Genomic DNA, 141,916 nt, shown 5'->3' with positions numbered 1-141,916 from the left:
TGCCTGCCTGCTCCAAGTTGCCCAGGCAACACCCATCTCATATCACCCACACAGAGGGGGATCTAACGCTGTTGGAGTTGTGTTGAGGGATCGAACTCAAGTGGACTGCTTGCCTAGCAGGTGCAAGGCCCTGGGTTCCATCCCTAGGACAGGAAAAAAAAAATATGGGGGAAAAGTTGCATAGGATTTTAGTGAGACTAATGAGCTCTTACTAGCCCAGCCCAAAGTTCATTTTAGTTCCCAGCGAAATTAGATAGGTAGGTAGATAGGTGGTGGGGTCTACAAGGCTTAAGTATATATTCTCTCTGAAATCAGAAAGTGGAGTCATGAGATGGAAATGCTTGCCACCAAACCTGATGACCTGAGTTTGATACCAGAACCCACGTAGTAGAAGGAGAGAATTGACTCCCAAAAGTTGTTCTTTGACCTCTACAGGAATACCTTGGGAGAGTACACCACACACACACACACACACACACACACACACACACACAGAGAGAGAGAGAGAGAGAGAGAGAGAGAGAGAGAGAGAGAGAATATGAATGAATAAATAAATCAACAAAAATATTTGAAACTAGAAAGGGAAACCCCAAGAATTAACCCATGAATGTAAAAGCAAGAGTCAGACATAGTGGCACACACCTTTAATCCCAGCACTGGGGAGGAAGACGCAAGCAAACCTCTGTGAGTTTGAGGCTAGGTTGACCTACATAGTGAGTTCCAGACCAGTCAGGGATATATAGTAAAGCCCTGTGTCAAAAAAATAAAAACAGGGGGCTGGAGAAATAGCTCAGATGTTAAGAGATTGGCTGCTCTTCCAGAGGTCCTGAGTTCAATTCCCAGCAACCACATGGTGGCTTGCAACCATCTGTAATGAGATCTGATGCCCTCTTCTGGTCTGTATGTAATAATAATAAATAAATAAATCTTTAAAAAATAAAAACAAGCCTTGCGGTGGTGGCGCATGCCTTTAATCCCAGCACTCGGGAGGCAGAGGCAGGCAGATCTCTGTGAGTTCGAGGCCAGCCTGGTCTACAAGAGCTAGTTCCAGGACAGGAACTAAAAAGCTACGGAGAAACCCTGTCTCAAAAATCAAAAATAAATAAATAAAATTAAAAAAAACAAGACAAATATACTCACACACCCCTAATAATTCATTTCTAGGGCCAAAAAGAGGGAGCTGAGCAGTCCTTTCCTGCAGGCAATGATTTCAGGGGTTTCTGGGAGAGATGATGCTAAGAGGGTTGTTGAAGGTGTTTGCCGCTGCCTTAAGAAAGGGCTCTCTCTCTACTATATCAGAGCAGCCGTATTAATCCACTCACACGAATGTTTTCCCATCCTTGGGGAGAGAACTTGACGTGGTCTGAGACTTTCTGTGACGTGTGGCGGTGGGAAGTCCAGGTGGCACACGTGTGGTTTAAGGTCAAGGTGACTGATCTCACTGGGATGCATTGTGGCCCTGGAGCTCCCAGCACCTGCAGTGCACATCACTGTGTTGAGACACTGCTGGGCGTTAGTCAGTCCTTGCAACATGTCCCGAGGGAGGACACCTGAAACCGAGGGATGAGGAAACGCTGTGTGCTCATGGAGGCTGAGGGCTTAGACTAGGAAAGGAGCAGCCTGCTCGAACACTGGTGGTCTCAGTCTTGGACTTTGAATCGTTCCATTTAGTTTCCCAGAGAAACCAATATGATAGACCCAGGGCCAGATCACACTGAAAGTCAAGGGAAGGGAGACAGTCAAAGGAGTTCGATGAATGGCTCCATTAAAGGGAGAGCTGCAAATGGAACTCCGGCTGCAGATGTGGAGTGTAGCCTCACTTGCCTGCCAGCACACAGGACTGTGGCATCACTTGAACCCATGCCGTCCCTTCCAGTGTTGGCTTTCCCAAGACTATGTTTAGAAGTGTCTTTGACTTTGCTTATGACATCATTCTTCCTATAAATCTCATTTCTTCAAGTTTGTGTTGTTATTTAAGAGTCAAGACATGACTAGGATGTTACCGAGTGGCAGAACATTTTCTTGGTATGTCTGAGGCCCTGGTTTTAATTCCCAGCACTTCAAAATAAATGAATCAGTAAGTCATTCAAACTGGCAGTGGTAGTACATGCCTGTGACCCCAGTGCTCAGGAAGCTGAGACAGGGGTGCTTTGAGATCTAGGTCATCCTGGACTTCACAGTGAGGCCCTACCTTAGATACACATCTATGCATACATGTATAAATACGATTTAAAGTCAAATAACTCTGGGAACACTGATGGAGAAAACAGTGAAGAACTGTTGAGTTCTGTGTTTCTTCAACACATTTCTACTCAAAATCTGAACTCCCAGCCTTTTACTCTCTCTCTCCCTCTTTTCCTTCCTTCCTTCCTTCCTTTCTTTCTTTCTTTCTTTCCTCCCTCCTCTCTTTTTCTCTTTTTGCTTTTTGTTTTTTGAGACAGGGTTTCCTCTGTGTAACAGTCCTGGCTGTCCTGGAACTTGCTTTGTAGACCAGGCTGGTCTCTAATTCACTGGGATCCATCTGCCTCAACCTCCCAAATGCTGTGATTAAAGGTGTGCACCACCACCACCCAATTTCTTTCTAAGATGTATTTGCTTTTATTTTATATTTATGGAAGTTTACTCGCAGACGTGTCTGCACCACTCACCTGCAGCGTCCTTGGGCTTAGGGGACTACAGACGGTAGTTAACCACCATGAGGTGCTGGGAATTGAACCTGGGTCTCCTGGAAGAGTAACCAGTGCTCTACATCACAGATGCTCCACACCAAGGGCCCATCTCTCCAGCCCTATTGTCAATTTCTTGTTCAACATCTACATTTACGATGGAGATACCTGCTGCTTTCAAAGGCAACTTGACTTTTTCTATGTAACCTTTCTTCTGCTTACCAAGAAACTTCAGGGCTTATTATAAAGAATTTGGAAGTTGGATAAGGTAGTACCTGTCTATAATAGCATTAATAGCAAGGTTTACGCAACAGGGTAGCAAATTCCAGGTCCACCTGGGCCATGTAACCTGACCCTGTCTCCAAAAATGTTTAAAAAAATAAAGAAGTTAAAAATACTCTATAGTCCTGTGTCTAAAAATCATCACTGCTGACATGTAGATTGTTAGTTTTAATACATATTCATATATGCAAATGTAGACTTTGTATGATTAAGTTTATATGTCGTGCATAAAGTCTAGCATCTTGCTATTGATTGTTCTCTCTGTGTTTGTGTGTGTGTGTGTGTGTGTGTGTGTAGAACAGGTGTTCTCATGTATATGCAGGTATTCACAGAGGCCAGAGATCAACCTTTGATGTCATCTTCGGGTGCCATCCGTCCGGTTTCTGTGCAGACTCATCCCTGATTCAGCTAGACTGCCAGGTCAGGGAGCCCTCAGGATCCTTCCATTCCAACTGCCCAGTGCTGAGGTGACAAAAGTGTGATACTGCAATAGACTCTTCTTTTTAAAATGTATGTTCCGGGAATTAAGCTCAGGTCCTCAGGCTTGCAAGACCGGCAGTTCACAGGCTGAGCTATTGCATGAGCCTTGTTGATAGATTTTTTTTAAAAAGACTTAAAAAAATTACCATATGTATCTTCTCATGAAGGACAATCAGTGTCAACAGCACTTATCATCAAAACTTGAGTCAGATTTCAAAGCAAATAAGGAAGACTTGTCAGAGAACTTTATATATATATATATATATATATATATATATATATATATATATGGGTGTGTTTGTTTCAGGGGGTGAGTCTTGAGGCTTTGAGTTGTCAGAGAACTTATATATATATGGGTGTGTTTGTTTCAGGGGGTGAGTCTTGAGGCTTTGAGTTGTCAGAAAACTTATATATCTATCGGTGTGTGGTGGGGAGGGTGTGAGTCCCAAGAGGCTCGACTTGGGACTTTCAAGGGCAAGCACATCTGTATCCATTAGTTTCCCTATCACTTTAGCAGAGAAATAAGAAGCCAGCTAAGAGCCCTGGGTCTTGCTTCCTTGTTACACAAAGAGGTTGAAAACATAGGCTTCCCGCTTTACAAGCAAAGTGCTTCTCTTCTGTGCCTGCCATGGCCCCTTTCCTCTCCCCTTCCCCATACATCCCCAGAGTGTCTGATCTCTACTGCCAAAGCACTGAGAGTTCATGGCCGCTGCTTTAACAACTTGCCCAGGATGCACGGGGATTCATGGACACGGTGGCTTCCTACCTATTCCCAAGTCATTTCAATGTGTTGACAGAGTCGCCCACCTTGATCATCTCCAGTCTGCTATGAACTTGGATTTGGTGAGCTATTCCTGAAATGTTGGCAAGGATCATGCATTGAGCCAGCTAAAGTCCGTGCAAGATCAAACAGTCCCTTCAGGTTTGGGAACCAGAAGGACAAGGCTGGCCTATTTAGTCTGTTGTTCTCTGGCCACTCCCAGATGGCAGGCCTGGGGACTTCTTTATTTCCTCGTACAGACATGCATCTGAGATCAGAGGATGTACTTTACAAACACACAGAGACGGAACTGCGTCTCGGTGGGCTTGTGGGCTTTTCTGGGTTTTACTGAGAACCTTAGAGAGATTTTCCTTGTCCACTCTTTGGTGGGAGAAATGGGAGTGGGACTGGCCCACAAGAATGGATCTGGTTAAAAACAAAAACAAAAACAAAAAAAAACTTAGGCTTTGGAGCCAGACAATCGGATAAACTGCTTACCCACACCGCGGTTCAGATTTCCCACTTGAAAAAGGAGTTTGGCGACGCCCACATTTTCTGCCTCTCATGGGAACTGTAAGAGAGATGCACGTTTCTGACAAGAACACCTGAGTCACAGTCCCCTCACTGCCCACTCTTCTTATAAACCCAGCAGGGCCTTACATGCTTTGTGTAACACACTGGTTATGCCTGAAAAAGCACAAGGACTCGACTTCGGTCTAGAGCTTCTCTTTCAGCCGAAACCTCTTTATGTTTTAGGAGAGGCATCATATATCGGGGCCATTGTTGTTATTTCATTTGTTGCTCCAGTTGGCTTTGAACTCACTATATTCACCAGGCTGTCTCCTGCCTCTGCCTCTCAGGTGCTACAAATTAAAAGTGTGGGCCACCATGCCTGGTGTCACTTCATCTTTTCCTCCAGGACTGGGGACTGAACTTGGGGACTCATTTTTCTTGGGCATAGCTCTACCACTGAGCCATATCCCCAGGTTCAACATCACCTTTTGTTGGAGAGTCTTGTGACTTCTTTTCCCAATTGTCAATGGGCTCCTTCCCTCAGATCCCCATCTAACACGTTTCCCTCCCTCATGTTTGAGACATGCAAAAATAATCCAGCGTTTATAACTACAACAGAGCAGCACAGGCATGGTGACAGAATCGTGAGCAGCCCCAGCTCTCTAAGGTATGAATGCTGAATACTAGGTAGGAAGTGCTACCTGCATAAAAATGAAGTATAAATAATCAAGAAATGCCGTGATCCTCATTTCACAGATGAGGAAGCAGGCTCAAGGAGATTAAGGGCTCTCTCTGACCTGAGCACAGACGGCGGTTCACCTGGGACATGACATTCATCTTTCAACCTCCAAGTTCCTGTTGTTCTACAAAAGCTAAAATATTCAGGGCGGTGGTGGCATACACCTTTAATCCCAGCACTTGGAAGACAGAGGCGGGTAGATCTCTGTGAGTTCAAGGCCAGCCTGGTCTACAAACTGAGTTCCAGGACAGCCAGGACTAAACGGAGAAACCGTCTTGAAAAACCACCTCTCTCTCTCTCTCTCTCTCTCTCTCTCTCTCTCTCTCTCTCTCTCTCTCTCTCACACACACACACACACACACACACACACACACAGAACTAAAATACTAAAATGCCCCTCTGAGGCCCTGTCCGAAGAACTACTTACTTGTTCCATCTGCAGTTATGTGCAGTTTTTACACACACTCGCTAATTCTCTTGACTTTATCAGACTTTGTTTGTTTGTTGGTTTGTTTTTTTTTGAGACAGTTTTCTCTATGTAACAGTCCTAGCTGGCCTGAAACTCACTTTTGTATACTAGGCTGGCCTTGAACTCACTGAGATCCACCTGCCTCTGCCTCCCAAGTACTGAATTAAAGGCATGTGCCACCAGCACCCGGGGACTTTAGTGGACTTTTGAAGTGGGCTCTCAAATGTGGAAGATAATAAGCACCTATTATCAGTACTTTTGGTTTTGTTTTTCAAGATAGGGTTTCTCTGTGCAACAGTCCTGACTGTCTTGGAACTCACAGAGACCCGCCTGCTTCTGCCTCACGAGGGCTGGGATTAAAGGCGTGTGCCACCATTGTCTGGCTAGTACTTGTATTTTTAAATTATTATTTTATGTTAATTGGTGTTTTGGCTGCATGTATGTCTGTGTAAGGGTGTCGTATCCCCTGGAACTGGAGTTACAGACAGGTTGAGCCACCATGTAGGTGCTGGGAATTGAACCTGGGTCCTATGAGAGAGCAGCCAGTGCTCTCAACTGCTGAGCCCCTCTCTCCAGCGCCTAGTACTTCTTTTTAAAAAGACTTTACTTATGTATATATGTACATGTCTGGGTATGGGTATATATACATGAATGGAGATACCTGTGGAGGCCAAAAGAGGGCATCAGATGCCCCTGAAGCTGCAATATCACGTGGTTGCAAGCAAACCAACATGGGTGCTGGAAACTGAACTCAGGGCATCTGCAAGAGCAGGGCATGCTTAGTTTGTTTGCTTTGAGACAGGGTCTCTCCATAGAGCCCCAGCTGTACTGGAAGTCAATATGTAGACCAAGCCAACCTCGAACTCAGAGATCTGCCTGCTTCTTGTTTCCCAAGCGCTGGGATCAAAGACGTGTGTGCTACCACACCCCCACCTTTCCACCTTGGATCAGTATGCGATCTTTTTTTTTTTAAAGCTTTTTTTATATTTATTTATTTTTATGTATACAACATTCTGTCTGTGTGTATGCCTGCAGGCCAGAAGCGGGCACCACATGGTTGTGAGCCACCATGTGGTTGCTGGGAATTGAACTCAGGACCTTTGGAAAAACTGTCAATGCTCTTAACCTCTGAGCCATCTCTCCAGCTCCACTATGTGATCTTAAGCATTGTGCCATCTCTCCAGACCCTGATCTTTATTCTAACTATCAGCTTGATTGGATTTGGACGCCTAGGACACTAGTAAAGCACACTACTAGGTGTTAAATATTCTTCCTGGCCAACAAATCCCTCCGCCAATGCAAATAATACCAATCAGACCAAATTAGAAAATGCCCAGGTTTAATGGCAACATTCCTGAGTGCCCCCCACTGTCCAGCCCCCCGGGAAAACACACAAAGGGGAACAGAAAACGAAAAGATCACGGAAAACTAAGAGACCACATGTTCATTCTCTGGGATAGGGAGGCGGTTTAAATAGCCTGTGGGAGTGGTCTTGACTTTCCCTGGGGAGGGGGTCACCATTTGGTGGGCTTTCTTGGAGGTGGAGTTTGGACTGAGGTAACTCCCAGGGGAGGGAGCTTAGAATGGAGTTTTCCACCCAACATTTCAAAAATGAATGCCAGGAGGCTGGGGTGAAGCCCCCAACTAAACATTCCAGACTCTTTGTATAAAGGGGTGTTAGGGAGCTGAGGTGAAGCCCCCAAGTAAACATTCCAGACTCTTTGTATAAAGGGGTGTTAGGGAGCTGAGGTGATGCTTTTAACTGAACACTAGGTATCTATGGTGAAATGTCTAAAGACAAGTAGACCTAATGAATGGATTAATTTTGCATGGATTCACAATTCAATGGCACTGTTGGGATAAAAGTAGGAAGTGGGGCCTAGTTAGAGGATGTAGGTCCCTGCTTGGTGCTCCCTTGGGGGATATAATCCTGCTCAGGCCCCTTCCTGTCTCTCCCCTTTCTCTTAGCTGGCTGCCATGGTGTGAGCAGTTCTGTTGCTAAGCCTTCCCCATCATGATGAACTGAAGCGTCTGAAACTGTTGACCAAAGGAAAAAACAAAAACACAGAAACAGACCCCTCCTCCCTCCACATTGTTCCCAGTACTCCAGTGGCAGCCATGCAAACATAAGAAAATCAGTAGCCAGAGTCAGACGGTCGCTGTGACTAAACCTACCCATGTGGAACCGTTTGAAGTGGGGACTTGGAAATGGAGAAGTCCTGAAATACTGTAAGCATCTACATGGCTGGTATCTCAGAAGACGGACACACAGACATAAAGGGAGCTCATGAAGGTCCATATGGAAACGGTTGCTGCATTAGGAGCAGCCCAGAGCCCACTCCTGTTACATTCTAACAAAGATTTTAGCATCTGTGTCTGCAGGCTTTGTGGGGCTGAACTTTAAAGTACAGCTGCTGGGGATGTATCTCAGCCCAGCACACTGGAAACTTGGGGTTCAGTGTCTAGCGCTGTATAAAACAAGGGTGTGGTGTGGTGCATGGCTATAACCTCAGCACTCAGAAGGTGGAAAACAGGGCGGTCATTAGTTGAAGGTCATCTTTGCCTATAGAGTGAGTTTGAGACTTCCGGAAGCCAGAAGAGGGAGGCGAATCACCTAGAGCTGGAATTACAGGCAGCTGTGAGCTACTGGACATGGGTGGGTGCTTACTAAAATCTCTCTCCAGTCCAAGAATAGAAAGGTCTTTAAAACTGCAGTATGAAGCTGGCAGGATGGCTCACTGGGTGAAGGCGCTGGCTGCCAAGCCTAAAAACCTGAGCAATTCTCAGGACCCACATGATGGAAGGAGAGAACTTATTGTCACATGATGTCCTCTGAGCTCCACACATGCACAGTGAGACATTCTCACCCATACACACACACGCACATACACGCACACACACATACACACACACACACATACACACACACACACACACATACACACACATGCGCGCACACACACATACATACACACACATACAGACACACACTCAAACTAAATAAATATTTTTAAAAACTAGCAGTTTGACTAAAAAAAGGATGAAGTTATAGACAAGGAGGCATGGTTGTGAAAGAAACTAGGGCCTTTAAAAAAGAAATCAGTGAATTTGCATTGAGACAAAAGGAAAAACACTTTGAGGGTACCTTAAGAATTGCCACTTTAGACCCCACCTACTGCAGGTTCATGGGTATGAAACAGAAGATTCTGAGCTGGGAGATTTGGGGGTGCTGCTCACACTGAGCTGCCTTTGGGAGCTTTTCCAAGGGTTAGCCACTCAGGGCTCAGAGGAAACTCTAGTGAGGTCCACTGGAATTCTGGCAGACAATTCTATCGTCCATATAATGCTTGTTTTGCGAACATGCAAATTCATGAGTTATGAGGTCACGGAGACTTCTACCTCTATTTCAAAGGAAGGCCTGAAGGCCAGGAAGCCTGTGACATTCAGGATCCTAAGAGCAGTTCCCAAGAGGACATGTGGATGTGAAGCCTAAGCTGAAATGGAGACTTGGAAATGCTGGGAATGCCAGGGACACAGGACAACTGGCCAATAAAACCACAGGAAATGAGTTGATCCTGCTCGAAGGGAAGGGCAAGACCACACGGCTGGAATCAGAAGTCACATCACGACAGCATGTGGCCTACTAGGGCGAGACATGGAGCTATAGGAGTTAGCATTTGTTTTTCAAGTTTTGATCTTTTTAATCAAAGCATTTCTTCCTTTGTCCCTATTCTTCTTGTTTGGGATGGGAACATTTACATTGCCCTATTGTATGTTGGGAGATTGTAAATTTTGGGTTTTGTTTTTTGTTTTTTTGTACAGGAGTTTATAGTCAATGTTGCCTTGAGTCTCAGAAGAGACATTGGACTTCATTTAGTTGGTTTTGTTGCTGCTTGTTTTTCTATTTTATTTATAAGTTTGTAGGAATGTGGGCATTAGTGTACCATGTACGTGGAGGTGAGAGGACATCAAACTCTGGTTGTCAGGCTGGGTGGTGAGTGTATCATGTGTATGGAGGTCAGAGGCTCTCCTCTCTACCACGTGGGTTCTGGGGAACCAAACTCTGGTTGCCAGGCTGTGTGGCAAGTGCCTTTCTTGGCTGAGGCAGCCCCAGACTTAAGCTTTTGAGTAATGTCAGACCTGTAAAGATTATGGGAATTCTTGGAGATGAACTGAAAATAGAGTTTGCCTTATGAGGCAGATATACAGCCTTGAGAGTGATCACAGTGGAATGCTATAAAAAGTCATGTTTGGATGGCAGGCTGACCAAAGGACGGTGATGGTTGATCTTATTGCCAACCTGAGAACCTTGAAGGGCACCCAGGAAATCAGTGAAACTGCCATGCTGTAGGTTTCTCTGCTCCATCTCTGAAACCATGAATCCAAACAAGTCCTCCCTGATTAAGTTGTCTCTGTTCGGTACTTCAGTCACAGAATGCAGAGGTAACCAGTATGCTGTACCCCGACATTTGCCCAGGGACTAAAGAAAATGAAGTGAGCAGTTCACACTCAGCGATGAATGAAGGTGAGCAATTCACACTCAGAGATGAATGAAGGTGAGCAGTTCACACTCAGCGATGAATGAAAATGAGCAGTTCACACTCAGCGATGAATGAAGGTGAGCTCTTAGCACACGCTACCTTGAGGAGCTTCATCCCTCCCAGCTCCTTTGCCTTCTCTTTTTTCTCATTTGCGTCTTCCTTTCTTTCCTCTCTTCTTTTGGGGATCCTGAGTCGGCCCTGGTGTACACATAATGCATGCCTGTCATTCACCAATCAGGCCATTCACTCAGAAGGTTAACTAGACCCTGGAGGACCATAGTGAAGACAAGAGGTCCCTGGCTTCAAGGTCTGAGTTCTGAGGTAGAGGAAGCCATACTCTGTCTCAAAGGCATCAATCAACAAAAAAAAAAAAAATTTATAAAGAAAGAAAACCAAAGTGAGTGAAGTTAAGGACCATTTTTGTGGGCAATGGTAAGCCAGGTTGGAGCTGCTGGAGCATTCCTGTTACAGCTAAATATCACCTCTCTATATTCTCAGCAAGTAGAGCTAAGAAATTACCTATTTTCTTACCAAGGTTTATGCTAGGGTTAAGTCCACTAAACCTCTCAGGGTTCAGAAGGATCGCTATAGTAGGCGAAACTGACTAAGGATATCTCACATAAGTTCACATTAGCTCACATAAGTCTTTTTATTACGTCTCATTTATTCTTCCTGTACTCTCTCCAGTGCTTTCTTGACGTTTCCCCTTCGCTGTTGCTCGCTGTGCATGCTATGCTCCCCATCCCACACGGTTCCAGTTTATATACCCACACACAGGTAACAAGCATGCATTTCACAGAATCACAGAAACCGGGTGGACCTGGCAAGGACGCACACTGCCTCTCAGAGGGGGTGTGGCTGTGAAGCTCCCCAATAGATATCAGGAGGATTAGTTAAGAAGCAATACAAAATTCTAAGAAGTTTTCTTGCACTGATGACATTTTTTAAGTGTTACTAGTTAAGCTATAAGTTTGTGATTAATAATTGTAAGAAAAAAAAGCAGGAGTGCTGTTGCACTTTCTGCACACTTCCGATCCCTTTCCCGTAGCTGGGAACACAGCCTTGGTAACCATAATAACTCAGTTGGGAAAGAAGGAAAGAAAGAAGGTGCTTGATTTGCATTAGCGTCTAGCTGGCTGACTTAAAAGGAATCTCTTTGGAGACTTTGCTTCCAGCTCTAGCAGGGTGTCTGCCAGCACCCAGTTGAGAAGGAATTTCTTTTTCTGGGGCTGGTTTAGTGACTCAAGCCTTTGTCCTGTATCTCTAGGGGTAAAGGCATAAACAGTTAATTTCCTGGACTATGCTCTATGTTAAGTGAAACCAAGGTTAAAGGTAAATTCAGAATATTTAATAGCTTGTTAGGTTAGAGCAAAAGGCCAGTAGCTTACACCTTCCTGAGTCTGCTGCTAGAGAATTCAGGGCCAGCCAGACATACTGTCTCTCTGCTCAGTGCTTCCTGCTTAGGGCTCCTTTCTTGTCAATGAGTCCTGTCAATAAAGATAATTGCAGAAGACTGGCTTTATGTAGATTTGACTATGAGAACAAAGGTTTGGGTAAGTGAATGCTTTCATACCAGGGCTCCACGGTGTGCGAAAAGGTATGCAGTTGACTTACAGGAAACGTCAAGTTTACAGAATGATTTATACACTGCTAGGGTATTCGGGAATGAATCCCACTACGGAAGGGAGAAATGCCATGATTTCACAAGATTTCTACAGAACTGACAGTGTTCCCGAAGCTCTGCAAGTCGGGTTCTCCACAGGGAGTACACATTCCCGTGGGTTTGTCTCCTAGATCGTCAGCTGTACACTTACTGTACAGTACTTGTGGGCTCGCAAGATTTCTATCCTGTTCCCCACTCTCCAACCCACAGCTTTGTCTTTCTTTTCTCTTCTCTGGGTGCTGTGCGTGCATGATGCATGTATGTAGTACCTGTGAGTGTTACATATTCATGCAGAAAGCGGAACAGGACATTGGCCGTCTTTCTCTGCCATTCTCCAGATTGTGGCCTTGATATGGTCTCTTACTGAACCAAAAGGTCACTGTGTCGGTGAGACTGGCTGGCCAGGGAGTTCTTGAGATCTGCCTATTTCCATTCCCCCAGGGTTACCAGCCTTGCTTGGTTTCCCACATGGGTGCTGGGGATTCAAGTTCAAGTCCTCATGTGTGCAGAGTTAAGCACCCTTACCCACTGTTGGCCTCCCTCTTCACCTTGAGGCCACCACAGGATCACTAACCATCCCAGACCAAGTAGGACCCAAGTTCACCCTTCCTTGTAGGGCTTCTCAAGCATGTTACCCTAATTTGCTTTGTTTCATGGCTTGGCAAATAGGCGGTCTTGGGAAAATACGCCCATCTGCTTGTCTTACACTGCTATCAGGACAGCTGCCTGTGGCTTGGGGACCATAACTCTGTATTCACTCATCTCCTTTAAGGTTTGATTTGGAATTATGTCCAGTCTTTGATATAGCTCATAAATAAGTTACACAGAATTTCTCCTTACTTATTCTCACCCTCCCATACTCACCTCCACTCTTCATGTAAACTATGCCTCTTCTCTATCTCCACCTGTTTGGTTGGAAGCGTCACCTAGGCCCTGACATTCATTTTGGAATGTTTGAGTGGAAAGTTCCATTTCAAGCCCCCTCCCCTGGGAGCTGCTTTAGTCTAAACTCCACCTCAGAGAAAGCCCACCAAATGGTGACCCCTCCCCAGAGAGGGTCAAGACCACTCCCACAGGCTATTTAAATTGCCCCCCCCCCCCCGAAAACAAATACGTGGTCTCTGGTTCTCCTTCCCCTCTGTGTTTTCCCAGAGGTTTTCCCGGGAGTGCTGGCATCCCTTAAACCTGGGCTTTTTCTAATTCGGTTTGATTTGGTCTGATGGATTACTGCATCAGTGGAGAGACTTATATCTGGAGGTTGCACCAAGATGGTCTGTTTTTCCCACTGGCCCAGGGCTACATGTTGGAAAAACGCTCTTCTGGCCCATGCTCTCCACCAGGCTAAGATTTGGCTTTGTCTGGGTGAGTTCTCCTTTTTCAAGTACATGCCCCTAGGCCCCTGGGCCCATTCATTTGTCAGGCAGTCTGTTGAAGCCCTGTCCGTGCCAGATTCCCAACCTGCTGGCAGTCCTCTCCACCGTCATGGGGTTCAGGTGGACAGAGATGTCCTTCCACAAAATTCTCACACCCCTCTACACACTGTGGTAGGCTTTGAGACCTGAGACTTGGCATAGACTTGTAAAAATGGGCACTTGCAATCAAGGCCTGATCTCCAAATGCCTTTGGGTTGCCTTTTATAAAAATCCTTTTAAATTGGGACTATCTAATACCTTAACATAAAACAAACAAGGCCCCATATGCCCATGGTTTCTGGATGCTGTGCTCCCACTCCCACTCCCCTTCCATGCTCCCCCTCCTCACTCTAGCTGTTTATTGTTTGTCTCCATTTCTGGCATTAATCTGGTCATACTGGGACGCTCTACAATAAATCCATTTTGGACCTACCAAGGAGACATTCCACCTCCAAAATTCTTTAACTTACTAAAATATTCCTTTTAATCTTCTTACATTTATTAGCATTGGTAAACTATAACTAAATGGGTAAAATACATGTCTAAATTTAACATATATGTCAACTTTATTTTTTTTTGTTTGTTTGGTTTTTTTTTTTTTTTTTTTTTTTGGTTTTTCAAGACAGGGTTTCTCTGTGGTTTTGGAGCCTGTCCTGGAACTAGCTCTTGTAGACCAGGCTGGTCTTGAACTCACAGAGATCCGCCTGCCTCTGCCTCCCGAGTGCTGGGATTAAAGGCGTGCGCCACCACCGCCCGGCATATGTCAACTTTAAATATAACTAACAGGTAATGGTACCCAATTCTCAAGTGCCTCTACAGATCTGAGAGTATAGCATTTAACCAAAGAGCTTCTAACACAGAGGCATGCCAGCTCCTGCAGCATCCTATAGCTCCTCCAAGAAGATACATGGCTATAAAAGACCTTCCACTTGGAGGCTTGTCTTTGGGTATAGTAAAGTCATTCACATAGCAAAAAGTGGCCTTCCACCTCATCAGCTTCCTGGACACTACACTGGGGGATCAATCGTCTCATCCTACCAAGACAGGTAGACTAAATGCTTCCCCCCAAAGGAAAATCTTTGGGTTTCTTGGACTCAGCTGCTAATGGCAAGCACTGCTTGTAAGGCTGGTGTTCTCCAAAGACTATAGAGAGACTTGGGATGGCCTGTATAGCTAAAAATGCTGTCTCATTTCTGCTCATTTATCCCTCTTAGATCGAATGGCATTTGATGACTTAAGGTATTGGTAAATCATTACTTCATTTGTTAACTTTCCTGCTAAAAATACAGCCAGGTGTTCCTCTTTCACAGGCTTCAAAGTCCAGAATTAACAGGTTTCAAATGTATTTTAAAAGATCCAGAGTTCCCAATTACCTTTAACTATCTTCTAAAATATTCCTGCTACAGTTGTTTTACAGATAGATACCTGCAGGTTCCTGAAAAGTTCTATTGCTTTATCAAGAAATCTGGTCTGGGCGGGGCGATGGTGGCGCACGCCTTTAACCCCAGCACTCGGGAGGCAGAGGCAGGCAGATCTCTGTGAGTTTGAGACCAGCCTGGTCTACAGAGCGAGTTCCGGGACAGGCTCTAAAGCTACAGAGAAACCCTGTCTCGAAAAACCAAAAAAAAAAAAAAAAAAAAAAAAAAAAAAAAAAAAAAAGAAATCTGGTCTGGTAAAAACTAAGACTCCAGAGTCTATTTTAACCTCACCCATTTTCAAGCACATTTTACTGGTCACTCCTGCTGTCTGGGCCAAGACCAACTTATAAAGGGCCCTTCAGACAATGCCAACACCGGCACTAGCTCCTGGAACTTCATCGTTGGTACCAACTCTCCTGGCTCAAAAGGATACTAACCAAATAAAATCTGGTTTTAAAGGGCATATCTGCTCTCATGTTTCACTTATTCACCCGTGCCTCACCTGTAGAACCAGGGCATTTTTCTGTCCCATTCTTTCTGACAATTAATGATCTTTTCCATGGCTAGCCCCATTCATAGGACCAATAATAACAATATTTTTTTTCTCCTACCAACCTTCTTTCTCATCTTCCTCAAGGAACAGATGCCTGAGGTCTCCAGGATGACAGTAAACCAGATGTCTCTCCAGACACACCTCTCGCTGAGTGTGAGCCCACCAACTCCCAACTCTCCTCTCCCATGTCACCCCATGCCTGCAGGAAGTAGCCAGACTTGAGCCTGCACCCCCTTTATCCAAGGAGTCTGGAATGTTTGGTTGGAAGCATTACCTCAGTCCCTAACATCCTTTTCCAAAAAAGTCTGGAATGTTTGGTTGGAAGTGTCATCCCAGCCCCTGACATTCATTTTGGAATGTTTGAGTGAAAAGTTCCATTTTAAGCCCCCTCTCCCTGGGAGTTGCTTCAGTCCAAACTCCACCTCAGAGAAAGCCCACCAAATGGTGACCCCTCCCCAGAGAGGGTCAAGACCACTCCCACAGGCTGCCCCCAGAGAATGAACACGTGATCTCTCTGGTTCTCCTTCCCCCTCTCAGAGGTCCTCCTGGGAATGCTGGCATCCATTAAACCTGGACTTCTAAATCGATTTGATTTGGTCTGATTTGAATTATTGTGTTGGCGGAAAGGCTTATCAGGCTGAGAAAACTTTACACCGGCTGATGAGAAGCCAAGGATAATGGCACTGGGTTTTGATCCTACTGCATGTACTGGCTTTGTGGGAGCCTAGCCTGTTTGGATGCTCACCTTCCTAGACCTGGACGGAGTGGGGAGGATCTTGGACTTCCCACAGGGCAGGGAACCCTGACTGCTCTTCGGACTGAAGAGGGAGGAGGAAAGGAGTGGGGGGAGGGGGAGGGAAATTGGAGGCGGGGAGGAGGCAGAAAGAAAAACTTTACACCACCCTCATTAGAGAACTTTGTTGATTAAATCTTTGAGAAAAACTAAGTCACAGTAGACCTTCCCCAGCCTATTTCACTGTGATCACAAACTGAATTGTTAGAGTATAATAATAAAACTCTTACAATAGGTATATAAATACAAATAAATATCTATGACTCTGAATTAAGACATGGTTTCAATATAACCACAAAATTCACAAAAGGAAAGAAAAAGAACTTCATTCAGAAATTTTTGTTGGGGACTGAAGACAAGGCTTAGTGACTGTATAAACATGAGAACTTGAGCTCCAATCTCCAGTACCCATTAGAAAACCAGGTGTGGCTGCACATCTGTAACCCCAGTGCTGGGGTGTTCAGGGCTTGCTAATAGCTCCAGCTTCAGTGAGAGACCCCACCTTAAGTAAACAAGGTAGTCAGGGAGTGCAGTGGGAACTATGGGGCCACTGATCTCTGTCTTACCTAGTTAGGTCACTACCATCCATGACACAAACCTGGTAAGTGGTATGTGCTTGCTTAATGGATAAATTCTTGTCCCTATTTTGCTGAACTTTGTAATATTTAATAATTTAATAAATATATAATGAATCACTTAACAAATAAGTATTACTCATTGCCCTAATGATATATCCTTGATTTACTAATGGCTGATTGTGCTGGCTGGTTTTATGTCAACTTGACACAAGATAGAATTATTTGAAAGGAGGGAACCTCAATTGAGAAAATGCCTTTGTAAGATCTGCCCTTTGTAAGGGCATTTTTCTCAATTAGTGACCAATGGGAAAGGACCCAGCCCATTGTGGGTGATGCCATCCCTGGGCTGGTGGTCCTGGATTCTATAAGAAAGCAGGCTGAGCAAGACATGGGGAGCAAGTCAGTAAGCAGCACCCTCCATGGCCTCTGCATCAGCTCCTGCCTCCAGGTTCCTGTCCTGCTTGAGTTCTTGTCCTTACTTCCTTCAAGGAGTGGAAGTTAAGCCAAATAAACCCTTTCCTCCCCAACTTGCTTTTGGTCATGGCGTTTCATCACAGCAACAGAAACCCTGAGACATTGACAAACATTGCTGAAAGAAAGATTCTGGAAACACACTTCAATTAATAACCACAGAGGTCAAGAATGTCAGATTCTCCAAATACTTAACCCTGTGGGTCACAACACTGTGTGGCTATCATTTCTAGAGAGCAGCTGGACATCATGAAGGTGGCTGAAATAGAGTGAAACCCAGGCAGTTTCCAGTTCCCTCCCTGCAGTCAGCTCTGATGGCCACAGCTCCTCCTAGTCCTGTTTCTGAATTGTACCTGTGCCCTGGTGTGTTGGCACAGTATCCCACATAGGGCAGGCTCTCCAGAAAGTCACAAAACTGTGGGTTGCTCCACCTGGCCTGATAGGAGACATCCACTTGGCCAAGGTCCAATGGGAGGGAATCTATGGACAGAGGCCAAGAACCATGGGTGGGGAGGAAGTGGCAGGTCCTGTCATCCTTGTCCTTCTATTCCACTGATGGGGAGGCCACACCTCCTTACCCCAGCACCTTGGGAGAACAATTTAGGCAGCTCCTTAAGGTGCTGAATATGGCACTTCTTGCAAATGTCTGTGTTCCTATGTGGCATCTGTGTGTGGACCCATTTGTGTGGAGAGCAGAGGTCAATGTCAGGTGCCCTCCTTGATTACCCTTGAGGTAGTCTCTTGAAATCTGGAGCTGGCCAAGGCAGCTAGACTGACTGACTGGCTCTGAGGCCCCAGAACCCTGTCTCTGCCTTCCCAGTGCTGGGATTGCAGCCATGGGCTGCAGAGCAAGCACTTTCTGGGCAGAGCCGTCTCCCCAGCTCTCTCAGTATTTCCTTAGACCCTTTCAGAATGGCTGGAATCAGCCGCAATCATCTTCTCTCTGTTCATTCATTTAGCAGAGTGGCCATGGATGGGTGCAGTGCCATGGACCACAACATCTCTGCCTTTAGCACACCATCATTCTTCAAGAGGAGCCTGCTGCAAGAAGGGAACTGTGATAATAGGGAATTTTGGATGGAGATGTTAGAAACAAACCCACATAGGAGGCTGAGGTAGGAGAATTGTGTAGAGTTCAAGACCAGCCAGAGGTACAAAGGAAAATCTTGTTTCAAAAACAAACAAAAATCCCACAAAACAAAGAAAACAAATACCTTGAGGTTTTTTTTTTTTTGTGAGATATAGAGAGCTAGAGATATAGCTCGGAGGCAGAATGCTCTTACCTAGCACGCGTGAAGTTCTAGGTTTGATTACAAGTTCAAGGGGATGGATGGATGGAGGGAGGGAGGGCCACAGAACAGCAACAACTGTCTTCTTCTCTGCTGGGTGTGGGTAGGTGGCTGTCGGGAGTACACCAACAGACAAAACAGACTTCTGTGACCTCAATGAGACAGAGCAAGTTCTCCTGAGGAGTAAAAGGTGTTTGCGATCAGGCTGGGCCTGACCTGTGTCTTTATCTGCAAAGGTATGGAGGGCGTTTGGGGATGTTTTGTTCACTAGGCCTGTCTGGTTGCCTGTTTTCCAGTTATCCCTGTCTTTCCCCCACTCTGCTTCCTCACCCTCCTTCTTCCTAGGGTGCAGTACCAAGACCAGGGCTCCATGGACCAACCTCCAAAGTAGGCCAACTCCACTCTGTCTTTCACCTGCCTCTGCTTCCTGGTGAGGCCCTTGCCTGAGGCCCAGTAGGGAACTGTAGAGACAGCACATTCTGGCCCCTTCTCACCTCTTAACCAGACTACCAATGATTTCATCCATGCCTGAACAGAAGCCCCTACTCCCCCCCCCCCCGCCCCCCGTTCCCGCTAGGAAGGGATGAGAGAAAGCCACAACGTGTGTCTAAGAAGACAGGTGTTCAGGGAACTTACACAGAATAGTCACACGGCTGCCTGGTTCACTGGGGGCTGAAGTTAATAAACAATACATGTTTTCTGAATGAAAGATTGGTTAATGAATGAAAGGTTTTCATCCAGTCACTCGCCCTCACCCTGCTCAGTATAGACTCAACTATCTGACACTGACCTAAGAAGAGGAGGCGGAGTGCTCCCACGGACAACACCTGGCCCCCTGCATCTAAGCTGCCTTCTCCAAGGACCTTTTCCTCCTGTCCTTTCAGCTGCCCACTCCTGTGGTCACACCCTGTGCCTCGTCATCAGCTGAAACTGCTCCACCTCTGAAATCTTGAATTCCAGTATCCCACTCTCTCGTCACAACCTGCTGCTCCTCCCCCCACCTCTGGCTTGCCTGCCTCTGCGCCTCCCCTTACTCTGCACACACACCTCTGCATTCTGTCACCTCCTGCTTGTCCCTTACAGCCAGGCCTGGGCCCTAGCTCACTCGACCACCCTGAGTACATGGATTCCAGGCACCCTTCAGCCACTGTCTCTTCAGCACAGATCCCATGCATCCACTCTTCTGCCAGTAACCCCACCTTGGTCCAGCAAGGGCCTCTTATTTAGTGCTCTCCTCCTGCATCACAGCCAAGCCAGAAAAAGCCACACTGCTGGGCCAACTGGCTCCACTCTTGGCACAGGACCTTTCCCTAGCTGTCCCTTTCCTTCGGCTACTTGGCTATTCATGCATTCAGCAAATACACAGTGCACACTTGCTTTGGGTCAGCACTGAGACTGTGGGAACAGTTATTGGCAACACAGGCCCTGGTCTTGGGACTGACTTCTTGAAGGGAGAGTCGGTGAACAGATGCATGATCAGCATCAAAGAGCAAAATTAAGGGATGCAGTTCATTGGTTATCAGACACATAAGAAAAATTTAAAAGGAAAGAAGAAGGTTCACAATTTTAGAGAGGTTTAGTTTATTTAGTGCAGAAGGCAGGGTGGCATGCCTGGGTGGTAGTGGTAGTCTGGGGTGAGGAGGTCTTAATTTTTTTTTTTACAATTATTTTTATTTATTCTTTCATGAGTCTGGGATTTTGCCTGCATTGATGTCTGTGAAGCACGTGCATGCGCAGTGCCTGAGAAGACCAGAAGAGGGTGAAGGGTCCCCTGGAACTGGAGTCACAGATGGTTGTGGGCCATCATGTGGATGCTGGAAACCAAAAGTTGGGTCCTTTGCAAGATCAACAAGTGCTCTTAATCACGGAGCCATCTCTCCAGCCTCCAAGGTTTCTTGAGTTGTTGAGGACCAGGAACTTCAAAGAGCTGATGAGAACCAGGAGAAGGTCCCACTCAGAGGCAAGTGCAACTCTTGAACCCCAGGCTGTAGAGGCCTACACCCGCCAGTCAGTCCATACCCATTAAAGGCTTCAACCAATGTCACAAACCATGAGCCTGTCAGGGGAGAACATTTCTGATTTGAACATAACTATTTCTGGAACTGCTGATTTTCTAGCCTCTCATCTGCTAAGTACTGGGATTAAAGGCATGAATCATCATGCCAGGCTGAGACCCTGGGTTTGATCTTATTATGGCAACAGCAGACCTCCTGCCATTGTGTGTTGTTTCGTTAATTGGCTTGTTTTTTTTTTTATGTGTATGAGTGCTCTGCCTACATGCATACATGCAAACTGCATGCCTGGTGCCCAAGGAGGCCAAAAGAAGATTCTGGAAACCCTGGAACTGGATTTAAGAACAATTGGAAGCCTCTGTGTGGGTGCTGGGAACCTAATCTGGGTCCTCTGCAAGAGCAGCAAGTGCTCTTAACCACTAAAGCCTTCTCTCTGGCCCTGTTTTGTTTGAGAGAGGGTCTCAGGTAAGCTGGGCTGGCCTTTAAAATGTTTTATGACAGATGATTTTGAATTCTTAATCTTCTTGACAGTTTCCTAAATGCTGATAATACAGACATGAATTATTATGTCAGGCCAAAGCCCTGAACTTGAACCCTAGCAATGCAATAAGCAAACAACAGAACAGTGACTTCCTGTATTCAAAAATATTTAATGTAATGATTACTGAGTGTAAGTATATGTGATGTGTGCATGTACTGTGTGCATGTAAGGTAGGGCATGCATGCCACTGTATGTGTATGTATGTGCATGTACTGTGTGCATGTAAGGTGGGGCATGCATGCCACTGTATGTGTATGTATGTGCATGTACTGTGTGCATGTAAGGTGGGGCATGCATGCCACTGTATGTGTATGTATGTGCATGTACTGTGTGCATGTAAGGTGGGGCATGCATGCCACTGTATGTGTATGTATGTGCATGTACTGTGTGCATGTAAGGTGGGGCATGCATGCCACTGTATGTGTATGTATGTGCATGTACTGTGTGCATGTAAGGTGGGGCATGCATGCCACTGTATGTGTATGTTAGAGACACATTTTGGACTCAGTTCTCTTTCTGCTTTTATGTCAGTTCTAGGGATTGAACTCAGGTTGTCAGTCTTGACAGCAAGTACCTTTACTCACTGAGCCCTCTCACTGACCCATTTTTTTTTATTTTAGCCAATCAGATATTTACGTACAAGTTATTGTGGATTTACTTCTTACTTTTCCAATGATTACTCATGTAGAAGACATTTGCCTGTTTTTATTGGCCATAAATATATTGATGTTACTTTATTAGGTTATTTTATATTTATTGAGTACCAAAAGTTCTGTTTGTTTTGATTTTATAAGTTCTATTTTTTCTTTACAATCCTGGAGACTGAGCCCAAGATCTTATATACTAGACAAGTATTCTGCCACCAATAACATCTATTTAAATTTTTTTTCAATATTGAGGCAGTATCTCCCAAGGTTACCTAGAATGGCCTTGAACTTGAGATATATATCAGATTGGCCTCAAACTTGCAATTCTCCTGTTCCAGTCTCCTAAGTAGTTAGGGTTACAGGTCTGTGTCATCAAAGCCGGCTTTTCTATTTTTTTCATTTAAATTTTATTTATTTATTTACAGTCCCCAACAGGGTTTCTCTCTGTATACTTGACTATCCTGGAACTCACTTGGTAGACTAGGCTGGCCTTGAACTCAGAGATCTGTCTGCCTCTGCCTCCTAAGTGCTGAGATTAAATCATCACCATGTCCGGTTTAATTTTATTTTTAATTTTTGTACACACGTGTGTCTGTGTGTGGGAAATGTGTGCCTGAGATCAGTTGCCCTTGGAGGCCAGAAGAGGATGTCAGATCCCCTGGAGCTGGGGTTTCAGTTGTGAACTGTCATCTGTAGTTGCTGGGAACAGAAAAACAGCAAGAGCAAGCACTTCTTACCACTGAATCTCTCCAGCCTTCTTCCCTGGTGACCCACGTTAGCCATGGACTCGGTATCTTCCTGCCTTAGCCTTCCCAGGGCTAGGATCACAGGAGTATACTACAATGCCCAGTTAGGGCCTCTTCACAAGGCCTAAATACTAGTCCTTTGTTAGACATGCATTTTGTAAATATTTTCTTCCAGTCATGATACATCTTTTTTTCTCTTTTTATTTGTTATATGTATGGATCTGTGTGAATGTATGTGCATGTGCTTGTACAGGTGGACAGGCCTTTGAGCACACAGTGATCAGAAGACATTGGCGTCCCTGGAGTCAGATCACAGGTGTTTGCCAGATGCCTGGTTTGGTGTGCGGGTACCGGGCTTCATGAGTGTGCCGCCAGTGCTCTTAACTGCAGTGTCGTCTCTCCAGCCCCCAGTCTTGAGACACCTTTATTCATTTTTTTAAACATGCCTTTTAATGATCACTGCTATCATTGCTCTCTACAGCAGCAGTGATGGGAGAAGTGGTAACCCACATGTAGACCCCCGTTACCATCTCTGCCTGACCAGATCATCCAGGAAATGAACTGTGTTCCGTGTCTTTTGTCATGACCTGTTCACTAGGATTAGGCTTAAGTTAAGCATTCACAGCACCATGGTCCATTCACTCAGATCTGACCACCAGCGTTAAATAGTGACAGCGCACCAGGGTTATTCACATTACACTGATAAACTGCCAACCTGTTTACACTTGTTGAATGTTGATTCTGGGAGCAACGAGGCCCTTCCTTGTCTCCACCAAAACTCCCTGTTCTGGGTCAGGCTGGTCGCCTGACTCTGTAAGAGGGAAGAAGAGAAAAACATAAACACCTAAGAGAATTAAAAATATTGCATCAGGTTGGAGAGGGCTCGGTGATTAAGGGCAAAAATTGCTCTTGCAGAGGCCCTGGGATTGATTCCTACCACCCATGTCAGGCAGCTTACAACTGCATGTAGCTCCAGTCCTGCAAGACCCAACACCTAGAGCCTTCATGGGCATTCACATGCACATAGCTACACAGTCACAACCACAGCAAAAAAGAAATATTTTTAAAATATTTAAAAATAAAATACTTTTAAAGAATTTGTATGGCTGGGAACAGCTAGAAGGTAAAGTATTTCCAACAGATGTTCCTGCTGTTTATCTCATCTGCAGTGGGAAAAAGGCCCAGAGCACACCCACAGTGAGTTCAGTGGGAAACTCTAGCTGTCTCAGCCTCCCTTGATTTCTGCTGGGTGTTTGCAAGTGCACACGTGGGGACTCCCCTGATAATGTGAGCTTGTTCTCCCAATTGGGCTGCTCCAGTCTTCTCTGGAAGATGAAGATGTTCTCAGCGCCCAAGTTGATGATGTTTTCTTGTTTATCTGCTGCTTCTGTCTGTTACTTGCTATTTGTTCTTTTACTTTTGTTTGCTTTATATGTGATAAACTCATTTATTCAAAGCCAAAGTATGGCTAATTACAGGCCATTTTCTGGACTGTGCAGAACAGTCCTGATCCTCTGTGGTCAGGCTCTGCAAGTTTTGAGAGTATGAACTCAATTCCATCATAAAGATGGGGGTTGGGAAAAGCACCATGTACAGCAATGCAGTAGTCAGACTATAGTCCACAAATGAAACTAATTAGCTTGTACTTGTTTTCAGTGAATATCCAACCACCTTTAGTCAAAGGATTGTTTTCAAAAACATGACAAGTCAGGTGGTGGTGCCGCATGCCTTTAATCCCAGCACTTGAGAGACAGGCAGATCTCTGTGAGCTCAAGGCTAGCCTGGTCCACAGATATAGTTCCAGGACAGGCTCCAAAGCTACAGAGAAACCCTGTCTCAAAAAACCAACCAACCAAAACAAAAAACAAAAAACTTTTCAGAAAAAGGAGCGGAGAGATAGATTCGTGGGGGATCAGAGACCGATTTGCTTGAGTCAGGTTGCTCCTTCCACCTGGGGATCAAACTTTGGTTGTTAAGTTTAGCAGCGAGCACCTTTACCCTCTGAGCTATTTCCCTGGCTCTTAGTCAGAGGATTCTACATTGAAAAGCTCAAGACTGGGTGGTGGCACATGCTTTTAATCCCAGTATTCAGGAGGCAGAAAGTGGTGGACATCTGTAAGTTCAAGGCCAGCCTGGTCTGAAAGACAGACACTCTGGAACCAGTGATTCATCATAGCATACACATTAATTTTCACAACAGGAGCTGCAGCAGACACTGTTACAAGCCTTATTATTTTCAAAGGAGGAACCAAAGGCAGGGGGTTAACTCTCGTTATTCAGCAGCACATGGTAGAGCCAGTGGTAAAGTGCAAGCGTTCTAGCTCAGAAGTCTGTGCTCTTAGCCTCAGAAGGAGACATGTAACACAGCCTCCTGTCTGAGTTCACTGCTACCTGGGGACTGAGCGCCTTGTTAGACAAGATGCCGCAAGCACTGGCACAGTCATGCTCTGAATGCAGCTACTGCCTCAGCAGAAGACCAAGGAGTGAAGTAGAGCAGACTTGGTGAGTGTGCAGAGACTTTGCCCACACTCAAGCAAAGCTGTGTTCTCCTGTGTATAGCTGCTGATTCTCGGATGTGCTGTTCTTGTTGGAGAGACAGTGGATGTGTCTGAAGTAGAAAATCATCTTCATGGAGGTGTGTGGTATTAACAACAAAGGCTTGACGTGTATACAACATTGAAGGACTCTGGGTTAGGATGACTTTTTTCTCTTCCTTTTATGTGCATGTGTCGGGGATCACACCCATAGCTTTGAGCTTGCAGGTAAGCACTCTACCACTGAACTAAATTCCCAGCAAGGAGTGCTATGTCCTGTTTGTCTCTTCCCTCAAGTTCTTGTGCTGAAATTATACCTCTCAAGATGATGGCATTAGGGGTAGGGGTCCTGAAGTGTTTCCAGCAGGCTTTCTGCAGTGCGACAAAACTCCTAGGAAAGCATCTTGAAAAGCGCACAGGTTTACACTGGTTCATCTCTCCAGTGGTGTCAGTCCACAGCTGGCAGCTCCATGGGCTTCAGGACGGTGGTGAGGCTAACCACCATGATACCAGGAATATGTAGAGGGAGGATGTGTGCCTCAAGGTGTCAGGAAGAGACAGAAAAACAGAGAAAAAGAAAGTAGAGAAAGATGAAGAGGCGGAAGCGAGAGCCCCCAAAAGTATGCCCCCAGTGACCAACTTCTCCCAAGCAGGCCCTATCTTAAAATTGAAAAAATAATCTTATAAAAATCTTTGAATTTATTTTGTGTGGGTGAACATCGTGTCTGGAGGCCAGAAAACAACTTGTAGGAATCATCTCTTTCCTTCACCACATGGGTCCTGGGGGTCAATCTTAGGTTCACCTGGCTTGGTGCAAGGGCCCCAACTCTTAAGAGCCTATCCAGCCATCTATTGATCGAGGTGGAACAGTGATGATTCAGTCACCTCTCAATTCGCCATCAGCTGGGAATCAGAGGATTCAAAACATGAACATTTTAGGGAGTGTGATAGTTCATATTCAAACATAGTGGGGGCTGACAGAGTTGAAGGTGTTCTTATAAAGTAGCTTTGGGGAAGCTCCCTGTCCCGTTTACCATGTGCCTTACTCAGGAGGTGAAGGAAGTCAGCTCCCTCCAGAGCCTCGGGGTATCTTGGTCTTGGACTTACTTCCCTTCCAAATCGTGAGAAATTTCTGTTGTTTATAAGCTACCCAGCCTGAGGGGTTTTGTTACAGCAGCCGGAGTGACCAACTGTTTCATTTGGTCACCAAGTATTTACTGAAAGGGTCCTGTAACCAACACTGGCTCAAGCAAGGGCCATTCCCAGGATAAATCAAGATTTTTAGGTTATTTTAAAATGACAGTTTCTGGAGTTGGAGAAATGCTCAGAAGTTAAGAGCATCTACTGCTCTCCCAGAGGACCCAACTTTTGGTTCCCAGCACTCTCACAACCACCTGTAACTTCAGCTCCATGGGACCCAATACCTTTGGGTAGGCACCTGTACTCTTGTGCACACATACATACACACACAATTTAAAATAAATGTGTTTCATTAACTTCAAAGGGACCACCGTCTCACAGAAACTATGGGGTCTGAAGAAAACAGCCAAGTTTAAAAAGGAAACATCGCATTACTTTTGGTCTCAATATTCTCGACCTTGGGGGGGGGTGTTTTAAATAACTGTGTATTTTGCTCGTAAAAATGGGCCGTCAGGGGGGAAAAAAAACCACCCAAAATCTGTTGTTAACAGTATTTATATACAACACAGGAAAGTCCTGCGGCAGATCCGCTTTGCCCAGAAAGAAAAAGCAGACGAGACTGTATAAGCCCTCTCAAAGCCAATGGGCCTAAAGACAAAGATGAAAGCAATCCACCCTTCGCCGATGTGGACCTGAGGGACCTCGGGGAGCAGCAAAGGTTCTCAGGGGGAGCCAGGAGGATTTTGAGTCGTTTCACAGGGCTTTGGAGAAAGCATTACTTAACCTTTCTCTTTCCCAGATTCCACTTTTCATAACGTAAACATTTAGAGGGAAGAGGACACGGAGGAAGCCTGGAGAGGGTTCTCGCCAGCAGTCAGCCTCTTCGGAATTAAAGCCGTTCCAAGTCCTCAGATCTGGACCACAGAGGCAGCCCGTACTGAAGGAGCAACCTACGAACTCTCTATAAACGGTAAGCGCTGTTATTACTGCCACGTATTTGTCTCATACGTTACCAGGTTCAAGCTTACTTCCTCACCTCACGCTTTCTCTTACAATTTCCCTTTTCATTTTACTTTTTTCAGCTCTCAGAGCCACTAAGTTTCTGCAGACCTCTTCCGTTGTGCTTCCGCACCTCAGCCCTCTGCCGGAGTCCGAATGAGCGCGCACTTCCTGCGCCCGGAAGTGCGTCATCACCCCGCGCCAGTTCCCACACGCTGCACCGGTGCGCCTGGGATTCGGATGCTGGAGTACCGAGGGGCCAGTGTTCTGTGACTGCTTGCCGGGTTCCGGGTGCTCCGCGCCGCCATGCAGGTCTCGAGCCTCAACGAGGTGAAGATTTACAGCCTCAGCTGCGGCAAGTCCCTCCCTGAGGTGAGTCTTCATCTCCTCGTCACCGTCGCTGCCCCTCTCATTGCCCTAGTGATATGTCTTTAATTTATCGACGACTGAGTGTGCTGGCTGGTTTTACGTCAGCTTGACACAAGAGTTATCTGAAAGGAGGGAACTTCAGCTGAGAAAATGCCTCCATGAGGTCCAGCTATAGAGTATTTTTTTTTTTAAATTAATGAGTAACGGGAGAGGTCCCAGCTCACTGAATGGTGTCATCCCTGGGCTGGTAGTCCCGGATTCTATAAGGAGGCTGAGCAAGCCATGGGAAGCAAGCCAGTAAGCAGTACCCCTCTATAGCCTCTGCATCAGTTCCTACCTCTAGGTTTCTGCCTGTTTGAGTTTCTGTCCTGACTTCCTTCCGTGATGCACCGTGATGTGAACCGTAGCTGAAGGCCATGGTGTTTTATCATACACAGTGACCATAAGACATCACTTTTGTTCTTCTTGTGTTAGGTTCTTGTGAGAGCATGCTGACTGTTTAGAAACCATTCTCACATCCTTTATTTTTTTTATTTTTTTAAATTTTTTTTGGTTTTATTTTTGAGACAGGGTTTCTCTGTAGCTTTGGAGCCTGTCCTGGAACTAGCTCTTGTAGACCAGGCTGGCCTCGAACTCCCAGAGATCCACCTGCTTCTGCCTCCCAAGTGCTGGGATTAAAGGTGTGCACCACCACTGCCCTGCTCTCACATCCTTTAGTAGAAACATCATTGCCTGAAATACAGTCAGAGCAATATCGTCATAGAGTAGCAACACCCTTACTGTAGAGAGAAGAAAACCTCTGGCCCATCCCCAGACATTTGAAAGTGTTATTCTGGTGTACACAATGTCTCTATTGTATACTTAAGGTCTTGAGAGGGGAGTCTGCATGAGTAGAGAGATTATTCTGCCCTATCTAGTAAGAATAGTACATTGAACTGGGCTGTGGTGGCGCACACCTTTAATCCCAACACTTGGGAGGCAGAGGTAGGTGGATCTCTGTGAGTCTGAGGTCAGCCCGGTCCACAGACTGGTTCCAGGACAGCTAGGGCTGTTGCTCAGAGAAACTCTGTCTTGGAAAACAAAAAGCAAACACAGCAACAACAACAAAAAAGAATAGTACATTGGCTTTGCCCTTTTAGAAATGATGGATATTTTTTTTCTCATTTCTTTGGGGCTTTTAACTTTGAATTTATTGACATTTTAAGCTGGACAATTACTTGTTGCTAGTGTTGTCTTATAGGCTGTTTGCCAGCTTCCCTAGCCCATACCCACTAGATACCAGGATTACACCTACCAGATGTGATGGCAGACTGAATCTTCAAGAATTGCCATAAGCCCTCTGGGGAACAAAATTGCCCCAGTCGAGACCTATCCGCTCAGTGTCACTGTAGTTGACAAGTGTTTCATCATTGCTGTTCATTCAACTGCTGCCTGCAGAGCAGAATCTGTTCAGTGAATGTGGAATGTGTCAGTTAAAAAATATCATTTCTTATCCAGGGTTGGCTATTAGGCCAGTTGTATATCTGTTCTTATTCTTTGTAAGAAATAGATTTTAGTTAGCAAAGAGACACATTTATAATCCTAGCATGTGGGAGGCTGAGACAGGAAGAGTGTGAGTTTGTGGGGTTTAGTCTAGGGTAAAAAGCTACATAGTGTGACTATGTGTCAACACAGAGGAGCATACACACACACACACACACACACACACACACACACGATGGCACTCACTCCTCGTTGAAACTGAAACCCATCATTGAGAGCTTCTGCGTTCTCTTAGCTTAGATGGATTAATTTTATTCTTTTTTTTTGCTTTGTAAAACAGCTATCCAAAATTTTTTGTTTAGAATATGTAAATGTATTTTTAAAAATCCAGAAGATATACTATCATGCAGTTAAGATTATAGAATAGCCCCACTTTCCATTTTATTGTTTCCTGTAAGTTTGCGGTTTTTAAAATGAACTTTTATTTTTTTGCGAGCAGAAGACAATCCCGGTGTGTTTTAAAGCGCAGCATCTGTTCTCTCCTAGTGGCTTTCTGACAGGAAGAAGAGAGCGCTGCAGAAGAAAGATGTGGGTAAGTATCCACGGTGCTCCTGCTGTCAGTGTCCCATGTGACAGTGTCTTCAGCTCTGGCTTTCCAGTGTGGGGTGTAGGAAGTGAGCTTTTGTCCTGCTGATGGTGTGGATCTTGGTTTTACCTCCTTTTCAAGCTAACAAGTTAGCCTCTTCTGGCTTCATGGGTGGCATCAAGGCTCCAGGGTCAGAGACAGACTCACGGCATGGCACAGATGGCATGACCTCTGCATGTTTGTCCCAGCTGCCCTTCGAGTCCCTTGGGAGGGCTTTAGCATGGCTTGGATGAGGTGTGCACACTGGGGGTTTGTGTTTCAGGGAGGAACCCTGAGGTGGGAAGCCCATGGCTTTGCTAGCAGGCAGTAAACAGGCCTGCCCTTCAGTGACCTCGTCTGTCAAAATTCTCAGCTGCCAGGAACCCGGAAACATGGCTCAGGTACAAGTGGCCAGACCCTTGCAGGACTGCCGCACTAAGCAAGATGCATAGGAACACACAAGGCCTAAGGAGGACTGTCTTTCCCGACAGTTCCATAATTGCTTTGTTCCTAGTGGGCCAGAATCCTTTTTTTTTTTAAATTAGTATGCACTGTGTTTTGCCAGTGTATATTCTTTATGATGATGTCAGATTTCCTGGAACTGGAGTTACAGGCGGTTGTGAGCCGCCCTGTATGTGCTGAGAATTGAACCAGGTTCTCTGGAAGAACAGCCAGTGCTCTTGACTACTGAGCCATCTCTCCAGCCCCAGAAACTTTATCTGTTAGTTGAATCTCTCAGTTTTGCAATACAAAGACAGTAAACTTTTTTTTTAATGAACAAAAGAACTTCACATATAAAATGTCTGAATGTAAACAATGAGATTGAATTGTAACTTAACTGACTTTGATAAATTTATTTCCATTGAAGTTTTTCAGTTCAGGTGCTGTAGATGAGAGGAAACTTATCTTCCTTTTAACTGAGTCTTCTAAAAATTGAGCATGAGGAGCTTTCTGGCTGTGAGATTGAGATCTTTTGGCAAGCTTCTTGGGAAAATAGCTTTTATATAAAGTACCAAAGTCAGGTAGAAAATGAGATTTTTAACTCAGAAGAAATGCTGTTTGGAGCTCACAGATTCGGGTTTTATCTGATCCCCTTCCAGTGTGCTCATGTGTAACAAAATGGCTTCAGAGTATTTATGGGAAGAAACTGTTTTTGGGCCTGCTGTCCATTTGCCACTGGTTCCTGGGGCCTGTGGTGAGGCAGCATATTGTGGTGGGAGCTCATGGTGCAAGGGATGGCTCACTAAACAGGAAGCAAGAGGAGATAGAATAAATGGGTGGCCTATAGTCTCACTGGGCTCCATAGCTCATAAGTTTTACCATCTCCCAATTAAGCCATGAACCTAGGAACCAGACCCTGGTACCCTTGGGCCTTTTGGGGGGCAGTTCAGATCCAAACTGTTAAAGAGGAAGGAGCTAAGAAGAAGCTGGGTGAGCTGTGATGGGGTCGTCTCAGGCCTGGGAACCTTCGAGTTGTATACTCTCTTCTCTCCTGATGCCTGTGCTGAACTAGTTTCTTCCTCCTTCTCTCTGTAGATGTTCGTAGGAGAATTGAACTTATTCAGGATTTTGAAATGCCCACTGTGTGTACCACTATCAAGGTGTCAAAAGATGGACAGTACATCTTAGCGACGGGTAAGCATCTTTGTGGTTATGATTTGCATGTGCTCCATAACAGGAAGTGCTCTAGTAGGAAGGGTCACCCTCCATGTTTACCCCAGTGTTTACTTATAATCACTTCAGATGCACAGAAATGCTCAGGAGAGTTAAACGAGCACATATTTACCTGAGAATTAGATTCTTCCATGAACAGTTTGCTGTGTTTCTCTATCAATACATATAGTTTTTTTTTTTTAATGACTTTTCAGAATAGGTCACAAATAGCAGCTTTTAATTTTTAGTTCCTATTTTTTGGTTTTTGGGCTTTCCATGTATCCTAGTCTGGTCTCAGACTCATATCTCCCCTCATTACCTCCACTTTCAGTTGCTGAGAAACAGACATGTGCCTCCAGCCCAGGTTTTGCTCCACTCTACTTGAATGGCTTCATACATACCAAGCCAGTCCCTTTGTGCTGTGTTAATGGCTGTCAGCACCCATGCTGTCCACATCGCTAAGCCTGTTTTTTTTCCATTTATTTTTTTTTATTTTTGGTGTATGAGTGTTTTGCCTGTATGTCTTGAAGTGTATTACACATGCCTTGTGCCCTGAAAGCCAGAAGAGGGCTTTGGAACCCAGGAACTGGAGTTACACACAGTTGTGAGCCATTATGTGGGTGCTGGAAACCAAACCCTGGTTCTTTGGAAGAGTAGCCCGTTTCTTAACTGTGAGCTATCTCTCCAGCCCTTTAGCTTCTGCTTTTATTTCGAGAAACTGGTAAGGAGGGTTAGGAAGATGTGAGCTATTTGGGCACAGGTACTGAGGACTAGAAGGGGCTTAGACCTTGAATTCAGATCCAGAGACACTAAATGGTGGTGTCCAGTGCTCCAGGGTGTAGATTAAGTAAGAGAGAGGTTTTTGTCTTGTTTTCTTTTTTTGACAGGTTCTCACTCTGTAACCCTGGTATCCTAGAACTGGCTGTGTAGACCATGCTGGCCTCAAACTCATGGAGATCCTCTAGTTTGTGCCTCCCAAGTGCTGGGATTAAAGGTGTGCACCACCACACCTGGCAGGGAGGTTTAATGCTAAATTATTATATTTCCTTTTATGAAATCATTCTCTACTCTGACAAGATTAATTCCTTTTTTACTTAGAATCCTTGGGTTTAGCTCGACAGTGGTGGTGCACACCTTTAATCCTAACACTTGGGAGGCAGAGGCAGGCGGATCTCAGTGAGTTCGAGGCCAGCCTGATCTACAAAGTGAGTTCCAGGACAGCTAGGACTGTTACACAGAGAAACCCTGTCTTTTTTTTTTTTTTTTTTTTTAATTATTTATAATGTATACAGTATTCTGCCTGCATGTATACCTGCAGGCCAGAAGAGGGCACCAAATCTCACTGCAGATGGTTGTGAGCCATCATGTGGTTGCTGGGAATTGACCTCAGGACCTCTGGAAGAGCAGACAAAGCTCTTAACCACTGAGCCATCTCTCCAGCCCCAACCCTGTCTTGAAAAACAAACAAAAACAACAACAAAAAGAATCCTTGGATTTTACTTTTTATCTTCAAAAACACCATTTTCATCAAGAATTTGTGAACATTGATAGTGATCTCAGAACCGAAGTTTTGATTTTAATTGCTTTTATTTTAAATAACTATGTACACAGCTAGTGGCTGTCATGGTTGGGTGTCAGCGTGGTTGGGTGCAGAGTCCTTAACACCTCCTTCTTTGGCCCTTTAGACTCAGGGTGCCACTTGCTGTCTGCTTACTTCAGTAGAGCTAGCACTTTCATCTTTGATTCTGCCACTGTCTCCATCTCTGTCACTGTCCTAGAACTTGTGGCTAAAACAAGTTGGATAAAATTTGTCTTTGGAGATGTTTTAGTCTAGTTGGGGAAATCAACTTCCCCAGGAAGCCAGTCCAGGGGACGTGTGAACTGTGGACCTGTCGCAGAGCTAAGCAGCCTCTTGGTTTCTTTTGGAAACATTCAGTTTAGAATCAGGCCAGATTCAAATCTGCTCCTCTCCTTGCCAGTGCTGGGGATCAATCCCAGTGCACTAGCGACTGAGCAACGTCCAGCTGCAGAGCTATCCTTAGTGTCCTCGTGAGACTTTCTTGGGACACAGGGATGAAAATGGACGCAGAAGTGCTGATTTTATACAACTATGTGCTTTTTGCCACATTTTCTTTCTCTTGAGAGTCAAGATGATACAAGTGAACCTTGTAGACAATGCAGAAATATAAAGGAAAAACAAAGCCAAGCACAATAGGAGCAAAGGCCCTGCATATATTAATAGTTTTTCCTAAGGCCCATCACATAAAAGTCATTGTCCAACAGTGGATTCAAAAAAAGTCTGCATGAAATCTCAAGGTCCAAATCAGGAGCAGAAGGAGAGAGAGCACGAGTAAGGAACTCAGGACCGCGAGGGGTGCACCCACACACTGAGACAATGGGGATGTTCTATCGGGAACTCACCAAGGCCAGCTGGCCTGGGTCTGAAAAACCAGCATGGGATAAAACCGAACTCACTGAATATAGCGGACAATGAGGACTACTGAGAACTCAAGAACAATGGCAATGGGTTTTTGATCCTACTGCACGTACTGGCTTTGGGGGGGCCTAGGCAGTTTGGATGCTCACCTTACTAGACCTGGATGGAGGTGGGTGGTCCTTGGACTTCCCACAGGTCAGGGAACCCTGATTGCTCTTCGGGCTGATGAGGGAAGGGGACTTGATCGGGGGAGGGGGAGGGAAATGGGAGGCAGTGGCGGGGAGGAGGCAGAAACCTTTAATAAACAAATAAATAAAGTCTGCATGCTTTTCTGCTCTGGGAGGGCTTATTGTTGCTTTGGGAGGCAGATGTCTTCTCTGGCCTAGAGCTTATGTGCCTTTTGCCTCAGCTTCCTAACTGCTGGGATAATAGGCATGCATCACCATGCTCTGTATATTTCAGTGTTTTCTTTTTTTTAATGAAATCTTAGGTTTTATGCATGCTAGAAAAATGATCCCCTCTCCCCCCGTAATATCATGTTTTGCTTTTAAAAATTGATCCTTGTTTTTCCTTATTGCAAGCATGGGGTATTTGTCTGAAATACAAAGAGTATAGAAGGCTGTGACATAAGATGTGTGCGTCCCCAGATTGTGCTTTAGAGGTAGTTGCTGTGTCTGTGCTTCCTTGTCCTTCCTGTGCTGCAGTCTTTAGCTGTACAGAGTTCGGATCATATGCACTGTGTTGTAGCAGTCACCTCTGGGCCTGAGCGCACTTCTTTCTGTAACACATTTTAGGAGCCGCTTAGGCGGCTCAGCAGGTAAAGGTGCTTGCTGCCGAGTGTGACAAACCTGAGTTTGATCCTGGAACCCATGTGGTAGAAGGAGAGAACCAACTCTCCAGCAGTCTTTGGGAACCTGCTCATCTTTATGTGCTTCCTGTTTTGTGGTGTGGGTTTACCATTGATTATTGATGTATCCACTGATAGATCAATGAGTTCTTTTGCTTTTAGACTCTGGCCATGTGTGACAGAAGTTGGAGTGGACATTTTTCCCATCGCAGGTGTGCTCGTGGCTGGGTTTTTGTAGTTCTCAATTTGTGTAAGCTGACATATAGTTTTAGAGTGGTTCTCCATCACACACACACAGACCTTCCAGGTATTGGAGATTATCAGGGAAGTTGTATCAATTTGTTTATGGCTAATTTTAACTGTTTCACTGATACAAGCATTAAGATATTAAGCATCTTTTTCATCTGTTCTCATGGCAGCTGTTTGATTGTTTCTGTTACTTTTACTTTTGATAGTTTCTGTTACTCTTACTGGATTGTGCGTCTTCTTAGGCATTATACATCATTCTCTGTGACTTGCTTGCTTTCCCTTTGTCATTCACTTTGGGATGCTTGTATGGTGCTGCTGTTAAAGCCCTCCCTTTCTTCGATTTGATGATAACTGTCTTACCTCAGGATAGAAAGGACATGCAGCAGTTTCGTAGGGTGTGACTATGAAGAGTATGTTCTTGGGATTTCTATCAATTTAAATTTTTTTTATAGGAACTTATAAACCTCGGGTTCGGTGTTATGACACCTATCAGTTATCCTTGAAGTTTGAGAGGTGCTTGGATTCAGAAGGTAAGAGGCTAACTTTGAACTCATGGATAGCTTTTTGTATTTGTCAGTCATGCTGCTTTTTAGAATGGGAATGGGTTGTGTAGTGGGTTTTGGTTGCTGTGGATTAAATAGTTAAATATGTTGCTGCACTTACAGGGCCCTTGGCTCTGCATAGGGCTACCCTCAGTAGGTCGGCCAGGTGGGCTGTTGAAGGCTCATCAAGAGTCTGCTTCACCAGGTGGTAGTGGCGCACACCTTTAATCCTAGCACTTGGGAGGCAGAGGCAGGTGGATCTCTGTGAGTTCAAGGCTAGCCTGGTCTACAAGAGCTAGTTCCAGGACAGGCTCCAAAGCTACAGAGAAATCCTGACTCGAAAAACCAAACCAACCAAACAAATAAGTCTACTTCCAGACTCAGTTTATTGTGGCCGTGGGACTGGGTGGTGGGGTCTCCCTTCTCGCTGGATCTCAGCTGGGCTCCATTTCGTTTATAGAGGCTGCCAGCACTCTGCCCCAGCTGAAGACCTCTTTCACATCTTTCTTTTTAGTCTTCATTATTTTATCTCACGTGAATGGGTATTTTACCTGCATACATATCTGTGCACCATGCATGTGCCTGATACCACAGGAAGCCGGAAGAAGGCATCTGATCCTCTTTGACTGGAATTATAGATGGCTGTGAGCTGCATGTGGGTGCTGGGCCTTAGACCTGGCTTCTCTGGGAGAGCAAGTGCTCTTAACCACGAAGCCCTATCCCTGGCCCTGAGAGACCTCTTCTGTTAAGAGATCCATCTGATTAAACAAAACTTTCCATTGTCATACCATATAACATGACCCCTGGGAGCAGTGTCTCAGTAACTGCAAGGCTCCATACCTACTCTCACCAGGGGGACACAGAAAGCACACTAAAATGACACAGTTAACTTATCAGTTAGTCTAATGTTAGGATCAAGGGGAAAGAAGTTAGTGGGATGCAGTGTTGTGTAGAAGTGCCAGCATAGCATTCTAGTCCCCCCTTTGCTTCTGAAGAACGGCAGGAACTCTGTGTGCCATCCATAGCTGTTACTGTTTTCCTCTGGAGGTCAACTTTGTTTAGGCAAAAGCTACTGTTGCCTCTTTTTCCTTCTTTTTATTTTGAAACAGGGTTTCTTCCTGCAGCCATAGCTGGTTGGAAACTCCTTATGTAGACCAAGCTGGCCTCAGACTCGCAAAGATCTTCCCCCTCCCGAGGCACGATCCAGCACTTGACTCCCCAGCCTGGGGCCCTTTGTAAAGCAGTGCTCTAAAGGGCGCTCTTCAGTTTCTGTTTGAAAGTCTTAAAAACCATTTAGGACATCTCAGTAAGGCAGTAGTTAAAATTTTAAGGAGTCATAATTTGTAAATTCTCTTTAATTCTATAAAAAAATCTAGTGGGACTTTTCTTGTTTTATGTAGAAGTAGAAATAATATTTGTGTACAGTTATTCACCAGGCAAAACCAATTAGAATCCTCACAAGAAGCCTGTGCTTTTACTAGGACACTGGTCGATAATTGTGGTTTCTTTTTTCTATTGCTACTTTTCAGTTGTCACCTTTGAGATTTTATCTGATGACTATTCAAAGGTATTTACTTTTTATTTTTATTTATATGTGTATGTGTGTTTGTGTGGATGTCCACCACATGTGTGCAGTTGTGCTTAGATACCAGAAGAGGGCATCAGATCACCAGGTGGTTGTGAGCTGCTGTGTAGGTGCTGGGATCTGAACTCAGGTCCTCTGCAAGAGCAGCAGGTGCTCATCACTGCTGAGCTGTCTCTCCAGCCCTGGAACTCATTTTTCTAATAAATATTTCTTCTATCTTCCCAGTATTAAGTTAAAAATCACTGTGTAGTAATAGATAATTTATTATTCTATTGATTTTTGGCCAGGTGCATGCATGACGTGTACTATCTTTTAAATCAGCATTGGGGGAGAGAACCTTTGCTTGACTAGTATCGTTGGTTCTCAGCATTATAGGACCTCGCCTGTTTTCTAAGGAACTTGTAACAGTTGCCCTTTGCCAGGTGTCTAATGGTCTCTATCTGTGGTTCTGATCATTGATACTGGCCTAGGCTTGTTTGCCAGGTTGCCGTCATCTCTAGTATTGATTAATTTATATTTAAACACCATGCAAACTTTATACACACTTCTGTAGTCTGCTAAATGAAAGTGTGTGCACATAGGTCTGTGTATTTGCATACAGAGAGTAAGGAGGGGGAGAGATGAAAGTTTTTCTTGTTTGGTAGTTTTAGTGATGTTGAAAGTTAAGCAGACTAGACTTTGATTGTTTTCTTTCCAGATCGTCTTCTTGCATAACGACAGATATATCGAGTTTCACTCACAGTCAGGTTTTTATTACAAAACCAGAATTCCCAAGTTCGGCAGAGACTTCTCTTACCACTACCCATCCTGTGACTTGTACTTCGTTGGTGCGAGGTATCGATCAGTGTTTTTTTCCTTTTCACCTCTCACACAGCTAGCTTCACTAGATGATCTGTAGACAAATGTCCTCAATAGAGAAAGTGATGTGTTGTTAGTGTGGAAGGGACTCAATCTTAGAAAAAAGGATTAACAACAAAAATCTAGTAGTTTACCTAGTTGATACATAGTTTTTAGTGGGTGGTATTACTGTAATGTTTTATTTTATTATTTTAATTTATTTACTTATTATGTATTCAGTGTTCTGTCTGCATGTATGCCTGCAGGCCAGAAGAAGGCACCAGATCTCATTACAGATGGTTGTGAGCCTCCATGTAGTTGCTGGGAATTGAACTCAGGACCTCTGGAAAAGAGCAGTCAGTGCTTGTAGCTGTTGAGATCTCTCCAGCCCCATTATAATGTTTTAGCATCTGATATTTGCTCACTAAGATCTTTTTGAAAGACCTGACTTTAAAATATGCATGTGTCGAGTGTTTAAGCTAGAACCCACACAAGTCTCACAGAGTAGCCCTGTTGCTGAGTTTACAAGACGCTGTTGTTTAGTTTTGGTTTTGTTCCTCAAGGTTTTCTTTACCCCCTGAGCTTCTAGTTCCTGCTTTAAGCTTGTTCAGTATTTTGTCATTAATGTCATATATATTTAGGGGGGCTGGGGACATGGCTCAGTGAGTAAAGTTCTTTCTGTGCAAGTGTGGGGACCTGAGTTCAGATCCCCAGTGCTGAGCTATGAGGGAGATCCCCTGGAGTGACAGGTGGTTGTGAACGGTCTGAGGGGGTGCTGGGAACTAAACTCGGGTTCCTGCAAGAGTCTCAGCTCCTCACCTCCAAGACTTAGAATAAGTTTTTTATCAGCTTTTCAGAGTGAAGTGATGGCTTACGGGTGATAGCTTTGCATGTGCTTCTGAAGCTTATGTTTACTCACAGAAATGCTTGTCGCTTACCGGGTCTCTTTGTTACTTGCAGCTCTGAAGTGTATAGATTAAATTTAGAACAAGGGCGTTACCTGAATCCTCTCCAGACAGATGCTGCGTGAGTACCTCAGCCCTACTGCTCTATTTATTTTGCCCAGGAGATGGAGCCAGAGGCTCGTGTTGTCATCAAGTGACCTAGTTGCGGTCCTATTTAGTAGGATATCATTAACTATGCTCTTAATCGGAACTGAAGGTGTTGTTCGGTTTCTTTTTTCCCCTAACACCATCAGTCCATCTTCTGTACTTAGTATACACAAGGCCCTTGGTTCGCCGCTAAGCAGATAAATAAATGAAGGACTCGTTTTTTTTTTTTTTGTTTTTTGTTATTGTGGTTGTTAACAAATAGATTTGCTGAGAATACCAAATGATTCCTTAAAAGTTTAAGTTCTCATACAAAAAGATTTAGAAATTAATCCCAGCACTCAGGAAGCAGAATTGGATGGATCTCTGAGTTCAGGGCCAGCCTGGTCTACATAGCAAGTTTCAGGCCAACCAGAGCTATATAGAGAGACCGTGTCTTAATATAACAACAACAAAGCTTCTGACTGACTTTTAAAAATGCAGGGTATTATTTTTACCTGTAATACTAAGTTTTCTTAAATATAAAAGTTTTTGGTACTTTTCTTTTTTGAAATTAGCTTTCAGTGAATGACATCTGGTTCTGGCAGGGCCAGTTCTATGTTCATGCACTGGGATAGGTGGCCTGCCCAGGGTCTGCAGCTGCCCTGTGATAGGTGGCCTGCCTGGGGTCTGCAGCTGCACTGGGATAGGTGGCCTGCCTGGGGTCTGCAGCTGCACTGGGATAGGTGGCCTGCCCGGGGTCTGCAGCTGCCCTGCGATAGGTGGCCTGCCCAGGGTCCTGCAGCTAGGTAGGCATGGGAGCTGGACTCCTTCCCATCTGTACTTCCAGAACTCGAACTTTGCCTTGTCTCTGTGAGGTATCTGAGAGGAGAACACAGAGTGGTAAAACTTCCAAGCTGGCAAGATGGTTTTGTTCTGCCCGGGCTTAAATTTTTTTTTTATTTTTTTTTGATTTTTCGAGACAGGATTTAAAAAATTTGAACTTCATAATACATTATTGCATAATAAAAAAGTTACCTGCTCTTCAGCTGCTTGCCTTCTTGTTCATAACCTCTGTTATTTATTACGTATCCTTTATACGCTGGGCACTGTTGAACATTTTGTTCTTTAATTTAATCCTCACAATAACCCATTGAGGTAGGTCAAAATTCACTTCAGGGAGTAAGAAAATGAGGCTTTGTTTGTACTCCCAGGTCTGGAGATTGCCATAGTGATGGCCTGTGTTCCTAAGAATGCAGCATTGCCTGGGAGGAAATAGAAGGGCCTTTCTTCTCATGCTGGAATAGTATTTCAGAGGGAGAACTTCCCCTGTCTGGCATCCGGCAGGTAGTGTCACCCTGGGTATCAGGGCCTTAGGTGAGCCAAGCCCTTAACTGACCCATGCCTCTATGCATTTCATGTAGCTGAGAGCCTTGGTCATGTCTGTCTGCAGCATCTGGTGAGCTACAGACCTCTTCCCTAACTAGATGCTCCTAACACTTCTTTCCTATGTTTGCTTTACTGTTTTAGGGAGAACAATGTTTGTGACGTAAATGCAGTGCATGGCTTGTTCGCCACAGGAACAATAGAGGTTAGCACCTGTTGACTTCGTTTTTGTAAATGTGTTTTCACTTGCTTACAGTTCCATTTTTTTTCTTTAAAACGTTTAACATTTATTTGTGTGTGTGTGTGTGTGTGTGTGTGTATTTTGTGTGAACATGTGCACGCTTGCTGTAGTGCTTATGTAGAGATAAGAAGGCAACTTACTGGAGTTGATTTTCTTCTTCCATATGAGTCCTGGGGATTGAACTCGGGTTGTCAGGCTTGTCTGAGCCATTTTGTAAGGCCTACAGTTCTGTTTGTATTCAAAAACCATTTTCTGTGACCTGGAGCAATAGTTCAGTAATTACAAGTGTGTATGACTCTTATAGAGGACCCGAATTTGGTTTCCACTTCCCAGGTAAGTCAATTCACAGCTGCCTGTGACCCAAGCTCTGGGGGAGTCTGACACCATCTTCTGGCCGCTTTTGGCACATGCACCCACAGACTCATGCCTGTACACAGACATACATATACATGCAATTAAAAATAGACACCCGCCTAGCATTGTGAGGCCTAGGTTTGCTCCTTAACAGTGCCTAAATCAGTGAGCCAATCAATTAATCAAGCCTCAGCATTTAATTTCTTTTTTTTTTTAATTTTTTTTTGTTGTTGATATTTATTTATTTATTTATTATGTATACAATATTCTATCTGTGTGTTTGTCTGCAGGCCAGAAGAGGGCACCAGACCTCATTACAGATGGTTGTGAGCCACCATGTGGTTGCTGGGAATTGAACTCAGGACCTTTGGAAGAGCAGGCAATGCTCTTAACCGCTGAGCCATCTCTCCAGCCCCATTTAATTTCTTAAAAAAAAAAATTATACCTTTAGAAATGTTGAAAATAGCCAGGTGGTAGTGGCTTTTGCCTTTGTCACAGCGTTCAGTAGCAGAGGCAAGCGATCTCTCTTGAGTTTGAGGCTGGCCTAGTATACATACTGAGTTCCAGGACAGCCAGGGCTAAAGAAATGTCAAGGGTTAAGAGCACTGATTGTTCTTCCAGAGGACCCGAGTTCAATTCCTACCACCCATATGGCAGCTCATACCTATCTGTGGCTTCAGTTTCAGGGGACCCGACACCCATAGCAAAAAATAAATTAAAAAAAAAAAAAAGGAAAGAAATGTTGAAAACATAGTTCAGGGTTTGCATTCTATATTCCCACTTTCTTATAAAAATGTTATATTTAAAAAATGTTTCCTTAGCCATTTGAAAATAAGTCATGGATATTTTGACATTTTATGCCTAAATATTTAAAGTACAATTTTCTTTTTCTTTCCCCCATGAGATAGGGTTTCTCTGTAGCTTTGGAGCCTGTCCTGGAACTAGCTCTTGTAGACCAGGCTGGCCTCGAACTCACAAAGATCTACCTGGCTCTTCCTCCTGCCTCTTCCTCCTAAGTGCTGGGAATAGAGGCGTGTACCACCACCGCCCAGCTTAAAGTATAATTCTTAGAAATAAGGAGGTTCCAGCACACTCATGTACATATAGGGAAAGCACCAATGCACATGGGGCTGGAGAGATGGCTCAGCAGTTAAGAACATTGCCTGTTCTTTCAAAGGTCCTGAGTTCAATTCCCAGCAACCACATTGTGGCTCACAACCATCTGTAATGAGGTCTGGTGCCCTCTTCTGGTCTGCTGGCATACATGCAGACAGAACATTGTATACATAATAAATAAATAAATATTTTAAAAAAAACCCAATGCACATAAAGTTAAATAAGTTATTAAGTCCTCATCTCAAAATATCAAAAAATAAAATGTATGGAATAATAGAGACTAAAGCAAAGACCTATCCTGAGCCTTAGCTGCTCAGGAGGCTGACACAGGAAGATCACTTGAGCCCAGGAAGTGGAGGCTAACCTGGATAACAGTAAGGTCCTTATTCAAACAGACAAAACCATGAAGACCTTTTTCATAAAACCACAATATCTTTATTATCACTAAGAAGTTTAACATTACTGTGATGATTGATATAAAATACAAATGTCTTTATTGCTCCTTTCCATGGGAACCAATCCAAGGCTCAAGTGTGTAGTTAGGACTTTTCATTGCTCGTTTCCTTAGTAATGAAGCAAATCACCTCGCGGTGAAGTATGACAGTGCCAAGATTATAGACTAAAAGAAGCTTTGATTCTCCGTGAAATTAGTGGTAATAAATCTTTATTTTTGATAAATGTTTGAAATTTTTCTAGTAGCAGCTTTTACTTAAAGTTGGTTTTTCCTTTGTTCAGGGTCGAGTGGAATGCTGGGATCCAAGAGTGAGAAAAAGAGTGGGCGTGTTAGACTGCGCGTTAAGTAGCGTCACGGTGGACTCAGAGTGAGTAGTGGAGAACTGCAGTCTGTCAATGAGACTTCTGCTCTAAGTCAGCCTGGCAGCATGACATTAACTGCCAGAGGATGGAGCTCTTTGGGACTTGCCTCTGTAGTTGGTGTCTGTGAGTGCTGGGGCAAGCCAGGGAGATTGCCTCTTTCCAGCACCGCACAGAGTGGCACATTTAGTTGCTGTGGGATTTGTCAAGTCTGTTGTAGGAACTGACATTTCAGTTCTGCAGGACCGGTGGGTTGGGTGGTACTGTCCCTTCAGTTAGCAGCCTGGAAAGTGTGCTTTGAATGCTCTCTGGTGCAGGGAAGCGAGTGTGATGATGTTTTCTTTGTTCTCTTTGGTCTAATTCCTTTACTTATAACTTTAGAGAGTGGTACATACTTGGAGAGAGAAGCCTGCAGCCTAAGTAGTGGGTTGCATTAAATAGAGGAAGCATCTTTGGGGGTCCCCCACTTACCAGTGTGGCCGATTTCACAGGCGGCACCACTGTCCCTGTGTTTGATGTGGATGTATGGCAGATCACCCTCAGGCAGATCCTTGCCCTGGGCTTATCTGCTGCAATCAGTTCAGAAATGCTTTTCTATGAGCTCATGGTATTCACCATCCTCTGCTTCCCCAGTACATCCTCGTGTACTTCAGAGAGAATTGGCACACCCTCTGCTGATACCCATGTGGGAGGGTGAAGTGTCTGATGGTCACAGTGCGGTGACACTAAGCACCCTTTAAATTACTGCAAAGTTTTCCCACCTTTAGGGAGGGAACTCTTCATTCCTTTGAAAAATTTGTTGATATGGAACATCTTTGGTCTAAAAAAAATTATGAATGATTCAGTTAGTCGATGCAGCTCAGTGGGAGTGTGCAAGGATGTGGAGTGTGTGAGACCGTGAAGTGTGCAGTAAGGCTGCAGGTTCAGTTCTGATTACTGCAGCAACAAACCAGGAAGGGCAGAACTAGAAAGATATGTCTTTCTATAAGTCTACTCTGTGTTAATAAATAGATTTATTTGTGTGCTTGTTTTAAACTATTACATTTAAAGTGACAGTGGAAGCAGTTAAAGTGGTTATCAGCGTCATTAATCATGACGTGGTGTGGGGAATACTGAGCAGTTTTAAGCCAGGAAGTTCACTCCCACATAGCCTAGACTAATGCAAAACTGCATGTTAAGGTTTGTTGTTGTTGAGGCGTGTATGCACTAGTGCAGGTTCCTGAGGAGGCCAGAAGAGGACTCTGCACCCCCTAGAGCTTAAGTTGCAGTCATTGTGAGCTACCCAGTGGGTGCTGGGAACTGAATTCCAGTCCTTAACAGAGCAGTTTGTGCCCCCCCCCATCCAGCTCTTCAGTTCCCATATTATTTTAACCCATCAGCATAAACAAAAGAACTAGAAAAATTAGTATATTAGAAAGTAAAGTCAGTTATGTTAAAGATATTTCCTCATTCTGAAGGAAGTAGAGAGGTTAATTTTCTCTCACCCATAGGCATTCGCTTGTCTTTGAATTACTGTTGAGTTGTGTGCTGTGTTCACCCTGTCGTGAGCATCACGTTCTGGGTTTGTTTTTTCTTCTTTTGTTTATCCATTTGTTTTGTTTTTGTGAGACATAGTCTTACTCTATCCCTGCCTGACCAAGAACCCTGTAGACAGGCTGGTGTCAAATCACAGAGCTCTCCTGCCTCTGCCTGCCAGTGCTGGGATCCCAGGTGTGTGTCTGATGACCTGAGTTCAGTCCTGGGACCCATGTAGGTGGAAGAGAACGCCACAGGGTTGTCCTGGGACCTCCAGCTATACTCCTGTGTGTATTCACACAACTTTTTTTTTTTTTAATGTAAACTGATCTATAGGGATCACTGATAATATATCTTAAAGCTATTTATTTCAAATAGAAGCGCAGTAAGTCTAGGAGATGTGATTCTAGACAGTAAGGAAAATCATTTAACTTTGCTCTTGAGAAATAGGGGAGTATTTGCTTTTTTGGGTTTTTTTGTTGTTGTTGTTTGTTTGTTTTTTGGTTTTTTAAGACAAGTTTTCTCTGTAGTCCAGGCTATCCTGGAATTCACTCTGTAGACTTGGCTGGCCTTGAACTAGGAGATTTGCCTGTCTCTGCCTCCCCAAGTGCTGGAATTAAAGGCATGGGCTACCATATCTGGCTGAAATATGGAAATACCTTTTAAAAATAAAATTGACCCCAGGGTAGTCAGGGCTGTTACACAGAGAAGCCTTTTCTCAGGAAAAAAATAAATAAAATTGGCTCACATTTTGTACTGAATTCTCTTGTCTTTTAAAGTTAAGGCGTTATTCAGCTGTTGTAGTTGAGTATATTTGCTTAAAGCAGTTATTTTGAAAATAAGTATATTTAGCATAGCAAACAAAAGATACTAAGCCATTTCCGAAACTGAAAGAATAGCAGTGGCCCGCCTGCCATGCAGTAGAGTTTAGCCAACCAGCGCCCCCAGGAACATTGAGGATGTTTAGAGTTGGGTGATTATTTCCAGAACATCTAAAACTTGGATTTCTGGGTTAGCACATACATATTCCCAAGGACTTTCTTACAGAAAATCTAGTGTACATGTGAGCATCTACCAGCCTGTGGATGGGATACTGTCTCCCTGGACTCAGTTTATGCTCCGCCCTAGCAGGTGCTCAGTGCTCTTCTTCCTTCCCCATTTTATTGTATTTATTTATTGATCTGCTTTTCATGGGTGGGGTACAGCCATGCTGCTTCATGTATGTGGAGGTCAGAGGACAACTTTCTGAAGTCTTCTCTCTCTCCACCCGTGGGTCCAGTTGCCAGGCTTGGAAGCAAGTATCCATGGTTGACCCCACTGACCCATCCCTCTAGCTCACTTGTCCATAAGGGCTGTCCTCCCGGGTTTAAGGGAGTCTTCTGGCTAGTACACAGTAGACATACAACACCATACCCAGTTTATTTTTAGAAAGAGCTACTTAATTGCTACCTTGTTGCTTAGTAGATAGTGGTTTTATTTGTTTGGTTACTTTATGTTTGCCAGAGACTTTGGTGAGTTGTTTCCATACAGAAAGGGATGTTTTTGTTGAGTACTTTTATCTGATGTGTTTTGTAGAAGGCTCTCCATCCGTGGCATGTGCAGTGTTCAACTTTTGAGCATTGTGTCTCAGAGGCGTGTTCACTTAGGGAAGGGCACATAAAACACCTGCAGATACTCCTTCCTACAGTTGTCAGGGAGGTTTGTTACATCTTTGTGACCTTTTTGTAGAAAGAACAATGATCTCGTGTGTGTACAGTCATGGGAAAACATCCAGATATGGTATACCAAAATGTTAAAAATGGTTTGGTTTTTTTTCTGCTGATTAAGTTTCAAATGATCTTATTGTATTTTATCATTCTTATAAAGATTTATTCTTAATTGTGTGTGTGTGTGTGTGTGTGTGTGTGTGTGTGTACCTGCATATGAAGACCAGAAGAGGGTGTTGGATCCTCTGAAACTGGAGTTATAGAACCTATTGTCTGGGTTCTGGGAAACTGAACCTTGGTCCTCTAGAAGAACAGCCAGTGTTCTTAACCGCTGAGCCATCTCTCTAACCCCTGTGTTTTATTTTTTATGTTTTTTTGGTTTTTCGAGACAGAGTTTCTCTGTACCTTTGGAGCCTGTCCTGGAACTAGCTTGTGTAGACCAGGATGGCCTCGAACTCACAAAGATCCGCCTGCCTCTGCCTCTGCTGGGATTAAAGGCGTGCGCCACCACTGCCCAGCTTATTTTTTATGATTAGCTTTATGTTTATCCTACAAGCCTTATAGCCTGTCTCCTGTTATTTAATAAACTCTAGAAGGTGAAGAAGCTTTAAACACTGGACAGAGGGGTGGCTATCTTTCTTTTCCATGAGTGATTGATATCTCTCTGCCTGAGGAAGACAGACTCACCTGAAAACCAGGAAGAGCTAATATGACAGTTCCATAAGTTGGTTAGGAAGTAAATGTCCATAAGCCATTGATTTTGTTATTTATTAGCAATGCTCCAGTAGGAGGAGGCAGTAGACCAAAGTTCTCATAACATTAACTGTGCAGCTACTCAAGGATTCACTCACTTGAAGAAAGTGATAAAATTGCACTATAAAATGAATCTTGGTGAAATAGGAAAATACTTCCCTATGAAAAATTATTCTAAAGTTCATTTTGAAGATGATGGAATATTTGTGGACCAGAGGCTTCCTTCTTTACTGCTGTTCAGAGCAGCTCCAGGCTGGGGCTTTAGGTGGCAGGAGAGGATTGATGATGCTGTGGGTGTCAGCCTGGGTTGGAATTGTGGCTAGCAACATGTGGCCCATGAGGACTGAAAGCAGAGCTGTTGTGATTTCACTGTGTAGCCCTACATGAGTGCTGGGGTTACAGGCGTGTGTCACCACAGCAAGCTGGTGTCTACGTCTGACCTATTGTCTCTCGTTTTTCCCACCTCGATCTTTTGGTGCTAGTTTTCATTGCTGGTGTGTGAGAATCATGGTCTATAATTGTAGCCATAACCTTTGTTCTAGCTTCAGTACTTTGGAGATCCTAGGATCTTCATTTAGGTATTAACCTTTTATTTTAGATGAATGAAATTGATCTATTTCATGTTTTAAATATTCTTTAATTATGTGTATATGTGTATGTGCCCATGAGTGTAGGTGCCTGAAAAGAGCAAAGGTATCAGATCTGCTGGATCTAAAGTTATATAGGTGGTTGTGACATGGTGCTGGGACTTGTACTTGGGTCCTCTGTAAGAGTAGTACATGTTCTAAACCACTAAGCCATCGCTTGCCTCAGTGAAAGTTGTTTTTACATGAGAAGTAAGCATACCCATGCCCCAAGATAAGTTGTTTCCCTGAGTAAATATGGAATGTTTGGGGGCTGCGGGTTTGGCTCATTCAATGAAGTGCTTGTTTGCTGTACAAGATATGACTTAGTTCAGATCCCAGCATCCTTATAAACCAGTCACAGAAGACTGTAGACTAGGCTGGCCTCGAACTCACAGAGATCCACCTGTCTCTGCTGGAATTAAAGGCATTCCCCCCCCCCCCGCCCCGAAATGCTTGTCATATTTGAAGTGAAGATAAATGATGAGCCTATTATTTAGTAAAAGATTTGGTCACATAGTCACAGAGAACAAATATTTGCCTTTCAGGATAAACAGCTTGCCCACCATCTCTGCTTTGAAGTTTAATGGCGCCTTGACCATGGCAGTTGGAACCTCCACAGGACAGGTAAATATGTTCAAAGTGGAAATTTCACATGTAAGATAGTATTTTGGATATGTATTAGGAGACACATACTTGGGACAAGAAGTGAGGTTGTTCTCTTTGGCCAGAGTGAAGTGTTCCAGAATGCCAGAGCCATCTAGTACCTGGGGATTGGTCTAGGTTCTTTGGAACTGGAGTTGAAGTGGAGTAGTCCTCAGGTGTGTGTGTGTGTGTGTGTGTGTGTGTGTGTGTGTGTGTGTGTGATTTTTCCAAGCTGTTTGTCTGTGTAACAAGCCCTGATTGTCCTGGAACCTGCTTTGTAGACCAGGCTAGCCTTGAACTCACAGATATTCACCTGCCTCTGCCTCCCCCATGCTGATATTAAAGGCATGCAACACCTGCAAACTTAAGGTATCTTTTTCCCACATAGTACTTAAACATCATCCTACAGTGTCCACAGAACTTGCCTTTGTCTTTCCAGTCTGTTTTACGCCTTTCCTTCGTAGTGAACCCTTGTAAGTTGTCTGACCTCAAAGAGATGGAAACTCTAATAGATTTACTGCCTCTCTTCCAGGGTGATGGGAGACCTGTCACCTGAGATTGTGAAACCCAGCTTTCTGGGCTCCCCTGCCTCTAACGATGGAAGTCAGGAGAATCTCCTGTCTTGGACCTGCCAGCCCTTTCTTACTGAGGAGTGCACTGGCTCCATTCTCTGTCACGTCGCTTGTGGCAGCAGCACCTGCTGTGGCGTAGGCCATCATACAGATTTGCTAATTAACAAGTGATACACTTAGTGTAGATCCGTAGTTATTACATCAGTGTGCCTAAAAACTACTGGGATTGAAGTCATAAAAATGTGTTCTACAGGCTGACTTTCCTGTTAGGCTTTGAGTGAATTTGTTTGTTGTGTTCATAGGTTATGAAATACAGGACAGTCATTATTTCAAGTTTTATTTATTTATTTATTTATTTTTGAGACTGTCTTCCACAGCCCAGGTTGGCTTCAAACTCCATGCGAAGACAAGGATGACCTTGAGTGCCTGATTCCTTTCCTCTCCCTGTCCTAGGTGCTGAGGTTGCCGGCACGTGCCACCGTGCCTGGTTTTTGCCGTGCTGGGGAATGAACTGCAGGCTTCGTGCTTGTTAGGCCAGTGCTCTCTTAGCTGAACCACCTCCCCGGCTCCCAGGTGCCTACTTTCAAATGTGTTGTTTTGGACATTGCTCCTTTGACTAAAATAACTGTTTTCTCTTTGAGGTATTGCTGTATGACCTTCGCTCAGACAAGCCATTGCTGGTCAAGGATCACCAGTATGGACTGCCCATTAAGTCAGTCCATTTCCAGGATTCGTTAGATTTGGTCTTGTCTGCGGACTCCAGAATTGTCAAGATGTGGAACAAGAACTCCGTACGTACTTTTTGTTGAAATTGTCCTCTGTTTTCCTTGCCTCTTCCCAGTGCTTCTTTTGTTTCCTTTGTGTTTGGAAGCTTGTGTGAGTCCTTGAGAAAGGGGTGCTGAGTGGTCATCTGGGAACCAACAGGTCCATCACTGTAGGGCAGGGCACACTGTGTTTGAGTATAGCTGGCATGAGCTTGTCCCCAGTTAAGGAACATCCTGATTGGCCAGCCCTGGCTGGTGTGCTTTTCATTTATTTAAGTACATTTGTGCTGCCGTGTGCGTAAGCCAGCCAGAGGACAATTTGAGGGACTGAACTCAGATCATCAGGCTTGGCCGCAAAAGTCTCCAGCCCCTCAGCCATCCTGCTGCCCCCAGCATACATCTTTGAGGGATGTTAGAGGGAGAAAATTCACTGTGAAGGAGACTTCACCCTGAAGATCCCTGTCTTTATTTAACTGTCGCCTGTGAGGGTGTGTGTGTGCTGCAGCGCATGTGGGGATCACAGGACAGCTGGGTGACAGCAAACACGTGATCTGCCGAGCCATCTCGCCAGCTCACTCACCACCCCAGCAGAATCCTCAGGGCCGACATTGCCTTTCCATGCCAGTGTCACTCCATGACCCAGGTTCACTCCACCTCAGACAAGTAGAGTTAGAGATGGAACCTGTACAGTAATTTCATGTCAGTCAGTCTATCTGTCTTTGGTGGTGGTACCGGGACTGAGCCCAGGTTGTGTGTTGCTTGGCAAGCGCAGTACCACTGAGTTACATCCTCAGTGTTCTTTTTACTTTTTATTTCAAGAGAGGGTTTTGGTGAGTGAATAGTGTTTCCTTAATATTTGGATACTGGGCGGTGGTGGTGCCACACCTTTAATTCCAGCATTAGGGACGCAGAGGCAGGTGGATCTCTGAGTTGAGGCCAGCCTGGTCTACAGAGTGAGTTCCAGGGCAGTCAGGGCTACACAGAGAAACTCTGTCTCAAAAAAAAAAAAAAAAAAAAAAAAAAGAAAGGAAAAGAAAGAAAAAAATTGGTGTTTCCCTTCAACTCCAAGTGTTAAAAAGTAACAACAGTTTGCATTGCTGATTTTAATCTACCTTCCTTTTTTTTTAACTATTTAAAAGTTTTTTTGTTGTTTTAAGTCTTATTAGCTCAAGATAGCATCAAATTTGCTGTGGGTGACCTTTAACTATTGATCTGCTGCTGAGCCTTCAGAGTACATGATTGTAGGAGCCTCCCACCATGCCTAGGCTTGTTATTTTGTTTTTTAAAACCTAAGTATTAGCAGAGTGTGATGGCTCATGCCTGTCCTCTCAGTGCTTAGGAGGTAAGGTAGGAAAATCAAAGCCAGTCTGGGCTAGAGTGAGACTGTCTTAAAACCTGAGAGGACTGAAGGTAATTCCATTCCATCAATAAAACAAATCAGATACAGCAATTGTTTCCCTGTTACAGTCTCTCTCTCGTTCTGTTTTTTGAGACAGGGTTTCTCTGTAGCTTTGGAGACTGTCTTAGAACTTGCTCTGTAGACCAGACTGGCCTCAAACTCACAGAAATTCGCCTGTCTCTGCCTCCCAAGTGCTAGGATTAAATGCATGTGGCACCGCCGCCTGGCTCTTTCTAAAAATTAAAACAATATATTAAAGTTTTATACTTGTGTCTGCATGTATATCTGTGTTTCTGTCATGTTCAGATGCCCCTTTGGAGCAAGAATTACAGGTGTTTGTGAGCTGCCTGACCAGGGTTGTGGTCAGAACTCAGGGCTTTGGAAGAGCGGAAAGTACTCAACTGCTGAGCTCTCTCCAGCCCTTGTTTTTTTTTTTTTTTTTTTTTTTTTTTTTTTTTTTTTTTTTTTTTAGTCTATACACTAATTCTATAGGCTTAAAAGTGTTCATTTAAAAACACTCCTGAGATGGCACTGGGCAGGAGGCCCATGCCCTCCGCATTCACTGCTTAGAGCACCTGCTGTGCTTGGGCAGAGGGCTACAGGCAGCTCAGTCACAGGCCCGTCACCTGTCACTCTGGCTTTTGTAGGCATTACTTTACTTTTTTTTGTTTGTTTGTTTGTTTTTTGTTTTTTAAATTTTGCATTTTGTAGCTAGAGAAATGGCTCAGCTGTTAAAAGCACCAGCTGCTCTTCCGGAGGACCCAGGTTCAGTTCCCAGCACCTACAAGTCAGCTCCCAGCTGTTTATGACTCGAGTCCCAGAGGCTCCAGTGGCCTCTTCTGGACTTCCCAGAAGTCCCACATTCAGGCCAACACACATAAAATGAAACTAAGTTCTCAAGATCTTATTTTAAGTTTTGCATTTTTGGCTCCAGAAATGTGGTGACCTTAATTTCTGTATTCTTCTGACTCTGTCTTGGTGTTCACAGCCATTCTTGAGATAATCCATTCCTGTGACTGTAATTTAAGAGAGGAGAACCGGCTTATGGCATTTCTGAATTATTGGAAATATTACCCTGACGCTTTCAGGGGTATTGACTATGTTTTCTGCTTTGTAGACTTTGAGTTTGGAGGGTTCGAGGACTCTTGGGGGACTTGGTATATCTTAGACAAATAATTTTTCTGACAGTCCTAACTAATGAAAAACTTTAACTGGGTGGGGTGTGTTCGCATATAATCTCAATACTTAAGAGGCTGACTGAGTCCAGTTTGAGGCTGAGTTGCAGTATGCAGTGAGACCCTGGACCAAATAATAATAATAATAATAATAATGATAATAATAATAATATTTAAACTCTTGCTGGTTACATTTAATTGCATAAGTGCATATATTTTTATTTAGATATATTCTCACTATGTAGATAAGCTTGCCTGGGACTCACTGGGTAGCTCCTACCTCCACTTTCCGAATGCAGAGATTATAGTTGGGAGCCGCCACGGCTGCCTCTTTTGTCTGAAAACTCCCAAGATACTGTAAAGAAGGCATTCCCTTGACCTGCCTCCCATCCCGCCTAAGCTAGTGACCCATTCAATTTGGATATGTCCTTCCAGACCCCTTACTGCTGCATTCCTGTGCCCCAGGGTCCTGTGACCCATGGATCCCTTTGTCTCTGGTTCTGTGCCCCATGTGTCTGCTGCGCCACACCATCAAGTTCTGTTCTCTTCCTCCTTTCCTTGCCCTCTCCTTCTCGCTTCAGTGCGAGATAGCTGGGCAAGCACTTGGCCACTGTTTTTCATGAACCATGAAATCACCATCCTGCCTGGGCTTCAGCTCCACCTACTTCTGCCCTGGCAGTACCACATCCTGCTGTCGGTCTTCTGGTTATGACTTATGGCTGCAAGAGCTGGCAGAACTTGTCAGCATCCCCACTTGAAGACATCACATTGTAATTATGGCAATCGATTTTTTTTTTTTTTGGCATTTTGTTTCTTAAGACTAAACACTTCCTCTTGACTAACAGATTACCCAGCTCTGCATGACCTGCTTTCCTTGTTTATCCTTCTCGTCTTTCTCCACGCCTACCTCTTTCTGGGCCTTTTTTCTTCTATCAGTTTTTAATAGTATAGCAGACTGCCCCCCACCTTTAAAGTAGGATGTGTCAGCCTTCACAGTGTAGTGACTGATACTTTGTATTCATGGGGCTCCCTGTGGTTTTTCATTGCCTTTTGGGCTTTGGTGATGCTGCTGCACACTTGAGTTTCAACTCTGCCTTCTGCTGTGCACCCGCATCTCCAATACTGGGATTCTTCTGTTCTGTTTGAACAGATCAACTTTCTGCCACAGCTTCATTTCTAAGATGAGAGTATTTGATATGTTGATAAGACAAGTAAGATTAGGGCGGGGGGAGGGGGTTTGAGCACGGTTTCTCTGTGTTATAGCCCAACAGCCCTAGCTGTCCTGGAACTAACTCTTGTAGACCAGGCTGACCTTGAATTCACAGAGATCCGCCTGCCTCTGCCTTCCGAGAGGCGTGTACCACCAGTGCCTGCTGACAAAAACGATTTTAAAGTATAAATTCTTTCAATTAGGTTATTTCCTTTATGTAACACTAGGAGGATTGTGGTCTCCATTTTATTTTCTTTATGTGCCATTGCTAAAAAGCTGTCTTTGATGATCTTAGTAATCCAGATTTGCTTACTGTTTTAGGGAAAAATATTTACTTCACTGGAGCCAGAACATGACCTTAATGACGTTTGCCTCTATCCCAACTCAGGTAGGCGCTCACGTTCCTGTGCTGGAGTTTCAAACTGCATTTACTTCATAAAATAACATTTGGCCTGGTCAGAACAGTGCCTGGATTTTTCAGGCACTTGGAAGAAGGAAGAGCAGGAAGCAGTGTGGGTGACTCAGGAAAGGGCACTCTCATGACTCAGTGCTCAGCCCGCCCAGCTATTAGTAGAAACTAGCAACAGACTGCATGCAGGCGGCAGGTGAAGTGCTATTTTGGTGTATTCTTTATGGGATTAGTAATAGCATGTGGAAATTGAGGTTAGGGATATAGAGGAGGCTGCAGTCACCAGGTAGTACAGATGGTTATAGAGTTTTTGAGATATACTGCATCATGTACTGTTCAGCAAATTATATGATAGGTTTCAAAATTCAGCAACATACTCAGGGCAGATCCTGATGGGGATCTGAGAGAATTAGAACCCTCCCCATCTCAAGCCATGTCCCCTAAGGACAGACACACACAATTCTGCTGACGAGACAGACAACAAAGCCTGAAGTGCCTCATCATGCACATGGAGATGGTCCCGTGCCAGTGTGTTAGAAGGAGTCATGAGCCAGAGCTGCCGAAGGTGGGCAGAGGAGGCTTGCAGGGCATGTGTGGAGGGCAGTCATTGAGTGGGATTAAAGGGGCTCTGTTGTTGAGGTGATTGACTGAGAAGACAACGTCAGAGGAGTAACAGGGAGGGTTGTGGGAAGGCTGAAGTGAACGGACAGTGGGCTGCAGGTGGTGGCAGCACAGGAGTGACCTGAGAACCCGGGCTCCGTCTGTCTCCAGATGGCCCACAGAGATGAAGGTGGGCTAGCTTGGAACTGCAGTACCTAGGAAAGTAGTGTTCTGCGTTGAGGCAGTGAGTATATGTGTGCTTCTGACGTCTAAGTACTAAGCAGTGACATGAGAGGCATAGTGTCTGTTTGTACAGGCCAGCACCCCGAACCTCCTGTGCACCATAGCGTAACTGATGTAGCAGGCCCTGCACTAACCACAAGTCAGCACCCGAGCCTTCTGTGATCACCAGGTAGGCAGGTGTGCTAAGAGAATGTTCATAGGTAAATGTAGGTTGATGATTGAAGAAGTGGAAGTAAAGTTGGCCTCCAGACGTAGTTCTAGGATAGCATGGCTACAGAGAATCCTGTCTTCTGGAAAACCAAAGCAGGTTCTGCGCATCAGCCCTCATTCCAGCAGGTCATCCATACGAGGTGATAGCGTTGGTTCTGTGTGTTCGGGAATCTCCTTTGCCATGTGTGGTTTGGATGAAGAATGGCTTTTTCTGTCAGATGACTTACAAGAGGCAGTTAGGTATACAACAGCCAGGCCAGTAATTGTTTCACAAAACCACGGTACAGTTGTGTGCTGGCCTCTGCCCACTGGCATGGGCTCCTCACTGTGCTCAGAGACTGTTCTGCACTGGCTTTACCATACTTGCTATTCCCTTCCCCTCTGAGCTGTGGTCATCATCACTAGGTACTTACTCTTAGTTTAGACAAGCTAAACCCCTTTTAGTATGTTCACATACTCACTTTTGGAGTGATTAGAGCCTAACCATGACACTGTTTAGTAATGTTTTTCTATTTGCAAGGCAGCTTGGAATATTGAGAAATGACTTCGCCTCCCTGGCTCATTTTCTGGCCCGTATCTGGCTACTCAGGCAGCCCTTTGCACAGCTCCCATGCATTGACCAGCCCTTCTGCACAGGTCAGGGCACTGTCAGACAGCACAACTCTGGGACCCAGTGTGTATAGCTTGCTGACGAAGAAAGCATGTAAAGATGATGCATGTCTGAGACCCACCCCAGCCTGTAAATGCATGATTAGAGGTGCAGAGCCATTGGTAGAAAGAGATAGTGGGCTTTGGACTTGAGAAAGACCTGCCTCAGGCTTTGCTATGCCCATCACGCCCCTCAGCTTTCTTACCTGCCATACAAAGCTGCAGGAAACCTCCTGGACTGTGGAAAATGCCAGGTTGCTCTGCATCTCCCTCAGCATCCTCCAACAGAACATGACATGGCAAACAGCCATGGGGTGTTTGCACATGTAATCTCACAGTGAACTTACTGCTCCCTGTGTCAGTGAGAAGCTGATGGGGCAGATGTGTTCCTGCTGCTCTTCTTCCCAGATTGTCTGCCCTAAACTGTTCAGAGTGGGACTAAAGCTATGTGTTTCAGTGCAGAGCTTTTCAAATGTGGTTGACCAGCTGGCTAGTCAGGCTGCCTGCCTGCCCTTCCTTTTTTCTGTGTTTTTAACCTTCGGACCCCTTGCAGATTGGTACTTTTGTACAGTACAATACAAATAATTACTAGCAAAATGGTCACACACTGGGATAACACTGCCCCGCGATTTTGTTTTGTCCTTTTTCCACACTACCGTTAAGCTGCCTCCAGGCTTTTAGGTTCCTTTTATTTTCTGTACTTTTATCTCCAGCCTGGTAGCAGGTTGCAGATGGCCCAGGGAACTTACCTTGAATAGCACTGCTGTAGAGCTCTGTCTCTAGATTTGTGTCTTGGACCTTGGTGAGCCTTTTCCCTGAACTACAGATGATTTCTGACTTGTGCGTGTGCTCAGGGTGGGGGGTGGGGGTGTGCATACGCACATTGTATCAGATCTCTGAGAGTGTCTTAGACTGCAGATGCTGTTGTCTTTTCTCCCTCTGAACAGTTTCATTTCTTTTGGGAATGATAAACAGCAGCATTTTGAGAAACTAAGTGGAAACATTGTCCCTAATTCCAGTATCCTCAGAACTGTTACTGCTCCTTAGCGAAAGTGGCTGCATTAGTCCAGTGTCCTGTTTGAAGAGGTCCTCCTTCTGCCCTTGGAGTCACTGCTGCCGTCTAGTTTGACATTGTGCTAGAAACAGAAAGTGGGCTGAAGAAGGCGAGTCGGTAGCCACATGTGTATGCCAGGATTTTCATTTTCTTGATGGTATTTAGACTATTTAATGGTTTATTTGATAATGTAAGAAGTCTTTTCATTTTGTCTGTTTTGAGTGGAGTTTTCATGTTCCACTTTACATGGGCTGGTGATGTTTATTTTAAAGAGTACCATGCTCACTGAGATCATATGTGAGCTTATCCAGAAACATACATTATTATCTTGTAGAGGTTTGGGTAGATGCTGTCTGAATTCATGTGTAGACACGAGAGGTGTGGCTGTAGTACATCTTGTCACCTTGGAGGTGCTGCAGAAAACCTGAGGGTACTTGCTGGGAACTGAGACATTTCATATCTGACGTGAAGTAGCCAAATACCTACAAATGTTGGATCTCTGATTTCTTGGGGTTATAGGGAATAACAGGGCTGCCCTCCAGCCTGGTTTTGCTTTCTCACAATGGGGATGCCATGGAGACTAAATTAACTTCTCTAGTGGTTCATTTTTTAAAAAATTCCCTGAGACGATTATAACACTCTGACATATGGGTCTTAAGAAAATATTTTCTGTGTGTTTTGCCTGAATGTATGTATGTATACCACATGTGTGCTTGGTGCCTAGAGTGGTCAGAAGAGGGCATCAGATCCTCTGGAACTGCAGTTACAGATAGAACCATCATGTGGGTGCTGGGAACTGAGCTGGCTCTCTGCAAGAGCAACAAGTGCTTTTAGCCACTGAGGCATCTCTCCCGTCTTGACACGTCTTTTGGGACGTGGGTCTTTTGGGGGTAGTTCTACACAATGCTCCCTTAGTCATTTTGATCTGTAGTTGGCTTTGAAATTTAATGCAGAAATTCTGATGCTGAGGTCTTTTGCTTCCTTGAGTCCTGACTCCAGGAAGGGAGTCTTTTTCTCCATTATTATTCTCTGGGCATCTTATGCATGAAGCTGGAAATGCTCTGGATCTTGTGTAGAGCTGAGTGCCTCTTTGGAGCCTGGTCATGGCCTTTGCTCATGAAATTCACAGACAGGGAGTTCACAAGTAGGAAGTCGGCTGTCCCACCACTGAGGTCCCTTGCCCTGAAAGGCAGCTTGCAAGTACTGGCAATACAAACCTTTCAAAATGTAAAACACGTAGAAAAGGGTACTTCCTGTCATGTGTTTAACTTTCTCATTGTGTTTATTTTTAGGAATGCTTCTTACTGCCAATGAGTCCCCCAAGATGGGCATCTACTACATTCCGGTAAGAGCCAGCAGGAGCAGGCACAGAGTTTGTGTGTGAACTGGTTGTGTTGACAGCCTTTGGGCTCTGTGTGGCTGTGCTGTACTGCGGACTCACTGTAGATGAGTAAATGTCTCAGCATGCTGCAGTGTGGATTGTTTTGTGCTGCCTTAGCGCAGGCTGGAAAAAACTAGTAATCTCAGCTTTGTTGTTTGTTTGGCTGTGAAGTGTTTCATAATCTAGGACATTGATTCATCTGTTGACTAATTGGAGGTCTAAATCAAAACTAAGAGTCTAGTTCTCTTCTTGTTACCTTGCTTTTACAAATAAGTTGCCCGTGAGAGAGGCCATCTTAGATGATCAGGATTATCAGTGATGACATATAAGTTTAAAATCTGTTATTATATTGTCATCCTGAAAGCATTGTTCTTCTGTACCAGGAGTTTCCATATTTTACCTTTTAGTCTATAGAAGGAGAGAGCTGGAATATGTTTTTAGGAAGGCAGTCTTCGTGTAGAGCTGACATTAGCTAGTCTGGGATGTGGGGGAGCAGTGGGCGGGTCTTGCAGATGGGAGGACTTGAGAGCAGTGGGCCGTCAGTCATGGGAAGTCTCCCTTGGAGTAGCTTGGCTGTGTGTGGGTATGTTTTCCCAGTCCGCTTACTGCTGAGCAGCTGTCTTGGGAAACTGATGCCGCAGCAGTCCGTAGTGTTTGTTCTGAGTGATAGTAAAGTGAGGCTGTTCAAGCAGGAAGCTGCTGCTCTTCCTGCCTTGTCATCTGCTCCTCTCCCCCAGCCTCACAGCCTCCCATGTTTCCGTTGTCTAATGGGTAGTCATTGGCTGCATCAGCCGCGTGTCAGGCACCATGCTGGATGCTGGCAGCATCACAGTACACAGTCTATCAGCATGGCTCCATCCTCAGAGTTAAAACAGGAAGAAAGGGGGTTTCAGGTCTGGCCATGAGCTATAGGAGCAAGACTCTGAGAGTGCTCGGGAAGAGAGACCTTTCCCCCAGTGTGGGCTAGGTGCCTGAGGGAAACTCAGAGAACTACCCAGAGTGACTTCAGGGAGCCTGGAGGTTGATTCTGTGGACTGGATGGAGCTAACTGCGTGGGAGTAGCGTTCAGCAGCAGAAGATGCCTGTGGAGAGCTCAGGAGAGAGACTCATGGGGCAGAACAAGCCCCAGACTAGGAAGGGTCTGTAAGTGTGAGCGCGAGAGGCACAGGGAGCCTGGCACACCTGGAGCAGCAAAGTGGCAGAGCCAAGGCTGACCTTTGGAAAGGTTTTGGTTACAACAAAGAGTTTAAGGTGGAAGCAGCTAGAACAGACTGGCAGTCCCCACGAGGGAAGGCAGGGCTGGGCTGTCATTTTCAGCATTGGGACTTCGATGGGTCCTGGGACAATTTGAGAAAGAAGCAACTCTGGCTTGGAATCCATGTCCACCTGTGGAGGTGTGGGTGGACCATAAGAAACTCTGCCCGTTGGTTCTACCTTCCCAGGCCTTTGGGTAACACTGCGTGGTGAGGAGAGTAACTCAGCTTGTTCCCACCTGCATGTTAGGGGCTTGTCTTCCTCCTCTAAGGAGTGCTTCCTGGTGTTGCAGTGAGTGGGACAGGACAAGAGCCTGAGTGCCATGTGGTATAGAGAAGGCAGTTGTGGATTGGAAGACAGACTTGTATAAGTTTAGATGTGGGATGTGAGGGAGAAGAAAGAAATAAGTGTGGCCCAGGCTCTGCCAGGGCCAATGCACAACACTGCCGTCATTACCATCTCGGAAGAGGGGCGGGGCTGTTAAACACGTCCCCTTTGATGCTTATACATTGGGAAGTGGCCTTTTACAGAAATGGCACAAATGTTTTAATTTCACAAATAATGTATCCATCGTCTTTGTTTGTTTGTTTGAGACAAGGTTTCTCTGTGTAGCCCTGACTATCCTGGAACTTGCTTTGTAGACCAGGCTGGCCTCGAACTCAGAGAGATCTGCCTGCCTCTGCGATTAAAGGTGTGCACCACCAGCACCGGCCCTTTATCCATGTTCTTATTCTCAGTGTTGTGCAAAGTATGAGGAAAGAAAAATGTATTCTGCCCCTGTAGAATCATAGTTGCCATTAATATTTGGAAACATTGTCTTTTCTGTTATGTTGACAAATATTTTTTTTTTCCTTTTTAGTTTCGCTTATTTTTCATGACTGGGTCTCATAAAGCCTGGGTTGACCAGGAATCTGCTATGTAGTCAAGGATGACCTAGAGCTCTCCTGATCTTGGTTTTGCTGCCTTTAGGTTATGAGATAACATGTGTGCTCTACCATGAGTGGTGATACGGCATTTTATAGGTAAATTATATCCGATTTTATAGCATTAATCCTATATCATCTAAAGCTAGCTTTCACAGGCAATGGGTTCAATACCTAACACTGGAGAAAAAGAAATCCCCTAAAGCAGACAAGGGACAGTGGGCACACCTGTGACTTTAGAGTTCAGGATCAGAGGCAGGAGGATAGCCTGGGCTACATAGCAGTCATTTCCACTGTATTTCTTCTCTTTTCTTTCTGAGATGGGATTTCACAGTGTTGTGCAGGCTGGCACAGAATTTGAGCTTTGTAGCCTAGGCAGCCTCAAGCTCTTGGTCCTCCTGCCTTCTTTGTATCCAGGATTACAATGTGTGCTGCTTGGTTTGGCCTCTGTGTTGTATTTTGTTGCCTGGTGTGGGGGGCTGTTTTAGAATTGAGGAGCCACCTTCCCTACTCACATGCAGTTCTTTGGTTCTGTTTTGTGGTAGCTTGCTCCCTTCCTGTCCTTTCCTGCACTGGGCATCACACCAGGGCCTTGCACATCATGTTGCCCAAGCACCCCCCCCCCCCAAAGCTTAACCCCAGCTGACAATGGGGATTGCTCTTTTGTTCCAAGTCATGGGGACTTTTGAGTGCAAGAGCAAGAGGGGCTGATGGTAACTGAACAATGAGAAGCTGCTGTCTTGACTCGCAGGCCTGTATCACAAGGCCCCATCTCAGCTTGGTAGCTGAGATTTGACAGGCAGCTGTGAACTGGGTCCAAAGCTCAGGTGCCTGTACATGTGAGACCAGTGTGCACAGAGGTCTTGCTAGGCCGAGCACTGAGCTGCAGCTTGTCCTCCGCTCTCCTTCCTGAACCCCTGTCTGCCCTGCCACTCTTGTACCAAGTCGAATTCCTCAGCACCATTTGTCTTTGCTTGGCACATGCTTTTTTTCCTGCTCCTTCAAAGCAAAGGGTGAGCCCCAGGCCTGAAAGCTTGCCATTTACTGGAAGATTAATATCAAACTTAAGAGCTGCATTTGGCTTGAAGGCTCATTTGAAGCCTATAGAACCAGAGAAGTGTATGTTCAGCCCGCAGCTGGGTGCCAAGTGTAGGAGGTCTGACCTGTGATTTGTAGGAACATCCTATAAATCACTACATCCGTCCCCACATACCTGCAGGCTGCTGCAGAGGAGGAGCCTGGTGTTCTCTCTGCATGTTTGCTTCTGCCCTTCTAGCTGATACCATCTTTCCTGAATTCTTGGACTCTCTGGAGATTAACACAGTTCCTGACTTTAACTCCCCGCACCCTGACCTGTGCTGATCCTTGAAGACCAAATGGGTTTCCCGTCATCTTCTCCCTTTCCCAGTCCTTTCCGTTGTTCTCCCTCAGGAGTTCTGCTGTGCTTGTTTCCTCCTCAGCAGTGCGGCTCAGGTTAGTTTCGCATAGTGAACGCCTTTGGCCAGCTCCTAAGTGTTCTGTGACGCACACCTCAGCTCAGCCCTGAGGTTAGCACTGCAGTGGGATGTTCCTGACTTCCAAGGCTCTGTGTGCAGCAGACTCCAGTAGTTGCTGACTTGGCAGTCTCTGGGCAACCAGAAGTCCCTGGGTCCTGGGTTGCCTGCATGTTCCATTATGGATGTGCATGCATAGCAGAGGAAAATGTATTACTTGTTTTGAAAGCTATTTGATTTAGGAAAAAAAATATAGCCGGGCGGCGGTTGTGCACACATTTAATCCCAGCACTCTGTGAGTGCCAGGCCAGCCTGGTCCACAGAGTGAGTTTGAGGACAGGCTCCAAAGCTACAGAGAAATCCTGTCAACAAAAGAAAAAAAGAAAAAGAAAGAAAGAAAGAACAAAAATAACTCAGTTCAGTAAAATTACATGTTTCTAGTTTTGTTTGAAACATAAATTTAAGCTGCTATAAAGATTATATGAATGCCTAACCTACCTTTCAATCCTGGCAGTTATTTTATTTCAAAAAAATTTATAAGAAAAATCCTGTATTTTTGATTGCTTATCAAATCAGCAAATTATACTGACTAAATATTTTAACATTATTTAATTTAAAAATTGGAAGGTATTTTTTAAAATGCCTAGTCCCTACACATAGGGCAGAGTTAAAGCATGGCAGAAGGGGTAGGTGTACTAGGGAGATGGCTCCATGGGCAAATGCTTGCTGTGCAAGTATGGGGACCAAACTTAGGACCTTTAGCATCCATATAAGTATCAGGTGCAGTGTTGTGCACCTGTAATCTTAGTGTTGAGGTGCGGAGACAGGCGACTTCCAAAGGCTTGCTGGCCAGCCGGTCCAGCCAGAAACCTACACTCCAGATTCAGTGAGAGTCTCTAAAAAAGCAATAGACAAGTGTGAGAGACAAGTGTGTACCTGGCATTGCCCTCTGTCCTTTATATGCCTGTGCACTTACATGCACATACGCACGCACACGTGTGCTTATACATACAATCACTAATAGTAGTATATAACTCATTTAAAAACAAAACTAAACCAGAGACTATTGTCTAACCTGCATTAGTGCTTCTGTTTTAAGGGCTGAGGTTTGATCTTCTCTATGATCACAGCACAAACCTGGGTTGATACTGTAAATGCCATGGCTTTGGTCCACAGTGCCCGTATACAACAGCAGTGGGTGAGGGTGGCCAGCAGACTAGGCTCTGCTCTTCCTGGACAGCCAGGTGTACAGATAGTCAAGTTCCCTTTCTCTCTGACGTGTGTGTGACACGCACATCAGTCTTTCTTCATGGTGACATGTCTCCATGTAGCTTTATATAGTATGTGGAACATGATATTCCCGTGGGGCCACGTCGTTCTTTGTTGATGTATCCCAGTGCCTGGGCCTTGGCTCTCTTCTCTCCCTCTCAAGGCTAGGGACACTTGGCTCAGAGCCTGCCTTTCTGTCTGTATTCGTTCCTGGCAACCCAGCGCCCTGGGTCTTTATGACCAGCCACCAGACTCCTCTCCAGCCTTCTCTATGTCTGACATGTTATCCCGTCTCCTGAGTGCTTCCACCTGGATGTCTCCACTGTGTACCGCTTGTCCATGCAGAGCCTCAGCAGCAGCCCTTCGCCTGTGTTTGGCTCCCACAAACTTTCCTGGAGTATTCATCTTGGCCTCTTAACCCGTGTCCCACGTTCATCCGGTCTCACTGTGTCGTCTAGGCTGGCTGCTAACTTTGAGTTGTCCTTACCTCAGCCTCCAGTATTCTAGGATTACGTGTGTACACTCCCATAGCTGGCTTTGCAAGCTGTTTTCCATGCAACAACTAGATTGACTTTAGCAGTAAAAATACAAGTGAAACAAGTATAAATCAGTCCTGCACTCTGCTTTAAACTGGTCCAGTAGGCGATCCGTTTGCTCAGAATAATGTTCATAATGCCTCACGTAGTTTACAGTGTTCTGTATGACAGACAGAAAAGGCTAGAGACAGATTCTCTGTCTCATCTCCCTGTGCTCAGAGTAGATCTTGGTAAAACCATTTCTACTTACAGGAATCACCAAATGGTCAGACCAGATTGCCAGCCAAGCCAGCCATATATAAACCAAAATCCAAACATGAAGTTGTTAGAGTGGAAATTGTTTTCTGGGCGGGCGGCTTCTGGTGAGCTGGTTAGGTTTTGTGGGCTTGACTTGAGCTGGAGTGACCCAGAAAGAGGGAATCTTGATTGAGGAATTCATTGCCTTTATCAGGTCAGCCCGTAGGCAAGGCTATGGACATTTTCTTAATTAATTACTGGTGTGGGAGAGTCCAACCCACTGTGGGCAGTGTTCTCCTTGGGGAGGTGCTCCTGGGTGGTATAAGAAAGCAGGCATGGAAGCACATACCTTTAATCCTAGCACTTGGGAAGCAGAAGCAGGCAGATGGGTTTCTATGAATTCAAAGCCAATCTTGTTTCCATAGTGAGTTCTAAGCTAGCCAGTGCTGCAGAGTGAGACCCTGTCTCAGAAAGAAAGGAAGAGAGGGAAAGATGGGGGGAGGTAGCTGAGCAAGCCACATTTCTCCATGGTTCCTGCCCCTGCTTCCTGATTTCCCTCAGTGTTGAACTGTGGTTAAGACATGTAAGGCAAATAAACCGTTTTCTCCCTGAGTTGCTTTAAGTCATGGCGTTCATCACAGAAGTACAAGGCAAACTGGGACACCTGCACACAAGGCCTTGTACGTGCTGGGTAAGCATTCTACTGTCACATCCCCAGCAGTCTGAACAGAAAAATGAAATTTGGGACAAGGAACTTAGTACTGCTGCTTCCTTGGAGTCACCTGTGGGAGCCAAGGCGCACGGAACCAGGACTAGCTAGCCTGAGTGAGGTGCATTTTAGGAGACGTTTGCCCACGTCTGTCTGTAGAGTGTCTCCAAGAGACCTTCAGAATTGTTCAGGCATAACTTTTCAAAAGTCTGTGAGGCTGACCCTTGCGCAGACAGAACCAAAAAAGTACCTGGAAATTTTAACAACCCACTAATTAAGCTAAGGAACAGGTATGTTTCACAACCAGATCGTAGGAGAAGTCTGGGAAGGTAGGAGTTCACATGGATCAGGTTACACTGAGTGAAAATGTGCAGGCACGGAAGAAGCACAGTTGTGGAGGGCTGACTGGCCACCAGACAGGCTGCCTGTGTCCTAACACACCAGAATCAAGTCTTCTTGATTGCTGTACTCTAGACCAGGGATCTAGTGAGCACCAGCTATCCGAAGCTTTTGAAAACAAGGCTGTTTTACAAAGCAGTGTGCCCAGCATTCTCACCGAACACAGCTGAGTGGCTGTGGCATGGACCATGTGGCCTGCGAGCCCTCACATGTCCCGCTATGCCTACTTTACCTATTTCTCTGTGTTTCCTTCCCCCACCACATAAAACATAAGTTGAAGGGAAGTTGTTTCTTTTCCCCAGCACCCAAAGCAATTTTGTCTCACTGCGAATCTTCTGTGTTTAAAATCCATGAGCAAATACCTGTGAGAAGTCTGACCAGATGTTGGGAACTCTAGACAGTGGCTGCATATTTTGACAAGGAAGATTTGCAGTACTTTAGCTGTCTTTAGAGTAGATTGACATTTTGCATTAGTTTTCTTCTGCTATTGTTACCGAAGTACAGAAGCTGACCCTAGCCGGGTGGTGGTGGCACACGCCTTTAATCCCAACAGCCAGAAGGCAGAGGCAAGTGGATCTCTGAGTTTGAGGCCAGCCTGGTCTACAAGAGCTAGTTCCAGCTAGGAATGTTACACATAGAAACCCTACCTCAAAAAAACCAAAAGATAGGTAGATGATAGATAGATAGATAGATAGATCAAAAGATAGATAGATGATAGATATAGATAGATCAAAAAGATAGATAGATAGATAGATAGACAGACAGAGACAGACAGACAACTGATAAAGATTCTTAAAGGAATCACAAACCTCACCTTTTATACATGAAAATCAATCAGCTCTTCTTTAAATCTCTAGGGTGCGACCCACTCATCAGTAGTTTCTTATCTCAGGAGTTTGAGGGCAGGAATGGGTATAAGGGTATAAGGAATTAATCATCACCTTTGGTCATCTACCATTCCTGGCAAGAAAGGCATTTCAGCTAATGATAACTGGGCTGCGTTGTTCTTGTTCCCTGACCTCACTGAACTCTGTGCCTTTCTAAAACTTCAGATTTTCTTCTTGGGTTTCTCACCTCAAAGCTATTTAACAAAAACATCTTAATCTAAGTTATTTTCAAAGCTTTGTTTCAACTATGATGCTCTCTGAAACCTGTGAACACCTCTCCCAACATTAAGGTTAAAAGAATTTAAGCTAGCTGGGATACTGGAACTTAATTGTTTTTCTTAGTCATTAACCTAAGTCACAGTCTATGTGGCTTCTCAATAGAAACTCATGTGTTCTAGCTATGTGACACTTGTTTTATTTTTAAATCAAAAACTGACATTTTTATGTACTAGATAGTACAGCTTATGAAGAAATCATTTTCATAATAATCCACAGGTAAAAGTACCTCCAATAGAGCAGGCTATTTGCATGAGGTAAACACACTACATTACAGGCAGTGGGGATCTCTGCACATCCAGTCACACCATGGCAGATACCAGAGAAGGATGGCAGCAGCAAACACGTGAAGGCACAGCAGAACCGAAAGACATTCTGGGGTCTGTGCTCTCGGGGCCTTTCCTATCTGAGATTCACCTGACAGAGATTTGCCTCATTGTGGGATGAAACCTGATCTTCAATTGCTACCTGCTGATCCTCTGACATAGCCACCAGCACTTTTCCAAGGAAACTGAAAGCCAAGGCTATGCAACTTCTGCTGTCTGTAAGGATATGCAGCTTTTGCTGTCTATGAGGATATGTATAGCATTTGCTGTTTTTTATTGAAGTTTCTGCAAAAGTTGCTCTGTATGCAGGTAACAGTTGCCATTATGATTCATGTGTGAAGACTCAACATAGTCTTTGCTTTTTTTGTGTGTGTGGATCTGTGCTATTTCCTGGAGTGGCTAAACGTGTTGTTCAGTCTCCTTCCTAAGCTCTGGGGTCCAGTCTGCATGATGGGCCCTGTAGATTCAAATCAGCTCACTGCCAGCAACACTGGCTTATTGTGAGTACTAACTTGCTATTCTAGAGAGCTCCCCAGGTGAGCTATCTATTGGCACATCAGTATGTACCATATTAGTGTGCATGTAAATTGTGGCAGTGATTGATGGTATATTCCTATAAAAGGCTCATTGAACCAGAGGACCGTTGGACATGGTGACTGAAGTAATTTTGTTAGAAATTGCTATTTTATAGGACTAGTAGCAACATAGTCCCTTGGTTTGGGGAAGTAGTGCCATAGGCAAAAACACTATCCCCCAGGGACTCTGCCAGCAAGCAGAGGATGTACAAGACAGAACACAAGTAGACAAGTAGCTGCTGTGATGCCCTCCCCACTCACTACAGGTGGTCGAGTGTGCTTTGAAGGGAGGAGGAAGCTTTTGAAGCCCAGAACAGAGAGCAGGAAGAAATCTTTGAGGTTGCCCAAGCCAGCTTCTTGATTTATAGCTGAGGCACCGGGTTGTTTGTTCAAGGTCAGAAAGTGTTTGTTAGCAGTGCTGGACTAGGGGTGCTTTCCTAACTCTGTATCACTCTTATTTTAGAGTTAGGTAGAGCTGAGTGAGTGCTGGCCGAGCCAGAGTCACTTTCCTTTCTAAGCCATGTCTGGTCAGGGTGAGAGTGGGGAGCCAGGGCATGGAATGCATCTTTTGAGCTCTTTCAGTTAGGGGTTGTCCTTTGCCGCTCCCTGGGCACCTGTCTTCCACTAACCTTGAACTGGGAGAGCATTTTTTTTTTGTTTTTTTTTTTTCGAGACAGGGTTTCTCTGTAGCTTTGGTGCCTGTCCCGGAACTAGCTCTTGTAGACCAGGCTGGTCTCGAACTCCCAGAGATTGCCTGCCTCTGCCTCCCTAGTGCTGGGATTAAAGGCGTGCGCCACCACCGCCCGGGAGAGCATTTTTTTTAGTGGTGAGTACTCATGTGATCCCCCATTCCTTTCCCTCCTGCATCCAGGATAGTGCTAGAGACCATCATTGTTGGGAGCGTGGAGAAAACAGACGTGCCGTTATTTCTGTTGTGTTCTGTGGTTGAGATGAACACAGCACAAGGTGACGTCACAATGGAGTGCCCCTGGTCACTTCAGATAATGGGATTTTGGACATGACTCATTGCTGGACACAAGTCATCTGCTTATACAGTGCTGCTCCAAGAGGGAATGCTCCAGAAGGCTTTTAAAGTTGCTTGTGAAAAAAAAAATAAAGTTGCTTGTGTTGTGTGTAGTATTGGGGATGGAACCTAGGCTCTTACACACGCTAAGAAGCCTGTTACTGCTAAGCCGCAGCACCAGCCCTTTTTTTGTGTTTTATTTTGAGATATGTTCCTGTTAAGTGTCCAGGCTAACTATGAATTTTATCTATAGTCCAGGCTGAGCTTAATCTCAAGATCCCCCTGCCTCAGTCAGCCAAGTGGCTGGCACCGTAGGTCTGTGCTTCCAGGACCAGCTTGTTCTCTATGAGGCGGGGTCTTCCCTTGCTGGCCAGCTCTAAATCCTGCTGCCACCTTCCACATGTTATGGCTGCATGTGCTGTCACATTACCCGTGACATTTTGTTCCCCACTGTCTGTGTTAGAGCTTACATTCTTTTAAGATTTATTTTTGTGTGTGTACATTTGGGATTTGCCTGTGTGTATGTCTGTGCAGGTGTCAGATCCCTGGAGCTGGAATTACAGACAGTGTGAACTGCTGTGAGGGTGCTGGGAATTGGACCCAGGTCCTTTGGAAGAGCAGCTCTTAACCGTTGAGCCATCTTTCCCGCTCCTAAGTTTAAACCAATGAAATTAAAGCTAAGAAATATTAAATATAATGGCTGGACTAAACGGGGGGTTGGGGAGATTTAAAGATCCAGTGGGAAAGTTCAGAACGGGCAAGGCAGACCTGAGCAACCACATGTGCAGAACAGCAAAGGGCTTTGGTCAGCTGTTGAAGTCCAAGAGCCTTAGAGACTCCCTGTGTGCGCAGGATGTATGACAAGGTGGGGCAATGATGGGTTCTCCTGAGTTCCCTGGTATTCACTGAGATGTGTTTCTGTTAGTTGTGGTGTGGGGCAGACTCAGAAGGAAGTTTAGGAGTACAACCCATCTCATAAAGCATGTTTTCAAAATGTAAGGAGAGTGAGTTCTTAAAGGCAGTGTGAGTGAGGTGAGGAGGACACCAGTGTACTGGACTGGGGAAATCTTCCGTCACTGACTGTGCTTGAAGAGCTCAGACCATGAGAGGGACACGTCTGAGCCACCAGAGCAAAGAGAAGGCAAGTTTGAATGAAAAGACATGGTTCCCTTCATTTGAGTTAGAGTTTGTCTGGAGAGATGGGTAGTTTTCAGAAGTCTTACTGTATAGTAAATAAGGGGACACCTGCTGGATTTTAGCCTCCAAGGAAGGCAGAAAGGTGGAGCCAGGTCCAGGGGAAGGTTTGGAACAATGAGGGATCTCCTGGGCACTCACTTGGGAGGTACTGCTAAGCAGCTCTTCTAGGCTAGGGAGAGTTGGAGTCTAAGTGCTAAACGCTTCCATTAACTTTTCCAACTAGCAAAAGCAGGGGAGTGTTCTTTTGCTTTTCCTAACTCCCCGAAGTCCATAGCTTTCCCTCATAAGTGAACTTGATCTGTGTGTGAGCTTGCAGTCCAAGGCTGTGCTCTTGTTGGGTGCTGTCGTCCATTTATGTGTATAGCTGAAGTGAGGGGTAGCACTCGGTGTAGGTGGCAGTGTGTGCTCTGTCTTCAACTTTACATAGAGGAAACGGGAGCTTCCTGTTCTAATCTAAACACTCAGGCAGTGACAGTTTCTGTGACATTTTTCTTAGCAGAGGAAACCCTCTCCACTTCCCATCACAATTATTGGGCCACAAAGATAGCAGACATTCCTAAGGCATTAATGTGTGAAGATCAGGAAGTAATTTTCTGAGCATCCTGCCACATTTTCAAACATTCACTTCAGTTCTGATTGGGTTAAAAATATTGGGTTAAAAAATTTACAAGTGGAAATATTTGATACACTTACGGCATATATTAATGCATCAGGTGATTCTTGTTTTTGCTTAAGTGGGCACATGTCAGGCCGTTCATTCTTCCATGAATGACCTCCTGTCTGACTGCGGTTTGAATCTGACACCCAAGGCCTTGCCTACAAGCTCCGTTCTTCCTTCCATCTTGGGGCTTTCCTGGCTGATATCCCTGCTGTCCTTTGGCAGTAAACCTTGTGTACCAGTTTCCTGTGAGTGAGTTTCCTGTGCCACTTCGATGGCAGAGATGGAGTTCAGCGTTTGCACAGGGATTGGCTTCACCTTCTGAGAATGTTGGACTGAATGTGTGTGTGTTGTCTTCCGTTAATGTGCCCAGTAGCTGTGTTTTCTTTTCTTAAAAATAGAAGACAGAGGGCTAGTGACACAGCTGAATGATAGAGAAATTTGGGCATACACGAGACAAAGTAAGGGAACTGTGAGAGTGGTACTGTCTGTCCTCCCGTCAGTGGCCTAGTCCCAGCAAATCTTCTAACATTCATCTCCATGAGAGAGCAGCTTTGTGTGGCTTTGCTTTTTTTCTTATGTATGTATGTATGTATGTATGTATGTATGTATTTATTTATTTATTTATTATTTAAGACAGGGTCTTGCTGTGTAGGCTGGCTGACCTTGAATTCCTTGTCCACTTGCTTTGTTTTGAGATAGTCTCAGTTGTGTTTCCTAGGCTGACTTCCAACTCCATTTCTGAAGCAATCCTCCTGTCTCGGCTAAATATTACCCTCTTACAGAACTAAGGTGCACACACCTTTATACTCAGCTTGATATAGTGCTGCCCTCTTATTGAACTGAATGGTATTCTTGACGGAAAGGTCAGCATGTCTGTCCTTATTTCTTGTATATCTGTCCATGAGCATATGTCCTCATTCATCTGGTCATCACTAGATTTGGACCAGTTTCTAGCTCACAGAACCCTGAGAATGACATCATCCTCTTATCTGCCTTCCTATCAGTATTCTGTATCTGTACATCTCTCTCACTTGCTGAAGCCGCCCTTGACTCCATCATCAGCCTGTGTCCATAACTTGCATTAGTTGGTTACCCGAGGTAGATTTTCACAAATGGATGGTGTCATTGGTTACCATGAACGATGATGTCCTATGAAAAACCCGTGTACTCCTTCTGTTCCTCCCTCTCTCAGTCTTGCTGGCCCCCCAGGAGCCAATGACCTCTTAATTGTATTCATAATGTTGCCCCTTTTTTCTGGAATATACAGCAGCCATCTACCACATAGTTGTTCCACATTGTCTTTTCCCATAGTGACTTCATAGCTTCTCAGCTTATTTCTGTTCACTATGACAAACCTGTGTGGATATGAACAGTCCATTACACCTGCTAATTAGGGAGTAATTTGCCTGTTGCTGTGACAAAAAGGCTAGTCACATTGTGTCCATAGTGAAAGGACAGGGAGGGAACTGCTGGTGCTCAGCTCTCTCTCCTCAGCCTCACTGTGGGATGCACTACCAGTGTTCAAGTGGATCTTTCTCAGTACATGTGCGTGCACATGCACATGTGTGTGCATACACACACACACACACACACAAATGTTCAGGTGGATCTTTCTCTGTATACACAAAAAAGCACACATGTGCACATACATTGTGTCTGTGCTGATGAAGCCTCCCCCTCCTTCCCTTTCTCCTTCCCCAGTGCCCTCTCCCATTCTCCTTTCTCATCCTTCTTCCATTTCCTCTCCTATTCTGAGTGTAAGATTTCATTGTGAGATTATCATGTTGTTGGTTGATTGGTTGGTTGGTTGCCATTTCACCCTGGCTTTATTTGGAGAACATGGAAACCTTTTGCTGGGTTTTAAATGTCTTCTTCAGGCTTTCCTGGTCACTGTGCATGTCCCCCTGGAGATAATGAGTCACCATTAAGGGGACAAAAGATTGACCTTCCCAGTATAACACTGTGAGAAAGTGTTGTAGAATTTTTAATAGTTTTATTCATAGCTTTGTCTTCTAAGGCTTCCTTCCCTGGATGTTTTTGTATATTATATCTCGTACCCTTGGTTTACAGACTTCAGGATTGATTTAGAAAGCACAGAGAATGTGCCGAAAACTTATTAGCATATCCTTTGTTGGCAAGGAACTCAGGTAGAACGGAAGCACTGGAGTGCTGACAGCCAAGGACGGCGTACTAAACCATCTGTGATTCTTGGCAGAATAAAACGACAAGCCAAGATCTTGGGGGAGAGCTCACTTCCAGGTGCATGATCAAAGAGATAACTCCATTTTCCAATGAGAAAGTTGGCCTAGTGCCTCTCATGTCCATGGGGTGTGTGAGGTTAGTCTGAGCAGTTAGGAAGGAAAGTGTAAGAGGAAAAGGCTGTGAGGAGGGGGACGTCGTTCCTGTCTTGTTACTGGAGGCTCTGGGTGTGAACTCTAGGAAGCTCTGGAATTCAAATGCAATATGATATAAAAATCTGTTGTGGTTTGCAGCCAAGGTGCAAGGCCAGGCTCCTCAAGAAAAAGTGGATGGGGGAACCTTTAACTATCTGTCCTTCTCATTCAACTAACAATGGACTTTGAAGAATGAGGCTGTGTTAACATTGCCCTCTTGCTCCTTGTTTGGTTTTTCAGTCAATATTGAAGGAAAATGGAAGCCGAGGAGTTCTTCATGCTATTTAGTATGCTATTTATGCGGCTGGAAACATGGCTCACAATTAAACACCATACTGCTCTTGCAGTGGACCCACATTTGGTTCCCAGCACCATGTAGGGCAGCTCACAGCCACCTGTAACTCCAGCTTCAGGGGCTCTGATGCTTCTTTCTAGCCTCCACAATACTGCACTCATGTGTGTGAACCCATTCATAGACACATACACACACATAATTAATTTTTTAAAACTGTATGCCATTTATTTTTTAATGCAAAGCAGAAAGAGATGTAATACTTTTCATTTTTACTTCATGAGCTATGTTTGAATCTCTCTCTCTTATTTTTGAGACAAAGTTTCTCTTTAGCCCTTGGTGTTCTAGAACTCCAGGCTGGACCAGGCTGGCCTCAGGCTCACAGAGTTCTTCTTACCTTGGCCTCCAAGGCTATGCCTGGCTCTAAATATGTCTAATTTTAAATATCTGAGACAGATGATTTGATGAAGGCATTTTATATTTTTTAATAGGATATTTATTCACATAAACTAAGGGATTGGCTCGAGTGTCATTATGTTTCCCTATTTTCTAGTTTAGCAAGAGCGTCTTTAACAGCTTCCTTGACAGAAGTCTGAGCCTTTGAGCAATGTTAAATTTTAAAATGCAAAGGGGTGGGCTGATTCTGTGTCTTTCTGGTGAGCTAGGAAGCAGTGTTTCTCTAGGCAGTCTTCTTAGAGATGGCGTGGGGACCTTGAACATACTTGGGTCTTTCTGGCCTCTCTGTGGCTCAGCTTTGCCAGGAAGGACTGCTAGAAAATGACCCTAGAAGCAACCCATTGTCTCCCACCCAATTTAGTCCCAAAACTTGAAAATATAGGAAAAGACTTAAAGATTGATAAAACTGTTAAGTCCTACGAAGCCAAACACAGGGCAGAAGGTGTTTCAGTACTCTTGGCACATGCTCCCTGGGATTCCTGCCAGAAATTTTTAACTGGGTCTAACTACAAGGGGCAGTCAGCGTAATCTAATTATGAGGAACATTCTTAAGAATGGGGACCTGGATAGGCCTGTAGATGGAGACTGGTGTTCATTTCCCAGCCACCCAGACCTGAATAATCACACAGAAACTATATTAATTACAACACTGTTTGGCCAATCGCTGCCTGGACAGTCACCCAAAGTTCTTTTGTAACACTGGGGCATCCATCTTCAGCCTGTAGGCCTGTAATATCTGGCAGACTTTTCAATAAAGCATGAAATTTGAAGATCTGTTCTGCCTTGTATTGGCAAAGTTTGTTACTTGGCTTTATTCTGTGTCCTGCAGAATGTCTGGCAGTTTCTTCTGTGAATCAGGAACCCTGAAGGACCATCCTATCTTTTGGAATGTTCAGCAGTCCCTTTTCTGAACTTCTGTGGGTCCTGCATGCCCAGTTTATATAGCATACTGTCAAGCAGTCCAGGCAAGAACAGTTTTTTGCCCAAATGGCTAGCCTTGTCACATTGAAGGCAAATTCCATAATGAATTTCTTCAATGGCCATCAACCTCTCTGAAGTAATTGCTGCTACAAGAAGTAGACGTGTCTCACTGTTGAGAAAAGTCTAAGTTCTTAAAACATTTTAAATGCCATATTCCACAGGTCTTTGAAAGGTTTGAAGAATACCTATTCATCTGAAATACATCTCTGTACATCTGAAAACCTAACTAGCATAAAAGTTTGCTTATTACAGATGACTATTAATCTGCATTTCTTAACTATACATTACATTTTCAAATGAGGTGTATAAACAATACTTTAAACAAGAGTTTTGGGAATCCCAAAACAATCATTTTGGGAATTTGGGCATTGTTTTCTCCAAACTGCTTTCTGCTGTTTGTTGGGCAAAGTATTTTTACGGTTCACAGAGACCTTTGGGGGCAGGGGTCTTGTTCCATCAAACTACATTAGCCTGAAAGGAATCCACAGGTTCTCATCTTCTGTGGAAACAAAAGCAGAACCTCTTTTCCAAAGTAATGTATCCTTAGACTCAAATTTTGAAGTCAAGATACCTTTAAAATATATATGTTGATTTATCTTAGCAGTTCCCAGAATCAAATGTCTCTCTGCAGTCAAAAAGTTCAAAGAAAACACAGTAATTGTATAATCCAGACTGTGTATTTTCATCTTTACATGGCTTTTTTCTCTATTTTTTATATTTATTATCTTTACTCTTTTAACCTATGACTGTCTATACTTGTTCTTCTTTCTCTCCTAAGCCCATGTACATGTATCTAACACTGTGCCCATTCAGAGGTCTTTTTCATCTAAATCTGTCTTACTGTGTTATTGTGTATCTGTAATCATTTTTCTGACCGGGAGAGCTTTTTTTTTTTTTTTTTAATTTCAACACTGTTTCGTCAGTAGCTTAGGTGTATTGTTAATTAGCTCTTACATCTTAATTTCTATTAATCTGTGTATCACCACGAGGCTGTGGCTTACTGGTAAGGTTCCCACACCTTTCTCCTTCTGCAGCTATGTGACGTCTGCTTTCTTTCTCCCTCTATCTCTGCTTAGATTTCCTTCTTTGCTCTATTCTGCCCTGCCATAGGCCAAAGCAGCTTCTTTATTAACCAGTGGTAATAAAACATATTCACAGCATAAGCAGGCCCTCTGGCCGAAGCCCTAGAGATGTCCCCATCTGAAAGGCAGGAATGGCAGAGGAGAACCCTCTAGTTAAGTGCACCATACAACCCTTCATTAGATTTTTAAAAACAAGAACTCTAGTGTTTGCTTTTTAAAGGGGATAATCTAGTGGCTTCTGTATATTCAGAATACTGAGTTGTCACCACCATCTAACTTGAGAGTATTTCACACCAAAAGGAAGCCTCCCTCTCTGTCTCTCTTCTCTCCCTCTTCTGCAGTCTCCTTCTGTCACTAGAGAGCCGTTTCTGAACATTTCATGTAAATGGTTAGTTTGGTTTTTACCTGTTTTCAGGGCCCATCTATGCTGTGGTGTGTTACTTCCTGCCAAGTGATAGATTTAGTTCGTTCTGTGTGTATAATGCTACTCTCCCCCATTTGTTAGTCGCTGAGTATCTTTATGACTTCACGCAGGAAGCTTTTTCTATTCTCCCATCTCTGGCACATGGTGTGTCCCCTCAGCCTCCCCTCAGACCCATGTCTTGTCATTTGTTGTTGTTGAAAACTAGAAACTTTAAAGAGTATGTGGAGATTGTGGACCTTCGCTCACCCCACCGAGTTTGTTGTTGCTTGTTAGGTAAGGCTCCTGGGCTAACTATAAAGTCTGCTTTCCTTGTTATATGGAGCTCCAGAAGTCTCTGTTTGCCTTGCTTAATTGTCAGTTAATGATTGAACAGAGATTTCTTTAAATGCCTGGAACCAGCAAGTCTCCCAGCCTCTATCAGAGCGATCTTGTAAATGCAAGTCAGATCATGTCAGTCCTGTGCCAAGGCCTCTGATGGCTTCTGTCTTGCTCAGTAAAGAAAAAGTAAGGCTTGCAGTGACCTGCAAGATGACCCCTTTTGGCTGTACCTGGCACGTCTTTTTGCTGACCTCACATAGGACAGGGAGTTGCCAGATGTGCTCTGCAATCTCTCTGTTTGGGTCTCTGTTCAGTCACTTCAGTTAGGGATGGCCTGCCCACCTCCGCTTCATTACATGTCTCCGCCCATTTTCCCCTCAGTGCCTGTTCACAGTGTAACAATTTCCTCATCTACAGTTCTCTTAATGGAGTTTAGGCTGCGGTGGGGTGGGGGTGGGGTTCTGCTTAGCTTTACTCTCTTTCTCTATGTTGTTGGAAGTGGTTTTCTTTTCTTTCTTTTTTTCGAGACAGGGATTCTCTGTAGCTTTGGAGGCTGTCCTGGAACTAGCTCTGTAGACCAGGCTGGTCTCGAACTCACAGAGATCCTCCTGCCTCTGCCTCCGGAGTGCTGGGATTAAAGACGTGAACTACTGCCACTCGGCAGAAGTTGTTTTCACTTGATGGTCTTGGCCATCTTTAGCAATCCATTCTTGTGTAAGAATGAGGCAGTGGAGTGTTGCCTATAGATCCCGTGTGAGAACGAGGCCAGCTGTGGCTGCACCTGGGGATCCCGTGTGAGAACGAGGCCAGCTGTGGCTGCACCTGGGGATCCCGTGTGAGAACGAGGCCAGCTGTGACTACACCTGGGGATCCCGTGTGAGAACGAGGCCAGCTGTGGCTGCACCTGGGGATCCTGTGTGAGCATGAGGCCAGCTGTGGCTGCACCTGAGGATCCTCTGAGAGTGAGGCTGTGACTGCACTTGGGGTTCCTGTGTGAGCGTGAGGCAGTGGGATGCTGCCTGTGGAAGCCCCATGTGACCTGTCTTTTTCCCCTGGAAGTTTTCCTCTTGACTTTTTGAACCAATTTCCAGATACCAAGACCTAGGACCTTCTGGGCCCTTTGGCTTTCTCCAGAGAATACCTCCTAGGTTCTTCCTGAAGTAGAAGCACAATCGTGCATGCTTGGCCTCTGGCATTCAAGGGAGTAGGAAGGGCCCTGACATCTAGACCAGCTGTCATTTCAGCTCCACGGCTTGAGTCACTTGCCCTTTGTTCCATACAGCCCCGTAGCCATGTGCTGCAGCTCGGGGTTCTCTTCCAGAGTTATGTCCTCTGGTGTCCTTAGAGGTGTTTTACTAGCCCCTGCACCTACTTCCTTGTGTCCCAGATGCACCGAGGGACTGTATCTGCCCCTTTCTCACTGCCGCCCGCCTCTGCATGCCCTTGCCGACCACTTGTATTCTCCAACACAACAAGGCTTGGGGTTGGAGCAGAGCAGCCTTACTCACTGAAAGCTCCTTGTGGTTCTTATATTGATGTTAATTTTGTATTTAACTGTTTGCCAGGGATGTCGTCTCCCCTGGCTCTTGAATGCAAGCATGCTGCTCATGCTCATTTGTACTTTCAGAGCCTTGCATAGACTAGCTCTCCCTTGACTATCGGACACGGAGAAAGCACCCTGTTTACAGGGTCTGTTTGTTTCACTTGGCCTTATTTTTCTTATTAATTTCAGTGTCTAAACTACATTTCTAAACCAAATCAAGATTAAATTACAGATCATTTTTCTCTTTTCCCAAAGTAAGCCTTGCAGTGAGGTAGTCCAGGTCTGTGATTCTAGCACCTGAGGGGCAAAGGTAGGATGATTATTAGTTCAAAGTCATCTTCTTGTACACTATGCGTTGAGGCCAGCCTAGGCTAAACTTGTTCCCAAGAAATAAAATAAGTCTTAAGCCCTGAAGTTAAATCATAGTGATGTTAACCTGAGTCTTAGGAACAGGGGAAAAAGTCTTAGGAAAGGCTATAGCAGAGCAGTGTACCTTTGAGTGACTAACAGTTGCTCAGGCTAATGCATGTAAACTTGGATGTTCAGTTAGGCAGCTCATTATGCTGCAAACACAATTACATGCTCAAAGACTCACCCTTTGGCTCACCCAGTCTGTGATGCTCATTAAGCCTCAGCTGTCAGAATTGAAAACACATACAGGGACAGTGGATCATGTAGCTAACATGGAGTAAGCTGTAGGAGGAAATTTTCTTCTGAGTTTGTCTTAGAGTTGAACATCATAATTTACAAAAATCTATTCTCTCCCTAAAGAATCATGCTGTAAAGCATAAAAATTATCATGAATAAAAATAGTCCATAATATTTGTATTATAGCTTAACTAAATTTAGTATATATTTACTACATGGACCTGTATTTAGTATGTATATTTTTATTGTAGTACAGTGTCTTCATCTCTTTCTTACCTGTAATTTTTATATTAAAAAAAAGCCTTTCTTTTTTATAACTGACCTGACTCCTTAGAGCGCAAGCTTGACCTAGATTGACAATGATGAGATTCTTTATTTTATCTTTATTTTGTCCCAAATAAGTAGTATGAATATATGTGACTCTTCTGTAGACATTCTCAATGGGTTTAATAATGGGCCACTAACTCAGAATCCACTGAGATTTCACATAACCTATGGTATATTTACTGTATTATTATTTTTTAAGATGCCAGAAATTCTGGGCTGTAATTCTGGCTCCAGTTGTTTGCGATAAAGATGCACGTCTTCACAGTGAGAATAGCAGCTTCCTATCTGGACCTAAGTTTAAGCCCCACTGGGTCTGACTTTACCCCTTAAAGTCACCAGTGCTGGTGGTGATCGTAGCTCTAATCTCAGAATTTGTATTTCTGTCTGTTTTTAGAATATCCTGAAAACAGTTAAAATAACTGAGTAGTTAACTCATATGACTGCGGAGTGATAAACTTATTCTGTAGTCCAACTTGGTCTTGCTGGGAGTCAGCATCGTTTTTTATTTTTATTTACTTTGTCCATATTTATGTTTGTGGTTACTCAGATCTGGAGGTCAGAGGACAACTTTTTCCACCATGTGGGTACCAAGGATGGAACTCAGGCGTCAGGCAGCCTTTGCCCACCAAGCATCTCATCCCCTCAGCATCTAGAATGTGTTAAGTGCATTCTCTGCCACTGAACTGCAGCTCCTAGCTCAGAAAACATGACATGATTGATGGAATGATAATGTCCATTGTTTGTTTTTTTTTTTTAAGTAAGTTTTCCTCACGTTGTAAAACCAAAACTTTGTAAATCAATATATCTCTAAGTCGACATGTAATGTTATGCCTTGGAAGACAGCAGGGGACTTTGATGTGTTAATATGCAGTCATTGTAAGCACAGCAGAGACACGACCATGGTTTTTGCAACTTAATGGTAGACCTATAAAAAAGTGCTGGCTTGGATAAGCATGCAGTTACCTTGTGTAAGCTCCTCTTCCTACAGTGACTCTGAGGTTTTCTCTGAAAAGGAAGTGGGACATATGCTTAATAAAGTCACCACTAGGTTTAATTTTGGTTTTCGTGGGAATATTTTCTCCTTATAGAATGTAATGTCCACAAGTCTGATTGTAGAGATTGTTTATCATAAGTAGACCTGTTTCCTGAGAGACAGATTAATACAGCTCCATGAAAATCCAGGTATTTAATCAAAAGGAAGGTCACAGACATGACAAAGGGTCTATAAGAAGGCTCAGTAAGTAAAGGGTGCCTGTCACTAAGCCTCACAACCTAACCTTGATCCCTGGAACACTCATGTTGATAAAAAGGGCCATTTTCTGCTGATTGTCCTCTGCCCTCATATGACACCTTGCTCCCCCCCCCACTAATTAAATAAATGTAATGATAATTTTTTTAAAAAGAAGAGTGGAAAACTAAATTTAGAGCTGGTCTGACATTGGTCACCCCTTCCACCGTCCCGAAGAGAAGTCGGAGCTTGAAATCCATTCTTTCCGTGGTCCGTCAGGTCCGACTCTATAACTGTAGTTTTGTCACCTGCAGTCAGCGAGCTACAGATTGGAAATACTTGCAAAAACATGGTCTCCATCTTGAGTATATACAGACATGGTGCTGTGTGACAAAACTTTTCCTGGGGATACACAACACACACGTCTACCTACCCCAGATCAATGTCCGGCTTACAGGACCATGAGTTTTACTGGGGTCATTTACAGGAATACGGGTGAGGGGTTATTTACAGGAGCAGAAGAAATTCCTCAGAAGACAACTGCATCACCAAAGCCTACCCTAGCACAGGTGACAGCTCAGTAAGCTGGGAACCCAGAGCACTGCAGAGGCCGCCAGCAGCTCACCAGGTTGGAGAGCATCCTTTTCTGCTGCTTCCTTGTATGAGAGAGACTCTCAGCTTCTGTTGTTTACTCTGACAGGAAGGAGCTTAGTGAATCCAGGCAGTTTCAGGGACTTTCCTGGAGCGATTTTGAGTTGTAGTGCTTCTCTTCAGAATGGACTGTTTCAGTCTTGGAGGAGATTGTTATATAACATTTGGGTTGGTCTCTTTGTTTAATTTGGGAGCTTTGAGGGTCACTTTGCCCTAAGGAATTTACTATAATAATTATTTACATAGCCTTTATTATGTGTTTGCTTTTTTGGTTTTTCAAGATAGGGTTTTCTGTGTAATCCTGGCTATCCTGAAACTTGCTTTGTAGACCAGGCTGGCCTCAAACTCAAAGAGATCCACCTGCCTCTGCCTCCCAAGCATTGGGATTAAAGGTGTACATCACCACTGCACTTATATCATATTAACTTTTAAAGTGAGGATTTTTTTTATGTGTATGTGTGTGTTCCTGCATGAGTTTATGTGTACCACATCTGTGTAGGAACCTGAGAAGACTAGAAGGGGAGGGGGCAATAGGTTCTCTGGAACTGGAGTTACAGGCATTGTGAGCCATCTGATGGAACTCAACCCAGATCCTCTGCAGTAGCGATAAACATTCTTCAGCCCCACCCTAAACCAAAATTTAAAAAAATAAAATAAAATATTACACTGGGCATGGTGGCACATGCCTTTAATCCCAACACTTGTGAGGCAGAAGGACGCGAACCTCTTGAGTTCAAGACCAGCCTGGTCTACAGGGTGAATTCTAGGACAGCCAAGGCTACACAGAGATACCCTATCTTGAAAAACAAAAAAACAATTTAAAGTATTACTTTCATAAATAATCTACAGATGGACTTTCACAGTGATGGGGACTGAGCACATCTGCTCAGCAGACCTTTACTGTGATTTAAAACATATTGGAGGACACTTCCAGTTTACAGGCATAAGCAGGCTGCTTCATCAGCACCTGCATGGTTTGATGTAGGCAGGAGACTTGGAACTGGTCTCCTGATGGCACCAGGAGTCTCTTGCACCACAGTCAAAATAGATCTGACGTTCACCGAAAAATGATCTTATATCTGACAGTTTTATAAGACACATAAATGTTTTCATCTGAATAAGAAAAAGAGACCATTTGGAAATAGTTTTGCCAGACATTTTCAATTGTAAAGCCTGCATGTGTACAACCCGTACGCACTTTGTCCCATACTTGCCAAGCACCTGCAGCTTGGGAGACTGGCCTAGGTACTAAAGAATTCAGCATTAAGAAAACCAATGAGGGGCTCACGTCTCTGTGGTTTGGGCCTCGGGACCTTATGTTATAGAATAGCGACAGTGGAGCCCTTCTCTCCTGTCCAAAAGAAGAAAGGCCTGCTGGGAACACTTTGCTCCTTCGGATTCACTGCTGCTGGACGAGCCCTGTGCTTGAGAGGGTAGAAGCTCTTATGAGCTCTGCCAGGACCTGTGAGAAGCTAACTCGTCACTGGGTTTATTTCAGCTGAGATTCCTGCAGATACCTTTGGACTTGGTTCATTGCTGTATGTGCCTAGGGTGTGTGCACACGTGTGCTGGGGGAGGAGGGTGGTGTGTGTACTTACGTGTACACTTTCTATATACAGAGTGCTTGCTTTTTGGCCATGATCCTTCTAAAGTTTAAACTTCAGAAGGATCATGGCCAAAAAGCAAGCACTCTGTATGTTGTAATGTTGAGTATAGGTGTCATTGATTTCAAGCTCTTTGTGTGTTGTAATGTTGAGTATAGGTGTTTATTGATTTCAAGCACTCTGTATGTTGTAATGTTGAGTATAGGTGTCTATTGATTTCAAGCTCTCTGTGTGTTGTAATGTTGAGTATAGGTGTCTGTTGATCTCAAGCACTCTGTGTGTTGTAATGTTGAGTATAGTTGTCTATTGATTTCAAGCACTCTGTGTGTTGTAATGTTGAGTATAGGTGTCTATTGATCTCAAGCTCCTTTGTGAATTTTCAAATGTGTTGCATTTCTTGAAGGTTTATATGTGTTTGGAATCAAACCATTTCACTTATCATTTAAAATAGTATAAATTTGTAGTAGTGGGAAACTGGTCTGTAAGGTTCCTCTATGCTCCTTAAACTTGGTTTTCATGTTCTTTGCCCCATAGTCTCTATGATAGTGTATTGGGCCCCCCCCTCCACGTGCCGCCTTTAATTGAAAAGGGTGTTAATAAGAGCTGTTCTCCTTTGTTTTGCCTCTTCCTCCTACCATCCCCAAAAGTTAAAACCTGATTTCATAGCTTCCATTATGGTTCTGGTTTTTCCCCTGTATAATTACTGCTGAAGTAAATAGGTGTCAGGGAAGTTCCACAGTGCTGACCCTGGGTTCTGGGTTCACTTGTCTGTAGTATCCCCAGGGAATGAGCACATTTCCCGTGAACTAAGTACTGATCTCAATGGGTGTAGCCTGGTGCAGGGAGAGATACTGTCAGCACTAAAACACTACCCAGCAATCACAGTGTTGTAGGGAGGAGTGGGATCATGTTGTATTAGCTTGCCGTAAGCTCTGCCCGGGCTCCTAGCCTTTCCCTGGGCTGCCTAATGGTTATTTACTTTAGGTCAGGCCTGACGGAGTCTGGGTATGAAAATAAAAGTGTAGGTACTAACTATATACAGTATTTTTGGTGTACTAAGGTTTATTTTAGACTGGCTAGGACCATGCTTGTTTTTTTAATGAGAACATTTAAAATCTCTTACACTCTCAACCGTTGTTGAAAATATAATACATTGATTGGTATAGTCTAGAATTCAATTTTGTATGTGTTTATGTGTGGGGAGGGTTGAATACTCACTTGTGTGCATATGTGTAAAGGTCAGAGGTCAATCTCAGATATAAATCTTCAAGCGCCATCTTTTTTTTTTTTTTTTTTTTTTTTGGACTATTAGGCTTCACTAGTGAGCCCCAGGGGTCTGTCTTTCTCCATTTCCCCAGTGCAGGGCTTGCAAGCACGTGCTACGTGCCTGAGTTTTGGGGTTTGTTTTTGATCATGGGTTCTGAGGATCAAACTGAGATCCTCATTGTTCGGTTGGCTAAGTACTTTAATGATATTTAAATAGGCCACATAAAATTAGGATAGAATTATCAAGTAGTGAAAAATCTTGAAAGTGGGTAATGCTTACTTTAGACTTTTGTTTGTTGTGGTCGACAAGCTTTTGTAAAATCCTGGTGCTAAATCTGTGTTATAGAGGTCTAGCTCTCTTCAGTGAGTCACATGATGGGTAAAGGAAGAAACTATCTGAATTGCTTGTCTGTATTTTTATAGTTTAATGTAACAGTGTAATCTTTCCAGCCTAAATTCTCCTACTTTGTTTACTCTTTTCCCACTATATTCTCTGCCATGTTTACATATATTGTAGCTATCTTTATTCTGAAGGAAACAAACACAGCTATGATTAAAGAACCCTGGCTCTAAGGTGTTGTGATTGACAGTGACCTTCAATAACTCCCCCCAGGTTCTGGGTCCTGCACCCAGGTGGTGTTCATTCCTGGACAACTTGACAGAAGAGTTAGAAGAGAATCCAGAGAGCACAGTGTATGATGACTACAAATTCGTCACCAAGAAAGACCTTGAAAATTTAGGTAAAATGTGCTAAAAATTATTTTTGAAATTGTCTTGTTTCCACTTTTAGGAGTTTTAAACATTAGAATTGATTGAGCCATTTTTATCTGATTTTCCAAATGTCCCATTTCTGCCAAATTAGATATCAAAAATGTTCTAAATGATCAAATTTATAATCTCTACTCAGAAAAAGGCTTAGGAAAGTCCAGCTGGCCGACACTCCCTGTGCCGTCACTGGGAGCGGCTTTCTTTCAGCACACTGATGACCTGTCCAGAGAGTGGGTGCTCCCCAGGTCTCCGTGAGTGGAACGTGGCCTCGAGAATGTGATAAATGGAAGCACAGTAACTCTGAGGTCTCGCAGACTGTACACAGGTGGTTCTTGGGTCTTTTTTAAATCTATTCATGAAGAACCTAATCCAAGGCTTAGGGTTCAAGCCTTCCAATAGAAGAGACTCTTCATGCAGACTGAACATTCCAACCGAAATCTGAAGTGCTCCAGAGGTCAGAACTTTCTGAGCACTGACTTGACACTCCAATGTTTTAGGCTTTTGAGTCTAGATTTTTAAATTAGGAACTCAAAGCTTTCCGTGACTATAGTGACGAGTTTACTTAATCAGTTTGCAAAGAGATCTATTTTGGATCAAGATAAGTTTAGATTTTGCAGTCTGACTGGGCACATTCACTGGGTAGAGCCATAGTAAGATCAGTTGCTAAAGAGCAAGATTCCTAATTCCCCAAAGGCCTTCCACACGATATCATTAGCAAATATATCTATACTTGGGTAATTAATCAGACCACATACTATGAGGAAAATACATAAGTTGTGTGTTTTTACATGTCATTACGGATCTCTTTTAAGGCTCTAATGCAAAAATCCATCCTTATAATTTCATTAATATATTGACCTCTAGGAAGTATTTTCTGATTAACTCTTACAGTTACAATAAAAGAGCACCCTATTTAATTTTGCCTTTTGTCATCGTTGTTCCAAAATGCATACTACTTTAAACTGCTACATGGTTTTTCCCAGTCTGATTTTCAGGTCGAATTATGGAAATCAGAGTCACGTGTTGTTTAGAACGATAGTGATAGCAAATGCCTGTAGTCTCCTGGAGAGACGGGAGCAGGAAGATTTCAAGTTCCAACCCTGCCAGGGATACTCAGTGAGACCTTATCTCAGAATAAAAATAAAAAGCTCCCTAGAGTTGTGTCTCAGCAGTACAGAGCTTGCCTAGCATGCACAGGGCCCCTCTTGGTTCAGTCTTTAGCACCACCAAAGCAGAAAAGAAAGGAAGTCACTTGATAGTCTACCAAGCTGTATTTCATGCATCACACATGGTTTCTTTTGAAGATAAACCATGTCATAACATCCATGGTTTTGTTTTTTGTGTGTTCTCTCTGTCTCTCTCTCTCACACACACACATACACATACCTAGAATTTGTACCTAAATAATTTCTAGGGAATGAAGAAATGGCTCAGCAGTTATGAACACATACTGCTCTTGCAGAGGACCTGAGTTGGGTTCCCATACTCACATCAGGCAGCTTATACCCGCATGTCACTCAAGCTCCAGAGGATCCAACATCCTCTTCTGGATCATACAAGCACCTGCGCTCACACATGTACAGACACATATAAACATAACTAAAGATGTTTTGAACAGAACTAATTTCTTTGACAGCAGAGTTTCTATGTGTTTCCTTAATGTGTTCCTGTTCTAAATTTCTTATTGTTTTATTACTACACTTTTGCGTTCACACATGGTGTGTTTCTGCAGCATGCATGTTGAGGACAGAGGACAGCTGTATAGAGTTGGTTTTGTCCTACCTTTATGTGGGTTCCAGGGATCGAACTCAGGTCATCAAGTTTTCATGGCAGTTGCTTTACTTGATCCTCTCTCTATTCCTATCCTAAGTGTAATCTACGTAAGAGAAGGTTCCCGAACACCAACTGATAGTGAACTCCTTAGTCTATGCTGAAACTTTGTGTGAATAATGTAGACCTTTGAACAGAGTCTATCTGTAGCCTCGACTGGCCTCAAAGCCTTCCCCTTCCTGTGGTTGCCTCCCCAGTGCTGAGATTGTATTGTAGTCCTGTACTCTGTAGTCCATGCCTAGTGGTGCTAGAGAAGTTTGTGATTGAACTCAGAGTCTTGTGCATGCTAGACACATGCTCCTCCAGACGTATACTCCCAGCCCAGTAACATGGGTCTTAATGTCATACATATGTGAGTTAAGTTTGTCAGCTGTTTGTGTTTGGGAAGACCAGGCCTTGACAGTGCCCTTTGTTTCTGGAAATATTGACAATACTGCTTCAGGTCTGCTTTCCTTTTCCTACTTAACAGTATGTGTATGTGTATATATATGTGGCAGCCTACTGTAGATTCCCAACATACTGCTTTAAAATCAAGCTGGTTTAGCCCTGCAGGTGGCACCTGCCTCTAGTCCTAGCACTCAGGAGGAAGAGGCAGGTAGAACTCTGAGTTGGAGGCCATTCAGGTCTACATAGAGAGTTACGGTATAGCCACTTTTACATAGAGAGACCCTGTTTCAGTAAATAAATGAACAAATTATTTCAAAACCCAAGAAGCACTATTATAAGGAACTTTCTTTACCATAGTCGTAGTTCATCAAGCCTTTCCCATTAGTTTTACACTTAAGACATTTAAGACAATGAGAATGGCATTAGTACAGTTTTTTAATACAGTTTTAGTCCTTAAATATTTTACTCTAAAGGGAAACTGTATTATAATTAAATTGTGTTTAAGGAAAACTTAAAGTTTAATGACTCAGTAGTTAAGAGTACACTGACTGCTCTTCCAGGTTCAAGTCTCAGCACCCACACGACTGCTCACAACTTTCTGTAACTCCAGTCTCAGGGGATCCAACACCCACCTCTGGTCTCTGTGGGTACTGCATCCACATGGTGCACAGACATACACTCGTCCGTACACATAAAATAAATGGTGTTTTGCACCCATACACATAAAATAAAAAGAAAGATTATAAAGAAAGGAAGAAAAGCTTACATTTTACTGACAGCTTCATAAAGTTCTTCCCTCTTCTGGTGAACTTGCAGGGCTCACACATCTCATCGGATCCCCTTTCCTCCGGGCTTATATGCATGGATTTTTCATGGATATCAGACTCTACCACAAGGTAAATAAGGGCTCTAGGTATTTCAGGTGATGTTAAACCATCTATAGCTGCTTCTGCCTTATTTAAGCCTTCATAAAGCATATTTCTGCTCTGTGAGGGATCCATTTTCTTGGTACAGTAGTCGTGGGACATAAATGCTACTCTATTAATTCTCTTTAATTTCATTCTTTTGTTCTGAAAAGGTAAAATTGATGGTAAATCCATTTGCTTATGAAGAATATAGGAAAGATAAAATTCGGCAGAAGATAGAAGAAACACGCGCACAGAGAGTCCAATTAAAGGTAAAAATTCTGCTCAGCATTGAGCTTGCCAGAGGAAAATCGTTAAGAAGTCTGCCATCATGTCCATGGTTCTCCATCTTTTAGTTCACATCTTTTTTTTTTTAAGATTTATTTATTTTTATTATTTATATAGTGTTCTGTCTGCCCACATGCCAGAAGAGGACACCAGATGTCATTACAGATGGCTGTGAGCCACCATGTGGTTGCTGGGAATTGAACTCAGGACCTCTGGAAGAGCAGCCAGTGCTCTTAACCTCTGAGCCATCTTCTTTTGCTTTCTTGGTGTACTTTGTTATGTGGGAAGGTGGTCAGGTGTTTGGGGAATAACATGTACATGATCTTAACCAAAGGCTAAGACACTGGGCAGTTATCTACAGCAACTGTTCTCAATGCACTAAGAACACCTGCTTGGTTCTCAGGTTCTCTGTATCCTGGCATGTCCAATACAGAGTCAGGAAACCAGCAGCATCTATTGTATTGATGGGGAGGATTTAGAATATGCATAACTTTGTCCACCAGACATTAGAGCCCCAGAAAGGCAGAAACACTGAGGTTGGGGTAAGAGAGGTGCTAACTGCGGGAAGCACCTACCACTTTAGGTCCAGGCATTAAGAAAGATGTGGTCTAGTGAGGAGGACCCAGACTCCTAAGAAGGGGCTTCAGGGTGGTTTCTACCTCTGCTGCTGGGGCTACCTGTTGTTCTCATGGCAAAGAACTGCTATTGGGTGCTTCCAGCCAGACCATGTGCAGACAGGGAGGAGCTTCCAGTCTGCCTGTTCCTGCTTTCCTGGCTCTTTGGCATCCTGTCCATTGACTCAAATCACTGAGCGATAAAATACTTACAACTGAACATTGGTTTAAAATATTCATACACTCACTCTCAGTAACAAAATACTTGTTCTATTATCCACAGTTGTTCAGAATTTATAATAGCAGAGAGAGATTACAAGTGTGTGTATGTTTTAGCAGAGGAGGTGTGTACCTGCCAGAGTTGTATTTTACTTAGTACATTAAATGGAACATGATGTGGAAGGGGACAGTGGGTAGCTCATCGCTTATCTGAGAGTCCTCAAGATCCCATCTAGAATTTTCATTAAGAATTCAACCTTTACAGCACTCAGGAGGCAGAGGCAGGCTCTGTGAGTTCGAGGCCAGCCTGGTCTACAAGCGCTGGTTCCAGGATAGGCTTCAAAGCTACAGAAAAACCCTGTCTCGAAAAAACTAAACAAAAACAAAAAAAGAGAATTCAACCTTTAGGGAGCAAGGAGCAATGCAGTGAACTTTTCAGAGGTTCCCACAACTACGACAGAGGGCAGGGCAGGTGTCTGCAATTCCAACGGATCCAGACTCCATGGCTAGCTTCCCAATGAGCTGGAGAGAGCATGCTCCCAGTAGCAGGCCGCTCACGGTTCTGTACCATTTGGCCCACCTGCTGCTATTCTTCTGTCATTCTTTCCTACTGTGGGATGATAAAGTAAGAAATAAGAGTGCACCATCATTGTTCGCTCACATGCTCACAGAACTGCTAGTATTTAGTGTTGCATGTGTTTATCTCAGTGCATCTGTTCCCTCTTTACCAGAAACTGCCCAAAGTTAATAAAGAACTGGCGCTTAAATTAATTGAAGAGGAGGAGGAGAAACAGAAGTCTACACTGAAAAAGAAAGTAAAGGTAAGATGTCCTAAGGCAGAGAAAACATGAGTAAGTTGCTTTGTATTTAATGGGTAATAATGTATATCTTTTTATTGTTGGGGTTCCCCTACCCTTGCTTTTGAGAGAAAATGTGCTTAGCGTGGAAAGTTTGGAAAATGGGGGTGGCGGATGTCAAGTTGAAAGCTGCACCCTGTGATCTTCGTACATGGAAAACCTTAGTATTGGGCAGATTTCCTCAGTCTTTTTAAAGTGGCATGCCTTATTATCAGGAGTACCATGTATGCTGAAATCTTACCCTGGTTCTAGAAGATAGCAATGCTAGTTTCCCACATTGTTGAAAGTTCTCTGTATTTTAAATGGCTACATATTCTGTGTTCTAATTTACTTAATCTTTTGTTTCTAAATAGCTGTTGCTTGTTTCTATTCTGACTGGGGTTTTGTTGTTGTCTCAGGGCCCTCAGTGGGGAGGGTCTCTGACCCAAGGTGTGGGCAGTGATGGACACCCCAGCAGAAGTGCTGTGTCAGCATTGCTCTCTGAACCCAGCACTCTAGGGAGCTTCAACCCTGTGTCCATGCACATTGTAGCCAGGGCGCCCCTCACTGCTCCGCTATCATGTTGGGGAGCAGGTACACGTGACTTCTTTAAGGTGACATATTTCGGATGTGCACCCCATGATGGCCTAGGCAGTTTCGCAGGGGCTCTAAAATGAGGATGCAAATTTGAACCTCATGATCTACATGGTTTTGTAGAATTTTCTGGGTCAAGAGTTTTTTAATTCTAGACAAAAGTGCTTTTTTTGTTTTTGACTTGGCATTATAGGAAGTCATGTGCTGCTACCTGCCTGCCTTTTCTGGGGTGATAGTAGACAGGGACCAGCCAGAAAAATCATAAAAGTAAGCACAGCCTTAATGTTGTGCCAAGGTGGGGAGGTGTGCCTCTTTTTCCAAATTTCTAAGACTCTGGGGTCCTAGTTCCTCTCCTGTCCCACTCCCGCCCCAGAGAGGGCATGCAGGACCTGGATGGTGGAGTAAAGGACCTGACCTTGTGGCTGTGGGCAGAGCTTTGGGGCTTCCGGGGGGCTTCCTGTCTGGTTACTTATTCTTTCTTTGTCTCTGCTCTCCAACCAGGCAGCTGAATGTAAGCTACAGGTGCGTGAGCCCTGCTGTGCTCTCTGGTTTTTCTGCCTTCCTCAGAACCCAGGCTCTTCTTCGTAATTGTCTTGTGCACTGGTTGTGACTTAGATGTCCCTTCATCTTCACTGTTACCTGTACCGTGTAAGGACAGGTAGGGACATCTCAGTGCTGTGGTTCTGTGGGAGTTCACTCGCGCTGTACCATCTGCCGCCTTCTCTCCCTCAGCCTCTCCCAGCAGCCTTTCCTGGCCTAGTACATCTTTAGGTAAATTATTTAAATCTTAGGGAGCTCTTTTAAGGTAAAATACATAGATGGTTTCATGTTTCTGTTTCCATTACATGAATAATCAACCAATACTGAACAATGACTTAAGCTTACTCAAATTTACATTTGTGCTGTAGCTATACACCTCCCTAATGTACACCAGTGTGTGTGACCATGCGTGTAACAGGGTGGAAATGTGTGGCGTCCTGCTCTGCTGGTGTTCTGTCCCTGAGTGTCACATTGATCTTGTTGGCCGAGCCTGAGGACAATTAGCCTATGACCTTTTCAGCTCCACAATGTCATTTACAAGCCCCGTGGAGTGGTCATTGTACTTTCCTGACCTGAAGCTCCTAGAAGAGAGTGGAACTAATTTAGATTGTAGATTGAGATATACTTTGTGCTCAGAGCCCTCGTCACAATGGTGTTATGGGGTACTTGGACTAAATTCAGTTTTGCTGTTTTAAACATCATGGTATACAGCAGAGCCTGTGATGATAAAAATGCAGAAGTCTGCTCATCCCCCTGGGAGACAGTGTAGGGACAGGGTCTTTGTGTGTGTGTGTTAATGCACTGAACCTTCGTGCATTCCTCAGGCGCAGTCCACACTGTTTTTTAGACAATGTCTCGCTGGTGCCTGGGGCTCGTTGATTAGACTTTCCTCAGTTGCATCTAAATTCCTAGCCAGTGGCAGTGTCCCTTTTCCTCTCCCAGCTCTGCTTGGTACCTCCCCTCTGTCTGCTACATCTTCATCTTTTCCTCCCTGTTAATTAGCGACTCTGTGAAGTGAGTTTAGCCTTGGGATGTAAGCGGGAGTGACCACACCGTATGCTCCTGGGCTGTGTAAACTGGTGACCATGAGGCCCATCTCTGAAAGGATTGACAGAAGCACATGATGGCCCCTGGTCTTGAGCCTGGCTCATATTCACATAGGAGTGGGAGTTTGTGGAAGTTCACACTTCATGCTACCACAGTGGAGTAATTTGAGAGGTCACTGAAATTTGAATCCTGTTGTTGGGGGCCCAGTGTTGTTTAACTTAATCTGCAGGCTCCCTATGAGTAGATGTTCTAGAAGTCACTTCCAAGTCAGTCTTTTCCATGTGTTCCCTCAGCGTTGACTCTTGCTCACACCTCTCCTATGCTTTACAGCCAGGACAGCATGCGTGCTCTTCAGACGCTATCTTAGGGTCTCATATTGGGCTTGTACTATTTGTGCTGATTCAGAGAGGGTGAAGCTTAGGAAAAGGTGATCTTCTTCTGTCACCTGCACTGTCTCCTCCTGGCTCCTTATAGCTGGTTCTGTCTTTAAAGCTACGTCACTGACCACCAAATTCTGCTAGGAAGGAAGCTCTGCTAGTAAAATGGGCCCAAATTTACTTTTTATTGACTTAAATCAGACTCCATGATCAGTGTTCAGTCTTATTATTGAAATGCAGGCATAACATATGGTCTAAAAATCTTTTCTTAGACACAAATATTTAATTTGTCATCTAATGGTTTGAGATTCAAACCAGATTGCTCACAAATTAAGAGAAGAATTCCTACCACCACCACCCCCCCCCCCCCCAGCCCGTCAGTAGAGAATGCTTGGAAGAGTTACAGGTTACTGAGCACCATCAGTCTCCTGTGAGTGCGACTCTCCAGCGCCTTCAGAGCACCGCTGCCTCCTGACAGAAAGTGACCTCTGTCCTGGCTGCTCCCAGTTCCTGCTCCCACTGATAATGTAATCGGGTCTAGTAGGCTGTTTACCCTATAGTCAGTTGATGCTGAGCGGGAAGCGAGTGACCTACCGTGTAGTGTCAGCAAGTATGAGCTGGATGCCGCTGGAACTTAGAACTTGCTGGTGTAATTATGATTCCCTTTCAACAAACACACATTGAGCTCCCCAAATGCGCAAGCAGCTTGGAGACGTATAGGCCCGTGCCCATTTGACTTTTAAGGGTCCAAGTGAGTAGGGCCATTTTTCCCACAGCATCATCTTCTACATACCAACCTCCCTCTGCGGCTGCAGTGTGTGTGAGCGCATTGTTCCTGGGTTCTGTGTTTGAGAGAGGCTGTGTGCGGGGCTAGAACACCACAGGAGGGGTGTCTTAGCCTCAGGACTCAGTAAGCACCCTTAAGGCTTTATATTAAAGTGATAATTCATTGCTTTTGGGACAAAATATAATTATGTGCAAACATACTGGGTTATATCAGATAGTTTTAACATTAGAATTTTATCACTTAAAGTTTGTTTAGTTGTCAATTACAATGTTTGTGTTTCTCTTAAATTACAGTAATATGAACACTTAAAGCTAGATGTTGCTGTAGGGCCTGTGGGAGGGTTGTCTATCAGACCTCGTCTTCTCCTCCTGCCTTGTTTGTGTGTCTCTGGGGCTCCCACAGTAATACTTCCGCCTTTGTAGCTCATTATTTTAGTACAAAATTCTGCTGTTGCCTTTCATGCTGGCTCTTGACTTTTTCTTTCCCACTGAAGCTGGCAGTAACTTCGGTTAAGTCAGAATTGGGCTTTCAGAGTGTTGAAACTATGTAAGTGCTGTTTGTAGCCGAGTCACTTCGCATGACTTTGATTTCCCCAGGAGTTAGCAATCATTCTGTGTAGCACAAGTCTGGACCTTGTGGCAAGAGTCTCTGTGGATCAGATGTGTCTGTGCGTTCCTGAAACACTTGCTTCTAAGACTTTTGGGCATGTGACCTTCAAATCTTGGGGTTCCTGTGCTGTTTCATGTCCTCTTCTATGCTGGACAAAGAATTGGAAGAACCCTGGGTTTCTGAAGGAATGCAATTTCCACCTAAATGCTTCCCGGTCTCCAGATGAGTGCCCAGTAAGGAGTCATGAGCGTAAATACAAAATGCAGGTTCTTGTGCTCTCCCAGCCATTGCCTAGAGGGGTTACCCCTGAGACAGGAGGGGCCATATCCTAGCAATGCGCTCATGGCCAACATGCCTCACTGGGATGCACTTCCAGCTTGTAGTCTGGCCCAGATAGATTGCTGACTGCTTGCTGAGCCACTCAGCCTAGAAACCTAGGTCTTTAGTGTTGGGGAAATTCTCTTGGTGGGGGAGGGAGGAATTGTTATTTTCTGCCATGGTCTTGGTTATATGTTCATAGTTGGGGTGGGGAACTAGAGAGCTGCAGGAAAATACAGAGGTGGGGACAAGCTGAGGTGTTTGGTAGAGACCCACATCAGCAGCTCTGCTGCTGCTGCTGGAAGGGAAAGGAGGCCCTGGTGTCACCTGCAGCCTGGGAGAGCACCTCCACCTGGCATGCTGCCTCATTTCCTCTCCTGTTCCCACACTCTTCCCTCTCTCACAATGCTGCCCATCTCACTAGACCCCGCCCCTCTTCTCTCGGCTAGAGGTGGGGCTAAAGAGCCAGTGTTCTAAGTATGTTTCTATATTGGGACAAGGTAATAGCAAGTGTCTGCTCAGATCCACAAATGTGATTCTCTGAACTAAACACCGCTTTCATATGGTTTCCACCAAATACTAACGCAAGTGTTGAGTGTGAGTGCGTGTGTGTGTGTGTGTGTGTGCGCGCGCACGCGCGCCTGTGTGAGGTGTGTAAGCGCACGTTTCTGTCGTATTTTTTTTCTTTTAAGTCAGATGTGAAAACAAGCATTTAGACAAGCAAAAATACCCGAGGGAAATACAGCTGGGCAAAGGAGTTTTTATTTTATAATCATTCATCTAAAGTACATTTGTCTTTAGGCAGAATAATTTATTTGTTGTAAATTAAGGGGGAAAATCTTTAAAATACCAGCAACATGTACTATTTAACAGTCTGTTATTTTATTTTATTTTATTTTTAGTTTTTCGAGACAGGGTTTCTCTGTAGCTTTGGAGCCTGTCCTGGCACTAGCTCTTGTAGACCAGGCTGGCCTCGACCTCACAGAGATCCACCTGCCTCTGCCTCCCGAGTGCTGGGATTAAAGGCATGCACCACCACCGCCCTGCCAGTCTGTTATTTTAAATATAATAACTAGTAAATACAGCAAGGTATTAAATTTTTTCCTTTTTTTTTTGACCTAAAGTTGGGCACATAGCTATTGACCTGAAATATTGGTAAATCACCAGTACCATCTTTCCCATATTTACAGGTGACTCTAAAATTTACCTGGTGTCCCCTCCTATCTCCTGTGTCCTTTTGTGAGTTATTGCTCCCAAGATACCTAATGGTATATTCGGAATGTGGATGATAGCTGTGCCATACTCAGTCTTTAATGAACATATTTCTTGCACTTTGTGCTGGTCCACACCATTTATCCTGATGCCCTAATGATGGCTCCAAACTCGTTCTTCCCAGTGGTTTGCCCACTCAGGCTTGACAGCTAAGAGCTGTTTCCAGCCCCTTGTTTAATTCTTAATTCATCTCCTCCAACTACCTTTCAGTTCTGTAGAAATATATCTCACATCCTTCATGCATCTGTACATCCTTCATGCATCTCCACGTCCTTCATACATCTCCACGTCCTTCATACATCTCCACGTCCTTCATACATCTGTACATCCTTCATACATCTGTACATCCTTCATACATCTCCACGTCCTTCATACATCTGTACATCCTTCATACATCTCCACGTCCTTCATACATCTGTACATCCTTCATACATCTCCACGTCCTTCATACATCTCCACGTCCTTCATACATCTCCACGTCCTTCATACATCTCCACGTCCTTCATACATCTCCACGTCCTTCATACATCTGTACATCCTTCATACATCTCCACGTCCTTCATACATCTCCACGTCCTTCATACATCTCCACGTCCTTCATACATCTGTACATCCTTCATACATCTCCACGTCCTTCATACATCTCCACGTCCTTCATACATCTGTACATCCTTCATACATCTGTACATCCTTCATACATCTCCACGTCCTTCATACATCTGTACATCCTTCATACACCTGTACATCCTTCATACATCTCCACGTCCTTCATACATCTGTACATCCTTCATACATCTCCACGTCCTTCATACATCTGTACATCCTTCATACATCTCCACGTCCTTCATACATCTCCACGTCCTTCATACATCTGTACATCCTTCATACATCTCCACGTCCTTCATACATCTCCACGTCCTTCATACATCTCCACGTCCTTCATACATCTCCACGTCCTTCATACATCTGTACATCCTTCATACATCTCCACGTCCTTCATACATCTCCACGTCCTTCATACATCTGTACATCCTTCATACATCTCCACGTCCTTCATACATCTCCACGTCCTTCATACATCTGTACATCCTTCATACACCTGTACATCCTTCATACATCTCCACGTCCTTCATACATCTGTACATCCTTCATACATCTACACGTCCTTCATACATCTCCACGTCCTTCATACATCTCCACGTCCTTCATACATCTGTACATCCTTCATACATCTCCACGTCCTTCATACATCTCCACGTCCTTCATACATCTGTACATCCTTCTTACATCTCCTCGTCCTTCATACATCTCCACGTCCTTCATACATCTGTACATCCTTCTTACATCTTTATATCCTTCATAACCTCTGAGCATCCTTCATACATCCGCATGCTTTTTCTATGGTGCCTTGTAGCAAACACATTGTGGTTTTTTTTCTCCCCTTTGAAGTTGGGTTCAGGAACTGGAGCTTTTCTTTCCTTGATCTATTTTAGAAATGATGTTTACTCAAGGAAGACTTTTGAACTTAGTGTCTCTTGGAATTTTAGTTAATAGCTTATCAATTCAGAGTTTCGTATAAGTAATAAATGGTCCATACTCCCCCATGTCTTGTGATTTGCCATGTTTTTATGTAGCTCTGCCACACAAATGCAGCATTCAGAACTTAGTTCAGAGGTGGAGCATTAGCCGGTAAAATAAAGTCTGTTCTGTCAAGCGAGAGCCATCACAGGAAGCTGGCCTGTCTCAGCTCTGTTCTAGGCTGTCACTCTGATGATGTATAATCGTCCCTGGGTGACTGTTCCCCTCCAGCTTCCAGGCCATGAGTGTGAGAATACCATCATATGTGACATGAGCACAGCCTATCATCTGTGTCATATATTTATTGTACATGTTAGGAAGCTTGCTATTTAAAATGCTACAAATAAAAAGGAATTTAATGTCAGCTCTGAGCTATGCAAATGAACCTAAACAGGCAAAGCTTTATTATGTAGTGATAGTTCTGTGTCCTGTAAGACTAAGTCATGGTCCAAGGAGGGAAACTAATGAACTTTTCCTTAGACTGCATGGAAGTGTCCCAGCTTCCAGGTAACTTAGGCGAAGTCAGTAAACTGCTATGCCAGCTCTTCCTGCACATCCACACCGAGAACTCAAACTCCTTCTGTTGTGGAACGTGAGGTTGGGAAGCTTCCTTATTTTAGTTTAATATGGTAGCTGTGCTTTAAAAACCATATCATTGTGTATTTCCTTGAGAAATGTTGGGTTGTTTGTGTTTGCTTTGCACTAGAAATATCAACTGAAGAATCTTCTTCCCTCTATAGTAAGCATAAAATTAGCTGAAAAGATTCATCCTTTGATCACTCTGTGTGATGCCCAGGAATTACCAATCAAGTGCTAAGTATATCAATAGAATTTGTTTCGTTGGTGGGAAGTAAAACCTAGAATCAATTAGGAAGTTCTGAAAACCAGTTCTAAAGAAAATTTGGACATTTGATAATGTTAGTAGTCTCATGTGGCTGGTTGGTTTATAATGGAGAAGTGTTGTACAGCCGCTTTCTGATGAGAGCTCACTCAGGCACCCACTTAAACTGGTCCTGTCTCTCCTGCAGAGCCTCCCGAATATCCTCACAGACGATCGATTCAAAGTTATGTTTGAGAACCCCGACTTCCAGGTGGATGAAGAGAGTGAGGAGTTCCGGCTTCTCAACCCACTTGTCTCGAGGATCAGTGAGAAGAGGAAGAAGCAGCTGCGGATGTCGGAGCAGCAAGAGCTTCAAGCTGAGAACGTAAAGCACGCCCATCACTTAGCTGGGGTGGCTTCTTGCTGTCTGCCTGTCCTAGAGACCGTTAGTTCCGCCCTGTACAAGCTGCTGTGTCACACAGGACACCTGGGCTGCAAGTCTACATCGACTACAAGACTACAATCCCCCATACCTCCGCCTTCTCTTCCTGACCCCCTTCCCCTGTTAGTCCCTTTGTTCCACTAGACAGGTGCACTTCTACTCTCACGTCATATGTACTTACATGATTCGGTGTTTACACAAAATCTAAGAACCTCACATGACATTTCACAAAGACAGATATTGTATGTTAACTGTTTCTATGACCTGCAGTTTTCTGTGAATTACAAAGCCTTTGATTGTACATAAGAGGTAATTAGTTGCTTGCTAATTGCTTGACATTCACCCTGGAGTCTGTCTTATTAATTAAAGGCATTTCTTCTAATGTGCTGTGGAGCAGCTGCCATGGACTCTAATGGGCCGCTGCCTCTGATGAGCCGTGTTTGGCTGGGGGAAGAGCTCTTCATGCTGTTTTTAATTTCAGGAAGAGGAGGAAGAACCGGAAGGAAGGCCGAGCGATGCAGAAAGTTCGGAGAGTTCAGATGATGAAAAGGCCTGGGTAGAGGAAGTCAGGAAGCAGCGCAGACTCCTGCAGCAGGAGGAGAGAGTGAAGCGGCAGGAGCAGCTGAGGGAGGACCAGCAGACAGTCCTGAAGCCCCAGTTCTATGAGATCAAAGCGGGAGAGGAGTTCAGAAGCTTCAGGGAGTCTGCCACCAAGCAGAAGCTGATGAAGTGAGTACTGCCGTGGAGTACCAGCCGTGTTCCCCTCCTTGTGCACCACCCCAGAGATGGCACCTGTCCTCTCTAGGGGGTGGGTACCAGAGGACAGTGTGGGGAGCCCGCACCCTAACCCTGGCAAGAAACTCACTGGTAAAGCCACTGGGCCCTATCTGCCTGTTAAACCACTTTTTGGAGTTTTCATATATTACATATGTAAGAACACTTTTAACCTTCAAATACCACACTCTTAATCCCTGTGTTTTCCACTGGGCTCCCCAACCTATAGTCAATTGCCTTGTTCCATGCCCTGGAGGTCAGACAGTAGTAGCAGAGGCTACTTAACAAAAGTAATGTTTTATTAGTTTGCTTTGAGACAGTTTTGTAATGAAGCCCAGGATGGCCTCAAACTTGCCATTCTCCTGTCTCCACTTGCTTTTGGGTCCTGGAATGATAGGCTAACAGAAATTTGTTTTGTTGTTTGTTTTGTTTTGTTTTGTTTTTGACAATTCCTCTGTGTAGCATTGGCTGTCCTGGAACTCTCTGTAAACCAAGCTGGCCTCAAATCCACAGATCCAGCTGCCTCCCAAGTGCTGGGATTAAAGGCATGCACCACCACCATCCGGCCAGAAATTATTTTTAGCACCTTGATCAAGGGCTGGGGGATTCTCATTGGTAAAGTATTCACTGTTCCAATGTGAGGGTCTGAATTTGATTCCCAGTTCCCACGCAAAAGAATGCCTGGGAACAGACTGATCCCTGGGGCTTGGCCAGTCAGTCTACCTGTATCTGCACACCCAAATTCAGTAAGAGATCATGTCTCATAAAGATAAAGTGGAAGCCAGGTATAATGGTGTACACCTTTAATTCCTGTTGGGATTAAAGGAGGCAGAGGCAGGAGGGTTACAAATTCAAGGCTAACCTGGGCTCATAGTAAGTTCCAGGATAGCCAAGTCTATATGGAGAGACCTTGTCTCGAATAATTTATTAATTAATTAATCTTAAAAAGTAAAGTGGAGAGTGATTGAAGGTACTCACCTTTAGCTACCAGTCTCTGCATAACATGTGCGTACATGTATGTGTGCATTTACATACACACATAGGCAAATATACCTAACACATGTAAGGGTCTTGGTCATTTTACCCTATCGCAGTTACCTGATTATTGGAAATTTACTCAGAAATTTGCTAGAACTTTAAGCCCTTTGCAACTGAATAGAAAGATGCAGAGACAGAGAGGTGACTGCCAGGGCTTGTGAGAGAGGATGGGAGTTTGTGTTCAGTGGGTTCAGAGTTTCAGTGTGGGAAGATGCTGTTGCTTGTCAAGGCTGTGCAACAATGGGAAGATGCTTGATGCTCCCAGGCTGTCCACCTTACACAGCTTAGATAGTTTTATGTCATAAATATTGACCATAATGGAAAAATATCAACCCTCAGAAAGTTGTATTGTTTTGGACTATTTTCAGTTGTCAAGTAGCAAGTGATGATTCTTCTGTTTGAGGCTCTGTAAGCAAAGCATTGTAGCTTGAATATAAAACCCAGAGACAGATATTGGGGTTCAAGCTGTAAGACCAGAGAAGCAAAGCAGCCAAGCCGCTAGAGAACTCTTCTCTTTCTGAAATCTTCAGACTGAAAAGAGAGCGAGTTCCTGTCTCATCCTGCTTTATATTCCTCTCTGTTACTGGGATTAAAGGCGTGCACCACCACCACCCAGCCCCTATGGCTAACTCGTGTGGCTGCTGGGATTGCAGGTGTGTGCCACTACTGCCTGGCTGTATGACTGACTAGTGTGACTAGCTTTCCACTCTGATCTTCAGGCAAGCTTTATTTATTAAAACACAAAACATCACTGTAGAGCATTGAGATAACGGTTAGGCACTCTAAGTGGTCCTTGAGGTGTCCTGAGGAAAGAGCTGGGATACCCTTGGGAGCAGCTATGAGGCCAAAGAGGAGCCAGGGTAGTCAGGTAGAGCCAGCACCATGTCCTATCCCTTGAGGTTCCCCAGCACCCAGTGCTGCTTCTGGGGTTCTGGCATGCCTTTCTCATTTTCGTGCATCAACCACTCATCTAACACACGCCTGGAACTGCAAATGGTGAGTGGCTCCTACCACTTAGAATCTAGAAGCACATATGTCTTGTTCTAATTAGTCAAAGGTGTGTTATGGAATAAAGAAGCTAGTGATACTACGCATGCCTGTGCAAGTAAGTGTGCGTGCACATGTTCGCACACACATACATCATAGAGTTTTGTTTTGAGCGACTGCTGTTTGTTTGGTTTGGTGTTTTAGAGACAGAGTCTCACTCTACAGAGAGCCCAAGCTGGCTTGGGTTCTCCTCCATAGCCCAGGCTAGACTACATTTTTGGTTACTTATAAGTGGAATTGCAGTCATATTGCTGTTCTCTGCTTAGCCTTTGAGAAGTGCTGAGCCACTTTGCAGGGCCGGTGCATCCTATCTTGCTTTGTCCAGATGTCACTCTTAGGCCTTGTGTTGGGACAGACTGCATGGAAGCTTCTGCAGGCTGCATGTGCATGTCTTTGTTAGATTTTCCAATGTGTTTGTCTTCTTCACGTGCTCTCACCTGGTACTTGGCCCAGGGCTGACTGTCAGTTACCCCTTCAGAGAATACTCAAAAAAAACTCATTTCCCTGGTAACCACTGTTAGGAAACTGGAGTGGTTGTTTTCAGGGAAACCATTGGAATTAGGCCACACTTGGGGGTAAGGGTGTGACTAAGCTCACTGACATTTCTTCCTGTGGGCTGGAACTGGATATTAATGTAAAAAACAAACAGGATAAAAATTTATATTTAGGGGCTGAAGAGATGGCTCAGAGCAACATGTTGTTTTTGCAATAGATGGGGCCCAGTTCCCAGCACCAGCATGGTAGTTCAGAACCGTCTGAAATGCCAGTTCCAGGGATCTGATGTTATCTTCTGACCACTACAGAACCAGGTCTGCACGTGGCAATGTATGTGAAACAATCAAACACATAAAATGCATTTATTTAATTTTTAAAGGATTTTTTAAGTTCTTATTTAGTGGAGCTGGAGAAATGGCTCTGTGATTGAGAGCGCTTGCTTCTTTTAGAGGACCTGAGTTCATTTCCAGCACTGACATCAGAGGCTCACAACCACTTGTAACTCCAGCTCTGGGAAATCTGAGTCCCTCTTCTGGCCCCTCTGGATATCCCCACACAGAGCACACTCATGAAGATTACACACATCATTTTTTTTTTTTTAAATTTAAGAATGGGGCTGGAGAGATGGCTCAGAGGTTAAGAGCACTGATTGTTCTTCCAGAGGTCCTGAGTTCAATTCTAAGCAACCACATGGTGGCTCACAACCACCTATAACAAGATTTGGTGCCCTCTTCTGATGTGTGGGCTTACATGCCAGAACACTGTCTACATAATAAATAAATTAATCTTAAAAAAAAAAAGAATAAACAGTAGATCTGGCGAGGTGGTTCTGTGGTAAAGAACTTGCTGATGACATGAATTCGATTCCACATCTCACATAGTGGAACGAAGAAACTGGCTACTCTAAGGTGTTTGGCTGCCACATATGCTCCCTCTCTGCACACAAAATAAATGAAGTATAGTGAGCTAATTTTTTTTTTTTTTTGGTTTTTTCGAGACAGGGTTTCTCTGTAGCTTTGGTGTCTGCCCAGAACTAGCTCTTGTAGACCAGACTGGCCTCGAACTCCCAGAGATCCGCCTGCCTCTGCCTCCCGAGTGCTGGGATTAAAGGCGTGTGCCACTACCGCCTGGCGTGAACTAATTTTTTTAAGATAAATAAGCAATAGCTGAATGAACCCTCTGTAGTAAAACACTTTTAGTGAGTTAAACATTCACTTTGAAAAGAACTGGGGAAGTTACCTTGCTTCCATAAGCCTGAAAAGTCCTGCTACTTAAGGAACTAATCCACTAGAGTGTGCTAGCATTGGCAAAAGCAGCTTATTGAATGCTAGTCTTGACTGGATTATTGTAGCAAATCCTGACTTTGCAGATCTTAATATTATTTAAGCATTGAGCCATTATCCTTCAGAGAGCTGAAGTGACTCCTTATGTTTGCTGCGTGAGTCACCGCAAGGCAGTCAGCATGGGATGTGTCCTGTTTAACTATTCACTTGGACTCACCCAGCTTGAAAATCATTGTGAAAGAAAGTAAATGCAGTCAGTAGTAAGCAGGGTTTAGATAAATGCATGTGTCTATCAACACAGATTTTCATGCCTTGCATGTTGCTAAATGTATTTGTGAGTTGTTCACCCACTTATCAAGTTCCCCACCCACCATCCATTCATCAAACATCCAGGAGTGCCTGGTGTGAGCTAAGACCCTCCTAGACCCTGAGGACAGGAAGGAAGGACACATGCCTGTGTTGCTCTTATCCTAGCAGATATCCTCTGAGTCAGAGAGGTGTGGGAGAGGGACAGAAGAAAGAGAGGGCTTAATTAGGGAAAATTCAAGAAAGTCTTTGTGAGAGTCATGTTGGAACTGGTCTTTTGAAAGCTGAGCACTCAGTGGGGTAGGGACAGGTCCCGCCAGGTCCATGGAAAGCCATAGAGCACTGTCCAGCTGAGATTAATAGCAAATCTATCACAGTCTCTCCCTCAATAACATGAACACTTGCATAATAACAATACTGCACCTTTGTGGTAGAGTCAAATCATAGACGTGTAGGAGTCCCTATCTAGAAACCCACAGCACAATACCTCAGCTCTAGAACAGTGGTGTGGGAGAGTCTGGACTCCAGAGGAACCACTCAGTCAGTCAGATCTCAGGAGAAATTGAGCCTAAGCTGCAAGGCAAGAGGAGCTGACCGGCTCAGAGCCAGGTTATTACCTAAAAGACCATTGACAGTGGGCGAGATGGACACCAACTACAGCACTGGCAACTGACTTGACTCCAAATGCAGAACGAAACAGTCGAGGGTAGCATTGAAGTGGCCAGCATGCTGCATGTTCCCTGTGAAGTGGTGCAGATGTAACACTACAAGTGTGGAGCTGGGTTCTCAGCATATGAACTCTACAGAGTCTGTCCTCTTGGTGGCGTTCAGTGGGCAGATGGAGACTTTCTGGGTCTGGATGGACTGAGGAATGCTGAGCAGGTCAGAAACGTATTTTAAACAGGCTAGTTGATCCAAGACTTCTGGCAGTGAAAGGTGTCACAGTCAGTAGCTTGATGGGGACAGTCTTTTAGGCTTGAGAGGGTGTATGTTACAGGCAGGAAAACTCAACCTCAGGAAGTGGGTAATAGCAGTGAAAGAAGGTAGTTGATTGACAGTGGGTTTAGTAAGGAAGCAGGTAGCGGTGGGGCAGGGCCAAGTCAAGATACTAGCTCACAAGGGCAGGTGTGCATGCCTCCTCGGAGCTGAGAGAGTAGAAAGATGTGAACCATGCTTGCTGGCCTCAGTGGGGTATAGGAACATAGGCTCTCTTGGGTGTGTGGGGCAGTGGAGACCTGCAGGACATGACGGGGAGGAACAGAAGCCAAATGGAGTCCTTAAGTAAATGCTGGGTGTACCGTACTCTTCTGGTCCACCATGTAAAAGTGTTTGTCTTTGAATTGGTACTCTTGGGTAGGTTCTGGAAATTCACAGATTTCCAAAGTAGTTCCTGCCTTTGAGGACCTCGTCGGCAATAGGTAGTTCAGTAGATCTTAGTGATCTTGTCGTGGTGGCCTCACTGTCCCTCTGTGGCCAGCTTCCCCCACTGACAGTGAAGGAGAGCTGACCACAAATGGAACATTTAGAGTATCAAATTCTTTTCTTTTTCTCAGAAAAAGAAATTCCTGTGTGCTGGAATTCTTCCAGACATGTTCTACAAGGTCCAGCTTTAGAAATCTAATTTTAACATTAGTTCCATACTTTAAGGACAGTGTGAAAGCACATGTCATACATGAGCATGAACTGTAACTCCAAAGAGTGCACCTACCAGGTGGCACACAGCCTACTTCCTTGTTCTTATGAGTAGCAGCTTCCTCCTTCAGCATGCACAGGTCACGTCAGTCATATTGCTTAGCTGGTTCTTTTAACAGTTAATCTTGGAGATTTTGCTTGTATCATAAGTCTACCTTGCGGCTGCATAGCAATCTTTAGGATGGGTGTGTGGCTGTTTCTGTAGTCTTTCCTCTTGGTGTGTATCTTTAGGTTGTCCGCACCTTTCCGGTTTTCATGGCTATGAATATACTCATGCACAGGCATTTCTTCAGAATGTCTCAGTGGCACATGCTGGATCAAAAGCTGTTTGTGATACAGACACTGTCAGGCTGTCCTCAGCAGAGTGGCTGCTTCCCCATATCTGCAGCAACCGTTGCGTGTGCTGAGAGGTGAGGCGTCACATTTTTAGCTGCTCGAATTGATTCCCTCCTTGGAGTCTTCGAAGCGCCGTTTGCAAGCTAGAAATATTGAGAGTTTATAGCCTTTTTGGAAAGGCAGAGATTTTTCAGTTATTTAATAGATTGACTTTTTATTGTGCATGTTTGTGTGTTTGTGTGAATTTATGTGCAGATAACTGTGGGAGCTACAAGGTCCCCTGGAACTAGAGTTTTAGGTAGCTGTGAGCTGCCAATGTGGGTGGTGCTGGGAATCAGACCCGGTCCTCTGCAAGAACAGAAAATGCTCTTAACCTCTGAGCCCCCAAAGTTAGTTATTTAGGAATACCTAAAATTAAAATTTTAAAATACTAAAGTGCTCTATATGTTTGGCTTCCATTTGCCGTGTAACTGCATTCTGTGCGGAGGAACACTCCTCTCCATTCTGTGCGTGTGCGGAGGAACACTCCTCTCTATTGCCTTCTGTTCTTTGGCTTGCCAGCCCTGCAGAGGGACTTTTAAAAACCTGGTCGAGGAGTGATTTTTAATTAAATGTTGTAATTAAAGAAATTATAAAGTATATGTGTGTATTTAAACCTCAGAGAAGTAAGTCATTCTCCTTTCCTGGGGCAGCTAATAAATACTCTCATTTGATTTTTCCCTTGTAGTTTATGCCCATTTTTCTTTTTTAATATTAAGGTATCCTTACTAATCATTTAGGCTCTTCCCTGAGAGGCCTCTGTGTGCTACCCTGGGTAGCTGGGTAGTTCGGCTTCAGTCATCGTGGTTTTTCTTAACTTGTCCTGCTTACATTTTTTTCTGAAATACACAGTTGTACCAAATAGCAAGTGTTGTGTATCATCACCACCACCACCCCCACACACACCCCAGACCTGAAACCCGGGGTGGGGAGAGACAAGGAGGGCCTGAGGTCAAAAAGGAAGTCAGTCCCTCCCCTACCTGTGTGTTTCTCTACATCCTGTCCCAGGTGTTCTGCAGCTGTGTCTGTCCTTCATAGTCTGTGACCCGTCACACTCCAGCAGCAGACACTGACCTGCTGGGTGGCAGCCATGCTCAGCAAGCTGACGTTCAAAGGGAGGGAAGTCAAGCTTGCTTTAATGTAGAAGTCTACAACCATCCTCAGCTGTCTCTGATCTTCTGCCATGGCTCGTCCTAAAACCCAGCTTGCCTCTCCAAGCAGCCTAGACAGAACAAGTTTTTACAGGCACAGGAGAGAACATTGGGAGAAAAGCAGTTATGTGCCCTAGCGTGGAGGAAGTTGGGGCATTCTTAAAAGAGTAGTAATTTCCCACAATTGACTTGAAGAGTCTTTTTACTTCCCAAATTAAGGTGTTCTGTGGCCCACTTTGTCTCTGTGGCTCCACAGTTGTTGGGAGTTCCTGGTGGCTTTGAAGCTCACCATGCGGAGCTGTTAAGAGAGCAGCTGTGAGCGGGTCGAGGAGCCTGCCCAGGTGGACAGCATGCCACACTGCAGGCAGCTTGCACCTCACTTGAGTTACTTAAAAAATTAAAACTAGATTTTCATTTCTTCAAGTCTGTCCTGGGGAAGCGTGTCACTGAGAACACTTGATGGACATGTCTCCTGCAGAGGTGTGTGTGTAAGTGTGGTCAGACACACACCTGAAACGCAGAACCCTCCCCTGGAACCCCAGCTTTAGACTGGATCCACATATGGCCCGGGGCAAGTCATTTAGCATCTGCCTCCCTTTTGCCATCTATAAAGGATAAACACTTGTGTCTCAGGATTGTTGAAAGGATTAATTAGTTAGTCTGTGAAGAGCTTTGAAGATGAAGAGTGCTTTAAAAGTGCTTCTGAATAGCACTATCGCCTAGGAAAGAGCGCCATTCTCTGCTAACCACTCAGGTTTCAGACGGTAACGCCAGCGCGCTTAGCCCCTTACCCCAGTTATAAAGTGAGAGCAGTTTCTCATGGCGTGGACATCAAACGCCAGCTTCAAAGTCTCACAGGAACATCACCGTGTAGCAGCTCCCTCAGGAGCAGGGTTCCCACCCGAAATCAGCCACAGAGCTCATCCAGGGTGGAGAGGGCGGCTCACAGTCAGTCGCCTTCTCTTTTTGTCGAGATTTCAGTATCAGCTCTAACTTAGAGGTCCGTGGGTGGGGGTCCTCGAGCAGGGAAGGTTTTGTCTTGTGCCCTAGCTTGTTTTGAGGAGGAGGAAATAGAATACAAAGGAAACTGTTTTCTTCCCTTCTGGTTCCCTCTTCTGTGCTGTGCTCTCCTGCTCTCCTCAGAGGGGTGAGTGTGTACTGAAGCGGTCAGTGAACTGCATGACTTGTGTCTGGGTTTTCTCTCTCTAAAACAAGTTTGGGGGTTTATGATAGACCATTCCAGTAGTTTGCAGGTAAGTTTTACATGTCATTGCTGCTGCAGAATTTGAGTGTAATATTGGTCCTGGAGAGTGGGGCATGGTGGTGCATGCCTGTAACCCCAAAACTAGAGAGACTGAGGCCAGATTGCTTAGTTTTCAAAGCTAGCTTGGACTGTCAAATAAAAGTCTCAATATGGGTGCACGCGCGCGCACACACACACACACACTCACTCACACCAGCACTGGAGATCACATGAAGGATTTTTAGAAGATTTAGAAGAAATTTAATTACAGATCAGCCAATGGTTATAGAGATTCCCATTGTAAAAAGAGACTAGAACAGTTTAGAAAACCCAATCAAGAAGTGAATTGAGATTTAACTCTGGAATAAAATGTATCAAAACCTTAAGATCCTGCTGGGCGGTGGTGGCGCACGCCTTTAATCCCAGCACTCGGGAGGCAGAGGCAGGCGGATCTCTGTGAGTTCGAGACCAGCCTGGTCTACAGAGCTAGTTCCAGGACAGGCTCCAAAGCCACAGAGAAACCCTGTCTCGAAAAAAAACAAAACAAACAAACAAACAAAAAAACAAAAAACCTTAAACCTTAAGATCCTAGCTGACATTCTCAGTGAAAAGAAATCAGGTAGACTTTATCCCAAGTATTTCAAGACAGCCAGGGCTGTTAAATGGAGAAACCCTGTCTCGAAAAACCAAAAAAAGGAATTTCCCCGAAGTGCCAGTTGTTTCTGTTCCTAGACAGTATGAACAGGTGGATTTGTGTTCAAGTTGTCCATGTGAAAGATGGGGACTGCTTGAAGCTGAGGGAAGAGCAGCAGACGTGTTACAGCAACCCTCTGTGACTGAGAACTGTTTGTAGGCAGTGTTTTGTAGACAGTGACCAAGGGCCATATGTCCAGCCACCCCGCTGGTTTACAGTGATTTAGAATCACCGTCCCTGCAGACCATCGCAGGACACCATGCGCCAGAAACATCGCTCCTGTGCTTTAGTTTCAGAAATATAATCCAGTAAAATACGTGCAGCCGTGGAGCTCTAGCCCTTGAGTAGCAGATTAGCGGGTGTTTCTGCCGTTTCTTGCTTTAGTGTGTGCTTATGGAGGGTGACAGTCTGAGGACGGCCCACTCCTCTGGGCTCTGCCGGGCAGTGTTCCTGTTTACCGTGTGCACAGACGACTTTTCTTCACTCCTTCAGTCCTGATTCAACCTTGTTCCAAGTAATAAATCAAAGCATGTTAGTTAACGTGCCATTCTTTTCACTCTCCTACAGCAAAACTCTTGAAGATCGTTTGAAACTCGAAGCAAAACATGGGACGTTGACTGTATCTGACACCACTGTTGGCAGCAAGCAGCTGACGTTTACACTCAAGAGGGTACGTTGTTTCCTGATGTTATTTTTTAATTCACACAGGAAAGCCGTGGGTATGTGTCTGGCTTCGGGAACACATTCCCAAGCTTCTCCCACTGAGGAAGACCTGTTCCCTACCCCAGTGATTTCCTGTAGCCGAGGAAGAGTGGCTGGGAGTTTTAGTGCTACGGGCAAAGGTGGGCCTCATGCTGGAGGGTCCTGCTGTGACCTGCTGTTCTCTGGGTCTTTGTGGCCCCCCCGGCTGAGGAAGGGGATGAACACACCCAGTACTTACCTGGAAAGGACTAGGAAATAACCAGCTGTGATGCCTCAGGTGATCCCTTCGGGCTTGCTGAAATACAGCCATTTCCCAGGGGACTTTCTCAGCCAGTGGCAGTGTGTTACCAGTTGTCTTGAAGATGCGGTTCTTAAACGAGGTGTCGTGATAATGCCTCTTGCACATTGTGGGAGGGCTAAGTCTCTTCAGTATCTACCATCAGCTAATTTCTCGACTAAGTCATTATCTCATTCCCAGTCAGTCCCCTCAACAAAGTTGCCCAGTAGAAAGAGTGACTGCAAGGGCGACCACAGCACCACCCATGGCTCCTTTGCTGACCCGGCGTGCCACTCACATTCCGTAAAATTACATGCCCTGTTTTTTTGTTAAGTGTGCACTTGTTTAACTTTTAGCACTGTCAAAGGAGAAGCTGCTTCACAGGAGCACGCTCTAGCAGTGCGTTTTTGCAGCTTCCTGAAACTGTCAGTCTGTAGTTTACCAGACTGTTAAAGCTAAAACTACTTGATATGTTAGTTTTTTTCTAAAACCAAATGAGCAGTTTGACTTGTGTTAACAAGGCTTATTGCTAGCTTATCATCTCTACTCTGTACATGTTAACAAGGCTTATTGTAGCTTATCATCTGTTCTATAAGCGGCAACTGTGTCTCCCCTCTGCCAGCAGGATCTGCTCTAGACACAGACCTGCAGTTTCTCTTTGTGGGGCTCTATGCTGCTGATTGCAGGGCAGCGCTGCCCTTGTTCCTTCCCCATAGCGATGCGTAGCCCTGAGCCAGGGGGAGACAAGAAGCACCCCTGAGCCCACGAGCGGGGTTATCTGGTTAATTCTTTGAGTGAAGTTGGAAAACACAGACAGAAAAGGGCATGCACAGTCATGCTATTCCCTCACTGTCTTTTCTTTCCATTTTCATGTTTTGGTGCTTAGTGTTGGTCCTCCAGGTCCATGCACATGCTAGACCACACTACAGCAGAACCGCATCCCCAGTGCTTTCTAGGATGTTCGCTAAGTCTGTAACCTGGCATCTCAGAGTGGGGGAAGATAGCATAGTGGAAGAACGCTGGTCCAGAGGCCCTGGCCATAGGCAGTGAGAGGATGCAGTATTTCCCACACCACACCACCCAACACCACACCACACTGAACTTTTAAGTCAGTAGATACCATGTTGAATATCACTTCATAAATTTGCAGTAAAATGAAAAGATGAAAAGATACCCTAAAAATTGCTTGAAGTGACCTCAGAATCAAATGGATGCTTTGAAACTATTTGGGAGAATATACTACATCAACTAGTGTTTGATTTGTGTGTTTTATTACTTGATTGGCATGCTCTTAATTATTAAGTATATCAGTGTTATATAGAGAATCTGTATTTGTTTATAGAAGTTTCTTTCTATTCTGTTTATTATATGTGGTACACTAAAACAAAATCATGGAGTTGTCCGGTACATCTAGACCCTTTCTGCAATGTCAGTAGAATTCACAAGGAGGCTGTGTGCACTAGCGCTCTGCGTGTGTTCTCACCCCTTCTCCGTGAGGCTCTGGGCTACAACAGGGTAGTCAGGGCAGGAACTAGGAGACAGGAAAAGCTGACTTGGAAAAGAGCTAATTGCTCCATAAAGCCTGATGAGTGGGTGACACAGTGGCATGGTCTCTGGCGCAGCCTTGGGGAAGGAGGCTAATGATAGACCTCTGTGTGCGGGAAGCTTTGTCTGCAGACAATAGCGGCCTCTGCCCAGCTCCTCCTGCTGAGCTGTAACAGCAGGCTAACACTTCCAGAGAGACTCCAGAGGGCCCTCCCCTCACAGCTCCCAGCATCCTGCCCTTCTGGACTCTGCGTATCATTTTCCAACAGTATCTAAAGAAATGAATTTTATAAGCCAGGCATGGTAGTGCATGTCTGTAACCCTAGTCCAGGCACCTGGGGCCTGAGGCAAGAAGATGAGTCTGAGGCTAGTGCAGGCTCCGTAGACACTGTCTCGGTGCTGGGAACGCTTTTTAGGGAGACTTGTTAATACATAACTGCAAAATGTTTTCCCCCTCTTCTGCCCCCGCCTCCAAATTCTCACCAGAACAAACCCAGAACCTTGTTCGTCATAATCAAATAGCTGTGTCAACTCTGCTAGGGTCTCAATGTTGCAGTTTGGTCTGCAGGGCAAGTGCAGCCCCCAGGTTCTAAAGTCTCCCTGCAGTTCTTTCTGCCAAGGATATGGGCAGGGTAAATGAAACACTTACAGAATTAGCCCAAAGTAAGTGCTCCAGGAGGAGGGAGAGGTGTCTGTGCACCTGTGGCAAGGCATCTAATCCGTGTTTCAGGAAGCAGAGGCCCATGCTGACATACACTTTTTATATATTTGTGTGTGTCTGTGTGCGCGTGTGCACACACCATGTCATGCATGTTGAGGTCAGAGAGCAACATGTATAATCAGTTCTCTCATCCCCCACGTGGGTCAAGGGGATCGAACTCAGGTCTTCAGGCTTGGTGGCGAGCACCTTTACCTACTGAACCACCTCAGCCACCTGACGTACTGTTTTTATTTTTAAAAAATGCATGCCAGCCATGACCAGAGGAGTGAACCAGGAGGATGTGGTTGCCTCACCATTCCCCACTCCCATTCAGTGAGGAAGGGAGCCTCAGGTAGAGCACTGGGCTGCTTCCCTGCTAAACTGGAGAGAATGCGGGTATGGCTTACTCTGAGAATGCACAGGAGATACTGATTTTCAAAAACAGTCCTGGCGTGATGTTCAGAGACCCAGACAGAGAGCTCCGAAGATGTGGAAATGGCTCTCTCTGGTATCATCAGTTGCTTCCCTTCCCTCACCTTCCCACACCCACTGTTTAAACTAAAGAGGGAGACACTGATTATGAAAGTTCCCAGTGCAGCAGGCGCTGGGGTCTGTGAGGCCAGGCCTTGCCCTGTGCAGCCACCCAGCAGACTCCCTCCACCACTCCCTCTAGCACGGATCCGCTCCTCTGTCCAGCTGACCTGCTGCTGGGAGTAGGGGTGCTGCTGGGGAGCAAGTGTGCCTGGGAGCAATCCTGCCTCTCAAGTAGGCAGATGAAGGTAGAGAACTCACGTGCAAACCATCCCCTCCATGGGCCTGGTGCTTCCCGGAGCTGTGAACCTGGAGCCATCTGCCAAGTCTGGCAAGGATTAAGAAGAGCAAGTCTGTTCTTTGCAGGGAGGCTGGATTAATCTGTGCTCCCTCCTCAGCACTCACCCAAAAGCTTTGGAGCTAGTCCTAAGAAGTAAATTAGTCAGTTTTGTGTCATAACACATTTTGATAAAATTTTTCTATTTGATTTTAAGTCTGTGTGAATGAAGTCACAGTTCTGCTGTGCAAGCTGAATGAGCTTGGGTTCGCTGGCATCATAGAGCATCCAGCGGTCTCCTACTGTGTGCTTGGGCTGGTATATGGGTGTTTCTCCTCTTGCCCATGGATTCAGAATGTCTCCTTTCGACAGTGGAAATTGGGCTTTGTCCGTCCACTACCCCCAGCAGCCAGCACTTGGTGCTGAGCTGCACGGCATTGGTCCCAGGGCTCCATGCAGCCCTTTGCTGCATCCCAAAGGTTTCCAGGTGACCCCTGGCCTTTTCTCTTTTCTTTTTTTGTTCTTTTCTTTTCTTTTCTTCTACTCACCCCACTTTCTTTTAGTCCGAACAGCAAAAGAAGCAACAGGAGGCAGAGAAACTGCATCGCCAGGAGAGGAAAAAGCTGCGGAGGTCTGCTGGTCACCTGCACTCCAGACCCAGAAGAGGCCGGCCCTTTCACTGACCAGGGAAGTCTGCCTGTGTGTGACTAGGACATCACACACAGGCGAGCGAACGCGGTAGTTAAACCTCCGTGTAGATGAACGTGCATGGTGATGATGGTCTGACCTGGCCTGAGCAGTTCCAGATGCTGGGTGCTTTTTCTAAAGCAGGCATCATTTCTAATATTGGAAAGGTCTACATGAAATGAAAAGTTTCTCTGATAAAAACAAGAGGTTATTATTTTTATCATTACAATTATCTTGTAGGAAAGTCTTTTTTGTTTGGGTTTGGTTTGGTTTTTCAAGACAGGGTTTTTCTCTATAGCTCTAGCTGTTCTGGAACTTGTTCTGTAGACCAGGCTGGCCTCAAACTCACAGAGATCCGCCTGCTGGTGCATTCTGAGTGCGCCACCACTGCCCAGCTAGACTGTCCTTGTCCACAGTGTCTTCCCCGCCCCCCAGGACCGAGTCACACGGAACTCCCACTCCTATTTACGTGGTGTCGTCTGGTTGACCCTGTTTATGTCCATGAGTTTATGTTGGCAGATTTACTTGCTGGCTTTTGTATTCCTCTGGTATACTTTTAAAGCTATTTTTATATCAAGAGTATAAATTAATGATAATAAATAATACATCGATGTTACTGGCTGTTTGTTTTAACTTGTCACCAAATCCCGTAGTCATTTCCTAACGAGGTACTGCTTGAGACAAGCAGATGCTTTTAAGAGGAGATGCTTTCATTTGGACGACTTCCTTGAGGACTGGGGGAAATTTAAAAATTCACTTCAGCTTCCATAGTTTGGAGTTTCTTGTGTGTACAAGTTAACTGGGAACTATACCTGTGTCAGGTCTACACGGTGGGACACATTAGTTAGCATAGTCTGATGGTGTGGTGGAAAGGTCTTGGCCTCAGAACACCCCACCCTGTTGTAAGGAGGCCACTTGTTTGTTTCCTGGTCGCCCAGACCCCAGAAATAATCACACAGAAACTATATTATTTGCAATACTGTTTGGCCAATAGCTTAAGCATATTTCTGACTAACTCTTACATCTTAATTTAACCCATCTCCATTAATCTGTGCATCACCACGAGGTCATGCCCTACCAGCAAAGTTTTGGCATGTCTGTCTCTAGCAAAGGCTCCATGGCTTCTCCTGACTCCACCTTTTTCCTCCCAGCATTCAGTTTGGTTTTCCCCACCTATCTCTATTCTACCCTATCAGGCCAAGCCAGTTTTCTTTATTAATTAATGGTAATCACAGCATACAACCACCCCATCAGTGTTGTGGACATGATCACATTGTCTCCCTCTTTCAGTGTGGCCCCTTGTCTCTTCAGCCTGTGATGTCTACTGGAGAATTTACTGACTGGTGGTGCATGAATCCACCCTGCCCCCCACCACACCCCTTCCTGCCTTCCTGTTCACTCCTTAAGCAGACCCCTCCCTCCCTGCCTTGAAGTTTGTTGGGCATGCTGTGCACCCCACTCTGCCATTTTCTGTGTTTGTAGTTGCTTTGATACAGCATCGCCAAAGTACTCAGTGTGGACAGCTTAGAGGATGGTTCATCTTTGCTCTTGCTTTCTGGGGGTGGTGGCGTGTGTGGAGGCTGTGGACAGCACTGCAGGCCAGGAAATGGACTCCGGGCCAGGCCGTGGCCTTAAAGGTCTTGCCTAAGAACCTGGGACTGTTCTGCCAGCTAGTCCCCACCTCCAAAAGCACCCATTCTCCAAGATAGCACTGCTGTCTGGAGGGTCAGGGGCCTTGAGGAGGACATTTCAGATTTCAAACCCCAACCTACTTGTTGGTTACAGCCAAAGGACACGGCTTTGGCCCTCCCAGCCTTGCCAGCACTTGTTTCCCTGAGCGCTTAGGAGCAGGTGTGAGAAGTGCAGCTCCAAAGCCGGGCTCCAGGGCATGGGGACAGTTCCTCTACTGCTCCAGATCCCAGTCACAGCTCTGATACACGTAGTCTTTGGAGAGAAGGAGGCATGCTCAGGGCTGCGTGACCAGGAGGCCATACTGACATGGCAGCTTGCAGAGAGTGCAGGTCCAGGCCCAGAGACTAAGAAGGGCATCTAGAAAGGCTAGTTCAGATCATCCTGCCCTTCTCAGAGTCCCCAGGGCTCACTTCTCATTCCTAACAAGCTGAGTCCCTGAAGGACCCTTGTTTGCGGCCCCCACACTGACCTTCCTCCTCCTAAGGCGTTCCAGGCATTCTCTCAGCCTCACATTCCGTTCCCTCAGCTCAGAAGCCTGGCCAGACCTCTCGGGTTACTTTCTCCCTGGCTGTTTAATTCTTCCCTGTTTAAATTGTCACCCCCCAAAGCCAAGATGACAAATGATACTCCATATACAATACATTTTTAAAACTTTCCTGTGGGGCCACAGAGGCGCCCAGTGGGTAGAGGCACCAGCCAGATTCCTCTGCGCATGCGTGCATGAACACACACACACACACACACACACACACACACACACACACACATAAATAACCAATTAAAACCTTACTATGGAAAATGTCAAGTACATACATGAATGTCCTAGCTGGTGACTTCCACTGCCTTTCTGCTTTGAGGCAACAGATAACAGCAGCATGCATCTGCTCACCATGAACGTTCTAGGAGGTTTACTTGTCCAATGTTGGCTCCTGTTCCAACATTGGAAGATGTTTTTATCAGTATGCTTTAGGCTGTATATCTAACCTCTCAAACAATGTTAAGATGTTATGGGGTACCCACCAGAGAAGACCACTCCGATATAGTCTGTAGCCGATTGAAAGTCTTTATTCCAGCCATACACAGGTATTCGGGACCCAAGGATAACACTTTAGGGTAAGGATTTGTTTTTTGTTTGTTTGTTTTTGTTTTTTAAAGGCAAAACCACATCCTGGTATCTTGCTTGGCAGCTGCAGAGGAAAACTTTATACAAACAAGCAGTTTAGCAGCAGAAGTTACTATGAGCACCCAGAGAGGGAGGTCTGCCCGGTAGGCAGTGTGACAGAGGTTAAGACAACTTAGCTGGGCATCTTGACCTTGGGTTCTCAGAACAGAACTGGGTTATTTCCCATGGGATTATCCCTCAAGGAGATCACATTCTAGTTAAACCTGGAGTGGCTACAGCAAGAATACCAGATGGGGGACCCCTGCACTTCCATGCCCTGTTATGAATGACTGCGTTGAATGAGAACGGAAGATTAAACAGCATATGTAATGTCAGAAGTTACACTCTGTGCCTGAGGAACTTCCCGCCTGAGCTGTCTCAGAGGGGGTAGGATGCTAAAAAGATGAGAGGAAGAAGGGGGAAAGGAAACTTGTCAGTAACCCCTGGGAGAGCTGGAATAAAAAGGAACAGAAAAGGCATTTTCTTTCAGGTGAGAGTGTGGCAGTGGGGGGCTGGAGAGATGGCTCAGAGGTTAAGAGCCCTGGCTGCTCTTCCAAAGGTACTGAGTTCAATTCCCAGCAACCACATGGTGGCTCACAACCATCTGCAATGAGATGTGGCGCCCTCTTCTGGCCTGAGGGCACACATGCAGAGAGTGGGGCCGTGGGTTGGTGCCCCTGGCGGGTGAGACACCACAGGAGACCAAGGTGCTTACTCGCAAGCCTGGCAACTTCGAGTTCAGTCTCTGAAACCCACGTGATAGGAGAGAGTTGACTCACACAAGATGTCCACCGTACATGTGTGCACACACACCCAAATAAATAAATGTTATAATAAAAAAGATCTTGAAAGGAGAAAGCATGACATTAGAGAAATCGGTTCACGGTGGCTATAAAGAGATGGCGTGCTGGCCAGTTTCGTGTCAGCTAGCCACAAACTAGAGTCATCTTCGAAGCAGGAACCTCAGTTGAGAAGGTGCCACCAGCACAGTTAGTGGGGGGCTTCCGAGAGGCATGGTAGCCTCAAGTGGGAGTAGCAGGAAGGCAGAGGCCTGCTGTGCTCCTGGGCTCACACACACACACACACACACACACACACACACACACACACACGTACAGAAGAGGAAGTTACTATTCTCTGACAGTCCTTGCTCCCAGCCCAACCCCAACTTCACAGCCGTCAGATGGGAATGAGTCCAGCCATATTCTTCAAGTAGCCTTGCACTTCTCTTAGGTAGAGGACTTCTCTTAGGTAGAGGACTTCTCTTAGGTAGAGGACAGAGATGAATCCCAGGCTCGGGGTTAGAGGGGTTTTCAAGTCCAGCTGATCAGAACCCCTACTCAGTTGGATTTCCCTGTCTGCACCTCTTCCCCCTCCTCCCATGCTCGCACCCGGTTTCTGCTCACACTGGCTGACCCCAGGCCCACAGCCTTCTCTTCCCCTAGCCCCTCCTGAGTTCTGCAGTGTGAGTGTAACCTTGGAAGCTCTCCTCCCCAGACCCCACTCCTGCCTCTGTACCTTCACCCCCAGTGGCCACCATCCCTCTATTGGAGCCCCATCGTGTCCCTCCGGTCTTGCCAAGTATTGCCAGATCAATGGTTGCCTCTTTCTGAGAATTTTCCTTCTAGTCTGGCTGGGCCTGCCCACCCCCTGCAGTTCCCTTTCACAAGGCAGACAGGCTCTATGCTTCATTTCTCTCCTTATATGGTGTCTGTCATATTTTCTTAATGTTCTAGAGCCATCTACCAGACATGGTGGCTTCTGGTCCCTCAAGTTCATAGTACTCAAAGTAAAGCGCAGTGTCCCACAGTGCCGTTCCTCTTTCCTCTTCGCCATTGGCCCAGGGACAGAGAAGACATGGTTTGCCGTGTTGATTCCTTGGCTGTCCTCACAAGTGACTAAACAGGCCCTGCTCTTACGCAGCTTCTGTTGTCATGGGATGAGAGAAGAGTTGCAAGGATACAGGCAAAGTACTCTGGAGTAAGGCTGAGTGACATCCAAGTAGGCCCTAGAGCTTATACTCCCTGTGGAGTGGTGTGGGGCTGACCTGGGGACCCCAGAGCCACAGCAGAGACTTAAAAGTGAGCCCTGCCATGGTGCTCAGGGAGGATGGAGCGGAGTGTTTGCCACTGTGACTAGCACAGCAGAGGGGATCCAAGCTAGGATGGATGTCAGCTTTGTGTCCCCTGGGACGTCAGGATGAGAGATGCTTTGTATTCTTAGGTCATGTCACCCCTGCAAATCTTCCCATTCTCCTATGGCCACTGCCCCTGCTCCCCCTTTTCCCTGTGCACCCCACTGTTTGATTGAAGGTGAGCCCCCAGCCCTCTAACACCCCTATATTCAAAGAGTTTGGAATGTAATATTGAGTTGGAAGTGTCACCCCAGCCCCTCCCCCTGGGAGTTGCCTTGGGCCGGACTCCACCTCCCAGAAAGCCCACCAAATGCTGACCCCTCCCCAGGGAGGGTCAGGACCACTCCCACAGGCTATTTAGGCTCGCACCGGAAAAGGAACACGTGTTTTCGGGTTTTGCGGGTGCTTCCTCACTGTCTTCCCCCTACCATGCTCCCGCATTTATTAAACGCGGACATTTTTAATTTGGTCTAATCTGGTTTAATTGGAGTTGTTTTGCGTCGGCGGAGAGGCTCTTCTTTTAAGACTTTTCCTAACACCCATCAGTGTTTGTACACAGAAGGCAGAGTCAGGGATCCTCAGACCAGGCTGTGAGAAACTGTAATCCTTTAATGATGGAGGCTTTCCAATGCCAGCATGGAGTCTGTTAGTGAAGACAACAGAGGAAACAAGGGGAGACTCCAGTCTGGTCCGGACTTGCTCACAGCTGAGCTGCCAGTTAGTGGCACAGCCACTTAACCTGCTGTTCCTTGGTGAGTGCGTCTGTAAAATGGGTTTAATAGTATCTGTCCCCTGAAGACTTCAGAGACTTTGTGGAGCTTAATGAGTGAGGGCCATTAAAGCCCTCAGAAGAAAGGTGGAGCTAAATACAAAGCACTATTGTAATTACCCTGTAGGTCCTCCAGCCAGGTCGGATCTTGTTTTAAGAGGGTTACCATGACGATGGATTTGTTTTAAAATCTTGAGTTTCAAAGGCAGAGCTGTAAATCCCCAATAAGGAGTGAAATTTATCTTGCTGAGTTTTGTCATAGGGGGGACGGGGCTTCACAGCCACTTACCAGCTGCCATGTGATGATGCCTACTGTTGCTGTTGAGGGTGACCTCTGTGCTCTGTGCGGCAAGGACCACAGTACCCCTCCTAGCACCTAGTGAGTCTCTTTTTGAGATAGGGTTTCTCTGTGTTGCTGTCTGACTGCCCTGGAACTCGCTCTGTAGACCAGGATGGCATCGAAACCCAGAGAACTGCCTTCCCCTGCCTCTCAAGTGCTGGGATTAAAGGCATGCACCACCATCTGGCCTGGTGAGTCTTAATGAACACTGTTCAATTAGTAAGGTCACAGCACCCAGCTCTTAACAGGCTCAGGGTGGTTGCTGGCTGCATGGAAGAGACACTAGAAACAGAATTTGCTGGAAAGTCGTTCTGTGCCGGGCGGTGGTGACGCATGCCTTTAATCCAAGCACTCGGGAGGCAGAGGCATGCGGATCTCTGTGAGTTCGAGGCCATCCTGGTGCACAAGAGCTAGTTCCAGGATAAGAACCAAAAGCTACGGAGAAACCCTGTCTCGAAAATCAAAAAAAAAAAAAAGTCGTTCCGTGAAATTCTTTTATTATTATTTATTTATTTATTAAACATTTCTGTCTCTTCCCCACCACTGCCTCCCATATCCCTCCCCCTCCCCCAATCAACTCCCCCTCTCTCATCAGCCCTAAGAGCAGACCTGGTTCCCTGCCCTGTGGGGAGTCCAAAGACCTCCCACCTCTTTCCAGGTCTAGTAAGGTGAACATCCAAACAGCCTAGGCTCCTACAAAGCCAGTATGTGCAGTAGGATCAAAACCCAGTGCCATTGTTCTTGACTTCTCAGCAGTCCTCATTGTCCACTATGTTCAGTGAGTCCGGTTTTATCCCATGCTTTTTCAGACCCAGTCCAGCTAGCCTTGGTGAGTTCCCGAAAGAACATCCCCATTGTCTCAGTGTGTGGGTGCACCCCTCATGGCCCTGAGTTCCTTGCTCGTGTTCTCTCTCCTTCTGCTCCTGATTTGGACCTTGGGGTTGTAGTCTGGTGCTCCAATGTGGGTCTCTGTCTCCTTTCATCGCCCGATGAAGGTTAATATCCAGGAGGATGCCTATATGCTTTTCTTTGGGTTCACCTTCTTATTTAGCTTCTCTAGGATCATGAATTATAGGCTCAATGTCCTTTATTTATGGCTAGAAACCAAATATGAGTGAGTACATCCCATGTTCCTCTTTTTGGGTCTGGCTTACCTCACTCAGGATAATGTTTTCTATTTCCGTCCATTTGCATGCAAAATTTAAGAAGTCCTTGTTTTTTACTGCTGAGTAGTACTCTAATATGTATATATTTCATACTTTCTTCATCCATTCTTCCATTGAAGGGCATCTAGGTTGTTTCCAGGTTCTAGCTATTACAAACAATGCTGCTATGAACATAGTTGAGCATATACTTTTGTTATATGATAGGGCATCTCTTGGGTATATTCCCAAGAGTGGTATTGCTGGGTCCAGGGGTAGGTTGATCCTGAATTTCCTGAGAAACTGCCATACTGATTTCCAAAGTGGTTGCACAAGTTTGCATTCCCACCAGCAATGGATGAGTGTACCCCTTTCTCCACAACCTCTCCAGCAAAGGCTATCATTGGTGTTTCTGATTTTAGCCATTCTGACAGGTGTAAGATGGTATCTTAAAGTTGTCTTGATTTGCATTTCCCTGATTGCTAAGGAAGTTGAGCGTGACCTTAAGTGTCTTTTGGCCATTTGAACTTGTTCTGTTGAGAATTCTCTGTTCAGCTCATTGCCCCATTTTATAATTGGGTTGATTAGCCTTTTACAGTCTACTTTCTTGAGTTCTTTATATATTTTGGAGATCAGACCTTTGTCAGTTGCGGGGTTGGTGAAGATCTTCTCCCACCAAAAAGGCAAAGTGGGTTGCCTTTTTGTCTTAGTGACAGTGTCTTTTGCTTTACAGAAGCTTCTCAGTCTCAGGAGGTCCCATTTATTCAATGATGCCCTTAGTGTCTGTGCTGCTGGGGTTATACGTAGAAAGTGGTCTCCTGTGCCCATGTGTTGTAGAGTACTTCCCACTTTCTCTTCTATCAGGTTCAGTGTGTTCGGACTGATATTGAGGTCTTTAATCCATTTGGACCTGAGTTTTGTGCATGGTGATAGATATGGATCTATTTTCATTCTTCTACAGATTGACATCCAGTTTTGCCAGCACAATTTGTTGAAGATGCTCTCTTTTTTCCATTGTATACTTTTAGTTCCTTTATCGAAAATCAGGTGTTCATAGGTTTGTGGGTTAAAGTCCGGGTCTTCTATTTGATTCCATTGGTCGACTTCTCTGTTTTTATGCCAATACCAAGCTGTTTTCAATAGTGTAGCTCTGTAATAGAGTTTGAAGTCAGGGATGGTAATGCCTCCATACGATCCTTTATTGTATAAGATTGTTTTGGCTATCCTGGGTTTTTTTTTTTGTTTTTCCATATAAAGTTGATTATTATCTTCTCGAGGTCTGTGAAGAATTTTGATGGGATTTTGATGGGGATTGCATTGAATCTATAGATTGCTTTTGGTAGAATTGCCATTTTTACTATGTTGATCCTCCCAATCCAAGAGCAAGGCAGATCCTTCCATTTTCTGGTGTCCTCTTCAATTTCTTTCTTCAAAGACTTAAAGTTCTTGTCAAATAGATCTTTCACTTCCTTGGTCAGAGTTACCCCCAAGATATTTTATGCTATTTGTGGCTATCATGAAAGGAGATGCTTCTCTGATTTCCCTCTCTGCTTCCTTATTCTTAGTGTATAGGAAGGCAACTGATTTCTTGGAGTTGATCTTGTATCCTGCCACATTACTAAAGGTGTTTATCAGGTGTAGGAGTTCTTTGGTAGAGTTTTTGGGGTCGCTTATGTATACTATCATATCATCTGCAAATAACGAAAGCTTAACTTCTTCCTTTCCAATACGAATCCCCTTGATTCCCTTATGTTGTCTTATTGCTATTGCTAGAACTTCAAGCACTATATTGAAGAAGTATGGAGAGAGTGGACATCCTTGTCGTGTTCCTGATTTTAGTGGGATGGCTTTGAGTTTTTCTCCGTTTAATTTAATGTTAGCTGTCAGCTTGCTGTAAATAGCTTTTATTATATTTAGGTATGACCCTTGTATCCCTAGTCTCTCCAAGATCTTTATCATAAAGGGGTGTTGGATTTTTGTCGAATGCTTTTTCAGCATCTAATGAAATGATCATATGATTTTTTTTCTTTCAGTTTATTTATATGATGGATTACATTGATAGATTTGCGTATGTTGAACCAGCCCTGCATCTCTGGGATGAAGCCTACTTGATCATAATGGATAATTTTTCTAATGTGTTCTTGGATTCGGTTTGCCAGTATTTTATTGAGAATTTTTGCGTCGATGTTCATGAGTGAGATTGGCCTGTAATTCTCTTTCTTGGTTAAGTCTTTATGAGGTTTTGGTATCAGGGTGACTGTAGCTTCATAAAAGGAATTTGGCAATGGCTCTTCTGTTTCTATATTGTGAAATACCTTAAGGAGTATAGGTATTAGGTCTTCTTGGAAGTTCTGGTAGAATTCTGCATTGAAACCATCTGGTCCTGGACTTTTTTTGGAAGGGAGGTTTTTGATAACAGCTTCTAAACGACTAACAGGTCTATTTAGAGTGTTCACCTGGTCTTGGTTTAACTTTGGTATATGGTACTTATCTAAAAAAAAAAAAGTCCATTTCTTTTGCATTTTCCAGTTTTGTGGCATGCAGGCTTTTGTAGTAAGATCTAATGATTCTCTGAATTTCCTCTGTGTCTGTGGTTATATCCCCTTTTCATTTCTGATCTTATTTATTTGCGTGTTCTCTCTCTGTCATTTAATTAGTTTGTATAGGGGTTTGTCGATCTTGTTGATTTTTCTCCAAGAACCAACTTTTTGCTTCATTGATTCTTTGGATTGTTTTCTGTGTTTCCATTTTGTTGATTTCAGCCCTGAGTTTGATTATTTCCAGTCTTCTACTCCTCCTAGGCGTGTCTGCTTCTTTTTTTTTTTCTAGAGCTTTCAGGTGTGCTGTTAAGTCTCCAATGTATGCTTTCTCTGTTTTCTTTAAGTGGGCACTTAGTGCTATGAACTTTCCTCTTAGCACTCCTTTCAATGTGTCCCATAGGTTTGAGTATGTTGTCTCTTTATTTTCATTAATTTCAAGGAAGACTTTAATTTCTTTCTTAATTTCTTCCTTGACCCAGGTGTGGTTCAGTAGTTGACTGTTCAGTTTCCATGAGTTTGTCGGCTTTCTGGGGGTAGCGTTGTTGTTGCCTTCTAACTTTAATCCACGGTGATCTGATAAGACACAGGTGGACACTGATTTTTTTTTTTGTATCTGTGGAGGTTTCCTTTGTTACCAAGTATGTGGTCAATTTTCGAGAAGGTTCCATGAGCTGCAGAGAAGAAGGTATATTCTTTCCTATTTGGGTGAAGTGTTCTATAGATGTCTGTTAAGTCCATTTGATTCATTACCTCCAATAATTCTCTTAGTTCTCTATTAGGTTTCTGTCTGATTGACCTGTCCATTGGTGAGAGAGGTGTGTTGAAGTCTCCTACTACTAGTGTGTGTGGTTTGATGTCTGCCTTGAGTTTTAGTAATATTTCTTTTACATAAGTGGGTGCTTTTATATTAGGGGCATAGATATTCAGGATTGAGACTTCATCCTGATGAATTGTTCCTGTTATGAGTATAAAATGTCCATCTCGATATCTTCTGATTGAATTTAGTTTGAAGTCAGTTTTGTTAGAAATTAGTATGGCCACTCCTGCTTGTTTCTTAGGCCCGTTTGCTTGAAAAACCTTTTCCCAAACCTTTACTCTGTGTAGATGCCTGTCTTTGTGGTTGAGACGTGTTTCTTGTAAGCAGCAGAATGTTGGATCCTGTTTTCGTATCCAATCTCTTAGCCTGTGCCTTTTTATAGGTGAATTGAGTCCATTAATATTAAGTGATATTAATGACCAATAGTTGTTTACTCTGGTTATTCTTATTGTTTTTGGTAGTAGATTTTGTGTGTCTCCCTTCTTTGAGTTGTGCTGGTGAAGGGTCACTAGATGCCTGAGTTATTGTAGGCAGTGTTGGCAATGTTGGATTCCTTGGGTTGTGATTTTCCTTCTATTTCTTTCTGTAAGGCTGGATTTGTGGCTACGTATTGTTTGAATTTGTTCTTATCCTGGAATGTTTTGTTTTCTCCATTGATAGTGAACAATGATAGCTTGGCTGGGTATAGTAGTAGCTTGGGCTTGCATCCATGGTCTCTTAGTTTCTGTAGTACCTCTATCCAGGACCTTCTGGCTTTCATGGTTTCCATAGAGAAGTCAGGTGTAAGTCTGATTGATTTACCTTTATAAGTTACTTGGCCTTTTTCCTTTGCAGCTCTTAATATTCTTTCTTTAATCAGTATGTTTTGTGTTTTGATTATTAAATGGTGAGGGGATTTTTTTTTTGATCCATTCTATTTGGTGTTCTGTATGCTTCTTGAATATTCAAAGGAATATCTTTCTTTATGTTGGGAAAGTTTTCTTCCATAATTTTGTTAAAAATATTTTCTGGGCCTTTGAGCTGTGACTCTTCTCCTTCTTCTATTCCTATTATTCTTAGGTTTGGTCTTTTTATTGTGTCCCATATTTCCTGAATGTTTTGTGATGAGAATTTGTTGGCTTTGCTGTTTTCTTTGATCAGTGCGTTTATTTTCTCTATGGTGTCCTCAGAATCTGAGATTCTTTCTTCTATCTCTTGTATTCTATTGATTATGCTTGTTTCTGTAGTCTCCGCTCGTTGACCTAGATTTTCCATATCCAGCCGGTCCTCAATTTGTGTTTTCTTCCTTGCTTCCATTTCAGTTTTCAATTCTTGAACTGTTTTCTTTACCTGTTTGATTGTTTTTTCTTGGTTTCCCAGGATATCATTTACGTATTTACTCATTTCTTCAAACTTTTTGTTATACTTCTCATCCATTTCTATAAGGGCATTTTTTACATATCGTTTGAGGGACTCTATTGCTTTCATAAAGTCAATTTTTTTCCACTTCTTCTGTGCTAGGGTATTCAAGTCCTTCTGTTGTAAGATCATTGGGTTCTGGTGTTTTCATGTTGTTTTTCAGATTGTTGGGTGAATTCTTGCCTTGGTGCCTGCCCATCTCCTCCTACCAATGCTATCTAGTGGGTCTTCTAAAACAGGATCAGGTTTCCCTGCTGGCCAGGGCCCCGTTTACAAAATGCCCCCGCTCCGTTTCCTGGGTCCCGCCGTGGGTCAAGAACACTCTCACCACTTAGGAGGGTCTTCAGGGACAGGTCCAGGCTCCCCGTTCACCAGGGACCTCGCCAACAAAGGACCTCCCACTTTGCAGGCCAGCCACCAAAACACCTACTTGAATTAGTTGTAGTGGGACGATCTGCTCTCAGTGTGGGCTTCACTGTTTCAAGCTTGAACCATCAGAAAATATAAATTCACGTCTGCCGCGCCTCTGCCCGCGTCTGCGCCGGTCTGCCTGCCCATTCCGTGAAATTCTGAGAGTCTGAGAGCCTCAAGGTCTGCAGATTGCAAGCCAGGGATTCAGGGCAGCTAGCAATGGAAGTCCACTGGTCACACCTGTGAAGAGCTGGGGTTTCAGACCGCTCTGCCTGCAGAAAAGGCAGAGCTGGAGGGCTCTCAGCCACACCCTGCCGTCCCACTCGGGCCTTCTATGGGTTGGGTGAGGTCAGCACTCCTGGTCACTGTATGGACAGGGCCCAGTCACGCTCACAGAGACTTCCTGTCACCCTGACACGTGCCATGCTCTGGTAATGTCAGGCCTGGAACTGAATGGTTTACACACTCATCCAGTGTTGGTCAGGTAGGAAGTGAGGTCATTTACCTGCTTATTGGCCAGAGGCAAAGTTCTTTCCTGCCTGGACCTTCATCTCCCCCAAAGGATGGGGTTAGTAACAGAACCCACCTCACGAGTCCTGTTCAGCAACAGAGTGATCCCTCAAGGCATCAACAGCAGGCCAGCCTGCATCCCACAGGAGGTTCAGAGCCTTGTAAGGCCCATTTCTCCTCCACAAACCAAGATCCACAGGAACCTTGATGGCTCTTATAGAGTCATCTCTGCATTTAGTCACTCTGCCACCCTGGGTCACCCGAGACCAGATGTGTTCTCCTGCCTTCTCCAATACTGCAGCAGCATCCCGCCTGTCCCCCTCTGTCACCACCGTGGTACTGTGGTGACAGAGAGGGGGGTGGAAGGAGGCTGAACTGAGGTGTTTGGCCCGCAGACTCCACTGTTAGAATTAATGCAATGTATTAGTATGCAAGGCAGAGGCTAAGGTGTGGCTCAGCCCTGATGTCACATAATACGGAAGATGTCATTGAAAAAAACCCACACAGCGACAGTGCTTACATGGGGAACCCTTCAGCTACCAAGGGAGGCAGGTAAGAGTCCTCCCAACTCACCCACACCAGTTTTAGAAGACCAAGTCTGAAAATAGCTCCAAAAATCTCAGAGTCATTTATATTCTCTGAGCATCAGCTCCCTCAAACCAAACACAAAACGCCTAGTGGTGGTGGCTCACACCTTTAATCCCATCACTTGGGAGGCAGAGGCAGGCAGATCTCTGTGAGTTCGAGGCCAGCCTGGTCTACAGAGCAAGTTCCAGGACAGGCTCCAAAACTACAGAGAAACCCTGTCTCGAAAAAAAAAAATTAGTTTTAAAAAAATCAAACACAAAGTGACAGTCCCTGGTGTGGGAGGTTCTTCTGTCTATGTGTTGCTTTCATTGGTTAATAAATAAAACTTCCTTAGCCTGATATGGTAGAACTTAGGTAGGCGGGAAAAGACTAAACTGAATGCTGGGATAAAGAAGGGCAGAGTCAGAGAGACACCATGGATTCGCCAGAGTCAGACATGCCGAATCTTTGCTGGTAAGCCACTGCCATGTGGCGATATACAGATTAATAGAAATGGGTTAAATTAAGATGTAAGAGTTAGCCAATAAGAAGCTAGAGCTAATGGGCTAAGCAATGACTTAAATAATATTGTTTCTGTGTGATTATTTCGGTTCTGGGCAGCCGGGACGAACAAGCAGCTCCTTGCAACAAGTCCCCACACCACAGAACACCTGGCCTGTTGCCTGCCTGTCCTGGGCAGCCTTTCCCCAGGCCCTGTGCTGAGCCAGGCGGGAGCTTCAAACAGTGAGTCCTCCCTCTTCTGAAGTTCATTGTACTCACAGGCATGTAGACCTAGTGGAGCCCAGCCACCGGCTTCCACAGTTACTAGTGCTTTCACATTGTCTGGATACATCAGTGAAGAAGGTATGAGGACCAACTCTATGACTCAGAGATCAATACTGATTTTTAAAAGGTTAAGAAGGATGACAGGATCTCCCTCTTAATTAGTGAAGTCAGGGTCAGAGATAAACAAGGGCCAGTGTTCATTCCCACTCGGGGCTTTCTTTTTTTTTTTTTTTTTTTTGGTTTTTTCAAGACAGGGTTTCTCTGAGGCTTTGGAGCACTCGGGGCTTTCTTAACCTTGTAGCTACAAAATGTGCTCAGTGTACAAGAACTTAATAGGGTAGTACAGATCCCTCCCAAACATCAAAAGCCAGAACTGTGATCACAAGCCAACCTGGAGCACTGACCACAAACAGCACTTTCTACAGAGTACTCTCCACAGGCAGAGCACTCATTATAAGCAGAGCACTCCACAAGCAAAGCATTCCACAGGCGGAGCACTCACTATAAGCAGAGCACTTCATAGGCAGAGCACGCCACAGGTGGAGCACTCTCTATAGGCAGAGCACATCACAGGCACAGCACTCTATAAGCAGAGCATTCCACAGGCAGAGCACTCACCATAAGCAGAGCACTCTCTACAGGTGGAGCACTCACTATAAGCAGAGCACTCACTATAAGCAGAGCATGTCACAGGCAGAGCACTCACCACAAGCAGAGCACTCTCTACAGGTGGAGCACTCACTATAAGCAGAGCACGTCACAGGCAGAGCACTCACCATAAGCAGAGCACTCTCTACAGGTGGAGCACTCACTATAAGCAGAGCACTCACTATAAGCAGAGCATGTCACAGGCAGAGCACTCACCACAAGCAGAGCACTCTCTACAGGTGGAGCACTCACTCTAAGCAGAGCACGTCACAGGCAGAGCACTCTAAGCAGAGCACGCACCATAGGCAGGTATGCTGCTCTGCCATCAAGAAGGACCCGGAGGCTGCTCGCCCTTGGCTATGGAGCTGTGCAGAACACAGTGGAGCTTAGAGCCTCATACATGTGGAACTTGGTCTTATCTCATTGGAAGCAGGGAGGGGGCCCCAGTGTGCCTGTGCCTACAATACTCCTAGGGACACAGGTCTTCCCAGTGCACCTTGGGAAGGTGTTAGATGTCACAAATTGTCATAGATCCAGAAACTCAGGCTTCACAAGTAAAATAGACAATGGAGTAGATCAAACTGGGGCCTGGTTGACTAAGTGGTGGGCTTGATGCTGCCTGGCAGTCTATGAGGTAACTGTGCCAAAAAAAAAAAAAAAAAAAAAGGAAGGAAGGAAGGGAAAAAGAAAAAGAAAAAACACAAAAGGAAAGAAAAACCTCGAATTCCAATGGGAAACTAAGAAGTAACTGGCTGATAAGTGTCAGAACCAGGATTTGAAAGCAAGGAGGCTAGTTGGCAAGTCCTCAGGGACTGGACAGAACATGACAGTAAAGTCCCTTGTGTGGCTAGAGCCCACCTGGAAGGTGTGTTTCATAGAGAAGTGACTGAGCACAGAACCCTGGGGTTCCCTAACAGAGCATCTGTGGAAGAGAAGAAGCAGAGGCTAAGGCAGGAGCCTGAGAAGGGCATGGGGTGGGCTTTCACTGGGGAGGTTGTGAGGGAGCCTCCTTTATCGGGGCACCAGCTCGGTAGGTCTCCAGCCTGCAATAGACGGCTCAAGCCCCGTGAGCTCACAGAGCAAGACACTCTTCGAAGACTCACTGAAGATATTGCTGCTGAAAAAGAATGCTTTTCCCCTCAGGGGCTGGCCTTGCAAGTGGGGTGGTTGCCTTTAGTGTAGCCAAGCAGAGCTCCATGTGAAGAGAGGTCAGGAAAGGAGCCAGGGCTCTGTGCAGAGACCACTATGGTTACCCCATCTCCCCCATCACACACAGGCTGGGAGTTCTCAGGGCCATGTTCAAATCCTAGGAGACCCACCCAGAGTGGCCCATCTCCCTCTTTAGCTCCTCTCTTAGCAGGCCTGGCTCTTGACTGAACCCTCACTTAGCCGCTGCCAGCCCTGGCAGCTTCCAGAAAGGACACTCTGTGTACTTGGATCCTAGCCAAGTGATAGGTATTAGGTGACCGTGGTGATAATGGGCGAGGCCAGGAGCCGAACAGTCTCCTCCCTGGGGAGCTAAGGGTCCTGAAAAGACCAATGGGAATAGCCATCAGCCCGCCTGAGGGAGGTGAGTGTTCCCAACTGTGTTAACAAGGTTTCCGTTTCCGGTCCCAGTAACCATCGTGATCCCATTGACAACCTTGCCACTGCCCAACCTGTGCCCTCAGCCGCATAGCGCCTAGGACCGTGAGGAGCAGGGTTGATGCTTGGGTTCGCATTTAACTGAAGGGAGCCGAGGTACCCTCTGCATGTGTCAGCGAATAGTGAGACGCCCATCTGGATATCGGCCTCATCCCTTCCGGTTGGGCCCTGATGGTGGTGGTGGTGGTGATGGTGGTGGCAAGGCGTGGGTGGGTGTGACATCTGCAGCCTCGGAAATGCTGAAAGAGCAAGGAGGCAAAATGGTGCCTTGAGAAGACCCTGCAGTGGCTAGAGCAGAGGCTGAGCCTGTTGCTCATGTGGTAGGCCTCCTGTGCTGCAGGGTACTGGTGGGGGGATGGGGGGGTATGGGGAGACGACCCATGGGAGCGGATCTGTGAGTTTCTGGGCACCTGGGAGCCTGGGAGAAGAAGAGCCAAGGCTGAAGCTCAAGCCAGCACAAACAGGATCCCCTGGGGGTCTCAGTTTCATTGGGAGCAGGTGGAGTGAGCACCCTATGGAGACTGGGTGGCCCTCTCCATTCTGGTGTTTTTTTTTTGTTGTTGTTGTTTTTTTTTTTTTTTTTTTAGCTCAGGTCAACTCCAGAAAGCATTCTAGGAGACCCCAGGCTTCCTGCCAGCTGCAGCCTTTTCCTGTGGAAGCCCGGGAGGCCCTGGGCCCCAGAGCTGGAGCGTGGCCGGCTCCTCCCGGATATGTTTGCAGAAGTGCTCAGAAGTGCTTGCCAGCACGCCCTGGTTGGAAACGTCTTAAGATAGGAAACACAGTTGTCCCTGATGCGCGTCTAGGTGTCAGGAGGCCGCGAAGCAAAATCATTTCCTCCGAGGCTGCCAAGTTTGGGGGTCCTGCCCTGCCTGTGTACATCCGGCAATAATGACTCAACTTGAATTTCCCTCCCGACTCTTCAGTGGTTTTCCTGCAGGAGGCCAGTGCCTGAAGGAGCCCCGTCTGCAAGCATGGCCAGCCTCCTGCTATTCCACCGCCATAGCTTCTGAGCCTAGTCAGCAGGCCCAGCTCAGCGGCTTCACCCCGCTAACTGTGACAAATCCCTGGCTGAAGCACCTTGAGAGAGGAAGGGTTGGTTCAGACTCACAGTTTGGGGCTGTAGTCCACCACGGTGGAAAAGGCATGGCTGCAGAGGCCTGGGGCCCCTGGGCACGTTGCATTTGCATTCAGACTGTCCTCCTCCAGAGCTTTGTCATCTGCCTGGATGACACCCTGGACCCCTTGACTGCTAGTCCTCACAGCCACCAGTGACCTTTGTTCTACTTGCTGACTGTGAAGTTGCCTCATCTCATGGGATCTTCCAGTTTTGACCTTTTGTGTCTCGCTCATTCCCCTAACCGTGTCGTGTTCAGGGTTGATCCTTGTGGTAGCATGGTGGCATGTCACTCCTTCCTGTGGCTGAGTAATAGCCCTGTTGGATGCATGCACACCACCTTCTGCCCATCTGTTCCTCTGTTACTGGGGACACTTGGCTCACTCCCTCCTGGTTAGCATGCATTGTGCAGCTGTGAACACTGTTCAACCTTGGGAGGAGTTACGAAGGTTTTTTTCCCATCATTATAAAGAAAGAGTTATTTAGTGTGTATGTCTGTATGTGTGTCAGAAGAAACCTTGCTGGAGTTGATTCTCTCTCTGTCTCTCTCTCTCTGTCTGTCTCGTATGGGTCCTGAGGAGCAAAGTCAAGTTTTCAGACTTGACTGCAGGCACCTGCTATATTTGTTTGTGTTGTGGAATATTCCTTTAACTATGTAAAGATGTGTTACATTTGTGTTGTGGAATATTCCTTTAACTATGTAAAGATGTGTTACATTTGTGTTGTGGAATATTCCTTTAACTATGTAAAGATGTGTTACATTTGTTTATGCTGCATTTGTTTAACCATTAAAGATGTGTTGCTTTGCCTGCCTACGGCATCTGACTGGTCTAATAAAAAGCTGAACAGCCAATAGCTAGGCAGTAGAGGGAAGGGTGGGACTGGTAGGAGGAGGAATCTAGGCTCAAGAGGAGAGAACCAGGGAGAACGAATGCCTGGGGCCAGCCATCCAGACACAGAATAGGCAGGAGAAGTAAGACGTACAGAGTGAAAGAAAGGTAAAAAGCCCTAATGCAAAATGGAGATGAGGAGAAATAGGTTGATTTGTTACAAGAGCTAGTGGGACAAGCATAAATGAGGCCAAACATTCATAACTAATAAGTCTCTGTCATGATTTGGGGTCTGAAGGTCCAAAAAGGCCTGCTACGTCACCCACTTAGCCATCTCATAGGCCCCTCCCTGTGGCTTTGATTTGGGTTTCCCTGTGGCCTTTCAGCATCTTTCCCAGTGCCTAATTCCCACCAGAAGAAGAAACCACCATCCAAGTCCTTTGCCCGTTTTTAATTGGGTCATAATTGTATTATTGTTGCCTTATGGAAGTTATTCACATACTCCGGACACTGTCCCCTGCTCTGGTATTTTATTTGTACCTGTAAATGCATTGATAGCTGCAACAGGAAGTCAGGTTTGTGGAGAATGGACTTGAAGGCCTCCTAGCCACTTCCTGCTTCCAGGGTTACTAGAGGGAGTCTCCAGGGTATCCACGATCAGTGTCCAGGTTCTTTGTATTTCAAGCAAACAGTCTAACTAGAACAGAGTGGAAAGTGTGCACTTATTAGAAGTGAGCACAGAAGCATAGAATTCAGCCCACAGAATGGAAATTTACTCAAACGAACACGCGACTTGGGAGCCCCAGTGTAGCACAAGAGAGACCTTAGTGGGTCCCATGGTAGGTGAGGAACATGGGTGGGAAACGGAATACACCACGCAGAGAGCTTGGGTATGGAGTTAATTGGGAGGGTAAGGGGGAAGAGAGAAAGACAGTGACAGAAAGGGGGGAGAAAAAGACAGACACCTGCCTCCTCAGAAGAATGGCAGGAAGAGAGAGACCGGGAGTGGGCAGAGCTTCTCTTAAAGGGGCCTTTGCACCTGCATAAGCAACCATAGGCCCCTGGGCTGGCTAAGGTACTGTCTGGGTTCATCCTGCCAGGTGACAGGGACAGCCAGCATAATCCTAACACAGAGGATCTTATTACACAGGAAAGAGAGGTAGTCCCTAAAAGGTAGAGCCTTCTTTGCCTGTTGTAGGCGATGATTTTATTTGCTGGAGAGGGGTGTATAATCACTGGGGTGGGCTAGGGCAGTCTGAATGATAGGCGGTTTACAGGGAGTCTGGGAGTTAACATTTTGTTTTGTATTGTATTTCGAGACAGGGTTTCTCTGTGTAGCTCTGACTGTCCTGGAACTTGCTCTGTAGACCAGACTGGCCTCAAATTCAGAGATCCATCCACCTGCCTCTGCCTCCCCAAGTGCTGGTGGTCCTGGGTTCTGTAAGAAAACAGGCTGAGCAGCACCCTCCAGGGCCTCTGCATGAGTTCTGCCTCCAGGTTCCTGCCCTGCTTGAGTTTTCTATCCTGACTTCCTTTGATGATGAACAGTGATGTGGAAGTGTAAGCTGAATAAACCCTTCCCTCTTCACGTTGCTTTGGTCAAGGTGTTTCATCACCACAATGGTAACCTAAACGAAATGGTACCTTTGGAGACAGATGGACTGGAGCCTGCTTCTTCCCAGCTCCTATATGGACTCAGAAGTATGTCCAAAGGTGATAGCATGTCCCCCAAGGCCAGAAGGTCCTTGAGCAATCTAACCCAGGCGCCCCTGACATCACCCAAGAGGGTTGCTAGCAGGATTTCTCTGGTAATCCCAGTTAGACTTGGCTCCTAGAAAAGGGTCACTAGGAATGCAACGTTCTTTCTTTCAGCTTGGCCTCTGGCTGGCTCCCTCTCGGCACAGCAGGCTGCCCCTGACCTATTCCCACAGACAAATACAGAGACTACCAGGCCTTTCAGATTTCAGGGTCAAAACTTCAGAGATAAGCACGGTGAGGCTCTCCCAGTGAGGAGACTTGTACTGGGAGTGGGCGCCAATCTGGCATCGGGAAGTAGCTGTCTCTCGTGGAAGAGACAGGATGCTGTATTGAGTCAAATGTAAATTCTGCGACTGGAGGCCTCCGCTCTGGCCTCCTAAACCAATGTGATGAATGAATGTCTGTGAGGGGACAGCCTGTTGTCTCAGGAGACCTGCTTCAGGTTGGCAGAGGACACATCCATCCTGTACCCATGTGTGTGTATATTAACGTGTACCCAGTAAACCTTCACTGGTCTGGACTAACCGGCCATTTTCGAGGTTGTGGAAATAATAACAGATTGTTAAATTCTGACACAGTGGTATGTCCAAAATATTCCAGGCACATATGGGACCCCTCCAGTAGTCCCTGAGGCGGAAGCAGACAGCTACTCGATTCCGCATGGGTGGGAGTCCACGCTACTTGTCCAGGATGGCAGCAGTTAGGTCGGAAGAGGGCTGGGGACATGGCCAAGGGTGGGGACCACTCACATTTGACTCTGCCCGATGCTGTCAGGTGTGGTGTAACATCTAACTGTCTGGAACTTCTCTCATCCCACAGAAGGAATAGCTGGGCAAAGAAATGGAGCTGGGCATGGATGTGGCAGAGTCCACGTGCTTAGGTAGAAGAGTGATGGCTTATCCATTCTCCCTCTTTCTCTTCTGAGATCTGCACCAAAAGTGAGCCGGCCTAGTTTGAGCTGTGAAGACAAGAGCATTTCTGTAGAACAGTGGTTCTCAACCTGTGGGTCATGACTCATTTGGAGTCAAACAACCCTTGCCAGGGGCTGCCTAAGACCATCAGATACTTCTATTAATTACAGATATTTTGCCTAAGAAAACAGATTGTCCTTCTGTCTATGTGTTGCTTTTATCAGTTAATGAATAAAGAAACTGTCTTGGCCTGTGATAGGGCAAAAGAACAGAGCTAGGTGGGGAAATGTAGCGAGCTGCGTGGAGCCACATCTGATAATCAACTCCTGAGATGGCTAAGGCCTGACTTGTGCTATGATAACGCAATGATTATCAGCTGCTTGCATATGCGTGGACCTATGGGCAATGCCCACCTGGCAATCCGGAATTGGCAGCCCATGTCTACTTAAGGGCTGGGAGAGGTTTGCCCGAGGAGAGAGAGAAAGTGAATAAAGTCCTGGAATAAACTGCAGTGAGAAGAGCTCTTGTGTGTCGCGTGTCATCCTTGCGGGACGAGGGTGGCCGTGACACTTGGTGGCTCGTACGGGGACAAGCATATGGGGAACCTCCAAACCTCTCTCCGTGGAGCCCAGAACTTGCTGCAGTCAGGGGATGCACAGGATAATCCTCATGGTAAAGATTGGGGATCCGCGACAAAAAGCGGGTTTTCCGCTCTTGCCGGTAGAAGAAGGGAGAGTGGGGGTAATAGGGCCGCGACTATAGCGGACGGATCAAAGTGAGAGCCACGACCAAAGTGGACGGTTTAAAATGAAAATAAAAGGAAGAATAGGATTTTAGAATGGGTGCTTCAACATCACACCTGATTTTTCTGGCTCTTAACGAGCTGTTATGGAGCGCATTGGAGAGGTTTTTGACTGAATGTGACACAATTGCTCTTTGGTTTGCTGTCTCTGGCAATCTTAATGTGTCATCCTGGGATAAGCCTGGTAGAGATCTGAATTTTGCTACTGAACAAGGTATGCTAAGGAAGGGAGTTATATTCATGTGGCTTGAATTACCGAGACCACCTGAGTGAAGTGTGAGCAGCTGCGGCTCCAGGTGGCTCCAAGGCCAAGCATTGCTGAGGGTCTGCAAACACCCAGGACCTGCCTCAGGGCGTAGAAGTTTAGCACAACCGTGATAAGATTCGTTGGCCTGAACCTCTGTCCCAGCCAGGGGCAACCGGCTGGCCGAACGGGGTGGCCACTCAGCCCCACCACGCCTCCACCTTACAGCTCGGTGGGGAAGTGGAGCCTCCACCTCTCCCCCGTTGCTGTGAGTCCAAGTGCGACTGGAAAATGACAGTAAGAATGCAGCGTCCAGCTCAGCAGGAAGTAGCCAGAGAGACTGACAACGCCCAAATTCCCTATAAGATAATTTAAGCAGGGGTCCCTTCAGAGCAGCAAGCCTGCTTACTCCTGAATTCTGCTCCACCCTTCAGTGGTTGCAGAGCAGCCTGCTTTCCTGAGTTCCACTCCACTCCATGCACCAGTTTGGACCCAGAGCGAATGCAGTGAGGCTGGAAAGGCAGCTGGAGCAGAGCTTTGCTAGGTGGCTGTGGTGGAAGGCACATTGCCTCAGCCCAGTCTGTGCCTAGCCTGGCGGATGCCACAGCAGTGCCAAGAGTATCAGCAAACGCAACAACAAGTGCTGGAGCTGAGACCCGACAGGGCTGCCCTAGAACGCAGCATAGCCAAGGGGCAAGGGAAAGACAATGGCAGTTTCGGGCTTTGCACGCCAACCCATGAGAATGCAGTATATGGTTACTTAGCAGAAGCAGGATCAGCTGAGCTGCTAGGGAAGCCAAAGAGGTGCGCGAGGGAGAAGTTGTCTTTCATGCACTCAGCTGACAAGAATGAATGTGCCACGGGGTATGGCAGCTAGGGTATGTTATTAGAGGCAAGTCTATACCCTAGTCTGTCAGACATTTCTATCCATCCGGGGCTGTGTGTGACCAGCATTCAATATGACTCATGCAACTAATTTGTTTAAAGAATTGTCTAGATACCTTTTAGGTAATTGGTCTGGTGAATTCGAACAGCAACTGGAAAAGCTGCGAGTGATGATTGTGACTGCAGATTCCACATGCATGGATACCAGCCTGGCAGAAGAACTATCTTCCTGGATCACTCCATGGATCATCTGAAGGAGTGGGCGGGAATAAGAGCCCTAGCAAGCTTAATGGTGCTTGCCTCCCTGGTATGCCTGTGGTGCATTTGTCACATAAGGGTTTCACAGCATCGCAATGCAGTTATGATCATTCAGGTCTTCACGGTCATTGAAGCAGGACAGTCCCCTCAAGCTTGGTTATCTATATTTGAGCACAGGATGCGAGGCTTGCGCACTGCACTTGAGGTAAGCATACATCAACCTCAAGAAGAGCAAGTCTGATTGCATGTGGGTTGGTGTCTAACTCCCACCTCTGTAAAAAGGCACCAGACAGGTTTAGTGTTCTCTGAGTGGATGACACCTGGACAAACACTAGTACATGTTCCATTTTTAACAGAGATCAGACCTCTACTCTTACCTGTTGCTTTACAAAACAAAAGGGGGAACTGTAGCGAGCTGCGTGGAGCCACATCTGATTATCAACTCCTGAGACGGCTAAGGCCTGACTTATGCTATGATAACGCAATGATTATCAGCTGCTTGCATATGCGTGGACCTATGGACAATGCCCACCTGGCAATCCGGGATTGGCAGCCCATGTCTACTTAAGGGCTGGGAGAGGTTTGCCCGAGGAGAGAGAGAAAGTGAATAAAGTTCTGGAATAAACTGCAGTGAGAAGAGCTCTGGTGTGTCGCGCATCTTCCTTGTGGGTCGAGGGTGGCCATGACAGAGAAAACTAAAGTGAATTCTGGGAGAGAGGAAGCAGGGTCAGAGAGACACCATGTAGCCCTGCCAAAGACAGACACCAGAACTTTAGCCAGTAAGCCACAGCCACGTGGCCATACACAAATTAATAGAAATGGGTTGAATTAATATGTAAGTGTTAGCCAATAAGAACCTAGAGCTAATGGGTCAAGCAGTGATTTAATTAATACAGTTTCGGTATGATTATTTTGGGGCCAGGAATCAACAAGCAGCCCCCATCTTCCAACACATTACAATTCATAACAATAGCAAAATTACAATTATGAAGTAGCAATGAAATAATTTTATGGTCACCATAACATGAGGACCTGTATTAAAGGGTCACGACATTTGGAAGGTTAAGAAACACAGCTCTTGCCCGGTGGTGGTGGTGCACGCCTTTAATCCCAGCACTTGGGAGGCAGAGGCAGGAGGATCTCTGTGAGTTCAAGGCCAGCCTGGTCTACAAGAGCTAGTTCCAGGACAGGAACCAAAAGCTACAGAGAAACCCTGTCTCGAAAAATCCAAAAGAAAAAAGAAAAAAAGAAACACAGCTGTAGGATGTAGCAGAACCCAGAGATGAAAGGAATCTGGGTCTTCAAGTACCTTTCTAGAGGAGGGCTTCCTAAACTTTCCCCATCCGTGATATCTCTCCCCCCTTCCCCTTCCTCCTCTCTCTTCCAGTAAATTTAATTTAATTAATAAGATAGGAGGAGTGAAGCCGAGCCAGTGGTGGTAGCAGCGGCGGTGCTAGCTCAGGAAAAGCAGAGGACCGCTAGTACTCCAAAGGCTAAGGGAGTTCCAGGACAGCCAGGGCGACACAGAGAAACCTTGGCTCAAAAGAAGAAAAAAGAAAAGGAGGAGAGGGATACCGTGATGAGACCGTGTGTCTTAGGTAAGGTTTCTATTGCTGTGAAAAGACACCATGACCATGGCAACTCTTACAAAGAAATCATTTAATCAGGGTATCATGCTTACAGTTTTAGAGGTTCAGTCCATTATCATTGAGATGGGCAGCATGACCCCCTACAGACAGACGTGGTGCTGAAGCTGAGAGTACTACATCTTAACCAGAAGGCAATGGGAAGTCGACTGGTTGTCACACTGAGGGAAACTTGAGCAAAAGAGACCTCAGAACCTGACACATATTCTCCAACAAGGCCACACCTCCTAATAGTGCCACTCCTTTTGGGGGCCATTTTCTTTCAAACTACCCCAGCCTGTCTTTAAAAAAAAGAAAAACAGGAGCTGGAGAGAGATGGCTCAGAAGTTTAGAGCACTTGCTGCTCTTCTAAATGCCCTGGATTCAGTTCCCAGTGCCCAGATGGCAACTCAGAACCACCTGTAGTCTCAGTTCCGGAAGGTCCGACGCCCTCTTTGTACCCCCACAGGCACCAGGCACGCATGCGGTGCATGTACATACATGGAGGCAAAACACTCACCAAAAAAGTCTTCAAAACAACAAGAACATCAATGCACAAAAATAGGGTAGCTGTCCTGGTGCCCTGCTCTCCGTCTTTGTCCTGATTGTTCGAGAACAAGTGAAAGTTTTCATTTTAAACTTCTTTTCAAACTGCCGAGTGGTGATGTCATCTGACTTCACATCAGGGAACACCTTTCATAGTCCCCTGTGTCACTGTTCCTAAGCTTTCCTTGTCACGACACTGTCGTAAATAATCAGCCCAGGAGTCTGTTTTCAACATGATCAGCAAAAAATACCTTTGCTGAAGAATTAACAAGTTCCTTCAACCGGGATCCTCCTTACGGTTTGTGACTCCAGCAGGCTTCCAGCGGCACAATGGAAGCTTTCCGAGGGCTCACTCGGTGTTTGCCCAAGTTAAGATCTTAGTAGGTAGGCAAGTTTCTTGTTTGAGTCAAGAACAGTGTTGGCAGAATCGCTGTCTATAAACTCTGGTCCAGGCACATTGGCAGATTCCACCTCATCATCTTCAAAGATCTCAGTGCAGCCTTGGTCTGGTGGTGACCGGCTGGGGCATCTGCAGGAGGCTCTGTACAGAGGTGTCATCTTTGAGGTGACGCACCTCCCGGAATGACACTTGCAAGTATGTCCAGCTTGCAGGCTCCAACACCAGGCTCCTCTTTGTCCAGCCGGGTCTGGGTGTCTTAGTCCTCTATGACAGCATGGGAAAGGACGATGCGCACCTCCGCGGTGCCCCATGACAGCACGGTAAGGGACGGTGCCCCAAGACAGCGTGGGAAGGGACGGTGCGCACCTCCGTGGTGCCCCATGACAGCACGGGAAGGGACGGTGCGCACCTCCGTGGTGCCCCATGACAGCACGGGAAGGGACGGTGCGCACCTCCGTGGTGCCCCAAGACAGCACGGGAAGGGTAGATGGCACCTCCGCCGTGTTCTTGGACTCGTGCTTCTGGCCTCCTCCTGGGCCAGAGCCGAGTGGAATGTCTCCTCAGCACAGTGTGCCTGGGGCTCGAGGCTCAGGCTGCCAGCTTCCAACTGCAAATGTAGCCCAGTCAGCCAGGTCCTGGGGCAAGACTTGGCTGCAGAAGATGAGGCCAAGACTCGGCCTGCTGAGACTCGTGGACCTTGAGTAAATAAGTATAGAAACTGATGCATACAAATCAAATGTTTACTGACAATAAATCATAACGTTATTGAAAAACAACCCAGAATACATGCAGTTTTGCTATGTATTAGCAAGGAATGTACATTCACATACTAATGATGGATGTACTTGTATGCTTTTGCATAAAGAATTAAATCTTGCCTGGACTCTGTGGGATATATTCATTATTTTTCAGAATTGATCCGCGTTTGTATTTTAGAATCATCAATGCTGATAATGCTGCTTTGCTAAATATTAGTGTAAAATGGAAAAAGTATATCCAGGGCTATCCCAGAAGCTGTTAGAAATTCTGACCTTATCTGAAGCCAGAGTCATTTAAGGCAGTAGTTCTCAACCTTTGGGTCCCAACCTTGGGGATCGCCTATCATAGATGCTGCATATCAGATATTTATATTATGACTCATAACAGTAGTAAAATTACAGTTATGAAATAGCAACAAAATAATGTTATGATTGAGGTCACCACAACCTGAGAACTGTATTAATGGGTCACAGCATTAGGAAGGTTGAGAACCACCGATTTAAGGTTGTTTTTTTAAAAAGTGAAACTCAAATCCACAGCTCAAACAGGAACTCTGAAAGTGTAGCCTTCTAGCACCACACGTTCTGATTGGTAGCCTGATTTGCCTGATTTGATACTCGCATGCTCAGGAGTGATGGTGGAAAAATATTTCAGGTCTTTGCTTTTCATAATTGAACTGTTGTTTCTGGCAGAGCGAGAGAGTCTGTGATGGTAAAAATACTGCAAATCCTAGCACGGAAGAGCCTCGAAGCTGAACGGAGGTGTCTCAGGCAGCACAGGCTAGTGTCGTGTTGTATGACGTCATACACCACACGAACTGCATGCTGGGTGTTCTCAACCAAGACTGCAGTGAGGTCACATGGTACAACGCGGAAGAGCTGGTAGAAATGTGTCGGGTTTGCTACACACTTGAGTTCGGTTTTGGGGATTGCACATCCAGAGACCCTTTATCATTGCCAAACTTTTCACAACGCTCCCTTTTCGCTTTCATGACCCCATGAGACGCCTCACAGCGAAGTTGGGTCCTGGCTCAGAGCCATTCCACATCTCTGTTTTCTTCCTGGCTGTTTTGTGAGAGGAACTGGCTCTTCAGGCAATTGGGACTGCCGGTTCCTCCTGCTGCTCAGCTTCCAAACTCAACATGATGTGAAGCCAACCTCGGAGTGTGGTCCCTAGGCTCCTCTCCGTGCCCCTCTGCGGGATATCGGAGGGTAACTTCCCACTACAGCCAGCTGGTGGTAGGCCTAGAGGAAGCTCGCCTTTCCTCATGCCGGCAGGACTGAAATGTGGAAAGCTCTGGTTGTGGTGAGTCCTACATGGGGATGGCCTGGTGACCCAGCTCTTGCTCTGACCATGGTGTCATTTGTCACTTTAAGTGGACACAAAGGACAACTGCCCCACCTCTATGCTGAGAACCCCTCTCCTACATACCCAGAAGATTAGGGGGACTTCTTGTCTCCCCACAAATTTGGCTCATCAGGGAATCCCCAGAGGGCCACATGCACAGGAACTGGTGGCACAAAGTTCTTCCCTAAGGTTCCAGTGCAGAATGTCCCTAAGAGCTGGGGCGCTGAGGTACTTCTGCAGGTCGCTACCGTGACATGAGATCATACATGTTTTCCTGAGAACAGGGCACACAGGCAGGCCCTTATGATGTGGGTGAAGTTGCTTGCCACCAAGCCTGGCAACCTGAGTTAACACTACATCCCAATTACTTTATGGGATCCCCACATATGAACTAGGTGCTGAATTGTGTCCCATCTCCCTGCTCCCTGAAAAATCAGGTCTCCTGGGATCTCCAAATATAACCTTACATAGAAATCGGATCTTTATAGGAACACTCCGGTCAAGATTCTGTGTTTAAAGTGAGCTACTCATATGACTGGTGTCCCAAAGGAAGTAAAATTTGGGGACACACACACGGGAGGATACTGTAGATATGGTAGCAGAAACAGAACAAGAAACGCATACGCTGAGTGGCCATGTCAAGCACACCAGCAAAGCACCGATGTTGAGAGAGACCTGGGGCAGACCTTTGCTCCCGGCCTGAGAAGGTGACAGCCCAGTCATTCCACTAGTCTGTAGCACCATAAGCGTGTATCCAAGCCATCTGTTGATTCACTACAGCAGTAACAATGAGCCAACCTTCTGGAGACCTTAGTCACAGCACTTGGCCTCACTCAAAGGGACCATGGGTCCCAGAAGGGAAGTTTCTACACTGCCCACACCCGTACAGGTTCCAGTGACATTTACTTTCCTCTTCAATCCCTCGAGGGCAGTAAAAGGACAAAGTCTGTGAAGCTGATATTCTGCCCTGTAAATCAGGCTGAAAAAGAATGTTCTAGAGAAAGGAAATCCAGATCCCCCTCCTACCTCCTGACCAGCAAAGAAGGGAGGCTGTGGGTGTTCAGATGGCATCTGAGGAACTTGTTTACCAGTGCTTGAAGAGGGCTATCCCAGGGGACTCAGGCCTCCTGATTTGCAGACGTGCCCTGCTCCTCTCTCAGGGCCTAGAGGATGCGCTGCCTTCAGCATTCAGGCAAGCGACGTGGGATTATTGCTTCCTTGATGGCGAGGGTTAGGTTTCCTTCCTGTGACCAGCATCCCTGCCTGACCTAGCAGCTCCCTCCCTGGAAAAAAAAAAAGCTGCAGACACGTGTATCCTGGCCATCTGGGGCTGAGAGTATTTCCTCTTGATTGTTTAAAAGATAGTTCATGGGTAAATATGGAAAAAGCCAGCAGAGCCCGGGCAGGTCACCTGAAGGTGTAGCCCACCAGAGTCCAACTGCCCTTCCATTGCCGGCCCCAGACCCCATGCCTGGGGGCCACCTCATAGCAGCAATATTAGGATTCCCCCTCCTACCTTTGCAGCAGTAGAGCCCCAAGAGCTATGGGGTCTAGTAAGACAAAGAGGGGATTGACATTCAGTGTTTGCTTTTGTGAGTGCCTAGGGCTTTGATTGAGGGATGCAGAACGGACAGGGTCAGAGTGAGAAAACTGCAGATGGGGCTCCCTGTGGAGAAACCCCATGACTCCCAGTGTTTAAAAGCAGTGACCAGTCCCTTAGTCCTTAGTTGCTCTTCTTGGTGGCACCAGCCGGCCTTCCTGCTGCCCCACTCCAGCACACACACACACCCTCCACCCTCCCCTTCTGTAAGGGTTCCTGCCCCTCACCATGCAGAAGGAGCTATGTTTCAAGGCCTCACAACTGCACGCATCTTAGGGACGGCAAGGACTCATTTGTCACTGGTCACCATCTCTTCGCTACTGGACTTAGGGTGAGATGACACTGGAAAGAGAACTCCCTCCTCGGTCCCCTGCTTCCTCCCTGTCTGACACAAAGCGGACTGTGTCTCCTTACCAGGAGACGAGTGCTAAAAGCTTGCTGGAGCTCAAGCTGAAGACCTAAGAAGGCCAGGGCCTGCAGGTGACCAGCGCCTATATACAGGTGTGGGGACAACGGCCTGCGAGGGTCACTCC

The 141,916-nt window shown here is 45.3% G+C and overlaps 1 protein-coding gene across 2 annotated transcripts; it reads left to right on the top strand.

Moving 5' to 3' along the window:
* The first annotated feature begins 27,483 nt into the window (after window positions 1-27,483).
* Window positions 27,484-112,357, top strand: LOC121438894 (nucleolar protein 10-like). Of its 2 annotated transcripts, XM_041639384.1 has the most exons (21): window positions 27,484-27,618; window positions 29,644-29,689; window positions 31,259-31,357; window positions 35,361-35,438; window positions 36,980-37,017; window positions 37,733-37,869; window positions 38,833-38,898; window positions 40,431-40,491; window positions 42,733-42,818; window positions 47,956-48,034; window positions 49,266-49,415; window positions 53,494-53,560; window positions 57,629-57,681; window positions 83,310-83,436; window positions 86,498-86,577; window positions 86,760-86,858; window positions 88,439-88,528; window positions 96,694-96,870; window positions 97,409-97,656; window positions 107,593-107,695; window positions 111,621-112,357. In XM_041639384.1, the coding sequence occupies exons 1-21, from the start codon at window positions 27,553-27,555 to the stop codon at window positions 111,738-111,740; spliced, it is 2,070 nt and encodes a 689-aa protein (XP_041495318.1). In that variant the 5' UTR covers window positions 27,484-27,552; the 3' UTR covers window positions 111,741-112,357. The 2 variants fall into 2 exon arrangements, with proteins under 2 accessions (XP_041495318.1, XP_041495319.1); XM_041639385.1 differs by lacking the exons at window positions 27,484-27,618; window positions 29,644-29,689 and adding an exon at window positions 30,022-30,123.
* The last annotated feature ends 29,559 nt before the right edge of the window (window positions 112,358-141,916 follow it).

Source organism: Microtus oregoni, unplaced genomic scaffold, assembly GCF_018167655.1.
Source record: "Microtus oregoni isolate MIOR12 unplaced genomic scaffold, Mior012 000058F_ref0000040, whole genome shotgun sequence".
Classification (NCBI taxonomy): Eukaryota; Metazoa; Chordata; class Mammalia; order Rodentia; family Cricetidae; genus Microtus; species Microtus oregoni.
The sequence above is the reverse complement of the archived record's forward strand: the minus strand, read 5'-3'. Positions and strand labels throughout refer to the sequence as shown.

Excerpts from the sequence above, each read along its gene's own strand:
- LOC121438894 (XM_041639384.1), top strand. The coding sequence starts at position 27,553 with ATGCAGGTCTCGAGCCTCAACGAGGTGAAGATTTACAGCCTCAGCTGC. Across the intron at positions 48,035-49,265 it reads TTGGAACCTCCACAGGACAG|GTATTGCTGTATGACCTTCG; the intron begins GTAAATATGTTC and ends TTTCTCTTTGAG. Across the intron at positions 83,437-86,497 it reads GAAAGACCTTGAAAATTTAG|GGCTCACACATCTCATCGGA; the intron begins GTAAAATGTGCT and ends GTGAACTTGCAG.